The sequence below is a fragment of the Anolis carolinensis genome, chromosome 5 (assembly GCF_035594765.1).
Source record: "Anolis carolinensis isolate JA03-04 chromosome 5, rAnoCar3.1.pri, whole genome shotgun sequence".
NCBI classification, from domain to species: domain Eukaryota; kingdom Metazoa; phylum Chordata; class Lepidosauria; order Squamata; family Dactyloidae; genus Anolis; species Anolis carolinensis.
In genome coordinates, this window is record NC_085845.1 from 106651251 (window position 1) to 106795429 (window position 144179).

A 144179-nucleotide genomic window follows, 5' to 3' on the forward strand; every position below is an offset into this window, starting at 1 on the left:
TAATGATTACATGCTACCTACTGGTCTTTACAGAATGAACCTCTTGCAATGAAAGCAAGATCGAAATGAAAATAATGCTTTGAACTGGGCTTTACAGAATCAACCACTTGCAATGCAATAAGGTTCCACAAAGGTCACAATGGTTCGTACTGGGCTTTAGAGAATCAACCACTTGCAATGATAGGTACATAATGAACACATGTTAAGTACTGGTCTTTACAGAATCAACCACTTGCAATGAGAGAAGGGTCCATAATGATTACATGCTACCTACTGGTCTTTACAGAATGAACCTCTTGCAATGAAAGCAAGATCGAAATGAACATAATGCTTTGAACTGGGCTTTACAATATGAACCACTTGCAATTAAAGTAGTATCCACAATGAACATAATGCCATGCACTGGGCTTTACTGAATTAACCACTTGCAATGCAATAAGGTTCCACAAAGGTCACAATGGTACGTACTGGGCTTTAGAGAATCAACCACTAGCAATCAGAGAAGGGTCCATAATGATCACATGCTACGTACGGGTCTTTACAGAATCAAGCACTAGCAGTCAGAGAAGGGTCCATAATGATTACATGCTACCTACTGGTGTTTACAGAATGAACCTCTTGCAATGAAAGCAAGATCGAAATGAACATAGTGCTTTGAAGTGGGCTTTACAGAATCAACAACTTGCAATGCAATAAGGTTCCACAAAGGTGACAATGGTTCGTACTGGGCTTTAGACAATCAACCACTAGCAATGATAGAAGGGTCCATAATGAACACATGCTACGTACTGGTCTTTACAGAATGAACCTCTTGCAATGAAAACAAGATCCAAATGAACAGATTGCCATGCACTGAGCTTTACAGTATGAACAACTTGCAATGAAAGTAGTATCCACAATAACATAATGCCATGCACTGGGCTTTACAGAATCTACCACTTGCAATGCAATAAGGTTCCACAAACGCCACAATGGATCGTACTGGGCTTTAGAGAATCAACCACTAGCAATGAGAGAAGTGTCCATAATGATCACAATGCTATGTACTGGGCTTTACAGAATCAACCACTTGCAATGCAATAAGTTTCCACAAAGGTCACAATGGTTCGTACTGGGCTTTAGAGAATCAACCACTTGCAATGATAGGTCCATAATGAACACATGCTACGTACTGGTCTTTACAGAATCAACCACTTGCAATGAGAGAAGGGTCCATAATGATTACATGCTACGTACTGGGCTTTACAGAATCAACCACTAGCAATGAGAGAAGGGTCCATAATGATTACATGCTACCTACTGGTATTTACAGTATGAACCTCTTGCAATGAAAGCAAGATCGAAATGAAAATAATGCTTTGAACTGGGCTTTACAGAATCAACCACTTGCAATGCAATAAGGTTCCACAAAGGTCACAATGGTTCGTACTGGGCTTTAGAGAATCAACCACTTGCAATGATAGGTCCATAATGAACACATGCTACGTACTGGTCTTTACAGAATCAACCACTTGCAATGAGAGAAGGGTCCATAATGATTACATGCTACCTACTGGTCTTTACAGAATGAACCTCTTGCAATGAAAGCAAGATCGAAATGAACATAATGCTTTGAACTGGGCTTTACAATATGAACCACTTGCAATGAAAGTAGTATCCACAATGAACATAATGCCATGCACTGGGCTTTACTGAATTAACCACTTGCAATGCAATAAGGTTCCACAAAGGTCACAATGGTACGTACTGGGCTTTAGAGAATCAACCACTAGCAATGACAGTAGGGTCCATAATGAACACATGCTACGTACTGGTCTTTACAGAATGAACCTCTTGCAATGAAAGCAAGACCCAAATGAACAGAATGCCATGCATTGAGCTTTACAGTATGAACCACTTGCAATGAAGGTAAGAAGGGTCCCTAATGATCACAATGCTATGTACTGGGCTTTACAGAGTCAACCACTTGCAATGAAAGCAAGATCCAAATGAACAGAATGCCATGCACTGAGCTTTACAGTATGAACCACTTGCAATGAAAGTAGGATCCACAATGAACATAATGCCATGCACTGGGCTTTACAGAATTAACCACTTGCAATGCAATAAAGTTCCACAATGGTCACTATGGTACATACGGGGCTTTAGAGAATCAACCACTAGCAATCAGAGAAGTGTCCATAATGATCACATACTACGTACTGCGCTTTAGAGAATGAACCTCTTGCAATGAGAGAAGGGTCCCTAATGATCACAATGCTATGTACTGGGCTTTACAGCAACAACCACTAGCAATGAAAGGTCCATAATGAACACATGCTACGTACTGGGCTTTACAGAATCAACCACTTGCAATGAAAGAAGGGTCCCTAATGATCACAATGCTATGTACTGGTCTTGAAAGAATCAACCACTAGCAATCAGAGAAGGGTCCATAATGATCACATGCTACGTACTGGGCTTTACAGAATCAACCACTTGCAATGGAATATGGTTCCACAAAGTTCACAATGGTTCGTACTGGGCTTTAGAGAATCAACCACTTGCAATGCAATAATTTTCCACAAAGGTCACAATGGTACGTACTGGGCTTTACAGCATCAACCACTAGCAATTAAAGGTCCATAATGAACACATGCTACATACTGGACTTTACAGAATCAACCACTTGCAATGAGAGAAGGGTCCCTAATGATCACAATGAAAGCAAGATCGAAATTAAAGTAATGCTTTGAACTGGGCTTTACAGAAGCAACCACCTGCAATGCAATAAGGTTCCACAAAGGTGACAATGGTTCGTACTGGGCTTTAGAGAATCAACCACTTGCAATGATAGGTCCATAATGAACACATGCTACGTACTGGTCTTTACAGAATCAACCACTTGCAATGAGAGAAGGGTCCATAATGATTACATGCTACCTACTGGTCTTTACAATATGAACCACTTGCAATGAAAGTAGTATCCGCAATGAACATAATGCCATGCACTGGGCTTTACTGAATTAACCACCTGCAATGCAATAAGGTACCACAAAGGTCACAATGGTTCGTACTGGGCTTTAGAGAATCAACCACTAGCAATGATAGTAGGGTCCATAATGAACACATGCTACGTACTGGTCTTTACAAAATGAACCTCTTGCAATGAAAGCAAGATCCAAATGAACAGAATGCCATGCACTGAGCTTTACTGTATGAACCACTTGCACTGAAAGCAAGAAGGGTCCATAATGATTACATGCTACCTACTGGGCTTTACAGAATTAACCACTTGCAATGCAATAAGGTTCCACAAAGGTCACAATGGTACGTACTGGGCTTTAGAGAATCAACCACTAGCAATCAGAGAAGGGTCCATAACGAACACATGCTATGTACTGGGATTTACAGAATGAATCTCTTGCAATGAAAGCAAGATCCAAATGAACAGAATGCCATGCACTGAGCTTTACAGTATGAACCCCTTGCAATGAAAGTAGTATCCAAAATGAACATAATGCCATGCACTGGGCTTTACAGAATTAACCAATTGCAATGCAATAAGGTACCACAAAGGTCACAATGGTACGTACTGGGCTTTAGAGAATCAACCACTAGCAATGAGAGAAAGGTCCATAATGATTACATGCTACCTACTGGTCTTTACAGAATGAACCTCTTGCAATGAAAGCAAGATCGAAATGAAAATAATGCTTTGAACTGGGCTTTACAGAATCAACAACTTGCAATGCAATAAGGTTCCACAAAGGTCACAATGGTTCGTACTGGTCTTTACAAAATGAACCTCTTGCAATGAAAGCAAGACCCAAATGAATAGAATGCCATGCATTGAGCTTTACAGTATGAACCACTTGCAATGAAGGTAAGAAGGGTCCCTAATGATCACAATGCTATGTACTGGGCTTTACAGAATCAACCATTTGCAATGAAAGCAAGATCCAAATGAACAGAATGCCATGCACTGAGCTTTACAGTATGAACCACTTGCAATGAAGGTAGGATCCAAAATGAACATAATGCCATGCACTGGGCTTTACAGAATTAACCACTTGCAATGCAATAAGGTTCCACAAAGGTCACAATGGTACGTACTGGGCTTTAGAGAATCAACCACTAGCAATGAGAGAACGGTCCATAATGATCACAATGCTATGTACTGGTCTTTACAGAATGAACCTCTTGCAATGAAAGCAAGATCCAAATGAACAGAATGCCATGCACTGAGCTTTACAGTATGAACCACTTGCAAGGTTCCACAAAGGTCACAATGGTTCGTACTGGGCTTTAGAGAATCAACCACTAGCAATCAGAGAAGGGTCCATAATGATCACATGCTACGTACTGGGCTTTACAGAATCAACCACTTGCAATGCAATAAGGTTCCACAAAGGTCACAATGGTTCGTACTGGGCTTTAGAGAATCAACCACTAGCAATGATAGTAGGGTCCATAATGAACACATGCTACGTACTGGTCTTTACAGAATGAACCTCTTGCAATGAAAGCAAGATCCCTAATGATCACAATGCTATGTACTGGGCTTTACAGTGTGAACCACTTGCAATGCACAAAGGTCACAATGGTAAGTACTGGGCTTTAGAGAATCAACCACTAGCAATGAGAGAAGAGTCCATAATGATCACAATGCTATGTACTTGCAATGAAAGCAAGATCCAAATGAACAGAATGCCATGCACTGAGCTTTACAGTATGAACCACTTCTAATGAAAGTAGGATCCACAATGAACATAATGCCATGCAATGGGCTTTACAGAATTAACCACTTGCAATGCAATAAGGTTCCACAAAGGTCACAATGGTTCGTACTGGGCTTTAGAGAATCAACCACTAGCAATCAGAGAAGGGTCCATAATGATCACATGCTACGTACTGGGCTTTACAGAATCAACCAGTAGCAGTCAGAGAAGGGTCCATAATGATCACATGCTACGTACTGGGCTTTACAGAATGAACCACTTGCAATGCATTAAGGTTCCACAAAGGTCACAATGGTTCGTACTGGTCTTTACAGAATGAACCTCTTGCAATGAAAGCAAGACCCAAATGAATAGAATGCCATGCATTGAGCTTTACAGTATGAACCACTTGCAATGAAGGTAAGAAGGGTCCCTAATGATCACAATGTTATGTACTGGGCTTTACAGAATCAACCACTTGCAATGAAAGCAAGATCGAAATGAACAGAATGCCATGCACTGAGCTTTACCGTATGAACCACTTGCAATGAAAGAATGATCCCTAATGATCACAATGCAACGTACTGGGCTTTACAGAATTAACCACGTGCAATGCAATAAGGTTCCACAAAGATCACAATGGTTCTTACTGGGCTTCAGAGAATCAACCACTAGCAATGAGAGAAGAGTCCATAATGATCACAATGCTATGTACTGGGCTTTACAGAATCAACCACTAGCAGTCAGAGAAGGGTCCATAATGAACACATGCTACGTAGTGGGCTTTACAGAATGAACCTCTTGCAATGAAAGCAAGATCGAAATTAAAGTAATGCTTTGAACTGGGCTTTACAGAAGCAACCACTTGCAATGCAATAAGGTTCCACAAAGGTCACAATGGTTCGTACTGGGCTTTAGAGAATCAACCACTAGCAATGATAGTAGGGTCCATAATGAACACATGCTACGTACTGGTCTTTACAGAATGAACCTCTTGCAATGAAAGCAAGATCCAAATGAACAGAATGCCATGCACTGAGCTTTACAGTATGAACTACTTGCACTGAAAGCAAGAAGGGTCCCTAATAATCACAATGCTACGTACTGGGCTTTACAGAATGAACCACGTGCAATGCAATAAGGTTCCACAAAGGTCACAATGGTTCGTACTGGGCTTTAGAGAATCAACCACTAGCAATCAGAGAAGGGTCCATAATGAACACATGCTACGTACTGGTCTTTACAGAATCAACCACTTGCAATGAGAGAAGGGTCCATAATGATTACATGCTACGTACTGGGCTTTACAGAATCAACCACTAGCAATGAGAGAAGGGTCCATAATGATTACATGCTACCTACTGGTCTTTAAGGAATGAACCTCTTGCAATGAAAGCAAGATCCAAATGAACACATTGCCATGCATTGAGCTTTACAGTATGTACCACTTGCAATGAAAGTAGGATCCACTATGAACATAATGCCATGCACTGGGCTTTACAGAATTAACCACTTGCAATGCAATAAGGTTCCACAAAGATCACAATGGTTCGTACTGGGCTTCAGAGAATCAACCACTAGCAATGAGAGAAGGGTCCATAACGAACACATGCTATGTACTGGGATTTACAGAATGAACCTCTTGCAATGAAATCAAGATCCAAATGAACATAATGCTTTGAACTGGGCTTTACAGTATGAACCACTTGCAATGAAAGTAGTATCCAAAATGAACATAATGCCATGCACTGGGCTTTACTGAATTAACCACTTGCAATGCAATAAGGTTCCACAAAGGTCACAATGGTACGTACTGGGCTTTAGAGAATCAACCACTAGCAATGAGAGAACGGTCCATAATGATCACAATGCTATGTACTTGCAATGAAAGCAAGATCCAAATGAACAGAATGCCATGCACTGAGCTTTTCAGTATGAACCACTTGCAATGAAAGTAGGATCCACAATGAACATAATGCCATGCAATGGGCTTTACAGAATGAACCAGTTGCAATAAAATAAGGTTCCACAAAGGTTACAATGGTTCGTACTGGGCTTTACAGAATCAACCACTAGCAATCTGAGAAGTGTCCATAATGATCACATACTACATACTGCGCTTTAGAGAATGAACCTCTTGCAATGAGAGAACGATCCATAATAATCACAATGCTACATACTGGGCTTTACAGCATCAACCACTAGCAATGAAAGGTCCATAATGAACACATGCTACGTACTGGGCTTTACAGAATCAACCACTAGCAATCAGAGAAGGGTCCATACTGAACACATGCTACTTACTGGGCTTTACAGAATCAACCACTTGCAATGAAAGAAGGGTCCCTAATGATCACAATGCTATGTACTGGGCTTGAAAGAATCAACCACTAGCAATCAGAGAAGGGTCCATAATGATCACATGCTACGTAGTGGGCTTTACAGAATCAACCACTAGCAGTCAGAGAAGGGTCCATAATGAACACATGCTACATACTGGTCTTTACAGAATGAACCTCTTGCAATGAAAGCAAGATCGAAATGAACATAATACTTTGAACTGGGCTTTACAGTATGAACCACTTGCAATGAAAGTAGTATCCACAATGAACATAATGCCATGCACTGGGCTTTACTGAATTAACAACCTGCAATGCAATAAGGTTCCACAAAGGTCACAATGGTTCCTACTGGGCTTTACGGAATGAACCACTTGCAATGCAATAAGGTTCCACAAAGGTCACAATGGTACGTACTGGGCTTTAGAGAATCAACCACTAGCAATCAGAGAAGGGTCCATAATGATTACATACTACGTACTGGGCTGTACAGAATCAACCACTAGCAATCAGAGAAGGGTCCATAATGATTACATGCTACCTACTGGTCTTTACAGAATGAACCTCTTGCAATGAAAGCAAGATCGAAATGAAAATAATGCTTTGAACAGAGCTTTACAGTATGCAATGAAAGTAGGACCCACAATGAACATAATGCCATGCACTGGGCTTTACAGTATGAACCACTTGCAATGCAATAAGGTTCCACAAAGGTCACAATGCTACGTAATGGACTGTACAGCATCAACCACTTGCAATGCAATAAGGTTCCACAAAGGTCACAATGGTACGTACTGGGCTTTATAGAATCAACCACTAGCAATCAGAGAAGGGTCCATAATGATTACATGCTACCTACTGGTCTTTACAGAATGAACCTCTTGCAATGAAAGCAAGATCGACATGAACATAATGCTTTGAACTGGGCTTTACAGTATGAACCACTTGCAATGAAAGTAGTATCCACAAAGGTTCCACAAAGGTCACAATGGTACGTACTGGGCTTTAGAGAATCAACCACTAGCAATGATAGTAGGGTCCATAATGAACACATGCTACGTAGTGGGCTTTACAGAATGAACCAGTTGCAACAAAATAAGGTTCCACAAAGGTCACAATGGTTCATACTGGGCTTTACAGAATCAACCACTAGCAATCAGAGAAGTGTCCATAATGATCACATACTACATACTGCGCTTTAGAGAATGAACCTCTTGCAATGAGAGAACGGTCCATAATAATCACTATGCAACATACTGGGCTTTACAGCATCAACCACTAGCAATGAAAGTTCCATAATGAACACATGCTACGTACTGGGCTTTACAGAATCAACCACTAGCAATCAGAGAAGGGTCCATACTGAACACATGCTACTTACTGGGCTTTACAGAATCAACCACTTGCAATGAAAGAAGGGTCCCTAATGATCACAATGCTATGTACTGGGCTTGAAAGAATCAACCACTAGCAATCAGAGAAGGGTCCATAATGATCACATGCTACGTAGTGGGCTTTACAGAATCAACCACTAGCAGTCAGAGAAGGGTCCATAATGAACACATGCTACATACTGGTCTTTACAGAATGGACCTCTTGCAATGAAAGCAAGATCGAAATGAAAATAATGCTTTGAACTGGGCTTTACAGAATGAACCAGTTGCAATAAAATAAGGTTCCACAAAGGTCACAATGGTTCGTACTGGGCTTTACAGAATCAACCACTAGCAATCAGAGAAGTGTCCATAATGATCACATACTACGTACCGCGCTTTAGAGAATGAACCTCTTGCAATGAGAGAACGGTCCATAATAATCACAATGCTACATACTGGGCTTTACAGCATCAACCACTAGCAATGAAAGGTCCATAATGAACACATGCTACGTACTGGGCTTTACAGAATCAACTACTTGCAATAAAAGAATGGTCCCTAATGATCACAATGCTATGTACTGGGCTTGAAAGAATCAACCACTGGCAATCAGAGAAGGGTCCATACTGGACACATGCTACGTACTGGGCTTTACAGCATCAACCACTAGCAATGAAAGGTCCATAATGATCACAATGCTACGTACTGGGCTTTACAGAATCAACGACTTGCAATGCAATAAGGTTCCACAAAGTTCACAATGGTTCGTACTGGGCTTTAGAGAATCAACCACTAGCAATGATAGTAGGTTCCATAATGAACACATGCTACGTACTGGTCTTTACAGAATGAACCTCTTGCAATGAAAGCCAGATCCAAATGAACAGAATGCCATGCACTGAGCTTTACAGTATGAACCACTTGCAATGAAGGTAAGAAGGGTCCCTAATGATCACAATGCTATGTACTGGTCTTTACAGAATCAACCACTTGCAATGAAAGCAAGATTCAAATGAACAGAATGCCGTGCACTGAGCTTTACAGTATGAACCACTTGCAATGAAGGTAAGAAGGGTCCCTAATGATCACAATGCTATGTACTGGGCTTTACAGAATCAACCACTTGCAATGAAAGCAAGATCGAAATGAAGAGAATGCCATGCACTGAGCTTTACAGTATGAACCACTTGCAATGAAAGAATGATCCCTAATGATCACAATGCAACGTACTGGGCTTTACAGAATTAACCACTTGCAATGCAATAAGGTTCCACAAAGGTCACAATGGTTCGTACTGGGCTTTAGAGAATCAACCACTAGCAATGATAGAAGGGTCCATAATGAACACATGCTATGTACTGGGCTTTACAGAATTAACCACTTGCAATGAAAGCAAAATCCAAATGAACAGAATGCCATGCACTGAGCTTTACAGTATGAACCACTTGCAATGAAAGTAAGAATGGTCCCTAATGATCACAATGCTATGTACTGGGCTATACAGAATTAACCACTTGCAATGCAATAAGTTTCCACAAAGGTCACAATGGTACGTACTGGGCTTTAGAGAATCAACCACTAGCAATGAGAGAACGGTCCATAATGATCACAATGCTATGTACTGGTCGTTACAGAATGAACCTCTTGCAATGAAAGCAAGTTCCAAATGAACAGAATGCCATGCACTGAGCTTTACAGTATGAACCACTTGCAATGCAAGTAGTATACACAGTAACATAATGCTATGTACTGGGCTTTACAGAATGAACCACTTGCAATGAAAGTAGTATCCACAATGAACATAATGCCATGCACTGGGCTTTACTGTATTGACCACTTGCAATGCAATAAGGTTCCACAAAGGTCACAATTGTACGTACTGGGCTTTAGAGAATCAACCACTAGCAATGAGAGAATGGTCCATAATGATCACATGCTACGTACTCGGCTTTACAGAATCAACCACTAGCAATCAGAGAAGGGTCCATACTGAACACATGCTGCTTACTGGGCTTTACAGAATTAACCACTTGCAATGAAAGAAGGGTCCCTAATGATCACAATGCTATGTACTGGGCTTGAAAGAATCAACCACTAGCAATCAGAGAAGGGTCCATAATGAACACATGCTACATACTGGTCTTTACAGAATGAACCTCTTGCAATGAAAGCAAGATCGAAATGAAAATAATGCTTTGAACTGGGCTTTACAGAATGAACCAGTTGCAATAAAATAAGGTTCCACAAAGGTCACAATGGTTCGTACTGGGCTTTACAGAATCAACCACTAGCAATCAGAGAAGTGTCCATAATGATCACATACTACGTACCGCGCTTTAGAGAATGAACCTCTTGCAATGAGAGAACGGTCCATAATAATCACAATGCTACATACTGGGCTTTACAGCATCAACCACTAGCAATGAAAGGTCCATAATGAACACATGCTACGTACTGGGCTTTACAGAATTAACCACTTGCAATAAAAGAATGGTCCCTAATGATCACAATGCTATGTACTGGGCTTGAAAGAATCAACCACTAGCAATCAGAGAAGGGTCCATACTGAACACATGCTACGTACTGGGCTTTACAGCATCAACCACTAGCAATGAAAGGTCCATAATGATCACAATGCTACGTACTGGGCTTTACAGAATCAACCACTTGCAATGCAATAAGGTTCCACAAAGTTCACAATGGTTCGTACTGGGCTTTAGAGAATCAACCACTACCAATGATAGTAGGTTCCATAATGAACACATGCTACGTACTGGTCTTTACAGAATGAACCTCTTGCAATGAAAGCCAGATCCAAATGAACAGAATGCCATGCACTGAGCTTTACAGTATGAACCACTTGCAATGAAGGTAAGAAGGGTCCCTAATGATCACAATGCTATGTACTGGGCTTTACAGAATCAACCACTTGCAATGAAAGCAAGATCGAAATGAAGAGAATGCCATGCACTGAACTTTACAGTATGAACCACTTGCAATGAAAGAATGATCCCTAATGATCACAATGCAACGTACTGGGCTTTACAGAATTAACCACTTGCAATGCAATAACGTTCCACAAAGTTCACAATGGTTCGTACTGGGCTTTAGAGAATCAACCACTAGCAATGATAGAAGGGTCCATAATGAACACATGCTATGTACTGGTCTTTACAGAATTAACCACTTGCAATGAAAGCAAGATCCAAATGAACAGAATGCCATGCACTGAGCTTTACAGTATGAACCACTTGCAATGAAAGTAAGAATGGTCCCTAATGATCACAATGCTATGTACTGGGCTTTACAGAATCAACCACTTGCAATGCAATAAGTTTCCACAAAGGTCACAATGGTACGTACTGGGCTTTAGAGAATCAACCGCTAGCAATGAGAGAACGGTCCATAATGATCACAATGCTATGTACTGGTCGTTACAGAATGAACCTCTTGCAATGAAAGCAAGATCCAAATGAACAGAATGCCATGCACTGAGCTTTACAGTATGAACCACTTGCAATGCAAGTAGTATACACAGTAACGTAATGCTATGTACTGGGCTTTACAGAATGAACCACTTGCAATGCTATAAGGTTCCACAAAGGTCACAATGGTACATACTGGGCTTTACAGAATCAACCACTAGCAATCAGAGAAGGGTCCGTAATGATCACATGCTACGTACTGGGCTTTACAGAATCAACCAGTAGCAATTAGAGAAGGGTCCATAATGAACACATGCTACGTACTGGGCTTTACAGAATGAACCTCTTGCAATGAAACCAAGATCCAAATGAAGAGAATGCCATGCACTGAGCTTTACAGTATGAACCACTTGCAATGAAAGTAGGATCCACAATGAACATAATGCCATGAACTGGGCTTTACTGTATTGACCACTTGCAATGCAATAAGGTTCCACAAAGGTCACAATGGTACGTACTGGGCTTTACAGAATCAACCACTAGCAATGAGAGAAGGGTCCATAATGATTACATGCTACCTACTCGTCTTTACAGAATGAACCTCGTGCAATGAAAGCAAGATCGAAATGAACATAATGCTTTGAACTGGGCTTTACAGTATGAACCACTTACAATGAAAGTAGTATCCACAATGAACATAATGCCATGCACTGAATTAACCACCTGCAATGCAATAAGGTTCCACAAAGGTCACAATGGTACGTACTGGGCTATAGAGAATCAACCGCTAGCAATGAGAGAAGGGTCCATAATGAACACATGCTATGTACTGGTCTTTACAGAATGAACCTCTTGCAATGAAAGTAGGATCCACAATGAACATAATGCCATGCACTGGGCTTTACAGTGTGAACCACTTGCAATGAAAGTAGGATCCACTATGAACATAATGCCATGCAATGGGCTTTACAGAATGAACCAGTTGCAATAAAATAAGGTTCCACAAAGGTCACAATGGTTCGTACTGGGCTTTAGAGAATCAACCACTAGCAATGAGAGAATGGTCCATAATACACATGCTACGTACTGGGCTTTAAAGAATCAACCACTAGCAATCAGAGAAGTGTCCATAATGATCACATACTACGTACTGCGCTTTAGAGAATGAACCTCTTGCAATGAGAGAAGGGTCCCTAATGATCACAATGCTATGTACTGGGCTTTACAGCAACAACCACTAGCAATGAAAGGTCCATAATGAACACATGCTACATACTGGGCTTTACAGAATCAACCACTTGCAATGAAAGAAGGGTCCCTAATGATCACAATGCTATGTACTGGTCTTTACAGAATCAACCACTAGCAATCAGAGAAGGGTCCATAATGATCACATGCTACGTACTGGGCTTTACAGAATCAACCACTTGCAATGGAATATGGTTCCACAAAGTTCACAATGGTTCGTACTGGGCTTTAGAGAATCAACCACTTGCAATGCAATAATTTTCCACAAAGGTCACAATGGTACGTACTGGGCTTTACAGCATCAACCACTAGCAATTAAAGGTCCATAATGAACACATGCTACATACTGGACTTTACAGAATCAACCACTTGCAATGAGAGAAGGGTCCCTAATGATCACAATGCTATGTACTGGGCTTTAGAGAATTAACCACTTGCAATGAAAGCAAGATCCAAATGAACAGAATGCCATGCACTGAGCTTTACAGTATGAACCACTTGCAATGAAAGTAGGATCCACAATGAACATAATGCCATGCACTGGGCTTTACAGTATGAACCACTTGCAATGCAATAAGGTTCCACAAAGGTCACAATGCTACGTAATGGACTGTACAGCATCAACCACTTGCAATGCAATAAGGTTCCACAAAGGTCACAATGGTACGTACTGGGCTTTATAGAAGCAACCACTAGCAATAAGAGAAGGGTCCATAATGATTACATGCTACCTACTGGTCTTTACAGAATGAACCTCTTGCAATGAAAGCAAGATCGACATGAACATAATGCTTTGAACAGGGCTTTACAGTATGAACCACTTGCAATGCAAGTAGTATACACAGTAACGTAATGCTATGTACTGGGCTTTACAGAATGAACCACTTGCAATGCTATAAGGTTCCACAAAGGTCACAATGGTACATACTGGGCTTTACAGAATCAACCACTAGCAATCAGAGAAGGGTCCGTAATGATCACATGCTAAGTACTGGGCTTTACAGAATCAACCAGTAGCAATTAGAGAAGGGTCCATAATGAACACATGCTACGTACTGGGCTTTACAGAATGAACCTCTTGCAATGAAACCAAGATCCAAATGAAGAGAATGCCATGCACTGAGCTTTACAGTATGAACCACTTGCAATGAAAGTAGGATCCACAATGAACATAATGCCATGAACTGGGCTTTACTGTATTGACCACTTGCAATGCAATAAGGTTCCACAAAGGTCACAATGGTACGTACTGGGCTTTACAGAATCAACCACTAGCAATGAGAGAAGGGTCCATAATGATTACATGCTACCTACTCGTCTTTACAGAATGAACCTCGTGCAATGAAAGCAAGATCGAAATGAACATAATGCTTTGAACTGGGCTTTACAGTATGAACCACTTGCAATGAAAGTAGTATCCACAATGAACATAATGCCATGCACTGGGATTTACTGAATTAACCACCTGCAATGCAATAAGGTTCCACAAAGGTCACAATGGTACGTACTGGGCTATAGAGAATCAACCGCTAGCAATGAGAGAAGGGTCCATAATGAACACATGCTATGTACTGGTCTTTACAGAATGAACCTCTTGCAATGAAAGTAGGATCCACAATGAACATAATGCCATGCACTGGGCTTTACAGTGTGAACCACTTGCAATGAAAGTAGGATCCACTATGAACATAATGCCATGCAATGGGCTTTACAGAATGAACCAGTTGCAATAAAATAATGTTCCACAAAGGTCACAATGGTTCGTACTGGGCTTTAGAGAATCAACCACTAGCAATGAGAGAATGGTCCATAATACACATGCTACGTACTGGGCTTTAAAGAATCAACCACTAGCAATCAGAGAAGGGTCCCTAATGATCACAATGCTATGTACTGGGCTTTACAGCAACAACCACTAGCAATGAAAGGTCCATAATGAACACATGCTACATACTGGGCTTTACAGAATCAACCACTTGCAATGAAAGAAGGGTCCCTAATGATCACAATGCTATGTACTGGTCTTTACAGAATTAACCACTAGCAATCAGAGAAGGGTCCATAATGATCACATGCTACGTACTGGGCTTTACAGAATCAACCACTTGCAATGGAATATGGTTCCACAAAGTTCACAATGGTTCGTACTGGGCTTTAGAGAATCAACCACTTGCAATGCAATAATTTTCCACAAAGGTCACAATGGTACGTACTGGGCTTTACAGCATCAACCACTAGCAATTAAAGGTCCATAATGAACACATGCTACATACTGGACTTTACAGAATCAACCACTTGCAATGAGAGAAGGGTCCCTAATGATCACAATGCTATGTACTGGGCTTTAGAGAATTAACCACTTGCAATGAAAGCAAGATCCAAATGAACAGAATGCCATGCACTGAGCTTTACAGTATGAACCACTTGCAATGAAAGTAGGATCCACAATGAACATAATGCCATGCACTGGGCTTTACAGTATGAACCACTTGCAATGCAATAAGGTTCCACAAAGGTCACAATGCTACGTAATGGACTGTACAGCATCAACCACTTGCAATGCAATAAGGTTCCACAAAGGTCACAATGGTACGTACTGGGCTTTAGAGAATCAACCACTAGCAATGATAGTAGGGTCCATAATGAACACATCCTACGTACTGGGCTTTAAAGAATCAACCACTAGCAATCAGAGAAGGGTCCATAATGATCACATGCTACGTACTGGGCTTTACAGAATCAACCACTTGCAATGCAATAAGGTTCCACAAAGGTCACAATGGTTCGTACTGGGCTTTAGAGAATCAACCACTAGCAATCAGAGAAGGGTCCATAATGAACATGCTACGTACTGGTCTTTACAGAATGAAACTCTTGCAATGAAAGCAAGATCCTAATGAACAAAATGCCACGCAATGAGCTTTACAGTATGAACCACTTGCAATGAAAGAATGATCCCTAATGATCACAATGCTACGTACTGGGCTTTACAGAATAAACCACTTGCAATGAAATAAGGTTCCACAAAGGTCACAATGGTTCGTACTGGGCTTTAGAGAATCAACCACTAGCAATCAGAGAAGGGTCCATAATGATCACATGCTACGTACTGGGCTTTACAGAATCAACCAGTAGCAGTCAGAGAAGGGTCCATAATGATCACATGCTACGTACTGGGCTTTACAGAATGAACCACTTGCAATGCATTAAGGTTCCACAAAGGTCACAATGGTTCGTACTGGTCTTTACAGAATGAACCTCTTGCAATGAAAGCAAGACCCAAATGAATAGAATGCCATGCATTGAGCTTTACAGTATGAACCACTTGCAATGAAGGTAAGAAGGGTCCCTAATGATCACAATGCTATCTACTGGGCTTTACAGAATCAACCATTTGCAATGAAAGCAAGATCCAGATTAACAGAATGCCATGCACTGAGCTTTACAGTATGAACCACTTGCAATGAAAGTAGGATCCACAATGAACATAATGCCATGCACTGGGCTTTACAGAATTAACCACGTGCAATGCAATAAGGTTCCACTAAGATCACAATGGTTCTTACTGGGCTTCAGAGAATCAACCACTAGCAATGAGAGAAGAGTCCATAATGATCACAATGCTATGTACTGGGCTTTACAGAATCAACCACTAGCAGTCAGAGAAGGGTCTATAATGAACACATGCTACGTACTGGTCTTTACAGAATGAACCTCTTGCAATGAAAGCAAGATCCAAATGAACAGAATGCCATGCACTGAGCTTTACTGTATGAACCACTTGCACTGAAAGCAAGAAGGGTCCCTAATAATCACAATGCTACGTACTGGGCTTTACAGAATGAACCACGTGCAATGCAATAAGGTTCCACAAAGGTCACAAAGGTACATACTGGGCTTCACAGAATCAACCACTAGCAATGAGAGAAGGGTCTATAATGATTACATGCTACCTACTGGTCTTTACAGAATGAACCTCTTGCAATGAAAGCAAGATCGAAATGAAAATAATGCTTTGAACTGGGCTTTACAGAATCAACCACTTGCAATGCAATAAGGTTCCACAAAGGTCACAATGGTTCGTACTGGGCTTTAGAGAATCAACCACTTGCAATGATAGGTACATAATGAACACATGCTAAGTACTGGTCTTTACAGAATCAACCACTTGCAATGAGAGAAGGGTCCATAATGATTACATGCTACCTACTGGTCTTTACAGAATGAACCTCTTGCAATGAAAGCAAGATCGAAATGAACATAATGCTTTGAACTGGGCTTTACAATATGAACCACTTGCAATTAAAGTAGTATCCACAATGAACATAATGCCATGCACTGGGCTTTACTGAATTAACCACTTGCAATGCAATAAGGTTCCACAAAGGTCACAATGGTACGTACTGGGCTTTAGAGAATCAACCACTAGCAATGACAGTAGGGTCCATAATGAACACATGCTACGTACTGGTCTTTACAGAATGAACCTCTTGCAATGAAAGCAAGACCCAAATGAACAGAATGCCATGCATTGAGCTTTACAGTATGAACCCCTTGCAATGAAGGTAAGAAGGGTCCCTAATGATCACAATGCTATGTACTGGGCTTTACAGAGTCAACCACTTGCAATGAAAGCAAGATCCAAATGAACAGAATGCCATGCACTGAGCTTTACAGTATGAACCACTTGCAATGAAAGTAGGATCCACAATGAACATAATGCCATGCACTGGGCTTTACAGAATTAACCACTTGCAATGCAATAAAGTTCCACAAAGGTCACTATGGTACATACGGGGCTTTATAGAAGCAACCACTAGCAATCAGAGAAGGGTCCATAATGATTACATGCTACCTACTGGTCTTTACAGAATGAACCTCTTGCAATGAAAGCAAGATCGACATGAACATAATGCTTTGAACAGGGCTTTACAGTATGAACCACTTGCAATGAAAGTAGTATCCACAAAGGTTCCACAAAGGTCACAATGGTACTGGGCTTTAGAGAATCAACCACTAGCAATGATAGTAGGGTCCATAATGAACACATCCTACGTACTGGGCTTTAAAGAATCAACCACTAGCAATCAGAGAAGGGTCCATAATGATCACATGCTACGTACTGGGCTTTACAGAATCAACCACTTGCAATGCAATAAGATTCCACAAAGGTCACAATGGTTCGTACTGGGCTTTAGAGAATCAACCACTAGCAATCAGAGAAGGGTCCATAATGAACATGCTACGTACTGGTCTTTACAGAATGAAACTCTTGCAATGAAAGCAAGATCCTAATGAACAAAATGCCACGCAATGAGCTTTACAGTATGAACCACTTGCAATGAAAGAATGATCCCTAATGATCACAATGCTACGTACTGGGCTTTACAGAATAAACCACTTGCAATGAAATAAGGTTCCACAAAGGTCACAATGGTTCGTACTGGGCTTTAGAGAATCAACCACTAGCAATCAGAGAAGGGTCCATAATGATCACATGCTACGTACTGGGCTTTACAGAATCAACCAGTAGCAGTCAGAGAAGGGTCCATAATGATCACATGCTACGTACTGGGCTTTACAGAATGAACCACTTGCAATGCATTAAGGTTCCACAAAGGTCACAATGGTTCGTACTGGTCTTTACAGAATGAACCTCTTGCAATGAAAGCAAGACCCAAATGAATAGAATGCCATGCATTGAGCTTTACAGTATGAACCACTTGCAATGAAGGTAAGAAGGGTCCCTAATGAGCACAATGCTATCTACTGGGCTTTACAGAATCAACCATTTGCAATGAAAGCAAGATCCAGATGAACAGAATGCCATGCACTGAGCTTTACAGTATGAACCACTTGCAATGAAAGTAGGATCCACAATGAACATAATGCCATGCACTGGGCTTTACAGAATTAACCACGTGCAATGCAATAAGGTTCCACTAAGATCACAATGGTTCTTACTGGGCTTCAGAGAATCAACCACTAGCAATGAGAGAAGAGTCCATAATGATCACAATGCTATGTACTGGGCTTTACAGAATCAACCACTAGCAGTCAGAGAAGGGTCTATAATGAACACATGCTACGTACTGGTCTTTACAGAATGAACCTCTTGCAATGAAAGCAAGATCCAAATGAACAGAATGCCATGCACTGAGCTTTACTGTATGAACCACTTGCACTGAAAGCAAGAAGGGTCCCTAATAATCACAATGCTACGTACTGGGCTTTACAGAATGAACCACGTGCAATGCAATAAGGTTCCACAAAGGTCACAAAGGTACATACTGGGCTTCACAGAATCAACCACTAGCAATGAGAGAAGGGTCTATAATGATTACATGCTACCTACTGGTCTTTACAGAATGAACCTCTTGCAATGAAAGCAAGATCGAAATGAAAATAATGCTTTGAACTGGGCTTTACAGAATCAACCACTTGCAATGCAATAAGGTTCCACAAAGGTCACAATGGTTCGTACTGGGCTTTAGAGAATCAACCACTTGCAATGATAGGTACATAATGAACACATGTTAAGTACTGGTCTTTACAGAATCAACCACTTGCAATGAGAGAAGGGTCCATAATGATTACATGCTACCTACTGGTCTTTACAGAATGAACCTCTTGCAATGAAAGCAAGATCGAAATGAACATAATGCTTTGAACTGGGCTTTACAATATGAACCACTTGCAATTAAAGTAGTATCCACAATGAACATAATGCCATGCACTGGGCTTTACTGAATTAACCACTTGCAATGCAATAAGGTTCCACAAAGGTCACAATGGTACGTACTGGGCTTTAGAGAATCAACCACTAGCAATGACAGTAGGGTCCATAATGAACACATGCTACGTACTGGTCTTTACAGAATGAACCTCTTGCAATGAAAGCAAGACCCAAATGAACAGAATGCCATGCATTGAGCTTTACAGTATGAACCCCTTGCAATGAAGGTAAGAAGGGTCCCTAATGATCACAATGCTATGTACTGGGCTTTACAGAGTCAACCACTTGCAATGAAAGCAAGATCCAAATGAACAGAATGCCATGCACTGAGCTTTACAGTATGAACCACTTGCAATGAAAGTAGGATCCACAATGAACATAATGCCATGCACTGGGCTTTACAGAATTAACCACTTGCAATGCAATAAAGTTCCACAAAGGTCACTATGGTACATACGGGGCTTTAGAGAATCAACCACTAGCAATCAGAGAAGTGTCCATAATGATCACATACTACGTACTGCGCTTTAGAGAATGAACCTCTTGCAATGAAAGAAGGGTCCCTAATGATCACAATGCTATGTACTGGTCTTGAAAGAATCAACCACTAGCAATCAGAGAAGGGTCCCTAATGATCACAATGCTATGTACTGGGCTTTACAGCAACAACCACTAGCAATGAAAGGTCCATAATGAACACATGCTACGTACTGGGCTTTACAGAATCAACCACTTGCAATGAAAGAAGGGTCCCTAATGATCACAATGCTATGTACCGGTCTTGAAAGAATCAACCACTAGCAATCAGAGAAGGGTCCATAATGATCACATGCTACGTACTGGGCTTTACAGAATCAACCACTTGCAATGGAATATGGTTCCACAAAGTTCACAATGGTTCGTACTGGGCTTTAGAGAATCAACCACTTGCAATGAGAGAAGGGTCCCTAATGATCACAATGCTATGTACTGGTCGTTACAGAATGAACCTCTTGCAATGAAAGCAAGATCCAAATGAACAGAATGCCATGCACTGAGCTTTACAGTATGAACCACTTGCAATGCAAGTAGTATACACAGTAACATAATGCTATGTACTGGGCTTTACAGAATGAACCACTTGCAATGAAAGTAGTATCCACAATGAACATAATGCCATGCACTGGGCTTTACTGTATTGACCACTTGCAATGCAATAAGGTTCCACAAAGGTCACAATTGTACGTACTGGGCTTTAGAGAATCAACCACTAGCAATGAGAGAATGGTCCATAATGATCACATGCTACGTACTCGGCTTTACAGAATCAACCACTAGCAATCAGAGAAGGGTCCATACTGAACACATGCTGCTTACTGGGCTTTACAGAATCAACCACTTGCAATGAAAGAAGGGTCCCTAATGATCACAATGCTATGTACTGGGCTTGAAAGAATCAACCACTAGCAATCAGAGAAGGGTCCATAATGAACACATGCTACATACTGGTCTTTACAGAATGAACCTCTTGCAATGAAAGCAAGATCGAAATGAAAATAATGCTTTGAACTGGGCTTTACAGAATGAACCAGTTGCAATAAAATAAGGTTCCACAAAGGTCACAATGGTTCGTACTGGGCTTTACAGAATCAACCACTAGCAATCAGAGAAGTGTCCATAATGATCACATACTACGTACCGCGCTTTAGAGAATGAACCTCTTGCAATGAGAGAACGGTCCATAATAATCACAATGCTACATACTGGGCTTTACAGCATCAACCACTAGCAATGAAAGGTCCATACTGAACACATGCTACGTACTGGGCTTTACAAAATCAACCACTTGCAATAAAAGAATGGTCCCTAATGATCACAATGCTATGTACTGGGCTTGAAAGAATCAACCACTAGCAATCAGAGAAGGGTCCATACTGAACACATGCTACGTACTGGGCTTTACAGCATCAACCACTAGCAATGAAAGGTCCATAATGATCACAATGCTACGTACTGGGCTTTACAGAATCAACCACTTGCAATGCAATAAGGTTCCACAAAGTTCACAATGGTTCGTACTGGGCTTTAGAGAATCAACCACTAGCAATGATAGTAGGTTCCATAATGAACACATGCTACGTACTGGTCTTTACAGAATGAACCTCTTGCAATGAAAGCCAGATCCAAATGAACAGAATGCCATGCACTGAGCTTTACAGTATGAACCACTTGCAATGAAGGTAAGAAGGGTCCCTAATGATCACAATGCTATGTACTGGGCTTTACAGAATCAACCACTTGCAATGAAAGCAAGATCGAAATGAAGAGAATGCCATGCACTGAGCTTTACAGTATGAACCACTTGCAATGAAAGAATGATCCCTAATGATCACAATGTAACGTACTGGGCTTTACAGAATTAACCACTTGCAATGCAATAAGGTTCCACAAAGTTCACAATGGTTCGTACTGGGCTTTAGAGAATCAACCACTAGCAATGATAGAAGGGTCCATAATGAACACATGCTATGTACTGGTCTTTACAGAATTAACCACTTGCAATGAAAGCAAGATCCAAATGAACAGAATGCCATGCACTGAGCTTTACAGTATGAACCACTTGCAATGCAAGTAGTATACACAGTAACGTAATGCTATGTACTGGGCTTTACAGAATGAACCACTTGCAATGCTATAAGGTTCCACAAAGGTCACAATGGTACATACTGGGCTTTACAGAATCAACCACTAGCAATCAGAGAAGGGTCCGTAATGATCACATGCTACGTACTGGGCTTTACAGAATCAACCAGTAGCAATTAGAGAAGGGTCCATAATGAACACATGCTACGTACTGGGCTTTACAGAATGAACCTCTTGCAATGAAACCAAGATCCAAATGAAGAGAATGCCATGCACTGAGCTTTACAGTATGAACCACTTGCAATGAAAGTAGGATCCACAATGAACATAATGCCATGAACTGGGCTTTACTGTATTGACCACTTGCAATGCAATAAGGTTCCACAAAGGTCACAATGGTACGTACTGGGCTTTACAGAATCAACCACTAGCAATGAGAGAAGGGTCCATAATGATTACATGCTACCTACTCGTCTTTACAGAATGAACCTCGTGCAATGAAAGCAAGATCGAAATGAACATAATGCTTTGAACTGGGCTTTACAGTATGAACCACTTGCAATGAAAGTAGTATCCACAATGAACATAATGCCATGCACTGGGATTTACTGAATTAACCACCTGCAATGCAATAAGGTTCCACAAAGGTCACAATGGTACGTACTGGGCTATAGAGAATCAACCGCTAGCAATGAGAGAAGGGTCCATAATGAACACATGCTATGTACTGGTCTTTACAGAATGAACCTCTTGCAATGAAAGTAGGATCCACAATGAACATAATGCCATGCACTGGGCTTTACAGTGTGAACCACTTGCAATGAAAGTAGGATCCACTATGAACATAATGCCATGCAATGGGCTTTACAGAATGAACCAGTTGCAATAAAATAAGGTTCCACAAAGGTCACAATGGTTCGTACTGGGCTTTAGAGAATCAACCACTAGCAATGAGAGAATGGTCCATAATACACATGCTACGTACTGGGCTTTAAAGAATCAACCACTAGCAATCAGAGAAGTGTCCATAATGATCACATACTACGTACTGCGCTTTAGAGAATGAACCTCTTGCAATGAGAGAAGGGTCCCTAATGATCACAATGCTATGTACTGGGCTTTACAGCAACAACCACTAGCAATGAAAGGTCCATAATGAACACATGCTACATACTGGGCTTTACAGAATCAACCACTTGCAATGAAAGAAGGGTCCCTAATGATCACAATGCTATGTACTGGTCTTGAAAGAATCAACCACTAGCAATCAGAGAAGGGTCCATAATGATCACATGCTACGTACTGGGCTTTACAGAATCAACCACTTGCAATGGAATATGGTTCCACAAAGTTCACAATGGTTCGTACTGGGCTTTAGAGAATCAACCACTTGCAATGCAATAATTTTCCACAAAGGTCACAATGGTACGTACTGGGCTTTACAGCATCAACCACTAGCAATTAAAGGTCCATAATGAACACATGCTACATACTGGACTTTACAGAATCAACCACTTGCAATGAGAGAAGGGTCCCTAATGATCACAATGCTATGTACTGGGCTTTAGAGCATTAACCACTTGCAATGAAAGCAAGATCCAAATGAACAGAATGCCATGCACTGAGCTTTACAGTATGAACCACTTGCAATGAAAGTAGGATCCACAATGAACATAATGCCATGCACTGGGCTTTACAGTATGAACCACTTGCAATGCAATAAGGTTCCACAAAGGTCACAATGCTACGTAATGGACTGTACAGCATCAACCACTTGCAATGCAATAAGGTTCCACAAAGGTCACAATGGTTCGTACTGGTCTTTAGAGAATCAACCACTAGCAATCAGAGAAGGGTCCATAATGAACATGCAACGTACTGGTCTTTACAGAATGAAACTCTTGCAATGAAAGCAAGATCCAAATGAACAGAATGCCACGCAATGAGCTTTACAGTATGAACCACTTGCAATGAAAGAATTACGTACTGGGCTTTACAGAATTAACCACTTGCAATGAAATAAGGTTCCACAAAGGTCACAATGGTTCGTACTGGGCTTTAGAGAATCAACCACTAGCAATCAGAGAAGGGTCCATAATGATCACATGCTACGTACTGGGCTTTACAGAATGAACCACTTGCAATGCATTAAGGTTCCACAAAGGTCACAATGGTTCGTACTGGTCTTTACAGAATGAAACTCTTGCAATGAAAGCAAGACCCAAATGAATAGAATGCCATGCATTGAGCTTTACAGTATGAACCACTTGCAATGAAGGTAAGAAGGGTCCCTAATGATCACAATGCTATCTCCTGGGCTTTACAGAATCAACCACTTGCAATGAAAGCAAGATCCAAATGAACAGAATGCCATGCACTGAGCTTTACAGTATGAACCACTTGCAATGAAAGTAGGATCCACAATGAACATAATGCCATGCACTGGGCTTTACAGAATTAACCACGTGCAATGCAATAAGGTTCCACAAAGATCACAATGGTTCTTACTGGGCTTCAGAGAATCAACCACTAGCAATGAGAGAAGAGTCCATAATGATCACAATGCTATGTACTGGGCTTTACAGAATTAACCACTTGCAATGAAAGCAAGATCCAAATGAACAGAATGCCATGCACTGAGCTTTACAGTATGAACCACTTGCAATGAAGGTAAGAAGGGTCCCTAATGATCACAATGCTATGTACTGGGCTTTACAGAATCAACCACTTGCAATGAAAGCAAGATCGAAATGAAGAGAATGCCATGCACTGAGCTTTACAGTATGAACCACTTGCAATGAAAGAATGATCCCTAATGATCACAATGCAACGTACTGGGCTTTACAGAATTAACCACTTGCAATGCAATAAGGTTCCACAAAGGTCACAATGGTTCGTACTGGGCTTTAGAGAATCAACCACTAGCAATGATAGAAGGGTCCATAATGAACACATGCTATGTACTGGGCTTTACAGAATTAACCACTTGCAATGAAAGCAAGATCCAAATGAACAGAATGCCATGCACTGAGCTTTACAGTATGAACCACTTGCAATGAAAGTAAGAATGGTCCCTAATGATCACAATGCTATGTACTGGGCTTTACAGAATCAACCACTTGCAATGCAATAATTTTCCACAAAGGTCACAATGGTACGTACTGGGCTTTACAGCATCAACAACTAGCAATTAAAGGTCCATAATGAACACATGCTACATACTGGACTTTACAGAATCAACCACTTGCAATGAGAGACGGGTCCATAATGATCACAATGCTATGTACTGGGCTTTAGAGCATTTACCACTTGCAATGAAAGCAAGATCCAAATGAACAGAATGCCATGCACTGAGCTTTACAGTATGAACCACTTGCAATGAAAGTAGGATCCACAATGAACATAATGCCATGCACTGGGCTTTACAGTATGAACCACTTGCAATGCAATAAGGTTCCACAAAGGTCACAATGCTAGGTAATGGACTGTACAGCATCAACCACTTGCAATGCAATAAGGTTCCACAAAGGTCACAATGGTTCGTACTGGACTTTAGAGAATCAACCACTAGCAATCAGAGAAGGGTCCATAATGAACATGCTACGTACTGGTCTTTACAGAATGAAACTCTTGCAATGAAAGCAAGATCCAAATGAACAGAATGCCACGCAATGAGCTTTACAGTATGAACCACTTGCAATGAAAGAATTACGTACTGGGCTTTACAGAATTAACCACTTGCAATGAAATAAGGTTCCACAAAGGTCACAATGGTTCGTACTGGGCTTTAGAGAATCAACCACTAGCAATCAGAGAAGGGTCCATAATGATCACATGCTACGTACTGGGCTTTACAGAATCAACCAGTAGCAGTCAGAGAAGGGTCCATAATGATCACATGCTACGTACTGGGCTTTACAGAATGAACCAGTGCAATGCATTAAGGTTCCACAAAGGTCACAATGGTTCGTACTGGTCTTTACAGAATGAACCTCTTGCAATGAAAGCAAGACCCAAATGAATAGAATGCCATGCATTGAGCTTTACAGTATGAACCACTTGCAATGAAGGTAAGAAGGGTCCCTAATGATCACAATGCTATCTACTGGGCTTTACAGAATCAACCACTTGCAATGAAAGCAAGATCGAAATGAAGAGAATGCCATGCACTGAGCTTTACAGTATGAACCACTTGCAATGAAAGTAGGATCCACAATGAACATAATGCCATGCACTGGGCTTTACAGTATGAACCACTTGCAATGCAATAAGGTTCCACAAAGATCACTGGGCTTCAGAGAATCAACCACTAGCAATGAGAGAAGAGTCCATAATGATCACAATGCTATGTACTGGGCTTTACAGAATCAACCACTAGCAGTCAGAGAAGGGTCCATAATGAACACATGCTACGTAGTGGGCTTTACAGAATGAACCTCTTGCAATGAAAGCAAGATCGAAATTAAAGTAATGCTTTGAACTGGGCTTTACAGAAGCAAACACTTGCAATGCAATAAGGTTCCACAAAGGTCACAATTGTTCGTACTAGGTTTTAGAGAATCAACCACTAGCAATGATAGTAGGGTCCATAATGATTACATGCTACCTACTCGTCTTTACAGAATGAACCTCTTGCAATGAAAGCAAGATCGAAATGAACATAATGCTTTGAACTGGGCTTTACAGTATGAACCACTTGCAATGAAAGTAGTATCCACAATGAACATAATGCCATGCACTGGGATTTACTGAATTAACCACCTGCAATGCAATAAGGTTCCACAAAGGTCACAATGGTACGTACTGGGCTATAGAGAATCAACCGCTAGCAATGAGAGAAGGGTCCATAATGAACACATGCTATGTACTGGTCTTTACAGAATGAACCTCTTGCAATGAAAGTAGGATCCACAATGAACATAATGCCATGCACTGGGCTTTACAGTGTGAACCACTTGCAATGAAAGTAGGATCCACTATGAAAATAATGCCATGCAATGGGCTTTACAGAATGAACCAGTTGCAATAAAATAAGGTTCCACAAAGGTCACAATGGTTCGTACTGGGCTTTAGAGAATCAACCACTAGCAATGAGAGAATGGTCCATAATACACATGCTACGTACTGGGCTTTAGAGAATCAACCACTTGCAATGCAATAATTTTCCACAAAGGTCACAATGGTACGTACTGGGCTTTACAGCATCAACCACTAGCAATTAAAGGTCCATAATGAACACATGCGACATACTGGACTTTACAGAATCAACCACTTGCAATGAGAGAAGGGTCCCTAATGATCACAATGAAAGCAAGATCGAAATTAAAGTAATGCTTTGAACTGGGCTTTACAGAAGCAACCACTTGCAATGCAATAAGGTTCCACAAAGGTGACAATGGTTCGTACTGGGCTTTAGAGAATCAACCACTAGCAATGATAGAAGGGTCCGTAATGAACACATGCTACGTACTGGTCTTTACAGAATGAACCTCTTGCAATGAAAGCAAGATCCAAATGAACAGAATGCCATGCACTGAGCTTTACTGTATGAACCACTTGCACTGAAAGCAAGAAGGGTCCCTAATAATCACAATGCTACGTACTGGGCTTTACAGAATGAACCACATGCAATGCAATAAGGTTCCACAAAGGTCACAAAGGTACATACTGGGCTTCACAGAATCAACCACTAGCAATGAGAGAAGGGTCCATAATGATTACATGCTACCTACTGGTCTTTACAAAATGAACCTCTTGCAATGAAAGCAAGATCGAAATGAAAATAATGCTTTGAACTGGGCTTTACAGAATCAACCACTTGCAATGCAATAAGGTTCCACAAAGGTGACAATGGTTCGTACTGGGCTTTAGAGAATCAACCACTTGCAATGATAGGTCCATAATGAACACATGCTACGTACTGGTCTTTACAGAATCAACCACTTGCAATGAGAGAAGGGTCCATAATGATTACATGCTACGTACTGGGCTTTACAGAATCAACCACTAGCAATGAGAGAAGAGTCCATAATGATCACAATGCTATGTACTGGGCTTTACAGAATCAACCACTAGCAGTCAGAGAAGGGTCCATAATGAACACATGCTACGTAGTGGGCTTTACAGAATGAACCTCTTGCAATGAAAGCAAGATCGAAATTAAAGTAATGCTTTGAACTGGGCTTTACAGAATCAACCACTTGCAATGCAATAAGGTTCCACAAAGGTCACAATGGTTCGTACTGGGCTTTAGAGAATCAACCACTTGCAATGATAGGTACATAATGAACACATGCTAAGTACTGGTCTTTACAGAATCAACCACTTGCAATGAGAGAAGGGTCCATAATGATTACATGCTACCTACTGGTCTTTACAGAATGAACCTCTTGCAATGAAAGCAAGATCGAAATGAACATAATGCTTTGAACTGGGCTTTACAATATGAACCACTTGCAATTAAAGTAGTATCCACAATGAACATAATGCCATGCACTGGGCTTTACTGAATTAACCACTTGCAATGCAATAAGGTTCCACAAAGGTCACAATGGTACGTACTGGGCTTTAGAGAATCAACCACTAGCAATCAGAGAAGTGTCCATAATGATCACATACTACGTACTGCGCTTTAGAGAATGAACCTCTTGCAATGAAAGAAGGGTCCCTAATGATCACAATGCTATGTACTGGTCTTGAAAGAATCAACCACTAGCAATCAGAGAAGGGTCCCTAATGATCACAATGCTATGTACTGGGCTTTACAGCAACAACCACTAGCAATGAAAGGTCCATAATGAACACATGCTACGTACTGGGCTTTACAGAATCAACCACTTGCAATGAAAGAAGGGTCCCTAATGATCACAATGCTATGTACTGGTCTTGAAAGAATCAACCACTAGCAATCAGAGAAGGGTCCATAATGATCACATGCTACGTACTGGGCTTTACAGAATCAACCACTTGCAATGGAATATGGTTCCACAAAGTACACAATGGTTCGTACTGGGCTTTAGAGAATCAACCACTTGCAATGAGAGAAGGGTCCCTAATGATCACAATGCTATGTACTGGTCGTTACAGAATGAACCTCTTGCAATGAAAGCAAGATCCAAATGAACAGAATGCCATGCACTGAGCTTTACAGTATGAACCACTTGCAATGCAAGTAGTATACACAGTAACATAATGCTATGTACTGGGCTTTACAGAATGAACCACTTGCAATGAAAGTAGTATCCACAATGAACATAATGCCATGCACTGGGCTTTACTGTATTGACCACTTGCAATGCAATAAGGTTCCACAAAGGTCACAATTGTACGTACTGGGCTTTAGAGAATCAACCACTAGCAATGAGAGAATGGTCCATAATGATCACATGCTACGTACTCGGCTTTACAGAATCAACCACTAGCAATCAGAGAAGGGTCCATACTGAACACATGCTGCTTACTGGGCTTTACAGAATCAACCACTTGCAATGAAAGAAGGGTCCCTAATGATCACAATGCTACGTACTGGGCTTGAAAGAATCAACCACTAGCAATCAGAGAAGGGTCCATAATGAACACATGCTACATACTGGTCTTTACAGAATGAACCTCTTGCAATGAAAGCAAGATCGAAATGAAAATAATGCTTTGAACTGGGCTTTACAGAATGAACCAGTTGCAATAAAATAAGGTTCCACAAAGGTCACAATGGTTCGTACTGGGCTTTACAGAATCAACCACTAGCAATCAGAGAAGTGTCCATAATGATCACATACTACGTACCGCGCTTTAGAGAATGAACCTCTTGCAATGAGAGAACGGTCCATAATAATCACAATGCTACATACTGGGCTTTACAGCATCAACCACTAGCAATGAAAGGTCCATACTGAACACATGCTACGTACTGGGCTTTACAGAATCAACCACTTGCAATAAAAGAATGGTCCCTAATGATCACAATGCTATGTACTGGGCTTGAAAGAATCAACCACTAGCAATCAGAGAAGGGTCCATACTGAACACATGCTACGTACTGGGCTTTACAGCATCAACCACTAGCAATGAAAGGTCCATAATGATCACAATGCTACGTACTGGGCTTTACAGAATCAACCACTTGCAATGCAATAAGGTTCCACAAAGTTCACAATGGTTCGTACTGGGCTTTAGAGAATCAACCACTAGCAATGATAGTAGGTTCCATAATGAACACATGCTACGTACTGGTCTTTACAGAATGAACCTCTTGCAATGAAAGCCAGATCCAAATGAACAGAATGCCATGCACTGAGCTTTACAGTATGAACCACTTGCAATGAAGGTAAGAAGGGTCCCTAATGATCACAATGCTATGTACTGGGCTTTACAGAATCAACCACTTGCAATGAAAGCAAGATCGAAATGAAGAGAATGCCATGCACTGAGCTTTACAGTATGAACCACTTGCAATGAAAGAATGATCCCTAATGATCACAATGTAACGTACTGGGCTTTACAGAATTAACCACTTGCAATGCAATAAGTTTCCACAAAGGTCACAATGGTACGTACTGGGCTTTAGAGAATCAACCGCTAGCAATGAGAGAACGGTCCATAATGATCACAATGCTATGTACTGGTCGTTACAGAATGAACCTCTTGCAATGAAAGCAAGATCCAAATGAACAGAATGCCATGCACTGAGCTTTACAGTATGAACCACTTGCAATGCAAGTAGTATACACAGTAACGTAATGCTATGTACTGGGCTTTACAGAATGAACCACTTGCAATGCTATAAGGTTCCACAAAGGTCACAATGGTACATACTGGGCTTTACAGAATCAACCACTAGCAATCAGAGAAGGGTCCGTAATGATCACATGCTACGTACTGGGCTTTACAGAATCAACCAGTAGCAATTAGAGAAGGGTCCATAATGAACACATGCTACGTACTGGGCTTTACAGAATGAACCTCTTGCAATGAAACCAAGATCCAAATGAAGAGAATGCCATGCACTGAGCTTTACAGTATGAACCACTTGCAATGAAAGTAGGATCCACAATGAACATAATGCCATGAACTGGGCTTTACTGTATTGACCACTTGCAATGCAATAAGGTTCCACAAAGGTCACAATGGTACGTACTGGGCTTTACAGAATCAACCACTAGCAATGAGAGAAGGGTCCATAATGATTACATGCTACCTACTCGTCTTTACAGAATGAACCTCGTGCAATGAAAGCAAGATCGAAATGAACATAATGCTTTGAACTGGGCTTTACAGTATGAACCACTTGCAATGAAAGTAGTATCCACAATGAACATAATGCCATGCACTGGGATTTACTGAATTAACCACCTGCAATGCAATAAGGTTCCACAAAGGTCACAATGGTACGTACTGGGCTATAGAGAATCAACCGCTAGCAATGAGAGAAGGGTCCATAATGAACACATACTATGTACTGGTCTTTACAGAATGAACCTCTTGCAATGAAAGTAGGATCCACAATGAACATAATGCCATGCACTGGGCTTTACAGTGTGAACCACTTGCAATGAAAGTAGGATCCACTATGAACATAATGCCATGCAATGGGCTTTACAGAATGAACCAGTTGCAATAAAATAAGGTTCCACAAAGGTCACAATGGTTCGTACTGGGCTTTAGAGAATCAACCACTAGCAATGAGAGAATGGTCCATAATACACATGCTACGTACTGGGCTTTAAAGAATCAACCACTAGCAATCAGAGAAGTGTCCATAATGATCACATACTACGTACTGCGCTTTAGAGAATGAACCTCTTGCAATGAGAGAAGGGTCCCTAATGATCACAATGCTATGTACTGGGCTTTACAGCAACAACCACTAGCAATGAAAGGTCCATAATGAACACATGCTACATACTGGGCTTTACAGAATCAACCACTTGCAATGAAAGAAGGGTCCCTAATGATCACAATGCTATGTACTGGTCTTGAAAGAATCAACCACTAGCAATCAGAGAAGGGTCCATAATGATCACATGCTACGTACTGGGCTTTACAGAATCAACCACTTGCAATGGAATATGGTTCCACAAAGTTCACAATGGTTCGTACTGGGCTTTAGAGAATCAACCACTTGCAATGCAATAATTTTCCACAAAGGTCACAATGGTACGTACTGGGCTTTACAGCATCAACCACTAGCAATTAAAGGTCCATAATGAACACATGCTACATACTGGACTTTACAGAATCAACCACTTGCAATGAGAGAAGGGTCCCTAATGATCACAATGCTATGTACTGGGCTTTAGAGCATTAACCACTTGCAATGAAAGCAAGATCCAAATGAACAGAATGCCATGCACTGAGCTTTACAGTATGAACCACTTGCAATGAAAGTAGGATCCACAATGAACATAATGCCATGCACTGGGCTTTACAGTATGAACCACTTGCAATGCAATAAGGTTCCACAAAGGTCACAATGCTACGTAATGGACTGTACAGCATCAACCACTTGCAATGCAATAAGGTTCCACAAAGGTCACAATGGTACGTACTGGGCTTTATAGAAGCAACCACTAGCAATAAGAGAAGGGTCCATAATGATTACATGCTACCTACTGGTCTTTACAGAATGAACCTCTTGCAATGAAAGCAAGATCGACATGAACATAATGCTTTGAACAGGGCTTTACAGTATCAACCACTTGCAATGAAAGTAGTATCCACAAAGGTTCCACAAAGGTCACAATGGTACTGGGCTTTACAGAATCAACCACTTGCAATGCAATAAGTTTCCACAAAGGTCACAATGGTACGTACTGGGCTTTAGAGAATCAACCGCTAGCAATGAGAGAACGGTCCATAATGATCACAATGCTATGTACTGGTCGTTACAGAATGAACCTCTTGCAATGAAAGCAAGATCGACATGAACATAATGCTTTGAACAGGGCTTTACAGTATGAACCACTTGCAATGCAAGTAGTATACACAGTAACGTAATGCTATGTACTGGGCTTTACAGAATGAACCACTTGCAATGCTATAAGGTTCCACAAAGGTCACAATGGTACATACTGGGCTTTACAGAATCAACCACTAGCAATCAGAGAAGGGTCCGTAATGATCACATGCTAAGTACTGGGCTTTACAGAATCAACCAGTAGCAATTAGAGAAGGGTCCATAATGAACACATGCTACGTACTGGGCTTTACAGAATGAACCTCTTGCAATGAAACCAAGATCCAAATGAAGAGAATGCCATGCACTGAGCTTTACAGTATGAACCACTTGCAATGAAAGTAGGATCCACAATGAACATAATGCCATGAACTGGGCTTTACTGTATTGACCACTTGCAATGCAATAAGGTTCCACAAAGGTCACAATGGTACGTACTGGGCTTTACAGAATCAACCACTAGCAATGAGAGAAGGGTCCATAATGATTACATGCTACCTACTCGTCTTTACAGAATGAACCTCGTGCAATGAAAGCAAGATCGAAATGAACATAATGCTTTGAACTGGGCTTTACAGTATGAACCACTTGCAATGAAAGTAGTATCCACAATGAACATAATGCCATGCACTGGGATTTACTGAATTAACCACCTGCAATGCAATAAGGTTCCACAAAGGTCACAATGGTACGTACTGGGCTATAGAGAATCAACCGCTAGCAATGAGAGAAGGGTCCATAATGAACACATGCTATGTACTGGTCTTTACAGAATGAACCTCTTGCAATGAAAGTAGGATCCACAATGAACATAATGCCATGCACTGGGCTTTACAGTGTGAACCACTTGCAATGAAAGTAGGATCCACTATGAACATAATGCCATGCAATGGGCTTTACAGAATGAACCAGTTGCAATAAAATAATGTTCCACAAAGGTCACAATGGTTCGTACTGGGCTTTAGAGAATCAACCACTAGCAATGAGAGAATGGTCCATAATACACATGCTACGTACTGGGCTTTAAAGAATCAACCACTAGCAATCAGAGAAGGGTCCCTAATGATCACAATGCTATGTACTGGGCTTTACAGCAACAACCACTAGCAATGAAAGGTCCATAATGAACACATGCTACATACTGGGCTTTACAGAATCAACCACTTGCAATGAAAGAAGGGTCCCTAATGATCACAATGCTATGTACTGGTCTTTACAGAATTAACCACTAGCAATCAGAGAAGGGTCCATAATGATCACATGCTACGTACTGGGCTTTACAGAATCAACCACTTGCAATGGAATATGGTTCCACAAAGTTCACAATGGTTCGTACTGGGCTTTAGAGAATCAACCACTTGCAATGCAATAATTTTCCACAAAGGTCACAATGGTACGTACTGGGCTTTACAGCATCAACCACTAGCAATTAAAGGTCCATAATGAACACATGCTACATACTGGACTTTACAGAATCAACCACTTGCAATGAGAGAAGGGTCCCTAATGATCACAATGCTATGTACTGGGCTTTAGAGAATTAACCACTTGCAATGAAAGCAAGATCCAAATGAACAGAATGCCATGCACTGAGCTTTACAGTATGAACCACTTGCAATGAAAGTAGGATCCACAATGAACATAATGCCATGCACTGGGCTTTACAGTATGAACCACTTGCAATGCAATAAGGTTCCACAAAGGTCACAATGCTACGTAATGGACTGTACAGCATCAACCACTTGCAATGCAATAAGGTTCCACAAAGGTCACAATGGTACGTACTGGGCTTTAGAGAATCAACCACTAGCAATGATAGTAGGGTCCATAATGAACACATCCTACGTACTGGGCTTTAAAGAATCAACCACTAGCAATCAGAGAAGGGTCCATAATGATCACATGCTACGTACTGGGCTTTACAGAATCAACCACTTGCAATGCAATAAGGTTCCACAAAGGTCACAATGGTTCGTACTGGGCTTTAGAGAATCAACCACTAGCAATCAGAGAAGGGTCCATAATGAACATGCTACGTACTGGTCTTTACAGAATGAAACTCTTGCAATGAAAGCAAGATCCTAATGAACAAAATGCCACGCAATGAGCTTTACAGTATGAACCACTTGCAATGAAAGAATGATCCCTAATGATCACAATGCTACGTACTGGGCTTTACAGAATAAACCACTTGCAATGAAATAAGGTTCCACAAAGGTCACAATGGTTCGTACTGGGCTTTAGAGAATCAACCACTAGCAATCAGAGAAGGGTCCATAATGATCACATGCTACGTACTGGGCTTTACAGAATCAACCAGTAGCAGTCAGAGAAGGGTCCATAATGATCACATGCTACGTACTGGGCTTTACAGAATGAACCACTTGCAATGCATTAAGGTTCCACAAAGGTCACAATGGTTCGTACTGGTCTTTACAGAATGAACCTCTTGCAATGAAAGCAAGACCCAAATGAATAGAATGCCATGCATTGAGCTTTACAGTATGAACCACTTGCAATGAAGGTAAGAAGGGTCCCTAATGATCACAATGCTATCTACTGGGCTTTACAGAATCAACCATTTGCAATGAAAGCAAGATCCAGATTAACAGAATGCCATGCACTGAGCTTTACAGTATGAACCACTTGCAATGAAAGTAGGATCCACAATGAACATAATGCCATGCACTGGGCTTTACAGAATTAACCACGTGCAATGCAATAAGGTTCCACTAAGATCACAATGGTTCTTACTGGGCTTCAGAGAATCAACCACTAGCAATGAGAGAAGAGTCCATAATGATCACAATGCTATGTACTGGGCTTTACAGAATCAACCACTAGCAGTCAGAGAAGGGTCTATAATGAACACATGCTACGTACTGGTCTTTACAGAATGAACCTCTTGCAATGAAAGCAAGATCCAAATGAACAGAATGCCATGCACTGAGCTTTACTGTATGAACCACTTGCACTGAAAGCAAGAAGGGTCCCTAATAATCACAATGCTACGTACTGGGCTTTACAGAATGAACCACGTGCAATGCAATAAGGTTCCACAAAGGTCACAAAGGTACATACTGGGCTTCACAGAATCAACCACTAGCAATGAGAGAAGGGTCTATAATGATTACATGCTACCTACTGGTCTTTACAGAATGAACCTCTTGCAATGAAAGCAAGATCGAAATGAAAATAATGCTTTGAACTGGGCTTTACAGAATCAACCACTTGCAATGCAATAAGGTTCCACAAAGGTCACAATGGTTCGTACTGGGCTTTAGAGAATCAACCACTTGCAATGATAGGTACATAATGAACACATGCTAAGTACTGGTCTTTACAGAATCAACCACTTGCAATGAGAGAAGGGTCCATAATGATTACATGCTACCTACTGGTCTTTACAGAATGAACCTCTTGCAATGAAAGCAAGATCGAAATGAACATAATGCTTTGAACTGGGCTTTACAATATGAACCACTTGCAATTAAAGTAGTATCCACAATGAACATAATGCCATGCACTGGGCTTTACTGAATTAACCACTTGCAATGCAATAAGGTTCCACAAAGGTCACAATGGTACGTACTGGGCTTTAGAGAATCAACCACTAGCAATGACAGTAGGGTCCATAATGAACACATGCTACGTACTGGTCTTTACAGAATGAACCTCTTGCAATGAAAGCAAGACCCAAATGAACAGAATGCCATGCATTGAGCTTTACAGTATGAACCCCTTGCAATGAAGGTAAGAAGGGTCCCTAATGATCACAATGCTATGTACTGGGCTTTACAGAGTCAACCACTTGCAATGAAAGCAAGATCCAAATGAACAGAATGCCATGCACTGAGCTTTACAGTATGAACCACTTGCAATGAAAGTAGGATCCACAATGAACATAATGCCATGCACTGGGCTTTACAGAATTAACCACTTGCAATGCAATAAAGTTCCACAAAGGTCACTATGGTACATACGGGGCTTTATAGAAGCAACCACTAGCAATCAGAGAAGGGTCCATAATGATTACATGCTACCTACTGGTCTTTACAGAATGAACCTCTTGCAATGAAAGCAAGATCGACATGAACATAATGCTTTGAACAGGGCTTTACAGTATGAACCACTTGCAATGAAAGTAGTATCCACAAAGGTTCCACAAAGGTCACAATGGTACTGGGCTTTAGAGAATCAACCACTAGCAATGATAGTAGGGTCCATAATGAACACATCCTACGTACTGGGCTTTAAAGAATCAACCACTAGCAATCAGAGAAGGGTCCATAATGATCACATGCTACGTACTGGGCTTTACAGAATCAACCACTTGCAATGCAATAAGATTCCACAAAGGTCACAATGGTTCGTACTGGGCTTTAGAGAATCAACCACTAGCAATCAGAGAAGGGTCCATAATGAACATGCTACGTACTGGTCTTTACAGAATGAAACTCTTGCAATGAAAGCAAGATCCTAATGAACAAAATGCCACGCAATGAGCTTTACAGTATGAACCACTTGCAATGAAAGAATGATCCCTAATGATCACAATGCTACGTACTGGGCTTTACAGAATAAACCACTTGCAATGAAATAAGGTTCCACAAAGGTCACAATGGTTCGTACTGGGCTTTAGAGAATCAACCACTAGCAATCAGAGAAGGGTCCATAATGATCACATGCTACGTACTGGGCTTTACAGAATCAACCAGTAGCAGTCAGAGAAGGGTCCATAATGATCACATGCTACGTACTGGGCTTTACAGAATGAACCACTTGCAATGCATTAAGGTTCCACAAAGGTCACAATGGTTCGTACTGGTCTTTACAGAATGAACCTCTTGCAATGAAAGCAAGACCCAAATGAATAGAATGCCATGCATTGAGCTTTACAGTATGAACCACTTGCAATGAAGGTAAGAAGGGTCCCTAATGAGCACAATGCTATCTACTGGGCTTTACAGAATCAACCATTTGCAATGAAAGCAAGATCCAGATGAACAGAATGCCATGCACTGAGCTTTACAGTATGAACCACTTGCAATGAAAGTAGGATCCACAATGAACATAATGCCATGCACTGGGCTTTACAGAATTAACCACGTGCAATGCAATAAGGTTCCACTAAGATCACAATGGTTCTTACTGGGCTTCAGAGAATCAACCACTAGCAATGAGAGAAGAGTCCATAATGATCACAATGCTATGTACTGGGCTTTACAGAATCAACCACTAGCAGTCAGAGAAGGGTCTATAATGAACACATGCTACGTACTGGTCTTTACAGAATGAACCTCTTGCAATGAAAGCAAGATCCAAATGAACAGAATGCCATGCACTGAGCTTTACTGTATGAACCACTTGCACTGAAAGCAAGAAGGGTCCCTAATAATCACAATGCTACGTACTGGGCTTTACAGAATGAACCACGTGCAATGCAATAAGGTTCCACAAAGGTCACAAAGGTACATACTGGGCTTCACAGAATCAACCACTAGCAATGAGAGAAGGGTCTATAATGATTACATGCTACCTACTGGTCTTTACAGAATGAACCTCTTGCAATGAAAGCAAGATCGAAATGAAAATAATGCTTTGAACTGGGCTTTACAGAATCAACCACTTGCAATGCAATAAGGTTCCACAAAGGTCACAATGGTTCGTACTGGGCTTTAGAGAATCAACCACTTGCAATGATAGGTACATAATGAACACATGTTAAGTACTGGTCTTTACAGAATCAACCACTTGCAATGAGAGAAGGGTCCATAATGATTACATGCTACCTACTGGTCTTTACAGAATGAACCTCTTGCAATGAAAGCAAGATCGAAATGAACATAATGCTTTGAACTGGGCTTTACAATATGAACCACTTGCAATTAAAGTAGTATCCACAATGAACATAATGCCATGCACTGGGCTTTACTGAATTAACCACTTGCAATGCAATAAGGTTCCACAAAGGTCACAATGGTACGTACTGGGCTTTAGAGAATCAACCACTAGCAATGACAGTAGGGTCCATAATGAACACATGCTACGTACTGGTCTTTACAGAATGAACCTCTTGCAATGAAAGCAAGACCCAAATGAACAGAATGCCATGCATTGAGCTTTACAGTATGAACCCCTTGCAATGAAGGTAAGAAGGGTCCCTAATGATCACAATGCTATGTACTGGGCTTTACAGAGTCAACCACTTGCAATGAAAGCAAGATCCAAATGAACAGAATGCCATGCACTGAGCTTTACAGTATGAACCACTTGCAATGAAAGTAGGATCCACAATGAACATAATGCCATGCACTGGGCTTTACAGAATTAACCACTTGCAATGCAATAAAGTTCCACAAAGGTCACTATGGTACATACGGGGCTTTAGAGAATCAACCACTAGCAATCAGAGAAGTGTCCATAATGATCACATACTACGTACTGCGCTTTAGAGAATGAACCTCTTGCAATGAAAGAAGGGTCCCTAATGATCACAATGCTATGTACTGGTCTTGAAAGAATCAACCACTAGCAATCAGAGAAGGGTCCCTAATGATCACAATGCTATGTACTGGGCTTTACAGCAACAACCACTAGCAATGAAAGGTCCATAATGAACACATGCTACGTACTGGGCTTTACAGAATCAACCACTTGCAATGAAAGAAGGGTCCCTAATGATCACAATGCTATGTACCGGTCTTGAAAGAATCAACCACTAGCAATCAGAGAAGGGTCCATAATGATCACATGCTACGTACTGGGCTTTACAGAATCAACCACTTGCAATGGAATATGGTTCCACAAAGTTCACAATGGTTCGTACTGGGCTTTAGAGAATCAACCACTTGCAATGAGAGAAGGGTCCCTAATGATCACAATGCTATGTACTGGTCGTTACAGAATGAACCTCTTGCAATGAAAGCAAGATCCAAATGAACAGAATGCCATGCACTGAGCTTTACAGTATGAACCACTTGCAATGCAAGTAGTATACACAGTAACATAATGCTATGTACTGGGCTTTACAGAATGAACCACTTGCAATGAAAGTAGTATCCACAATGAACATAATGCCATGCACTGGGCTTTACTGTATTGACCACTTGCAATGCAATAAGGTTCCACAAAGGTCACAATTGTACGTACTGGGCTTTAGAGAATCAACCACTAGCCATGAGAGAATGGTCCATAATGATCACATGCTACGTACTCGGCTTTACAGAATCAACCACTAGCAATGAAAGAAGGGTCCCTAATGATCACAATGCTATGTACTGGGCTTGAAAGAATCAACCACTAGCAATCAGAGAAGGGTCCATAATGAACACATGCTACATACTGGTCTTTACAGAATGAACCTCTTGCAATGAAAGCAAGATCGAAATGAAAATAATGCTTTGAACTGGGCTTTACAGAATGAACCAGTTGCAATAAAATAAGGTTCCACAAAGGTCACAATGGTTCGTACTGGGCTTTACAGAATCAACCACTAGCAATCAGAGAAGTGTCCATAATGATCACATACTACGTACCGCGCTTTAGAGAATGAACCTCTTGCAATGAGAGAACGGTCCATAATAATCACAATGCTACATACTGGGCTTTACAGCATCAACCACTAGCAATGAAAGGTCCATACTGAACACATGCTACGTACTGGGCTTTACAGAATCAACCACTTGCAATAAAAGAATGGTCCCTAATGATCACAATGCTATGTACTGGGCTTGAAAGAATCAACCACTAGCAATCAGAGAAGGGTCCATACTGAACACATGCTACGTACTGGGCTTTACAGCATCAACCACTAGCAATGAAAGGTCCATAATGATCACAATGCTACGTACTGGGCTTTACAGAATCAACCACTTGCAATGCAATAAGGTTCCACAAAGTTCACAATGGTTCGTACTGGGCTTTAGAGAATCAACCACTAGCAATGATAGTAGGTTCCATAATGAACACATGCTACGTACTGGTCTTTACAGAATGAACCTCTTGCAATGAAAGCCAGATCCAAATGAACAGAATGCCATGCACTGAGCTTTACAGTATGAACCACTTGCAATGAAGGTAAGAAGGGTCCCTAATGATCACAATGCTATGTACTGGGCTTTACAGAATCAACCACTTGCAATGAAAGCAAGATCGAAATGAAGAGAATGCCATGCACTGAGCTTTACAGTATGAACCACTTGCAATGAAAGAATGATCCCTAATGATCACAATGTAACGTACTGGGCTTTACAGAATTAACCACTTGCAATGCAATAAGGTTCCACAAAGTTCACAATGGTTCGTACTGGGCTTTAGAGAATCAACCACTAGCAATGATAGAAGGGTCCATAATGAACACATGCTATGTACTGGTCTTTACAGAATTAACCACTTGCAATGAAAGCAAGATCCAAATGAACAGAATGCCATGCACTGAGCTTTACAGTATGAACCACTTGCAATGCAAGTAGTATACACAGTAACGTAATGCTATGTACTGGGCTTTACAGAATGAACCACTTGCAATGCTATAAGGTTCCACAAAGGTCACAATGGTACATACTGGGCTTTACAGAATCAACCACTAGCAATCAGAGAAGGGTCCGTAATGATCACATGCTACGTACTGGGCTTTACAGAATCAACCAGTAGCAATTAGAGAAGGGTCCATAATGAACACATGCTACGTACTGGGCTTTACAGAATGAACCTCTTGCAATGAAACCAAGATCCAAATGAAGAGAATGCCATGCACTGAGCTTTACAGTATGAACCACTTGCAATGAAAGTAGGATCCACAATGAACATAATGCCATGAACTGGGCTTTACTGTATTGACCACTTGCAATGCAATAAGGTTCCACAAAGGTCACAATGGTACGTACTGGGCTTTACAGAATCAACCACTAGCAATGAGAGAAGGGTCCATAATGATTACATGCTACCTACTCGTCTTTACAGAATGAACCTCGTGCAATGAAAGCAAGATCGAAATGAACATAATGCTTTGAACTGGGCTTTACAGTATGAACCACTTGCAATGAAAGTAGTATCCACAATGAACATAATGCCATGCACTGGGATTTACTGAATTAACCACCTGCAATGCAATAAGGTTCCACAAAGGTCACAATGGTACGTACTGGGCTATAGAGAATCAACCGCTAGCAATGAGAGAAGGGTCCATAATGAACACATGCTATGTACTGGTCTTTACAGAATGAACCTCTTGCAATGAAAGTAGGATCCACAATGAACATAATGCCATGCACTGGGCTTTACAGTGTGAACCACTTGCAATGAAAGTAGGATCCACTATGAACATAATGCCATGCAATGGGCTTTACAGAATGAACCAGTTGCAATAAAATAAGGTTCCACAAAGGTCACAATGGTTCGTACTGGGCTTTAGAGAATCAACCACTAGCAATGAGAGAATGGTCCATAATACACATGCTACGTACTGGGCTTTAAAGAATCAACCACTAGCAATCAGAGAAGTGTCCATAATGATCACATACTACGTACTGCGCTTTAGAGAATGAACCTCTTGCAATGAGAGAAGGGTCCCTAATGATCACAATGCTATGTACTGGGCTTTACAGCAACAACCACTAGCAATGAAAGGTCCATAATGAACACATGCTACATACTGGGCTTTACAGAATCAACCACTTGCAATGAAAGAAGGGTCCCTAATGATCACAATGCTATGTACTGGTCTTGAAAGAATCAACCACTAGCAATCAGAGAAGGGTCCATAATGATCACATGCTACGTACTGGGCTTTACAGAATCAACCACTTGCAATGGAATATGGTTCCACAAAGTTCACAATGGTTCGTACTGGGCTTTAGAGAATCAACCACTTGCAATGCAATAATTTTCCACAAAGGTCACAATGGTACGTACTGGGCTTTACAGCATCAACCACTAGCAATTAAAGGTCCATAATGAACACATGCTACATACTGGACTTTACAGAATCAACCACTTGCAATGAGAGAAGGGTCCCTAATGATCACAATGCTATGTACTGGGCTTTAGAGCATTAACCACTTGCAATGAAAGCAAGATCCAAATGAACAGAATGCCATGCACTGAGCTTTACAGTATGAACCACTTGCAATGAAAGTAGGATCCACAATGAACATAATGCCATGCACTGGGCTTTACAGTATGAACCACTTGCAATGCAATAAGGTTCCACAAAGGTCACAATGCTACGTAATGGACTGTACAGCATCAACCACTTGCAATGCAATAAGGTTCCACAAAGGTCACAATGGTTCGTACTGGTCTTTAGAGAATCAACCACTAGCAATCAGAGAAGGGTCCATAATGAACATGCAACGTACTGGTCTTTACAGAATGAAACTCTTGCAATGAAAGCAAGATCCAAATGAACAGAATGCCACGCAATGAGCTTTACAGTATGAACCACTTGCAATGAAAGAATTACGTACTGGGCTTTACAGAATTAACCACTTGCAATGAAATAAGGTTCCACAAAGGTCACAATGGTTCGTACTGGGCTTTAGAGAATCAACCACTAGCAATCAGAGAAGGGTCCATAATGATCACATGCTACGTACTGGGCTTTACAGAATGAACCACTTGCAGTGCATTAAGGTTCCACAAAGGTCACAATGGTTCATACTGGTCTTTACAGAATGAAACTCTTGCAATGAAAGCAAGACCCAAATGAATAGAATGCCATGCATTGAGCTTTACAGTATGAACCACTTGCAATGAAGGTAAGAAGGGTCCCTAATGATCACAATGCTATCTCCTGGGCTTTACAGAATCAACCACTTGCAATGAAAGCAAGATCCAAATGAACAGAATGCCATGCACTGAGCTTTACAGTATGAACCACTTGCAATGAAAGTAGGATCCACAATGAACATAATGCCATGCACTGGGCTTTACAGAATTAACCACGTGCAATGCAATAAGGTTCCACAAAGATCACAATGGTTCTTACTGGGCTTCAGAGAATCAACCACTAGCAATGAGAGAAGAGTCCATAATGATCACAATGCTATGTACTGGGCTTTACAGAATTAACCACTTGCAATGAAAGCAAGATCCAAATGAACAGAATGCCATGCACTGAGCTTTACAGTATGAACCACTTGCAATGAAGGTAAGAAGGGTCCCTAATGATCACAATGCTATGTACTGGGCTTTACAGAATCAACCACTTGCAATGAAAGCAAGATCGAAATGAAGAGAATGCCATGCACTGAGCTTTACAGTATGAACCACTTGCAATGAAAGAATGATCCCTAATGATCACAATGCAACGTACTGGGCTTTACAGAATTAACCACTTGCAATGCAATAAGGTTCCACAAAGGTCACAATGGTTCGTACTGGGCTTTAGAGAATCAACCACTAGCAATGATAGAAGGGTCCATAATGAACACATGCTATGTACTGGGCTTTACAGAATTAACCACTTGCAATGAAAGCAAGATCCAAATGAACAGAATGCCATGCACTGAGCTTTACAGTATGAACCACTTGCAATGAAAGTAAGAATGGTCCCTAATGATCACAATGCTATGTACTGGGCTTTACAGAATCAACCACTTGCAATGCAATAATTTTCCACAAAGGTCACAATGGTACGTACTGGGCTTTACAGCATCAACAACTAGCAATTAAAGGTCCATAATGAACACATGCTACATACTGGACTTTACAGAATCAACCACTTGCAATGAGAGACGGGTCCATAATGATCACAATGCTATGTACTGGGCTTTAGAGCATTTACCACTTGCAATGAAAGCAAGATCCAAATGAACAGAATGCCATGCACTGAGCTTTACAGTATGAACCACTTGCAATGAAAGTAGGATCCACAATGAACATAATGCCATGCACTGGGCTTTACAGTATGAACCACTTGCAATGCAATAAGGTTCCACAAAGGTCACAATGCTAGGTAATGGACTGTACAGCATCAACCACTTGCAATGCAATAAGGTTCCACAAAGGTCACAATGGTTCGTACTGGACTTTAGAGAATCAACCACTAGCAATCAGAGAAGGGTCCATAATGAACATGCTACGTACTGGTCTTTACAGAATGAAACTCTTGCAATGAAAGCAAGATCCAAATGAACAGAATGCCACGCAATGAGCTTTACAGTATGAACCACTTGCAATGAAAGAATTACGTACTGGGCTTTACAGAATTAACCACTTGCAATGAAATAAGGTTCCACAAAGGTCACAATGGTTCATACTGGGCTTTAGAGAATCAACCACTAGCAATCAGAGAAGGGTCCATAATGATCACATGCTACGTACTGGGCTTTACAGAATCAACCAGTAGCAGTCAGAGAAGGGTCCATAATGATCACATGCTACGTACTGGGCTTTACAGAATGAACCAGTGCAATGCATTAAGGTTCCACAAAGGTCACAATGGTTCGTACTGGTCTTTACAGAATGAACCTCTTGCAATGAAAGCAAGACCCAAATGAATAGAATGCCATGCATTGAGCTTTACAGTATGAACCACTTGCAATGAAGGTAAGAAGGGTCCCTAATGATCACAATGCTATCTACTGGGCTTTACAGAATCAACCACTTGCAATGAAAGCAAGATCGAAATGAAGAGAATGCCATGCACTGAGCTTTACAGTATGAACCACTTGCAATGAAAGTAGGATCCACAATGAACATAATGCCATGCACTGGGCTTTACAGTATGAACCACTTGCAATGCAATAAGGTTCCACAAAGATCACTGGGCTTCAGAGAATCAACCACTAGCAATGAGAGAAGAGTCCATAATGATCACAATGCTATGTACTGGGCTTTACAGAATCAACCACTAGCAGTCAGAGAAGGGTCCATAATGAACACATGCTACGTAGTGGGCTTTACAGAATGAACCTCTTGCAATGAAAGCAAGATCGAAATTAAAGTAATGCTTTGAACTGGGCTTTACAGAAGCAAACACTTGCAATGCAATAAGGTTCCACAAAGGTCACAATTGTTCGTACTAGGTTTTAGAGAATCAACCACTAGCAATGATAGTAGGGTCCATAATGATTACATGCTACCTACTCGTCTTTACAGAATGAACCTCTTGGAATGAAAGCAAGATCGAAATGAACATAATGCTTTGAACTGGGCTTTACAGTATGAACCACTTGCAATGAAAGTAGTATCCACAATGAACATAATGCCATGCACTGGGATTTACTGAATTAACCACCTGCAATGCAATAAGGTTCCACAAAGGTCACAATGGTACGTACTGGGCTATAGAGAATCAACCGCTAGCAATGAGAGAAGGGTCCATAATGAACACATGCTATGTACTGGTCTTTACAGAATGAACCTCTTGCAATGAAAGTAGGATCCACAATGAACATAATGCCATGCACTGGGCTTTACAGTGTGAACCACTTGCAATGAAAGTAGGATCCACTATGAAAATAATGCCATGCAATGGGCTTTACAGAATGAACCAGTTGCAATAAAATAAGGTTCCACAAAGGTCACAATGGTTCGTACTGGGCTTTAGAGAATCAACCACTAGCAATGAGAGAATGGTCCATAATACACATGCTACGTACTGGGCTTTAGAGAATCAACCACTTGCAATGCAATAATTTTCCACAAAGGTCACAATGGTACGTACTGGGCTTTACAGCATCAACCACTAGCAATTAAAGGTCCATAATGAACACATGCGACATACTGGACTTTACAGAATCAACCACTTGCAATGAGAGAAGGGTCCCTAATGATCACAATGAAAGCAAGATCGAAATTAAAGTAATGCTTTGAACTGGGCTTTACAGAAGCAACCACTTGCAATGCAATAAGGTTCCACAAAGGTGACAATGGTTCGTACTGGGCTTTAGAGAATCAACCACTAGCAATGATAGAAGGGTCCGTAATGAACACATGCTACGTACTGGTCTTTACAGAATGAACCTCTTGCAATGAAAGCAAGATCCAAATGAACAGAATGCCATGCACTGAGCTTTACTGTATGAACCACTTGCACTGAAAGCAAGAAGGGTCCCTAATAATCACAATGCTACGTACTGGGCTTTACAGAATGAACCACGTGCAATGCAATAAGGTTCCACAAAGATCACAAAGGTACATACTGGGCTTCACAGAATCAACCACTAGCAATGAGAGAAGGGTCCATAATGATTACATGCTACCTACTGGTCTTTACAAAATGAACCTCTTGCAATGAAAGCAAGATCGAAATGAAAATAATGCTTTGAACTGGGCTTTACAGAATCAACCACTTGCAATGCAATAAGGTTCCACAAAGGTGACAATGGTTCGTACTGGGCTTTAGAGAATCAACCACTTGCAATGATAGGTCCATAATGAACACATGCTACGTACTGGTCTTTACAGAATCAACCACTTGCAATGAGAGAAGGGTCCATAATGATTACATGCTACGTACTGGGCTTTACAGAATCAACCACTAGCAATGAGAGAAGAGTCCATAATGATCACAATGCTATGTACTGGGCTTTACAGAATCAACCACTAGCAGTCAGAGAAGGGTCCATAATGAACACATGCTACGTAGTGGGCTTTACAGAATGAACCTCTTGCAATGAAAGCAAGATCGAAATTAAAGTAATGCTTTGAACTGGGCTTTACAGAATCAACCACTTGCAATGCAATAAGGTTCCACAAAGGTCACAATGGTTCGTACTGGGCTTTAGAGAATCAACCACTTGCAATGATAGGTACATAATGAACACATGCTAAGTACTGGTCTTTACAGAATCAACCACTTGCAATGAGAGAAGGGTCCATAATGATTACATGCTACCTACTGGTCTTTACAGAATGAACCTCTTGCAATGAAAGCAAGATCGAAATGAACATAATGCTTTGAACTGGGCTTTACAATATGAACCACTTGCAATTAAAGTAGTATCCACAATGAACATAATGCCATGCACTGGGCTTTACTGAATTAACCACTTGCAATGCAATAAGGTTCCACAAAGGTCACAATGGTACGTACTGGGCTTTAGAGAATCAACCACTAGCAATCAGAGAAGTGTCCATAATGATCACATACTACGTACTGCGCTTTAGAGAATGAACCTCTTGCAATGAAAGAAGGGTCCCTAATGATCACAATGCTATGTACTGGTCTTGAAAGAATCAACCACTAGCAATCAGAGAAGGGTCCCTAATGATCACAATGCTATGTACTGGGCTTTACAGCAACAACCACTAGCAATGAAAGGTCCATAATGAACACATGCTACGTACTGGGCTTTACAGAATCAACCACTTGCAATGAAAGAAGGGTCCCTAATGATCACAATGCTATGTACTGGTCTTGAAAGAATCAACCACTAGCAATCAGAGAAGGGTCCATAATGATCACATGCTACGTACTGGGCTTTACAGAATCAACCACTTGCAATGGAATATGGTTCCACAAAGTACACAATGGTTCGTACTGGGCTTTAGAGAATCAACCACTTGCAATGAGAGAAGGGTCCCTAATGATCACAATGCTATGTACTGGTCTTGAAAGAATCAACCACTAGCAATCAGAGAAGGGTCCATAATGATCACATGCTACGTACTGGGCTTTACAGAATCAACCACTTGCAATGGAATATGGTTCCACAAAGTACACAATGGTTCGTACTGGGCTTTAGAGAATCAACCACTTGCAATGAGAGAAGGGTCCCTAATGATCACAATGCTATGTACTGGTCGTTACAGAATGAACCTCTTGCAATGAAAGCAAGATCCAAATGAACAGAATGCCATGCACTGAGCTTTACAGTATGAACCACTTGCAATGCAAGTAGTATACACAGTAACATAATGCTATGTACTGGGCTTTACAGAATGAACCACTTGCAATGAAAGTAGTATCCACAATGAACATAATGCCATGCACTGGGCTTTACTGTATTGACCACTTGCAATGCAATAAGGTTCCACAAAGGTCACAATTGTACGTACTGGGCTTTAGAGAATCAACCACTAGCAATGAGAGAATGGTCCATAATGATCACATGCTACGTACTCGGCTTTACAGAATCAACCACTAGCAATCAGAGAAGGGTCCATACTGAACACATGCTGCTTACTGGGCTTTACAGAATCAACCACTTGCAATGAAAGAAGGGTCCCTAATGATCACAATGCTATGTACTGGGCTTGAAAGAATCAACCACTAGCAATCAGAGAAGGGTCCATAATGAACACATGCTACATACTGGTCTTTACAGAATGAACCTCTTGCAATGAAAGCAAGATCGAAATGAAAATAATGCTTTGAACTGGGCTTTACAGAATGAACCAGTTGCAATAAAATAAGGTTCCACAAAGGTCACAATGGTTCGTACTGGGCTTTACAGAATCAACCACTAGCAATCAGAGAAGTGTCCATAATGATCACATACTACGTACCGCGCTTTAGAGAATGAACCTCTTGCAATGAGAGAACGGTCCATAATAATCACAATGCTACATACTGGGCTTTACAGCATCAACCACTAGCAATGAAAGGTCCATACTGAACACATGCTACGTACTGGGCTTTACAGAATCAACCACTTGCAATAAAAGAATGGTCCCTAATGATCACAATGCTATGTACTGGGCTTGAAAGAATCAACCACTAGCAATCAGAGAAGGGTCCATACTGAACACATGCTACGTACTGGGCTTTACAGCATCAACCACTAGCAATGAAAGGTCCATAATGATCACAATGCTACGTACTGGGCTTTACAGAATCAACCACTTGCAATGCAATAAGGTTCCACAAAGTTCACAATGGTTCGTACTGGGCTTTAGAGAATCAACCACTAGCAATGATAGTAGGTTCCATAATGAACACATGCTACGTACTGGTCTTTACAGAATGAACCTCTTGCAATGAAAGCCAGATCCAAATGAACAGAATGCCATGCACTGAGCTTTACAGTATGAACCACTTGCAATGAAGGTAAGAAGGGTCCCTAATGATCACAATGCTATGTACTGGGCTTTACAGAATCAACCACTTGCAATGAAAGCAAGATCGAAATGAAGAGAATGCCATGCACTGAGCTTTACAGTATGAACCACTTGCAATGAAAGAATGATCCCTAATGATCACAATGTAACGTACTGGGCTTTACAGAATTAACCACTTGCAATGCAATAAGGTTCCACAAAGTTCACAATGGTTCGTACTGGGCTTTAGAGAATCAACCACTAGCAATGATAGAAGGGTCCATAATGAACACATGCTATGTACTGGTCTTTACAGAATTAACCACTTGCAATGAAAGCAAGATCCAAATGAACAGAATGCCATGCACTGAGCTTTACAGTATGAACCACTTGCAATGCAAGTAGTATACACAGTAACGTAATGCTATGTACTGGGCTTTACAGAATGAACCACTTGCAATGCTATAAGGTTCCACAAAGGTCACAATGGTACATACTGGGCTTTACAGAATCAACCACTAGCAATCAGAGAAGGGTCCGTAATGATCACATGCTACGTACTGGGCTTTACAGAATCAACCAGTAGCAATTAGAGAAGGGTCCATAATGAACACATGCTACGTACTGGGCTTTACAGAATGAACCTCTTGCAATGAAACCAAGATCCAAATGAAGAGAATGCCATGCACTGAGCTTTACAGTATGAACCACTTGCAATGAAAGTAGGATCCACAATGAACATAATGCCATGAACTGGGCTTTACTGTATTGACCACTTGCAATGCAATAAGGTTCCACAAAGGTCACAATGGTACGTACTGGGCTTTACAGAATCAACCACTAGCAATGAGAGAAGGGTCCATAATGATTACATGCTACCTACTCGTCTTTACAGAATGAACCTCGTGCAATGAAAGCAAGATCGAAATGAACATAATGCTTTGAACTGGGCTTTACAGTATGAACCACTTGCAATGAAAGTAGTATCCACAATGAACATAATGCCATGCACTGGGATTTACTGAATTAACCACCTGCAATGCAATAAGGTTCCACAAAGGTCACAATGGTACGTACTGGGCTATAGAGAATCAACCGCTAGCAATGAGAGAAGGGTCCATAATGAACACATGCTATGTACTGGTCTTTACAGAATGAACCTCTTGCAATGAAAGTAGGATCCACAATGAACATAATGCCATGCACTGGGCTTTACAGTGTGAACCACTTGCAATGAAAGTAGGATCCACTATGAACATAATGCCATGCAATGGGCTTTACAGAATGAACCAGTTGCAATAAAATAAGGTTCCACAAAGGTCACAATGGTTCGTACTGGGCTTTAGAGAATCAACCACTAGCAATGAGAGAATGGTCCATAATACACATGCTACGTACTGGGCTTTAAAGAATCAACCACTAGCAATCAGAGAAGTGTCCATAATGATCACATACTACGTACTGCGCTTTAGAGAATGAACCTCTTGCAATGAGAGAAGGGTCCCTAATGATCACAATGCTATGTACTGGGCTTTACAGCAACAACCACTAGCAATGAAAGGTCCATAATGAACACATGCTACATACTGGGCTTTACAGAATCAACCACTTGCAATGAAAGAAGGGTCCCTAATGATCACAATGCTATGTACTGGTCTTGAAAGAATCAACCACTAGCAATCAGAGAAGGGTCCATAATGATCACATGCTACGTACTGGGCTTTACAGAATCAACCACTTGCAATGGAATATGGTTCCACAAAGTTCACAATGGTTCGTACTGGGCTTTAGAGAATCAACCACTTGCAATGCAATAATTTTCCACAAAGGTCACAATGGTACGTACTGGGCTTTACAGCATCAACCACTAGCAATTAAAGGTCCATAATGAACACATGCTACATACTGGACTTTACAGAATCAACCACTTGCAATGAGAGAAGGGTCCCTAATGATCACAATGCTATGTACTGGGCTTTAGAGCATTAACCACTTGCAATGAAAGCAAGATCCAAATGAACAGAATGCCATGCACTGAGCTTTACAGTATGAACCACTTGCAATGAAAGTAGGATCCACAATGAACATAATGCCATGCACTGGGCTTTACAGTATGAACCACTTGCAATGCAATAAGGTTCCACAAAGGTCACAATGCTACGTAATGGACTGTACAGCATCAACCACTTGCAATGCAATAAGGTTCCACAAAGGTCACAATGGTTCGTACTGGTCTTTAGAGAATCAACCACTAGCAATCAGAGAAGGGTCCATAATGAACATGCAACGTACTGGTCTTTACAGAATGAAACTCTTGCAATGAAAGCAAGATCCAAATGAACAGAATGCCACGCAATGAGCTTTACAGTATGAACCACTTGCAATGAAAGAATTACGTACTGGGCTTTACAGAATTAACCACTTGCAATGAAATAAGGTTCCACAAAGGTCACAATGGTTCGTACTGGGCTTTAGAGAATCAACCACTAGCAATCAGAGAAGGGTCCATAATGATCACATGCTACGTACTGGGCTTTACAGAATGAACCACTTGCAATGCATTAAGGTTCCACAAAGGTCACAATGGTTCGTACTGGTCTTTACAGAATGAAACTCTTGCAATGAAAGCAAGACCCAAATGAATAGAATGCCATGCATTGAGCTTTACAGTATGAACCACTTGCAATGAAGGTAAGAAGGGTCCCTAATGATCACAATGCTATCTCCTGGGCTTTACAGAATCAACCACTTGCAATGAAAGCAAGATCGAAATGAAGAGAATGCCATGCACTGAGCTTTACAGTATGAACCACTTGCAATGAAAGTAGGATCCACAATGAACATAATGCCATGCACTGGGCTTTACAGAATTAACCACGTGCAATGCAATAAGGTTCCACAAAGATCACAATGGTTCTTACTGGGCTTCAGAGAATCAACCACTAGCAATGAGAGAAGAGTCCATAATGATCACAATGCTATGTACTGGGCTTTACAGAATTAACCACTTGCAATGAAAGCAAGATCCAAATGAACAGAATGCCATGCACTGAGCTTTACAGTATGAACCACTTGCAATGAAGGTAAGAAGGGTCCCTAATGATCACAATGCTATGTACTGGGCTTTACAGAATCAACCACTTGCAATGAAAGCAAGATCGAAATGAAGAGAATGCCATGCACTGAGCTTTACAGTATGAACCACTTGCAATGAAAGAATGATCCCTAATGATCACAATGCAACGTACTGGGCTTTACAGAATTAACCACTTGCAATGCAATAAGGTTCCACAAAGGTCACAATGGTTCGTACTGGGGCTTTAGAGAATCAACCACTAGCAATGATAGAAGGGTCCATAATGAACACATGCTATGTACTGGGCTTTACAGAATTAACCACTTGCAATGAAAGCAAGATCCAAATGAACAGAATGCCATGCACTGAGCTTTACAGTATGAACCACTTGCAATGAAAGTAAGAATGGTCCCTAATGATCACAATGCTATGTACTGGGCTTTACAGAATCAACCACTTGCAATGCAATAATTTTCCACAAAGGTCACAATGGTACGTACTGGGCTTTACAGCATCAACAACTAGCAATTAAAGGTCCATAATGAACACATGCTACATACTGGACTTTACAGAATCAACCACTTGCAATGAGAGACGGGTCCATAATGATCACAATGCTATGTACTGGGCTTTAGAGCATTTACCACTTGCAATGAAAGCAAGATCCAAATGAACAGAATGCCATGCACTGAGCTTTACAGTATGAACCACTTGCAATGAAAGTAGGATCCACAATGAACATAATGCCATGCACTGGGCTTTACAGTATGAACCACTTGCAATGCAATAAGGTTCCACAAAGGTCACAATGCTACGTAATGGACTGTACAGCATCAACCACTTGCAATGCAATAAGGTTCCACAAAGGTCACAATGGTTCGTACTGGTCTTTAGAGAATCAACCACTAGCAATCAGAGAAGGGTCCATAATGAACATGCAACGTACTGGTCTTTACAGAATGAAACTCTTGCAATGAAAGCAAGATCCAAATGAACAGAATGCCACGCAATGAGCTTTACAGTATGAACCACTTGCAATGAAAGAATTACGTACTGGGCTTTACAGAATTAACCACTTGCAATGAAATAAGGTTCCACAAAGGTCACAATGGTTCGTACTGGGCTTTAGAGAATCAACCACTAGCAATCAGAGAAGGGTCCATAATGATCACATGCTACGTACTGGGCTTTACAGAATGAACCACTTGCAATGCATTAAGGTTCCACAAAGGTCACAATGGTTCGTACTGGTCTTTACAGAATGAAACTCTTGCAATGAAAGCAAGACCCAAATGAATAGAATGCCATGCATTGAGCTTTACAGTATGAACCACTTGCAATGAAGGTAAGAAGGGTCCCTAATGATCACAATGCTATCTCCTGGGCTTTACAGAATCAACCACTTGCAATGAAAGCAAGATCCAAATGAACAGAATGCCATGCACTGAGCTTTACAGTATGAACCACTTGCAATGAAAGTAGGATCCACAATGAACATAATGCCATGCACTGGGCTTTACAGAATTAACCACGTGCAATGCAATAAGGTTCCACAAAGATCACAATGGTTCTTACTGGGCTTCAGAGAATCAACCACTAGCAATGAGAGAAGAGTCCATAATGATCACAATGCTATGTACTGGGCTTTACAGAATTAACCACTTGCAATGAAAGCAAGATCCAAATGAACAGAATGCCATGCACTGAGCTTTACAGTATGAACCACTTGCAATGAAGGTAAGAAGGGTCCCTAATGATCACAATGCTATGTACTGGGCTTTACAGAATCAACCACTTGCAATGAAAGCAAGATCGAAATGAAGAGAATGCCATGCACTGAGCTTTACAGTATGAACCACTTGCAATGAAAGAATGATCCCTAATGATCACAATGCAACGTACTGGGCTTTACAGAATTAACCACTTGCAATGCAATAAGGTTCCACAAAGGTCACAATGGTTCGTACTGGGCTTTAGAGAATCAACCACTAGCAATGATAGAAGGGTCCATAATGAACACATGCTATGTACTGGGCTTTACAGAATTAACCACTTGCAATGAAAGCAAGATCCAAATGAACAGAATGCCATGCACTGAGCTTTACAGTATGAACCACTTGCAATGAAAGTAAGAATGGTCCCTAATGATCACAATGCTATGTACTGGGCTTTACAGAATCAACCACTTGCAATGCAATAATTTTCCACAAAGGTCACAATGGTACGTACTGGGCTTTACAGCATCAACAACTAGCAATTAAAGGTCCATAATGAACACATGCTACATACTGGACTTTACAGAATCAACCACTTGCAATGAGAGACGGGTCCATAATGATCACAATGCTATGTACTGGGCTTTAGAGCATTTACCACTTGCAATGAAAGCAAGATCCAAATGAACAGAATGCCATGCACTGAGCTTTACAGTATGAACCACTTGCAATGAAAGTAGGATCCACAATGAACATAATGCCATGCACTGGGCTTTACAGTATGAACCACTTGCAATGCAATAAGGTTCCACAAAGGTCACAATGCTAGGTAATGGACTGTACAGCATCAACCACTTGCAATGCAATAAGGTTCCACAAAGGTCACAATGGTTCGTACTGGACTTTAGAGAATCAACCACTAGCAATCAGAGAAGGGTCCATAATGAACATGCTACGTACTGGTCTTTACAGAATGAAACTCTTGCAATGAAAGCAAGATCCAAATGAACAGAATGCCACGCAATGAGCTTTACAGTATGAACCACTTGCAATGAAAGAATTACGTACTGGGCTTTACAGAATTAACCACTTGCAATGAAATAAGGTTCCACAAAGGTCACAATGGTTCGTACTGGGCTTTAGAGAATCAACCACTAGCAATCAGAGAAGGGTCCATAATGATCACATGCTACGTACTGGGCTTTACAGAATCAACCAGTAGCAGTCAGAGAAGGGTCCATAATGATCACATGCTACGTACTGGGCTTTACAGAATGAACCAGTGCAATGCATTAAGGTTCCACAAAGGTCACAATGGTTCGTACTGGTCTTTACAGAATGAACCTCTTGCAATGAAAGCAAGACCCAAATGAATAGAATGCCATGCATTGAGCTTTACAGTATGAACCACTTGCAATGAAGGTAAGAAGGGTCCCTAATGATCACAATGCTATCTACTGGGCTTTACAGAATCAACCACTTGCAATGAAAGCAAGATCGAAATGAAGAGAATGCCATGCACTGAGCTTTACAGTATGAACCACTTGCAATGAAAGTAGGATCCACAATGAACATAATGCCATGCACTGGGCTTTACAGTATGAACCACTTGCAATGCAATAAGGTTCCACAAAGATCACTGGGCTTCAGAGAATCAACCACTAGCAATGAGAGAAGAGTCCATAATGATCACAATGCTATGTACTGGGCTTTACAGAATCAACCACTAGCAGTCAGAGAAGGGTCCATAATGAACACATGCTACGTAGTGGGCTTTACAGAATGAACCTCTTGCAATGAAAGCAAGATCGAAATTAAAGTAATGCTTTGAACTGGGCTTTACAGAAGCAAACACTTGCAATGCAATAAGGTTCCACAAAGGTCACAATTGTTCGTACTAGGTTTTAGAGAATCAACCACTAGCAATGATAGTAGGGTCCATAATGATTACATGCTACCTACTCGTCTTTACAGAATGAACCTCTTGCAATGAAAGCAAGATCGAAATGAACATAATGCTTTGAACTGGGCTTTACAGTATGAACCACTTGCAATGAAAGTAGTATCCACAATGAACATAATGCCATGCACTGGGATTTACTGAATTAACCACCTGCAATGCAATAAGGTCACAATGGTACGTACTGGGCTATAGAGAATCAACCGCTAGCAATGAGAGAAGGGTCCATAATGAACACATGCTATGTACTGGTCTTTACAGAATGAACCTCTTGCAATGAAAGTAGGATCCACAATGAACATAATGCCATGCACTGGGCTTTACAGTGTGAACCACTTGCAATGAAAGTAGGATCCACTATGAAAATAATGCCATGCAATGGGCTTTACAGAATGAACCAATTGCAATAAAATAAGGTTCCACAAAGGTCACAATGGTTCGTACTGGGCTTTAGAGAATCAACCACTAGCAATGAGAGAATGGTCCATAATACACATGCTACGTACTGGGCTTTAGAGAATCAACCACTTGCAATGCAATAATTTTCCACAAAGGTCACAATGGTACGTACTGGGCTTTACAGCATCAACCACTAGCAATTAAAGGTCCATAATGAACACATGCGACATACTGGACTTTACAGAATCAACCACTTGCAATGAGAGAAGGGTCCCTAATGATCACAATGAAAGCAAGATCGAAATTAAAGTAATGCTTTGAACTGGGCTTTACAGAAGCAACCACTTGCAATGCAATAAGGTTCCACAAAGGTGACAATGGTTCGTACTGGGCTTTAGAGAATCAACCACTAGCAATGATAGAAGGGTCCGTAATGAACACATGCTACGTACTGGTCTTTACAGAATGAACCTCTTGCAATGAAAGCAAGATCCAAATGAACAGAATGCCATGCACTGAGCTTTACTGTATGAACCACTTGCACTGAAAGCAAGAAGGGTCCCTAATAATCACAATGCTACGTACTGGGCTTTACAGAATGAACCACGTGCAATGCAATAAGGTTCCACAAAGGTCACAAAGGTACATACTGGGCTTCACAGAATCAACCACTAGCAATGAGAGAAGGGTCCATAATGATTACATGCTACCTACTGGTCTTTACAAAATGAACCTCTTGCAATGAAAGCAAGATCGAAATGAAAATAATGCTTTGAACTGGGCTTTACAGAATCAACCACTTGCAATGCAATAAGGTTCCACAAAGGTGACAATGGTTCGTACTGGGCTTTAGAGAATCAACCACTTGCAATGATAGGTCCATAATGAACACATGCTACGTACTGGTCTTTACAGAATCAACCACTTGCAATGAGAGAAGGGTCCATAATGATTACATGCTACGTACTGGGCTTTACAGAATCAACCACTAGCAATGAGAGAAGAGTCCATAATGATCACAATGCTATGTACTGGGCTTTACAGAATCAACCACTAGCAGTCAGAGAAGGGTCCATAATGAACACATGCTACGTAGTGGGCTTTACAGAATGAACCTCTTGCAATGAAAGCAAGATCGAAATTAAAGTAATGCTTTGAACTGGGCTTTACAGAATCAACCACTTGCAATGCAATAAGGTTCCACAAAGGTCACAATGGTTCGTACTGGGCTTTAGAGAATCAACCACTTGCAATGATAGGTACATAATGAACACATGCTAAGTACTGGTCTTTACAGAATCAACCACTTGCAATGAGAGAAGGGTCCATAATGATTACATGCTACCTACTGGTCTTTACAGAATGAACCTCTTGCAATGAAAGCAAGATCGAAATGAACATAATGCTTTGAACTGGGCTTTACAATATGAACCACTTGCAATTAAAGTAGTATCCACAATGAACATAATGCCATGCACTGGGCTTTACTGAATTAACCACTTGCAATGCAATAAGGTTCCACAAAGGTCACAATGGTACGTACTGGGCTTTAGAGAATCAACCACTAGCAATCAGAGAAGTGTCCATAATGATCACATACTACGTACTGCGCTTTAGAGAATGAACCTCTTGCAATGAAAGAAGGGTCCCTAATGATCACAATGCTATGTACTGGTCTTGAAAGAATCAACCACTAGCAATCAGAGAAGGGTCCCTAATGATCACAATGCTATGTACTGGGCTTTACAGCAACAACCACTAGCAATGAAAGGTCCATAATGAACACATGCTACGTACTGGGCTTTACAGAATCAACCACTTGCAATGAAAGAAGGGTCCCTAATGATCACAATGCTATGTACTGGTCTTGAAAGAATCAACCACTAGCAATCAGAGAAGGGTCCATAATGATCACATGCTACGTACTGGGCTTTACAGAATCAACCACTTGCAATGGAATATGGTTCCACAAAGTTCACAATGGTTCGTACTGGGCTTTAGAGAATCAACCACTTGCAATGAGAGAAGGGTCCCTAATGATCACAATGCTATGTACTGGTCGTTACAGAATGAACCTCTTGCAATGAAAGCAAGATCCAAATGAACAGAATGCCATGCACTGAGCTTTACAGTATGAACCACTTGCAATGCAAGTAGTATACACAGTAACATAATGCTATGTACTGGGCTTTACAGAATGAACCACTTGCAATGAAAGTAGTATCCACAATGAACATAATGCCATGCACTGGGCTTTACTGTATTGACCACTTGCAATGCAATAAGGTTCCACAAAGGTCACAATTGTACGTACTGGGCTTTAGAGAATCAACCACTAGCAATGAGAGAATGGTCCATAATGATCACATGCTACGTACTCGGCTTTACAGAATCAACCACTAGCAATCAGAGAAGGGTCCATACTGAACACATGCTGCTTACTGGGCTTTACAGAATCAACCACTTGCAATGAAAGAAGGGTCCCTAATGATCACAATGCTATGTACTGGGCTTGAAAGAATCAACCACTAGCAATCAGAGAAGGGTCCATAATGAACACATGCTACATACTGGTCTTTACAGAATGAACCTCTTGCAATGAAAGCAAGATCGAAATGAAAATAATGCTTTGAACTGGGCTTTACAGAATGAACCAGTTGCAATAAAATAAGGTTCCACAAAGGTCACAATGGTTCGTACTGGGCTTTACAGAATCAACCACTAGCAATCAGAGAAGTGTCCATAATGATCACATACTACGTACCGCGCTTTAGAGAATGAACCTCTTGCAATGAGAGAACGGTCCATAATAATCACAATGCTACATACTGGGCTTTACAGCATCAACCACTAGCAATGAAAGGTCCATACTGAACACATGCTACGTACTGGGCTTTACAGAATCAACCACTTGCAATAAAAGAATGGTCCCTAATGATCACAATGCTATGTACTGGGCTTGAAAGAATCAACCACTAGCAATCAGAGAAGGGTCCATACTGAACACATGCTACGTACTGGGCTTTACAGCATCAACCACTAGCAATGAAAGGTCCATAATGATCACAATGCTACGTACTGGGCTTTACAGAATCAACCACTTGCAATGCAATAAGGTTCCACAAAGTTCACAATGGTTCGTACTGGGCTTTAGAGAATCAACCACTAGCAATGATAGTAGGTTCCATAATGAACACATGCTACGTACTGGTCTTTACAGAATGAACCTCTTGCAATGAAAGCCAGATCCAAATGAACAGAATGCCATGCACTGAGCTTTACAGTATGAACCACTTGCAATGAAGGTAAGAAGGGTCCCTAATGATCACAATGCTATGTACTGGGCTTTACAGAATCAACCACTTGCAATGAAAGCAAGATCGAAATGAAGAGAATGCCATGCACTGAGCTTTACAGTATGAACCACTTGCAATGAAAGAATGATCCCTAATGATCACAATGTAACGTACTGGGCTTTACAGAATTAACCACTTGCAATGCAATAAGGTTCCACAAAGTTCACAATGGTTCGTACTGGGCTTTAGAGAATCAACCACTAGCAATGATAGAAGGGTCCATAATGAACACATGCTATGTACTGGTCTTTACAGAATTAACCACTTGCAATGAAAGCAAGATCCAAATGAACAGAATGCCATGCACTGAGCTTTACAGTATGAACCACTTGCAATGCAAGTAGTATACACAGTAACGTAATGCTATGTACTGGGCTTTACAGAATGAACCACTTGCAATGCTATAAGGTTCCACAAAGGTCACAATGGTACATACTGGGCTTTACAGAATCAACCACTAGCAATCAGAGAAGGGTCCGTAATGATCACATGCTACGTACTGGGCTTTACAGAATCAACCAGTAGCAATTAGAGAAGGGTCCATAATGAACACATGCTACGTACTGGGCTTTACAGAATGAACCTCTTGCAATGAAACCAAGATCCAAATGAAGAGAATGCCATGCACTGAGCTTTACAGTATGAACCACTTGCAATGAAAGTAGGATCCACAATGAACATAATGCCATGAACTGGGCTTTACTGTATTGACCACTTGCAATGCAATAAGGTTCCACAAAGGTCACAATGGTACGTACTGGGCTTTACAGAATCAACCACTAGCAATGAGAGAAGGGTCCATAATGATTACATGCTACCTACTCGTCTTTACAGAATGAACCTCGTGCAATGAAAGCAAGATCGAAATGAACATAATGCTTTGAACTGGGCTTTACAGTAAGAACCACTTGCAATGAAAGTAGTATCCACAATGAACATAATGCCATGCACTGGGATTTACTGAATTAACCACCTGCAATGCAATAAGGTTCCACAAAGGTCACAATGGTACGTACTGGGCTATAGAGAATCAACCGCTAGCAATGAGAGAAGGGTCCATAATGAACACATGCTATGTACTGGTCTTTACAGAATGAACCTCTTGCAATGAAAGTAGGATCCACAATGAACATAATGCCATGCACTGGGCTTTACAGTGTGAACCACTTGCAATGAAAGTAGGATCCACTATGAACATAATGCCATGCAATGGGCTTTACAGAATGAACCAGTTGCAATAAAATAAGGTTCCACAAAGGTCACAATGGTTCGTACTGGGCTTTAGAGAATCAACCACTAGCAATGAGAGAATGGTCCATAATACACATGCTACGTACTGGGCTTTAAAGAATCAACCACTAGCAATCAGAGAAGTGTCCATAATGATCACATACTACGTACTGCGCTTTAGAGAATGAACCTCTTGCAATGAGAGAAGGGTCCCTAATGATCACAATGCTATGTACTGGGCTTTACAGCAACAACCACTAGCAATGAAAGGTCCATAATGAACACATGCTACATACTGGGCTTTACAGAATCAACCACTTGCAATGAAAGAAGGGTCCCTAATGATCACAATGCTATGTACTGGTCTTGAAAGAATCAACCACTAGCAATCAGAGAAGGGTCCATAATGATCACATGCTACGTACTGGGCTTTACAGAATCAACCACTTGCAATGGAATATGGTTCCACAAAGTTCACAATGGTTCGTACTGGGCTTTAGAGAATCAACCACTTGCAATGCAATAATTTTCCACAAAGGTCACAATGGTACGTACTGGGCTTTACAGCATCAACCACTAGCAATTAAAGGTCCATAATGAACACATGCTACATACTGGACTTTACAGAATCAACCACTTGCAATGAGAGAAGGGTCCCTAATGATCACAATGCTATGTACTGGGCTTTAGAGAATTAACCACTTGCAATGAAAGCAAGATCCAAATGAACAGAATGCCATGCACTGATTTTTACAGTATGAACCACTTGCAATGAAAGTAGGATCCACAATGAACATAATGCCATGCACTGGGCTTTACAGTATGAACCACTTGCAATGCAATAAGGTTCCACAAAGGTCACAATGCTACGTAATGGACTGTACAGCATCAACCACTTGCAATGCAATAAGGTTCCACAAAGGTCACAATGGTACGTACTGGGCTTTATAGAAGCAACCACTAGCAATCAGAGAAGGGTCCATAATGATTACATGCTACCTACTGGTCTTTACAGAATGAACCTCTTGCAATGAAAGCAAGATCGACATGAACATAATGCTTTGAACAGGGCTTTACAGTATGAACCACTTGCAATGAAAGTAGTATCCACAAAGGTTCCACAAAGGTCACAATGGTACTGGGCTTTAGAGAATCAACCACTAGCAATGATAGTAGGGTCCATAATGAACACATCCTACGTACTGGGCTTTAAAGAATCAACCACTAGCAATCAGAGAAGGGTCCATAATGATCACATGCTACGTACTGGGCTTTACAGAATCAACCACTTGCAATGCAATAAGGTTCCACAAAGGTCACAATGGTTCGTACTGGGCTTTAGAGAATCAACCACTAGCAATCAGAGAAGGGTCCATAATGAACATGCTACGTACTGGTCTTTACAGAATGAAACTCTTGCAATGAAAGCAAGATCCTAATGAACAAAATGCCACGCAATGAGCTTTACAGTATGAACCACTTGCAATGAAAGAATGATCCCTAATGATCACAATGCTACGTACTGGGCTTTACAGAATAAACCACTTGCAATGAAATAAGGTTCCACAAAGGTCACAATGGTTCGTACTGGGCTTTAGAGAATCAACCACTAGCAATCAGAGAAGGGTCAATAATGATCACATGCTACGTACTGGGCTTTACAGAATCAACCAGTAGCAGTCAGAGAAGGGTCCATAATGATCACATGCTACGTACTGGGCTTTACAGAATGAACCACTTGCAATGCATTAAGGTTCCACAAAGGTCACAATGGTTCGTACTGGTCTTTACAGAATGAACCTCTTGCAATGAAAGCAAGACCCAAATGAATAGAATGCCATGCATTGAGCTTTACAGTATGAACCACTTGCAATGAAGGTAAGAAGGGTCCCTAATGATCACAATGCTATCTACTGGGCTTTACAGAATCAACCACTTGCAATGAATGCAAGATCCAAATCAACAGAATGCCATGCACTGAGCTTTACAGTATGAACCACTTGCAATGAAAGTAGGATCCACAATGAACATAATGCCATGCACTGGGCTTTACAGAATTAACCACGTGCAATGCAATAAGGTTCCACAAAGATCACAATGGTTCTTACTGGGCTTCAGAGAATCAACCACTAGCAATGAGAGAAGAGTCCATAATGATCACAATGCTATGTACTGGGCTTTACAGAATCAACCACTAGCAGTCAGAGAAGGGTCCATAATGAACACATGCTACGTACTGGTCTTTACAGAATGAACCTCTTGCAATGAAAGCAAGATCCAAATGAACAGAATGCCATGCACTGAGCTTTACTGTATGAACCACTTGCACTGAAAGCAAGAAGGGTCCCTAATAATCACAATGCTACGTACTGGGCTTTACAGAATGAACCACGTGCAATGCAATAAGGTTCCACAAAGGTCACAAAGGTACATACTGGGCTTCACAGAATCAACCACTAGCAATGAGAGAAGGGTCCATAATGATTACATGCTACCTACTGGTCTTTACAAAATGAACCTCTTGCAATGAAAGCAAGATCGAAATGAAAATAATGCTTTGAACTGGGCTTTACAGAATCAACCACTTGCAATGCAATAAGATTCCACAAAGGTGACAATGGTTCGTACTGGGCTTTAGAGAATCAACCACTTGCAATGATGAACACAATGCAATGATTGCATAATGAACACATGCTACGTACTGGTCTTTACAGAATCAACCACTTGCAATGAGAGAAGGGTCCATAATGATTACATGCTACGTACTGGGCTTTACAGAATCAACCACTAGCAATGAGAGAAGGGTCCATAATGATTACATGCTACCTACTGGTATTTACAGAATGAACCTCTTGCAATGAAAGCAAGATCGAAATGAAAATAATGCTTTCAACTGGGCTTTACAGAATCAACCACTTGCAATGCAATAAGGTTCCACAAAGGTCACAATGGTTCATACTGGACTTTAGAGAATCAACCACTAGCAATCAGAGAAGGGTCCATAATGAACATGCTACGTACTGGTCTTTACAGAATGAAACTCTTGCAATGAAAGCAAGATCCAAATGAACAGAATGCCACGCAATGAGCTTTACAGTATGAACCACTTGCAATGAAAGAATTACGTACTGGGCTTTACAGAATTAACCACTTGCAATGAAATAAGGTTCCACAAAGGTCACAATGGTTCGTACTGGGCTTTAGAGAATCAACCACTAGCAATCAGAGAAGGGTCCATAATGATCACATGCTACGTACTGGGCTTTACAGAATCAACCAGTAGCAGTCAGAGAAGGGTCCATAATGATCACATGCTACGTACTGGGCTTTACAGAATGAACCAGTGCAATGCATTAAGGTTCCACAAAGGTCACAATGGTTCGTACTGGTCTTTACAGAATGAACCTCTTGCAATGAAAGCAAGACCCAAATGAATAGAATGCCATGCATTGAGCTTTACAGTATGAACCACTTGCAATGAAGGTAAGAAGGGTCCCTAATGATCACAATGCTATCTACTGGGCTTTACAGAATCAACCACTTGCAATGAAAGCAAGATCGAAATGAAGAGAATGCCATGCACTGAGCTTTACAGTATGAACCACTTGCAATGAAAGTAGGATCCACAATGAACATAATGCCATGCACTGGGCTTTACAGTATGAACCACTTGCAATGCAATAAGGTTCCACAAAGATCACTGGGCTTCAGAGAATCAACCACTAGCAATGAGAGAAGAGTCCATAATGATCACAATGCTATGTACTGGGCTTTACAGAATCAACCACTAGCAGTCAGAGAAGGGTCCATAATGAACACATGCTACGTAGTGGGCTTTACAGAATGAACCTCTTGCAATGAAAGCAAGATCGAAATTAAAGTAATGCTTTGAACTGGGCTTTACAGAAGCAAACACTTGCAATGCAATAAGGTTCCACAAAGGTCACAATTGTTCGTACTAGGTTTTAGAGAATCAACCACTAGCAATGATAGTAGGGTCCATAATGATTACATGCTACCTACTCGTCTTTACAGAATGAACCTCTTGCAATGAAAGCAAGATCGAAATGAACATAATGCTTTGAACTGGGCTTTACAGTATGAACCACTTGCAATGAAAGTAGTATCCACAATGAACATAATGCCATGCACTGGGATTTACTGAATTAACCACCTGCAATGCAATAAGGTTCCACAAAGGTCACAATGGTACGTACTGGGCTATAGAGAATCAACCGCTAGCAATGAGAGAAGGGTCCATAATGAACACATGCTATGTACTGGTCTTTACAGAATGAACCTCTTGCAATGAAAGTAGGATCCACAATGAACATAATGCCATGCACTGGGCTTTACAGTGTGAACCACTTGCAATGAAAGTAGGATCCACTATGAAAATAATGCCATGCAATGGGCTTTACAGAATGAACCAGTTGCAATAAAATAAGGTTCCACAAAGGTCACAATGGTTCGTACTGGGCTTTAGAGAATCAACCACTAGCAATGAGAGAATGGTCCATAATACACATGCTACGTACTGGGCTTTAGAGAATCAACCACTTGCAATGCAATAATTTTCCACAAAGGTCACAATGGTACGTACTGGGCTTTACAGCATCAACCACTAGCAATTAAAGGTCCATAATGAACACATGCGACATACTGGACTTTACAGAATCAACCACTTGCAATGAGAGAAGGGTCCCTAATGATCACAATGAAAGCAAGATCGAAATTAAAGTAATGCTTTGAACTGGGCTTTACAGAAGCAACCACTTGCAATGCAATAAGGTTCCACAAAGGTGACAATGGTTCGTACTGGGCTTTAGAGAATCAACCACTAGCAATGATAGAAGGGTCCGTAATGAACACATGCTACGTACTGGTCTTTACAGAATGAACCTCTTGCAATGAAAGCAAGATCCAAATGAACAGAATGCCATGCACTGAGCTTTACTGTATGAACCACTTGCACTGAAAGCAAGAAGGGTCCCTAATAATCACAATGCTACGTACTGGGCTTTACAGAATGAACCACGTGCAATGCAATAAGGTTCCACAAAGGTCACAAAGGTACATACTGGGCTTCACAGAATCAACCACTAGCAATGAGAGAAGGGTCCATAATGATTACATGCTACCTACTGGTCTTTACAAAATGAACCTCTTGCAATGAAAGCAAGATCGAAATGAAAATAATGCTTTGAACTGGGCTTTACAGAATCAACCACTTGCAATGCAATAAGGTTCCACAAAGGTGACAATGGTTCGTACTGGGCTTTAGAGAATCAACCACTTGCAATGATAGGTCCATAATGAACACATGCTACGTACTGGTCTTTACAGAATCAACCACTTGCAATGAGAGAAGGGTCCATAATGATTACATGCTACGTACTGGGCTTTACAGAATCAACCACTAGCAATGAGAGAAGAGTCCATAATGATCACAATGCTATGTACTGGGCTTTACAGAATCAACCACTAGCAGTCAGAGAAGGGTCCATAATGAACACATGCTACGTAGTGGGCTTTACAGAATGAACCTCTTGCAATGAAAGCAAGATCGAAATTAAAGTAATGCTTTGAACTGGGCTTTACAGAATCAACCACTTGCAATGCAATAAGGTTCCACAAAGGTCACAATGGTTCGTACTGGGCTTTAGAGAATCAACCACTTGCAATGATAGGTACATAATGAACACATGCTAAGTACTGGTCTTTACAGAATCAACCACTTGCAATGAGAGAAGGGTCCATAATGATTACATGCTACCTACTGGTCTTTACAGAATGAACCTCTTGCAATGAAAGCAAGATCGAAATGAACATAATGCTTTGAACTGGGCTTTACAATATGAACCACTTGCAATTAAAGTAGTATCCACAATGAACATAATGCCATGCACTGGGCTTTACTGAATTAACCACTTGCAATGCAATAAGGTTCCACAAAGGTCACAATGGTACGTACTGGGCTTTAGAGAATCAACCACTAGCAATCAGAGAAGTGTCCATAATGATCACATACTACGTACTGCGCTTTAGAGAATGAACCTCTTGCAATGAAAGAAGGGTCCCTAATGATCACAATGCTATGTACTGGTCTTGAAAGAATCAACCACTAGCAATCAGAGAAGGGTCCCTAATGATCACAATGCTATGTACTGGGCTTTACAGCAACAACCACTAGCAATGAAAGGTCCATAATGAACACATGCTACGTACTGGGCTTTACAGAATCAACCACTTGCAATGAAAGAAGGGTCCCTAATGATCACAATGCTATGTACTGGTCTTGAAAGAATCAACCACTAGCAATCAGAGAAGGGTCCATAATGATCACATGCTACGTACTGGGCTTTACAGAATCAACCACTTGCAATGGAATATGGTTCCACAAAGTTCACAATGGTTCGTACTGGGCTTTAGAGAATCAACCACTTGCAATGAGAGAAGGGTCCCTAATGATCACAATGCTATGTACTGGTCGTTACAGAATGAACCTCTTGCAATGAAAGCAAGATCCAAATGAACAGAATGCCATGCACTGAGCTTTACAGTATGAACCACTTGCAATGCAAGTAGTATACACAGTAACATAATGCTATGTACTGGGCTTTACAGAATGAACCACTTGCAATGAAAGTAGTATCCACAATGAACATAATGCCATGCACTGGGCTTTACTGTATTGACCACTTGCAATGCAATAAGGTTCCACAAAGGTCACAATTGTACGTACTGGGCTTTAGAGAATCAACCACTAGCAATGAGAGAATGGTCCATAATGATCACATGCTACGTACTCGGCTTTACAGAATCAACCACTAGCAATCAGAGAAGGGTCCATACTGAACACATGCTGCTTACTGGGCTTTACAGAATCAACCACTTGCAATGAAAGAAGGGTCCCTAATGATCACAATGCTATGTACTGGGCTTGAAAGAATCAACCACTAGCAATCAGAGAAGGGTCCATAATGAACACATGCTACATACTGGTCTTTACAGAATGAACCTCTTGCAATGAAAGCAAGATCGAAATGAAAATAATGCTTTGAACTGGGCTTTACAGAATGAACCAGTTGCAATAAAATAAGGTTCCACAAAGGTCACAATGGTTCGTACTGGGCTTTACAGAATCAACCACTAGCAATCAGAGAAGTGTCCATAATGATCACATACTACGTACCGCGCTTTAGAGAATGAACCTCTTGCAATGAGAGAACGGTCCATAATAATCACAATGCTACATACTGGGCTTTACAGCATCAACCACTAGCAATGAAAGGTCCATACTGAACACATGCTACGTACTGGGCTTTACAGAATCAACCACTTGCAATAAAAGAATGGTCCCTAATGATCACAATGCTATGTACTGGGCTTGAAAGAATCAACCACTAGCAATCAGAGAAGGGTCCATACTGAACACATGCTACGTACTGGGCTTTACAGCATCAACCACTAGCAATGAAAGGTCCATAATGATCACAATGCTACGTACTGGGCTTTACAGAATCAACCACTTGCAATGCAATAAGGTTCCACAAAGTTCACAATGGTTCGTACTGGGCTTTAGAGAATCAACCACTAGCAATGATAGTAGGTTCCATAATGAACACATGCTACGTACTGGTCTTTACAGAATGAACCTCTTGCAATGAAAGCAAGATCGAAATGAACATAATGCTTTGAACTGGGCTTTACAGTATGAACCACTTGCAATGAAAGTAGTATCCACAATGAACATAATGCCATGCACTGGGATTTACTGAATTAACCACCTGCAATGCAATAAGGTTCCACAAAGGTCACAATGGTACGTACTGGGCTATAGAGAATCAACCGCTAGCAATGAGAGAAGGGTCCATAATGAACACATGCTATGTACTGGTCTTTACAGAATGAACCTCTTGCAATGAAAGTAGGATCCACAATGAACATAATGCCATGCACTGGGCTTTACAGTGTGAACCACTTGCAATGAAAGTAGGATCCACTATGAAAATAATGCCATGCAATGGGCTTTACAGAATGAACCAGTTGCAATAAAATAAGGTTCCACAAAGGTCACAATGGTTCGTACTGGGCTTTAGAGAATCAACCACTAGCAATGAGAGAATGGTCCATAATACACATGCTACGTACTGGGCTTTAGAGAATCAACCACTTGCAATGCAATAATTTTCCACAAAGGTCACAATGGTACGTACTGGGCTTTACAGCATCAACCACTAGCAATTAAAGGTCCATAATGAACACATGCGACATACTGGACTTTACAGAATCAACCACTTGCAATGAGAGAAGGGTCCCTAATGATCACAATGAAAGCAAGATCGAAATTAAAGTAATGCTTTGAACTGGGCTTTACAGAAGCAACCACTTGCAATGCAATAAGGTTCCACAAAGGTGACAATGGTTCGTACTGGGCTTTAGAGAATCAACCACTAGCAATGATAGAAGGGTCCGTAATGAACACATGCTACGTACTGGTCTTTACAGAATGAACCTCTTGCAATGAAAGCAAGATCCAAATGAACAGAATGCCATGCACTGAGCTTTACTGTATGAACCACTTGCACTGAAAGCAAGAAGGGTCCCTAATAATCACAATGCTACGTACTGGGCTTTACAGAATGAACCACGTGCAATGCAATAAGGTTCCACAAAGGTCACAAAGGTACATACTGGGCTTCACAGAATCAACCACTAGCAATGAGAGAAGGGTCCATAATGATTACATGCTACCTACTGGTCTTTACAAAATGAACCTCTTGCAATGAAAGCAAGATCGAAATGAAAATAATGCTTTGAACTGGGCTTTACAGAATCAACCACTTGCAATGCAATAAGGTTCCACAAAGGTGACAATGGTTCGTACTGGGCTTTAGAGAATCAACCACTTGCAATGATAGGTCCATAATGAACACATGCTACGTACTGGTCTTTACAGAATCAACCACTTGCAATGAGAGAAGGGTCCATAATGATTACATGCTACGTACTGGGCTTTACAGAATCAACCACTAGCAATGAGAGAAGAGTCCATAATGATCACAATGCTATGTACTGGGCTTTACAGAATCAACCACTAGCAGTCAGAGAAGGGTCCATAATGAACACATGCTACGTAGTGGGCTTTACAGAATGAACCTCTTGCAATGAAAGCAAGATCGAAATTAAAGTAATGCTTTGAACTGGGCTTTACAGAATCAACCACTTGCAATGCAATAAGGTTCCACAAAGGTCACAATGGTTCGTACTGGGCTTTAGAGAATCAACCACTTGCAATGATAGGTACATAATGAACACATGCTAAGTACTGGTCTTTACAGAATCAACCACTTGCAATGAGAGAAGGGTCCATAATGATTACATGCTACCTACTGGTCTTTACAGAATGAACCTCTTGCAATGAAAGCAAGATCGAAATGAACATAATGCTTTGAACTGGGCTTTACAATATGAACCACTTGCAATTAAAGTAGTATCCACAATGAACATAATGCCATGCACTGGGCTTTACTGAATTAACCACTTGCAATGCAATAAGGTTCCACAAAGGTCACAATGGTACGTACTGGGCTTTAGAGAATCAACCACTAGCAATCAGAGAAGTGTCCATAATGATCACATACTACGTACTGCGCTTTAGAGAATGAACCTCTTGCAATGAAAGAAGGGTCCCTAATGATCACAATGCTATGTACTGGTCTTGAAAGAATCAACCACTAGCAATCAGAGAAGGGTCCCTAATGATCACAATGCTATGTACTGGGCTTTACAGCAACAACCACTAGCAATGAAAGGTCCATAATGAACACATGCTACGTACTGGGCTTTACAGAATCAACCACTTGCAATGAAAGAAGGGTCCCTAATGATCACAATGCTATGTACTGGTCTTGAAAGAATCAACCACTAGCAATCAGAGAAGGGTCCATAATGATCACATGCTACGTACTGGGCTTTACAGAATCAACCACTTGCAATGGAATATGGTTCCACAAAGTTCACAATGGTTCGTACTGGGCTTTAGAGAATCAACCACTTGCAATGAGAGAAGGGTCCCTAATGATCACAATGCTATGTACTGGTCGTTACAGAATGAACCTCTTGCAATGAAAGCAAGATCCAAATGAACAGAATGCCATGCACTGAGCTTTACAGTATGAACCACTTGCAATGCAAGTAGTATACACAGTAACATAATGCTATGTACTGGGCTTTACAGAATGAACCACTTGCAATGAAAGTAGTATCCACAATGAACATAATGCCATGCACTGGGCTTTACTGTATTGACCACTTGCAATGCAATAAGGTTCCACAAAGGTCACAATTGTACGTACTGGGCTTTAGAGAATCAACCACTAGCAATGAGAGAATGGTCCATAATGATCACATGCTACGTACTCGGCTTTACAGAATCAACCACTAGCAATCAGAGAAGGGTCCATACTGAACACATGCTGCTTACTGGGCTTTACAGAATCAACCACTTGCAATGAAAGAAGGGTCCCTAATGATCACAATGCTATGTACTGGGCTTGAAAGAATCAACCACTAGCAATCAGAGAAGGGTCCATAATGAACACATGCTACATACTGGTCTTTACAGAATGAACCTCTTGCAATGAAAGCAAGATCGAAATGAAAATAATGCTTTGAACTGGGCTTTACAGAATGAACCAGTTGCAATAAAATAAGGTTCCACAAAGGTCACAATGGTTCGTACTGGGCTTTACAGAATCAACCACTAGCAATCAGAGAAGTGTCCATAATGATCACATACTACGTACCGCGCTTTAGAGAATGAACCTCTTGCAATGAGAGAACGGTCCATAATAATCACAATGCTACATACTGGGCTTTACAGCATCAACCACTAGCAATGAAAGGTCCATACTGAACACATGCTACGTACTGGGCTTTACAGAATCAACCACTTGCAATAAAAGAATGGTCCCTAATGATCACAATGCTATGTACTGGGCTTGAAAGAATCAACCACTAGCAATCAGAGAAGGGTCCATACTGAACACATGCTACGTACTGGGCTTTACAGCATCAACCACTAGCAATGAAAGGTCCATAATGATCACAATGCTACGTACTGGGCTTTACAGAATCAACCACTTGCAATGCAATAAGGTTCCACAAAGTTCACAATGGTTCGTACTGGGCTTTAGAGAATCAACCACTAGCAATGATAGTAGGTTCCATAATGAACACATGCTACGTACTGGTCTTTACAGAATGAACCTCTTGCAATGAAAGCCAGATCCAAATGAACAGAATGCCATGCACTGAGCTTTACAGTATGAACCACTTGCAATGAAGGTAAGAAGGGTCCCTAATGATCACAATGCTATGTACTGGGCTTTACAGAATCAACCACTTGCAATGAAAGCAAGATCGAAATGAAGAGAATGCCATGCACTGAGCTTTACAGTATGAACCACTTGCAATGAAAGAATGATCCCTAATGATCACAATGTAACGTACTGGGCTTTACAGAATTAACCACTTGCAATGCAATAAGGTTCCACAAAGTTCACAATGGTTCGTACTGGGCTTTAGAGAATCAACCACTAGCAATGATAGAAGGGTCCATAATGAACACATGCTATGTACTGGTCTTTACAGAATTAACCACTTGCAATGAAAGCAAGATCCAAATGAACAGAATGCCATGCACTGAGCTTTACAGTATGAACCACTTGCAATGCAAGTAGTATACACAGTAACGTAATGCTATGTACTGGGCTTTACAGAATGAACCACTTGCAATGCTATAAGGTTCCACAAAGGTCACAATGGTACATACTGGGCTTTACAGAATCAACCACTAGCAATCAGAGAAGGGTCCGTAATGATCACATGCTACGTACTGGGCTTTACAGAATCAACCAGTAGCAATTAGAGAAGGGTCCATAATGAACACATGCTACGTACTGGGCTTTACAGAATGAACCTCTTGCAATGAAACCAAGATCCAAATGAAGAGAATGCCATGCACTGAGCTTTACAGTATGAACCACTTGCAATGAAAGTAGGATCCACAATGAACATAATGCCATGAACTGGGCTTTACTGTATTGACCACTTGCAATGCAATAAGGTTCCACAAAGGTCACAATGGTACGTACTGGGCTTTACAGAATCAACCACTAGCAATGAGAGAAGGGTCCATAATGATTACATGCTACCTACTCGTCTTTACAGAATGAACCTCGTGCAATGAAAGCAAGATCGAAATGAACATAATGCTTTGAACTGGGCTTTACAGTAAGAACCACTTGCAATGAAAGTAGTATCCACAATGAACATAATGCCATGCACTGGGATTTACTGAATTAACCACCTGCAATGCAATAAGGTTCCACAAAGGTCACAATGGTACGTACTGGGCTATAGAGAATCAACCGCTAGCAATGAGAGAAGGGTCCATAATGAACACATGCTATGTACTGGTCTTTACAGAATGAACCTCTTGCAATGAAAGTAGGATCCACAATGAACATAATGCCATGCACTGGGCTTTACAGTGTGAACCACTTGCAATGAAAGTAGGATCCACTATGAACATAATGCCATGCAATGGGCTTTACAGAATGAACCAGTTGCAATAAAATAAGGTTCCACAAAGGTCACAATGGTTCGTACTGGGCTTTAGAGAATCAACCACTAGCAATGATAGAATGGTCCATAATACACATGCTACGTACTGGGCTTTAAAGAATCAACCACTAGCAATCAGAGAAGTGTCCATAATGATCACATACTACGTACTGCGCTTTAGAGAATGAACCTCTTGCAATGAGAGAAGGGTCCCTAATGATCACAATGCTATGTACTGGGCTTTACAGCAACAACCACTAGCAATGAAAGGTCCATAATGAACACATGCTACATACTGGGCTTTACAGAATCAACCACTTGCAATGAAAGAAGGGTCCCTAATGATCACAATGCTATGTACTGGTCTTGAAAGAATCAACCACTAGCAATCAGAGAAGGGTCCATAATGATCACATGCTACGTACTGGGCTTTACAGAATCAACCACTTGCAATGGAATATGGTTCCACAAAGTTCACAATGGTTCGTACTGGGCTTTAGAGAATCAACCACTTGCAATGCAATAATTTTCCACAAAGGTCACAATGGTACGTACTGGGCTTTACAGCATCAACCACTAGCAATTAAAGGTCCATAATGAACACATGCTACATACTGGACTTTACAGAATCAACCACTTGCAATGAGAGAAGGGTCCCTAATGATCACAATGCTATGTACTGGGCTTTAGAGAATTAACCACTTGCAATGAAAGCAAGATCCAAATGAACAGAATGCCATGCACTGATTTTTACAGTATGAACCACTTGCAATGAAAGTAGGATCCACAATGAACATAATGCCATGCACTGGGCTTTACAGTATGAACCACTTGCAATGCAATAAGGTTCCACAAAGGTCACAATGCTACGTAATGGACTGTACAGCATCAACCACTTGCAATGCAATAAGGTTCCACAAAGGTCACAATGGTACGTACTGGGCTTTATAGAAGCAACCACTAGCAATCAGAGAAGGGTCCATAATGATTACATGCTACCTACTGGTCTTTACAGAATGAACCTCTTGCAATGAAAGCAAGATCGACATGAACATAATGCTTTGAACAGGGCTTTACAGTATGAACCACTTGCAATGAAAGTAGTATCCACAAAGGTTCCACAAAGGTCACAATGGTACTGGGCTTTAGAGAATCAACCACTAGCAATGATAGTAGGGTCCATAATGAACACATCCTACGTACTGGGCTTTAAAGAATCAACCACTAGCAATCAGAGAAGGGTCCATAATGATCACATGCTACGTACTGGGCTTTACAGAATCAACCACTTGCAATGCAATAAGGTTCCACAAAGGTCACAATGGTTCGTACTGGGCTTTAGAGAATCAACCACTAGCAATCAGAGAAGGGTCCATAATGAACATGCTACGTACTGGTCTTTACAGAATGAAACTCTTGCAATGAAAGCAAGATCCTAATGAACAAAATGCCACGCAATGAGCTTTACAGTATGAACCACTTGCAATGAAAGAATGATCCCTAATGATCACAATGCTACGTACTGGGCTTTACAGAATAAACCACTTGCAATGAAATAAGGTTCCACAAAGGTCACAATGGTTCGTACTGGGCTTTAGAGAATCAACCACTAGCAATCAGAGAAGGGTCAATAATGATCACATGCTACGTACTGGGCTTTACAGAATCAACCAGTAGCAGTCAGAGAAGGGTCCATAATGATCACATGCTACGTACTGGGCTTTACAGAATGAACCACTTGCAATGCATTAAGGTTCCACAAAGGTCACAATGGTTCGTACTGGTCTTTACAGAATGAACCTCTTGCAATGAAAGCAAGACCCAAATGAATAGAATGCCATGCATTGAGCTTTACAGTATGAACCACTTGCAATGAAGGTAAGAAGGGTCCCTAATGATCACAATGCTATCTACTGGGCTTTACAGAATCAACCATTTGCAATGAAAGCAAGATCCAGATGAACAGAATGCCATGCACTGAGCTTTACAGTATGAACCACTTGCAATGAAAGTAGGATCCACAATGAACATAATGCCATGCACTGGGCTTTACAGAATTAACCACGTGCAATGCAATAAGGTTCCACTAAGATCACAATGGTTCTTACTGGGCTTCAGAGAATCAACCACTAGCAATGAGAGAAGAGTCCATAATGATCACAATGCTATGTACTGGGCTTTACAGAATCAACCACTAGCAGTCAGAGAAGGGTCCATAATGAACACATGCTACGTACTGGTCTTTACAGAATGAACCTCTTGCAATGAAAGCAAGATCCAAATGAACAGAATGCCATGCACTGAGCTTTACTGTATGAACCACTTGCACTGAAAGCAAGAAGGGTCCCTAATAATCACAATGCTACGTACTGGGCTTTACAGAATGAACCACGTGCAATGCAATAAGGTTCCACAAAGGTCACAAAGGTACATACTGGGCTTCACAGAATCAACCACTAGCAATGAGAGAAGGGTCTATAATGATTACATGCTACCTACTGGTCTTTACAGAATGAACCTCTTGCAATGAAAGCAAGATCGAAATGAAAATAATGCTTTGAACTGGGCTTTACAGAATCAACCACTTGCAATGCAATAAGGTTCCACAAAGGTGACAATGGTTCGTACTGGGCTTTAGAGAATCAACCACTTGCAATGATAGGTACATAATGAACACATGCTAAGTACTGGTCTTTACAGAATCAACCACTTGCAATGAGAGAAGGGTCCATAATGATTACATGCTACCTACTGGTCTTTACAGAATGAACCTCTTGCAATGAAAGCAAGATCGAAATGAACATAATGCTTTGAACTGGGCTTTACAATATGAACCACTTGCAATGAAAGTAGTATCCACAATGAACATAATGCCATGCACTGGGCTTTACTGAATTAACCACTTGCAATGCAATAAGGTTCCACAAAGGTCACAATGGTACGTACTGGGCTTTAGAGAATCAACCACTAGCAATGACAGTAGGGTCCATAATGAACACATGCTACGTACTGGTCTTTACAGAATGAACCTCTTGCAATGAAAGCAAGACCCAAATGAACAGAATGCCATGCATTGAGCTTTACAGTATGAACCCCTTGCAATGAAGGTAAGAAGGGTCCCTAATGATCACAATGCTATGTACTGGGCTTTACAGAGTCAACCACTTGCAATGAAAGCAAGATCCAAATGAACAGAATGCCATGCACTGAGCTTTACAGTATGAACCACTTGCAATGAAAGTAGGATCCACAATGAACATAATGCCATGCACTGGGCTTTACAGAATTAACCACTTGCAATGCAATAAAGTTCCACAAAGGTCACTATGGTACATACGGGGCTTTAGAGAATCAACCACTAGCAATCAGAGAAGTGTCCATAATGATCACATACTACGTACTGCGCTTTAGAGAATGAACCTCTTGCAATGAGAGAAGGGTCCCTAATGATCACAATGCTATGTACTGGGCTTTACAGCAACAACCACTAGCAATGAAAGGTCCATAATGAACACATGCTACGTACTGGGCTTTACAGAATCAACCACTTGCAATGAAAGAAGGGTCCCTAATGATCACAATGCTATGTACTGGTCTTGAAAGAATCAACCACTAGCAATCAGAGAAGGGTCCATAATGATCACATGCTACGTACTGGGCTTTACAGAATCAACCACTTGCAATGGAATATGGTTCCACAAAGTTCACAATGGTTCGTACTGGGCTTTAGAGAATCAACCACTTGCAATGCAATAATTTTCCACAAAGGTCACAATGGTACGTACTGGGCTTTACAGCATCAACCACTAGCAATTAAAGGTCCATAATGAACACATGCTACATACTGGACTTTACAGAATCAACCACTTGCAATGAGAGAAGGGTCCCTAATGATCACAATGCTATGTACTGGGCTTTAGAGCATTAACCACTTGCAATGAAAGCAAGATCCAAATGAACAGAATGCCATGCACTGAGCTTTACAGTATGAACCACTTGCAATGAAAGTAGGATCCACAATGAACATAATGCCATGCACTGGGCTTTACAGTATGAACCACTTGCAATGCAATAAGGTTCCACAAAGGTCACAATGCTACGTAATGGACTGTACAGCATCAACCACTTGCAATGCAATAAGGTTCCACAAAGGTCACAATGGTACGTACTGGGCTTTATAGAATCAACCACTAGCAATCAGAGAAGGGTCCATAATGATTACATGCTACCTACTGGTCTTTACAGAATGAACCTCTTGCAATGAAAGCAAGATCGACATGAACATAATGCTTTGAACAGGGCTTTACAGTATGAACCACTTGCAATGAAAGTAGTATCCACAAAGGTTCCACAAAGGTCACAATGGTACTGGGCTTTAGAGAATCAACCACTAGCAATGATAGTAGGGTCCATAATGAACACATCCTACGTACTGGGCTTTAAAGAATCAACCACTAGCAATCAGAGAAGGGTCCATAATGATCACATGCTACGTACTGGGCTTTACAGAATCAACCACTTGCAATGCAATAAGGTTCCACAAAGGTCACAATGGTTCGTACTGGGCTTTAGAGAATCAACCACTAGCAATCAGAGAAGGGTCCATAATGAACATGCTACGTACTGGTCTTTACAGAATGAAACTCTTGCAATGAAAGCAAGATCCAAATGAACAGAATGCCACGCAATGAGCTTTACAGTATGAACCACTTGCAATGAAAGAATGATCCCTAATGATCACAATGCTACGTACTGGGCTTTACAGAATTAACCACTTGCAATGAAATAAGGTTCCACAAAGGTCACAATGGTTCGTACTGGGCTTTAGAGAATCAACCACTAGCAATCAGAGAAGGGTCCATAATGATCACATGCTACGTACTGGGCTTTACAGAATCAACTAGTAGCAGTCAGAGAAGGGTCCATAATGATCACATGCTACGTACTGGGCTTTACAGAATGAACCACTTGCAATGCATTAAGGTTCCACAAAGGTCACAATGGTTCGTACTGGTCTTTACAGAATGAACCTCTTGCAATGAAAGCAAGACCCAAATGAATAGAATGCCATGCATTGAGCTTTACAGTATGAACCACTTGCAATGAAGGTAAGAAGGGTCCCTAATGATCACAATGCTATCTACTGGGCTTTACAGAATCAACCACTTGCAATGAAAGCAAGATCCAGATGAACAGAATGCCATGCACTGAGCTTTACAGTATGAACCACTTGCAATGAAAGTAGGATCCACAATGAACATAATGCCATGCAGTGGGCTTTACAGAATTAACCACGTGCAATGCAATAAGGTTCCACAAAGATCACAATGGTTCTTACTGGGCTTCAGAGAATCAACCACTAGCAATGAGAGAAGAGTCCATAATGATCACAATGCTATGTACTGGGCTTTACAGAATCAACCACTAGCAGTCAGAGAAGGGTCCATAATGAACACATGCTACGTACTGGTCTTTACAGAATGAACCTCTTGCAATGAAAGCAAGATCCAAATGAACAGAATGCCATGCACTGAGCTTTACTGTATGAACCACTTGCACTGAAAGCAAGAAGGGTCCCTAATAATCACAATGCTACGTACTGGGCTTTACAGAATGAACCACGTGCAATGCAATAAGGTTCCACAAAGGTCACAAAGGTACATACTGGGCTTCACAGAATCAACCACTAGCAATGAGAGAAGGGTCCATAATGATTACATGCTACCTACTGGTCTTTACAAAATGAACCTCTTGCAATGAAAGCAAGATCGAAATGAAAATAATGGTTTGAACTGGGCTTTACAGAATCAACCACTTGCAATGCAATAAGGTTCTACAAAGGTGACAATGGTTCGTACTGGGCTTTAGAGAATCAACCACTTGCAATGATAGGTCCATAATGAACACATGCTACGTACTGGTCTTTACAGAATCAACCACTTGCAATGAGAGAAGGGTCCATAATGATTACATGCTACCTACTGGTCTTTACAGAATGAACCTCTTGCAATGAAAGCAAGATCGAAATGAACATAATGCTTTGAACTGGGCTTTACAATATGAACCACTTGCAATGAAAGTAGTATCCACAATGAACATAATGCCATGCACTGGGCTTTACTGAATTAACCACTTGCAATGCAATAAGGTTCCACAAAGGTCACAATGGTACGTACTGGGCTTTAGAGAATCAACCACTAGCAATGACAGTAGGGTCCATAATGAACACATGCTACGTACTGGTCTTTACAGAATGAACCTCTTGCAATGAAAGCAAGACCCAAATGAACAGAATGCCATGCATTGAGCTTTACAGTATGAACCCCTTGCAATGAAGGTAAGAAGGGTCCCTAATGATCACAATGCTATGTACTGGGCTTTACAGAGTCAACCACTTGCAATGAAAGCAAGATCCAAATGAACAGAATGCCATGCACTGAGCTTTACAGTATGAACCACTTGCAATGAAAGTAGGATCCACAATGAACATAATGCCATGCACTGGGCTTTACAGAATTAACCACTTGCAATGCAATAAAGTTCCACAAAGGTCACTATGGTACATACGGGGCTTTAGAGAATCAACCACTAGCAATCAGAGAAGTGTCCATAATGATCACATACTACGTACTGCGCTTTAGAGAATGAACCTCTTGCAATGAGAGAAGGGTCCCTAATGATCACAATGCTATGTACTGGGCTTTACAGCAACAACCACTAGCAATGAAAGGTCCATAATGAACACATGCTACGTACTGGGCTTTACAGAATCAACCACTTGCAATGAAAGAACGGTCCCTAATGATCACAATGCTATGTACTGGTCTTGAAAGAATCAACCACTAGCAATCAGAGAAGGGTCCATAATGATCACATGCTACGTACTGGGCTTTACAGAATCAACCACTTGCAATGGAATATGGTTCCACAAAGTTCACAATGGTTCGTACTGGGCTTTAGAGAATCAACCACTTGCAATGCAATAATTTTCCACAAAGGTCACAATGGTACGTACTGGGCTTTACAGCATCAACCACTAGCAATTAAAGGTCCATAATGAACAAATGCTACATACTGGACTTAACAGAATCAACCACTTGCAATGAGAGAAGGGTCCCTAATGATCACAATGCTATGTACTGGGCTTTAGAGCATTAACCACTTGCAATGAAAGCAAGATCCAAATGAACAGAATGCCATGCACTGAGCTTTACAGTATGAACCACTTGCAATGAAAGTAGGATCCACAATGAACATAATGCCATGCACTGGGCTTTACAGTATGAACCACTTGCAATGCAATAAGGTTCCACAAAGGTCACAATGCTACGTAATGGACTGTACAGCATCAACCACTTGCAATGCAATAAGGTTCCACAAAGGTCACAATGGTACGTACTGGGCTTTATAGAATCAACCACTAGCAATCAGAGAAGGGTCCATAATGATTACATGCTACCTACTGGTCTTTACAGAATGAACCTCTTGCAATGAAAGCAAGATCGACATGAACATAATGCTTTGAACAGGGCTTTACAGTATGAACCACTTGCAATGAAAGTAGTATCCACAAAGGTTCCACAAAGGTCACAATGGTACTGGGCTTTAGAGAATCAACCACTAGCAATGATAGTAGGGTCCATAATGAACACATCCTACGTACTGGGCTTTAAAGAATCAACCACTAGCAATCAGAGAAGGGTCCATAATGATCACATGCTACGTACTGGGCTTTACAGAATCAACCACTTGCAATGCAATAAGGTTCCACAAAGGTCACAATGGTTCGTACTGGGCTTTAGAGAATCAACCACTAGCAATCAGAGAAGGGTCCATAATGAACATGCTACGTACTGGTCTTTACAGAATGAAACTCTTGCAATGAAAGCAAGATCCAAATGAACAGAATGCCACGCAATGAGCTTTACAGTATGAACCACTTGCAATGAAAGAATGATCCCTAATGATCACAATGCTACGTACTGGGCTTTACAGAATTAACCACTTGCAATGAAATAAGGTTCCACAAAGGTCACAATGGTTCGTACTGGGCTTTAGAGAATCAACCACTAGCAATCAGAGAAGGGTCCATAATGATCACATGCTACGTACTGGGCTTTACAGAATCAACTAGTAGCAGTCAGAGAAGGGTCCATAATGATCACATGCTACGTACTGGGCTTTACAGAATGAACCACTTGCAATGCATTAAGGTTCCACAAAGGTCACAATGGTTCGTACTGGTCTTTACAGAATGAACCTCTTGCAATGAAAGCAAGACCCAAATGAATAGAATGCCATGCATTGAGCTTTACAGTATGAACCACTTGCAATGAAGGTAAGAAGGGTCCCTAATGATCACAATGCTATCTACTGGGCTTTACAGAATCAACCACTTGCAATGAAAGCAAGATCCAGATGAACAGAATGCCATGCACTGAGCTTTACAGTATGAACCACTTGCAATGAAAGTAGGATCCACAATGAACATAATGCCATGCAGTGGGCTTTACAGAATTAACCACGTGCAATGCAATAAGGTTCCACAAAGATCACAATGGTTCTTACTGGGCTTCAGAGAATCAACCACTAGCAATGAGAGAAGAGTCCATAATGATCACAATGCTATGTACTGGGCTTTACAGAATCAACCACTAGCAGTCAGAGAAGGGTCCATAATGAACACATGCTACGTACTGGTCTTTACAGAATGAACCTCTTGCAATGAAAGCAAGATCCAAATGAACAGAATGCCATGCACTGAGCTTTACTGTATGAACCACTTGCACTGAAAGCAAGAAGGGTCCCTAATAATCACAATGCTACGTACTGGGCTTTACAGAATGAACCACGTGCAATGCAATAAGGTTCCACAAAGGTCACAAAGGTACATACTGGGCTTCACAGAATCAACCACTAGCAATGAGAGAAGGGTCCATAATGATTACATGCTACCTACTGGTCTTTACAAAATGAACCTCTTGCAATGAAAGCAAGATCGAAATGAAAATAATGGTTTGAACTGGGCTTTACAGAATCAACCACTTGCAATGCAATAAGGTTCTACAAAGGTGACAATGGTTCGTACTGGGCTTTAGAGAATCAACCACTTGCAATGATAGGTCCATAATGAACACATGCTACGTACTGGTCTTTACAGAATCAACCACTTGCAATGAGAGAAGGGTCCATAATGATTACATGCTACCTACTGGTCTTTACAGAATGAACCTCTTGCAATGAAAGCAAGATCGAAATGAACATAATGCTTTGAACTGGGCTTTACAATATGAACCACTTGCAATGAAAGTAGTATCCACAATGAACATAATGCCATGCACTGGGCTTTACTGAATTAACCACTTGCAATGCAATAAGGTTCCACAAAGGTCACAATGGTACGTACTGGGCTTTAGAGAATCAACCACTAGCAATGACAGTAGGGTCCATAATGAACACATGCTACGTACTGGTCTTTACAGAATGAACCTCTTGCAATGAAAGCAAGACCCAAATGAACAGAATGCCATGCATTGAGCTTTACAGTATGAACCCCTTGCAATGAAGGTAAGAAGGGTCCCTAATGATCACAATGCTATGTACTGGGCTTTACAGAGTCAACCACTTGCAATGAAAGCAAGATCCAAATGAACAGAATGCCATGCACTGAGCTTTACAGTATGAACCACTTGCAATGAAAGTAGGATCCACAATGAACATAATGCCATGCACTGGGCTTTACAGAATTAACCACTTGCAATGCAATAAAGTTCCACAAAGGTCACTATGGTACATACGGGGCTTTAGAGAATCAACCACTAGCAATCAGAGAAGTGTCCATAATGATCACATACTACGTACTGCGCTTTAGAGAATGAACCTCTTGCAATGAGAGAAGGGTCCCTAATGATCACAATGCTATGTACTGGGCTTTACAGCAACAACCACTAGCAATGAAAGGTCCATAATGAACACATGCTACGTACTGGGCTTTACAGAATCAACCACTTGCAATGAAAGAAGGGTCCCTAATGATCACAATGCTATGTACTGGTCTTGAAAGAATCAACCACTAGCAATCAGAGAAGGGTCCATAATGATCACATGCTACGTACTGGGCTTTACAGAATCAACCACTTGCAATGGAATATGGTTCCACAAAGTTCACAATGGTTCGTACTGGGCTTTAGAGAATCAACCACTTGCAATGCAATAATTTTCCACAAAGGTCACAATGGTACGTACTGGGCTTTACAGCATCAACCACTAGCAATTAAAGGTCCATAATGAACACATGCTACATACTGGACTTTACAGAATCAACCACTTGCAATGAGAGAAGGGTCCCTAATGATCACAATGCTATGTACTGGGCTTTAGAGCATTAACCACTTGCAATGAAAGCAAGATCCAAATGAACAGAATGCCATGCACTGAGCTTTACAGTATGAACCACTTGCAATGAAAGTAGGATCCACAATGAACATAATGCCATGCACTGGGCTTTACAGTATGAACCACTTGCAATGCAATAAGGTTCCACAAAGGTCACAATGCTACGTAATGGACTGTACAGCATCAACCACTTGCAATGCAATAAGGTTCCACAAAGGTCACAATGGTACGTACTGGGCTTTATAGAATCAACCACTAGCAATCAGAGAAGGGTCCATAATGATTACATGCTACCTACTGGTCTTTACAGAATGAACCTCTTGCAATGAAAGCAAGATCGACATGAACATAATGCTTTGAACAGGGCTTTACAGTATGAACCACTTGCAATGAAAGTAGTATCCACAAAGGTTCCACAAAGGTCACAATGGTACTGGGCTTTAGAGAATCAACCACTAGCAATGATAGTAGGGTCCATAATGAACACATCCTACGTACTGGGCTTTAAAGAATCAACCACTAGCAATCAGAGAAGGGTCCATAATGATCACATGCTACGTACTGGGCTTTACAGAATCAACCACTTGCAATGCAATAAGGTTCCACAAAGGTCACAATGGTTCGTACTGGGCTTTAGAGAATCAACCACTAGCAATCAGAGAAGGGTCCATAATGAACATGCTACGTACTGGTCTTTACAGAATGAAACTCTTGCAATGAAAGCAAGATCCAAATGAACAGAATGCCACGCAATGAGCTTTACAGTATGAACCACTTGCAATGAAAGAATGATCCCTAATGATCACAATGCTACGTACTGGGCTTTACAGAATTAACCACTTGCAATGAAATAAGGTTCCACAAAGGTCACAATGGTTCGTACTGGGCTTTAGAGAATCAACCACTAGCAATCAGAGAAGGGTCCATAATGATCACATGCTACATACTGGGCTTTACAGAATGAACCACTTGCAATGCATTAAGGTTCCACAAAGGTCACAATGGTTCGTACTGGTCTTTACAGAATGAACCTCTTGCAATGAAAGCAAGACCCAAATGAATAGAATGCCATGCATTGAGCTTTACAGTATGAACCACTTGCAATGAAGGTAAGAAGGGTCCCTAATGATCACAATGCTATCTACTGGGCTTTACAGAATCAACCACTTGCAATGAAAGCAAGATCCAGATGAACAGAATGCCATGCACTGAGCTTTACAGTATGAACCACTTGCAATGAAAGTAGGATCCACAATGAACATAATGCCATGCACTGGGCTTTACAGAATTAACCACGTGCAATGCAATAAGGTTCCACAAAGATCACAATGGTTCTTACTGGGCTTCAGAGAATCAACCACTAGCAATGAGAGAAGAGTCCATAATGATCACAATGCTATGTACTGGGCTTTACAGAATCAACCACTAGCAGTCAGAGAAGGGTCCATAATGAACACATGCTACGTACTGGTCTTTACAGAATGAACCTCTTGCAATGAAAGCAAGATCCAAATGAACAGAATGCCATGCACTGAGCTTTACTGTATGAACCACTTGCACTGAAAGCAAGAAGGGTCCCTAATAATCACAATGCTACGTACTGGGCTTTACAGAATGAACCACGTGCAATGCAATAAGGTTCCACAAAGGTCACAAAGGTACATACTGGGCTTCACAGAATCAACCACTAGCAATGAGAGAAGGGTCCATAATGATTACATGCTACCTACTGGTCTTTACAAAATGAACCTCTTGCAATGAAAGCAAGATCGAAATGAAAATAATGCTTTGAACTGGGCTTTACAGAATCAACCACTTGCAATGCAATAAGGTTCCACAAAGGTGACAATGGTTCGTACTGGGCTTTAGAGAATCAACCACTTGCAATGATGAACACAATGCAATGATTGCATAATGAACACATGCTACGTACTGGTCTTTACAGAATCAACCACTTGCAATGAGAGAAGGGTCCATAATGATTACATGCTACGTACTGGGCTTTACAGAATCAACCACTAGCAATGAGAGAAGGGTCCATAATGATTACATGCTACCTACTGGTATTTACAGAATGAACCTCTTGCAATGAAAGCAAGATCGAAATGAAAATAATGCTTTGAACTGGGCTTTACAGAATCAACCACTTGCAATGCAATAAGGTTCCACAAAGGTCACAATGGTTCGTACTGGGCTTTAGAGAATCAACCACTTGCAATGATAGGTCCATAATGAACACATGCTACGTACTGGTCTTTACAGAATCAACCACTTGCAATGAGAGAAGGGTCCATAATGATTACATGCTACCTACTGGTCTTTACAGAATGAACCTCTTGCAATGAAAGCAAGATCGAAATGAACATAATGCTTTGAACTGGGCTTTACAATATGAACCACTTGCAATGAAAGTAGTATCCACAATGAACAATGCCATGCACTGGGCTTTACTGAATTAACCACTTGCAATGCAATAAGGTTCCACAAAGGTCACAATGGTACGTACTGGGCTTTAGAGAATCAACCACTAGCAATGACAGTAGGGTCCATAATGAACACATGCTACGTACTGGTCTTTACAGAATGAACCTCTTGCAATGAAAGCAAGACCCAAATGAACAGAATGCCATGCATTGAGCTTTACAGTATGAACCACTTGCAATGAAGGTAAGAAGGGTCCCTAATGATCACAATGCTATGTACTGGGCTTTACAGAGTCAACCACTTGCAATGAAAGCAAGATCCAAATGAAAAGAATGCCATGCACTGAGCTTTACAGTATGAACCACTTGCAATGAAAGTAGGATCCACAATGAATATAATGCCATGCACTGGGCTTTACAGAATTAACCACTTGCAATGCAATAAAGTTCCACAAAGGTCACTATGGTACATACGGGGTGTAAGGATGTTATGAGTAAATGGGAATTATTGATATGATTTTATTTGTTTATTAAAAGGAAAAAGGGGAGTTATGTATTGATGAAGACAGGTCTCACATGGAAGCCAGCTGTGTTCAGCGGGTTGCCATGGCAACGTAACCTCTCTCTGGAGGAAAAAGGGGGCGTGGCTAAGATGACAGTTGGAGGATATTCCCTTTTAAAAAGTTCAGTTGCTGTGAGGGTTTAAAAAGGAGTGGCTGTTAGGGGTTTGAGAAGAAGAGTTGCGGTTAGGTTTTGGAAAGATTAGGAGCTGTGGAAATCAGCTAAGGACGGCAGCTTATGGTCACTCAGGGGAAAGGCTGGGAATATAAGCTGACCAGGGGAGTTTAGTATACTGTGTTGAAGAGAAGTTATTTAAGAAATATCCATTCAAGAAAGACTGCATTGTAACTTAAGATCCGGAACGTTTACTGATTGAAACCATACGCTTATGTACCAAAAATAAACTTGAATTTTGTTATTGTTCAAAAAGATAAGTCTCCTTGCCTCTCTGTAAGCCTGTTACCTCACGTTGGTGGCAGTTACCGTACCTATCTATATAAGTTACCGTACTTTCCTATATAAGTTACCATCTTTACTCATTTAAACCCAATCAGTTCCGTTATCCTTCCTTATCCACTAAATCATCCCTGTCATACATTCACACATCCTCCATCCCTCCCTCTCACACGTGCACACATCTCTTCAATTGGGGGCAGTGGTGGGATTCAGAAAAAGATTCCTTCCCTGCCTCACCTCTCTTCAGTTGGTGGCAGCGGTGGGATTCAGAAAAGGATTCCATCCCTGTCACCTCAGTTCTCTTCAATTGGTGCCAAGCGGCGGGATACGTTTAACATCTCGAACTAAGTGCCTTGAGACCGCATAGGAAGAAATCGTGAGGTAAAATTTAAGGAAAATGGCTACTAGACTACAAAAGAAATTAGCAGGAGAGGCTAGTGAATACCAAGGAGATAGTTCGGACTCTGAGCAAACCCCTGAGACAAGGGAAACCCTTAAATATAAAATTGAATTGAGAAAATTAGAATTGGAGGATAAGCAAAGAGAAAGAGAAAGGGAGGATAAGCAAAGAGAAAGAGAAAGGGAGGATAAGCAAAGAGAAAGGGAGGATAAGCAAAGAGAGAGAGAATGGGAGGAAAAACGATGGCAACTGCAGAAGGATACAGAAATAGAACTGAAACGAATGGAATTACAAAAAGCCAGTCAGACTGAGGAAAAGGAGAGAGAGTTGAGAATGAGGGAATTGGAATTGGAAAAAGAGAAATTGGCACTGTCTCAACCACACATTATTAACCAAGAAGGGAATGGTAGGACTGAAGCGTCTGATCTACTTCTGAAGAGATTCCCAAAGTTTAATAAAGATGATGATGTGGAAAAGTTTTTGATTTCTTTTGAGAGGTGCTGCAGAGATTTTGAAATTGATGAGGGAAAATGGATGCTTTATTTAAGACCCCAAATTTGTGGGAAATTGTTAGAAATATATGGTGATGTACCTGAAGAGTCACACAGAGATTATAATTTCTTTAAAAAGCAGGTACAACAGAAATTGCAACTCACACCTGAGTTTTATCGTTTAAAATTCAGATCTCTGAGGAAAGAAAAGCACCAAAGCTTCGCACAAGTAGCTTCAAAACAGGCTCAATTATTTGATAGTTGGCTCAGAACCTCAGAAGTGGAAACTTTTCAACAGCTGAGGGAATTAATTAAGTTGGAACAACTGTTTCAATTAGTGCCCTCAGATTATCGGTGGTTAGTTCAAGACAGAAAGCCATCAACTGCCAATGAAGCGGCTTCAATGACAGACCAATTAATCACTCTGAGGGAAGGATTTAGGAAGGATGAGGGAGTAAGTGAGAGAAGGCAGAATAAACCGCCATTTTACAATTATCAAACACACACACAATACAAAAAGACGCCTGCAGTAGAAAACACCGCCTACAGGAGGCCTGAGGTAATTAATCAGACCAAACCTGAGGTAAAAGCAAGGTGCTATCAGTGTGGGAAGTCTGATCATCTAAAATACCAATGTCCTCTTTTAAGAAGAGATAAAACATCCTTCTTTATGAATAAAGAGCCCAAAGAAAATACTCTTAATAGGGATATTAAGTTGCTAAGCAGTACTGAAACAGTCCCTAGGGAGAAACAATGTTTATTTATTTTATCCGATGATTTTTCTGAAGATTATTTTGAGCCTATCACTATTGTGAACCAACAAAAACAAGGTTGGAGGGATACAGGATCCCAGGTGTGTGTTATCCACCCAAAATCGGTACCTCAGAAATATCAAAAGCCCACCTCTGAGATAAATCTAAAGGGTTTGGGACCAGCTGTACCAGCTGAGGTAGTATCTCTCCCAATTGAATACAATGGATGGAAAGGGATCTGGGACTTTGCAATTAGCTCAGATATCCCTCATGAATGTTTAATCGGCAATGACCTAGCTAGACAAGTTAAGAACTGGAAAAAGTTGTGTGAGGAGAAGGAAGATTACAACAGAAGCCCTATTCAGGAAGCAGTGTGCTTACCTATTCAACCGGAATCTGAACAGGGTCCAGAATCCAGTTCCACCATTACCGAAATTGTTAGTAAAACAGGGGGAGTTCAAGAAATTAAACAAGCTCAGGAGGAAGATGAATCCCTGAAGCCTTTGTTTAAGCAAGCTGAAAGTTTACCAGAATCAGCAGGAGAACTACCCAATAAATTTGTCACAAAAGATGGTGTGTTTTACAGAGAAAGCAAAAGTGTGGAATCAGAAGAAAGGTCAGAAATACATAGTCAGAGTTTCACTGAAATTGAAAGGCAAGCGCAGGTGGCTGAGAAACTGAAGGAGCAACAGGCAGAGCGGCTGGGCATGGGCTTGGTGTCCAGGAGCTCTATTTCTCACTCTGTCCTCTCTGAGATGCAAGTGATAGAACAAGAAACGCCAGTGACTACAAAGTCCACACAGTCCCAGCTAGATCTCTTTGAAGACATCGGAAGCTTCACATCTGGACCACCAAAGTACAAAGATAATCCTTTTTCATTAGGCGATGCCTTCAGCTCACAGTGGGAGACAGACAACTCCTCTTGGGAAATGGACAAAGGGGAAGAGGAGGCAGACATTGCCATCTCCATCATCCGGCATATTGGTGACAGACCCATTAACAGAAGAGAGACAGAGAGCAAGATATCAGTAGTGGAGTCCAATGAAGCTCAGCAGAAGTTTGCAGGGGCCAAAGTCATCTCATCTGATATGTTCTTTGGACGGGAAGCTGATACAGTTCCAGTGGCTGAATATTTGACCGATCATCAGTCAACAATGAGAGTGGCAAGAGACATCGCACAAGAACATCTAGCTGTAGCCCAGCAGAGACAGAAGAGCTACTATGACAGGTCAGCCAAACCAAGAAGCAAGCGGAGGTTATTTTTCGATGGAGAGAGTGGTAAAGACCCTGACGTGATGGGGATTGGTAGTTTTAACTATCAGCAGTTTACTTTCAAGATTCTACAAAAATGTTTGGACAATGTTTCGCAGGACTTCTTAAATGACTCTTGGAAGTTTCGCAAAAAGACATTTTGGGACAGAGAGAGTTCATTGTGTTGCTGGGAAGGACGAGTGTAATTATCCCCAACAACATGTTAACCTCTGGAATGCTCCGCAGAAGGAAATATCGATGAACTGTGCCAGGTGGCATGAAGAAGATCCCTATGAAATGTACTGAGTATCGGAAGATGTTTAGTCCAGTGTATAAATAAAGACTTGGGGAATAACCCTGAATGAAAATTAAACTGTTACAAATATGATTTATGGAAAATGTATTTTTAAAATGTCTTTTGATTTGAGATCGTGAATCTTAACAGTGGGAAAGGTGACCAATACGTTTATGGTTTGTATGTTGAATGGTAAGATATGGACATGTTATGTGTATATGCAACAGTGAAGGTTTGTATTTTATGATTTATGTATTGTATCTAACTTTGTGTTTTATTTCAGGAATACTGTTGTGTATGTATATATGTATTTATTAATTATTTTTGCCCATTCTAGGCATAGAAAAGGCAAAAATAATCTTTCTTAGGGGGGAGGTGTAAGGATGTTATGAGTAAATGGGAATTATTGATATGATTTTATTTGTTTATTAAAAGGAAAAAGGGGAGTTATGTATTGATGAAGACAGGTCTCACATGGAAGCCAGCTGTGTTCAGCGGGTTGCCATGGCAACGTAACCTCTCTCTGGAGGAAAAAGGGGGCGTGGCTAAGATGACAGTTGGAGGATATTCCCTTTTAAAAAGTTCAGTTGCTGTGAGGGTTTAAAAAGGAGTGGCTGTTAGGGGTTTGAGAAGAAGAGTTGCGGTTAGGTTTTGGAAAGATTAGGAGCTGTGGAAATCAGCTAAGGACGGCAGCTTATGGTCACTCAGGGGAAAGGCTGGGAATATAAGCTGACCAGGGGAGTTTAGTATACTGTGTTGAAGAGAAGTTATTTAAGAAATATCCATTCAAGAAAGACTGCATTGTAACTTAAGATCCGGAACGTTTACTGATTGAAACCATACGCTTATGTACCAAAAATAAACTTGAATTTTGTTATTGTTCAAAAAGATAAGTCTCCTTGCCTCTCTGTAAGCCTGTTACCTCACGTTGGTGGCAGTTACCGTACCTATCTATATAAGTTACCGTACTTTCCTATATAAGTTACCATCTTTACTCATTTAAACCCAATCAGTTCCGTTATCCTTCCTTATCCACTAAATCATCCCTGTCATACATTCACACATCCTCCATCCCTCCCTCTCACACGTGCACACATCTCCTGAATTGGAGGCAGCAGTGGGATTTAAAGACAAAGATTTCCCCTGCCTGAGTTGAGTACCACAAATTGGGCTCTCCTCACGGGGCTTTAGAGAATCAACCACTAGCAATCAGAGAAGTGTCCATAATGATCACATACTACGTACTGCGCTTTAGAGAATGAACCTCTTGCAATGAGAGAAGGGTCCCTAATGATCACAATGCTATGTACTTGGCTTTACAGCAACAACCACTAGCAATGAAAGGTCCATAATGAACACATGCTACGTACTGGGCTTTACAGAATCAACCACTTGCAATGAAAGAAGGGTCCCTAATGATCACAATGCTATGTACTGGTCTTGAAAGAATCAACCACTAGCAATCAGAGAAGGGTCCATAATGATCACATGCTACGTACTGGGCTTTACAGAATCAACCACTTGCAAATGGAATATGGTTCCACAAAGTTCACAATGGTTCGTACTGGGCTTTAGAGAATCAACCACTTGCAATGCAATAATTTTCCACAAAGGTCACAATGGTACGTACTGGGCTTTACAGCATCAACAACTAGCAATTAAAGGTCCATAATGAACACATGCTACATACTGGACTTTACAGAATCAACCACTTGCAATGAGAGAAGGGTCCCTAATGATCACAATGCTATGTACTGGGCTTTAGAGCATTAACCACTTGCAATGAAAGCAAGATCCAAATGAACAGAATGCCATGCACTGAGCTTTACAGTATGAACCACTTGCAATGAAAGTAGGATCCACAATGAACATAATGCCATGCACTGGGCTTTACAGTATGAACCACTTGCAATGCAATAAGGTTCCACAAAGGTCACAATGCTACGTAATGGACTGTACAGCATCAACCACTTGCAATGCAATAAGGTTCCACAAAGGTCACAATGGTTCATACTGGACTTTAGAGAATCAACCACTAGCAATCAGAGAAGGGTCCATAATGAACATGCTACGTACTGGTCTTTACAGAATGAAACTCTTGCAATGAAAGCAAGATCCAAATGAACAGAATGCCACGCAATGAGCTTTACAGTATGAACCACTTGCAATGAAAGAATTACGTACTGGGCTTTACAGAATTAACCACTTGCAATGAAATAAGGTTCCACAAAGGTCACAATGGTTCGTACTGGGCTTTAGAGAATCAACCACTAGCAATCAGAGAAGGGTCCATAATGATCACATGCTACGTACTGGGCTTTACAGAATCAACCAGTAGCAGTCAGAGAAGGGTCCATAATGATCACATGCTACGTACTGGGCTTTACAGAATGAACCAGTGCAATGCATTAAGGTTCCACAAAGGTCACAATGGTTCGTACTGGTCTTTACAGAATGAACCTCTTGCAATGAAAGCAAGACCCAAATGAATAGAATGCCATGCATTGAGCTTTACAGTATGAACCACTTGCAATGAAGGTAAGAAAGGGTCCCTAATGATCACAATGCTATCTACTGGGCTTTACAGAATCAACCACTTGCAATGAAAGCAAGATCGAAATGAAGAGAATGCCATGCACTGAGCTTTACAGTATGAACCACTTGCAATGAAAGTAGGATCCACAATGAACATAATGCCATGCACTGGGCTTTACAGAATTAACCACGTGCAATGCAATAAGGTTCCACAAAGATCACTGGGCTTCAGAGAATCAACCACTAGCAATGAGAGAAGAGTCCATAATGATCACAATGCTATGTACTGGGCTTTACAGAATCAACCACTAGCAGTCAGAGAAGGGTCCATAATGAACACATGCTACGTAGTGGGCTTTACAGAATGAACCTCTTGCAATGAAAGCAAGATCGAAATTAAAGTAATGCTTTGAACTGGGCTTTACAGAAGCAACCACTTGCAATGCAATAAGGTTCCACAAAGGTCACAATGGTTCGTACTGGGCTTTAGAGAATCAACCACTAGCAATGATAGTAGGGTCCATAATGAACACATGCTACGTACTGGTCTTTACAGAATGAACCTCTTGCAATGAAAGCAAGATCCAAATGAACAGAATGCCATGCACTGAGCTTTACAGTATGAACCACTTGCAATGAAGGTAAGAAGGGTCCCTAACGATCACAATGCTATGTACTGGTCTTTACAGAATCAACCACTTGCAATGAAAGCAAGATTCAAATGAACAGAATGCCATGCACTGAGCTTTACAGTATGAACCACTTGCAATGAAGGTAAGAAGGGTCCCTAATGATCACAATGCTATGTACTGGGCTTTACAGAATCAACCACTTGCAATGAAAGCAAGATCGAAATGAAGAGAATGCCATGCACTGAGCTTTACAGTATGAACCACTTGCAATGAAAGAATGATCCCTAATGATCACAATGCAACGTACTGGGCTTTACAGAATTAACCACTTGCAATGCAATAAGGTTCCACAAAGGTCACAATGGTTCGTACTGGGCTTTAGAGAATCAACCACTAGCAATGATAGAAGGGTCCATAATGAACACATGCTATGTACTGGGCTTTACAGAATTAACCACTTGCAATGAAAGCAAGATCCAAATGAACAGAATGCCATGCACTGAGCTTTACAGTATGAACCACTTGCAATGAAAGTAAGAATGGTCCCTAATGATCACAATGCTATGTACTGGGCTTTACAGAATCAACCACTTGCAATGCAATAAGTTTCCACAAAGGTCACAATGGTACGTACTGGGCTTTAGAGAATCAACCGCTAGCAATGAGAGAACGGTCCATAATGATCACAATGCTATGTACTGGTCGTTACAGAAAGAACCTCTTGCAATGAAAGCAAGATCCAAATGAACAGAATGCCATGCACTGAGCTTTACAGTATGAACCACTTGCAATGAAAGTAGTATACACAGTAACATAATGCTATGTACTGGGCTTTACAGAATGAACCACTTGCAATGCTATAAGGTTCCACAAAGGTCACAATGGTACATACTGGGCTTTACAGAATCAACCACTAGCAATCAGAGAAGGGTCCGTAATGATCACATGCTACGTACTGGGCTTTACAGAATCAACCAGTAGCAATTAGAGAAGGGTCCATAATGAACACATGCTACGTACTGGGCTTTACAGAATGAACCTCTTGCAATGAAACCAAGATCCAAATGAAGAGAATGCCATACACTGAGCTTTACAGTATGAACCACTTGCAATGAAAGTAGGATCCACAATGAACATAATGCCATGCACTGGGCTTTACAGTATGAACCACTTGCAATGCAATAAGGTTCCACAAAGGTCACAATGGTTCGTACTGGGCTTCAGAGAATCAACCACTAGCAATGAGAGAAGGGTCCATAACGAACACATGCTATGTACTGGGATTTACAGAATGAACCTCTTGCAATGAAACCAAGATCCAAATGAAGAGAATGCCATACACTGAGCTTTACAGTATGAACCACTTGCAATGAAAGTAGGATCCACAATGAACATAATGCCATGAACTGGGCTTTACTGTATTGACCACTTGCAATGCAATAAGGTTCCACAAAGGTCACAATGGTACGTACTAAGCTTTACAGAATCAACCACTAGCAATGAGAGAAGGGTCCATAATGATTACATGCTACCTACTCGTCTTTACAGAATGAACCTCTTGCAATGAAAGCAAGATCGAAATGAACATAATGCTTTGAACTGGGCTTTACAGTATGAACCACTTGCAATGAAAGTAGTATCCACAATGAACATAATGCCATGCACTGGGATTTACTGAATTAACCACCTGCAATGCAATAAGGTTCCACAAAGGTCACAATGGTACGTACTGGGCTATAGAGAATCAACCGCTAGCAATGAGAGAAGGGTCCATAATGAACACATGCTATGTACTGGTCTTTACAGAATGAACCTCTTGCAATGAAAGTAGGATCCACAATGAACATAATGCCATGCACTGGGCTTTACAGTGTGAACCACTTGCAATGAAAGTAGGATCCACTATGAACATAATGCCATGCAATGGGCTTTACAGAATGAACCAGTTGCAATAAAATAAGGTTCCACAAAGGTCACAATGGTTCGTACTGGGCTTTAGAGAATCAACCACTAGCAATGAGAGAATGGTCCATAATACACATGCTACGTACTGGGCTTTAGAGAATCAACCACTTGCAATGCAATAATTTTCCACAAAGGTCACAATGGTACGTACTGGGCTTTACAGCATCAACCACTAGCAATTAAAGGTCCATAATGAACACATGCTACATACTGGACTTTACAGAATCATCCACTTGCAATGAGAGAAGGGTCCCTAATGATCACAATGAAAGCAAGATCGAAATTAAAGTAATGCTTTGAACTGGGCTTTACAGAAGCAACCACTTGCAATGCAATAAGGTTCCACAAAGGTCACAATGGTTCGTACTGGGCTTTAGAGAATCAACCACTAGCAATGATAGTAGGGTCCATAATGAACACATGCTACGTACTGGTCTTTACAGAATGAACATCTTGCAATGAAAGCAAGATCCAAATGAACAGAATGCCATGCACTGAGCTTTACTGTATGAACCACTTGCACTGAACGCAAGAAGGGTCCCTAATAATCACAATGCTACGTACTGGGCTTTACAGAATGAACCACGTGCAATGCAATAAGGTTCCACAAAGGTCACAAAGGTACATACTGGGCTTCACAGAATCAACCATTAGCAATGAGAGAAGGGTCCATAATGATTACATGCTACCTACTGGTCTTTACAGAATGAACCTCTTGCAATGAAAGCAAGATCGAAATGAAAATAATACTTTGAACTGGGCTTTACAGAATCAACCACTTGCAATGCAATAAGGTTCCACAAAGGTGACAATGGTTCGTACTGGGCTTTAGAGAATCAACCACTTGCAATGATAGGTCCATAATGAACACATGCTACGTACTGGTCTTTACAGAATCAACCACTTGCAATGAGAGAAGGGTCCATAATGATTACATGCTACGTACTGGGCTTTACAGAATCAACCACTAGCAATGAGAGAAGGGTCCATAATGATTACATGCTACCTGCTGGTATTTACACAATGAACCTCTTGCAATGAAAGCAAGATCGAAATGAAAATAATGCTTTGAACTGGGCTTTACAGAATCAACCACTTGCAATGCAATAAGCTTCCACAAAGGTCACAATGGTTCGTACTGGGCTTTAGAGAATCAACCACTTGCAATGATAGGTCCATAATGAACACATGCTACGTACTGGTCTTTACAGAATCAACCACTTGCAATGAGAGAAGGGTCCATAATGATTACATGCTACCTACTGGTCTTTACAATATGAACCACTTGCAATGAAAGTAGTATCCACAATGAACATAATGCCATGCACTGGGCTTTACTGAATTAACCACCTGCAATGCAATAAGGTTCCACAAAGGTCACAATGGTTCGTACTGGGCTTTAGAGAATCAACCACTAGCAATGATAGTAGGGTCCATAATGAACACATGCTACGTAGTGGTCTTTACAGAATGAACCTCTTGCAATGAAAGCAAGATCCAAATGAACAGAATGCCATGCACTGAGCTTTACTGTATGAACCACTTGCACTGAACGCAAGAAGGGTCCATAATGATTACATGCTACCTACTGGGCTTTACAGAATTAACCACTTGCAATGCAATAAGGTTCCACAAAGATCACAATGGTTCGTACTGGGCTTCAGAGAATCAACCCCTAGCAATGAGAGAAGGGTCCATAACGAACACATGCTATGTACTGGGATTTACAGAATGAACCTCTTGCAATGAAATCAAGATCCAAATGAACATAATGCTTTGAACTGGGCTTTACAGTATGAACCACTTGCAATGAAAGTAGTATCCAAAATGAACATGCCATGCACTGGGCTTTACAGAATTAACCACTTGCAATGCAATAAGGTTCCACAAAGGTCACAATGGTACGTACTGGGCTTTAGAGAATCACCACTAGCAATGAGAGAAGGGTCGCTAATGATCACAATGCTATGTACTGGTCTTTACAGAATGAACCTCTTGCAATGAAAGCAAGATCCAAATGAACAGAATGCCATGCACTGAGCTTTACAGTATGAACCCCTTGCAATGAAAGTAGTATCCAAAATGAACATAATGCCATGCACTGGGCTTTACAGAATTAACCAATTACAATGCAATAAGGTACCACAAAGGTCACAATGGTACGTACTGGGCTTTAGAGAATCAACCACTAGCAATGAGAGAAAGGTCCATAATGATTACATGCTACCTACTGGTCTTTACAGAATGAACCTCTTGCAATGAAAGCAAGATCGAAATGAAAATAATGCTTTGAACTGGGCTTTACAGAATCAACAACTTGCAATGCAATAAGGTTCCACAAAGGTCACAATGGTTCGTACTGGTCTTTACAAAATGAATCTCTTGCAATGAAAGCAAGACCCAAATGAATAGAATGCCATGCATTGAGCTTTACAGTATGAACCACTTGCAATGAAGGTAAGAAGGGTCCCTAATGATCACAATGCTATGTACTGGGCTTTACAGAATCAACCACTTGCAATGAAAGCAAGATCCAAATGAACAGAATGCCATGCACTGAGCTTTACAGTATGAACCACTTGCAATGAAAGTAGAATCCAAAATGAACATAATGCCATGCACTGGGCTTTACAGAATTAACCACTTGCAATGCAATAAGGTTCCACAAAGATCACAATGGTTCTTACTGGGCTTCAGAGAATCAACCACTAGCAATGAGAGAAGAGTCCATAATGATCACAATGCCATGCACTGAGCTTTACAGTATGAATCACTTGCAATGTAAGTAGGATCCACAATGAACATAATGCCATGCACTGGGCTTTACGAATTAACCACTTGCAATGAAATAAAGTTCCACAAAGGTCACAATGGTACGTACTGGGCTTTAGAGAATCAACCACTAGCAATCAGAGAAGGGTCCATAATGATCACATGCTACGTACTGGGCTTTACAGAATCAAGCACTAGCAGTCAGAGAAGGGTCCATAATGATTACATGCTACCTACTGGTGTTTACAGAATGAACCTCTTGCAATGAAAGCAAGATCGAAATGAACATAGTGCTTTGAACTGGGCTTTACAGAATCAACAACTTGCAATGCAATAAGGTTCCACAAAGGTGACAATGGTTCGTACTGGGCTTTAGAGAATCAACCACTAGCAATGATAGAAGGGTCCATAATGAACACATGCTACGTACTGGTCTTTACAGAATGAACCTCTTGCAATGAAAACAAGATCCAAATGAACAGAATGCCATGCACTGAGCTTTACAGTATGAACAACTTGCAATGAAAGTAGTATCCACAATAACATAATGCCATGCACTGGGCTTTACAGAATCTACCACTTGCAATGCAATAAGGTTCCACAAACGCCACAATGGATCGTACTGGGCTTTAGAGAATCAACCACTAGCAATGAGAGAAGTGTCCATAATGATCACAATGCTATGTACTGGGCTTTACAGAATCAACCACTTGCAATGAGAGAAGGGTCCATAATGATTACATGCTACGTACTGGGCTTTACAGAATCAACCACTAGCAATCAGAGAAGGGTCCATAATGATTACATGCTACATACTGGTCTTTACAGAATGAACCTCTTGCAATGAAAGCAAGATCGAAATGAACATAATGCTTTGAACTGGGCTTTACAGAATTAACCACTTGCTATGCAATAAGGTTCCACAAAGGTCACAATGGTACGTACTGGGCTTTAGAGAATCAACCACTAGCAATGATAGTAAGGGTCCATAATGAACACATGCTACATACTGGTCTTTACAGAATGAACCTCTTGCAATGAAAGCAAGATCGAAATGAAAATAATGCTTTGAACTGGGCTTTACAGAATGAACCAGTTGCAATAAAATAAGGTTCCACAAAGGTTACAATGGTTCGTACTGGGCTTTACAGAATCAACCACTAGCAATCAGAGAAGTGTCCATAATGATCACATACTACATACTGCGCTTTAGAGAATGAACCTCTTGCAATGAGAGAACGGTCCATAATAATCACAATGCTACATACTGGGCTTTACAGCATCAACCACTAGCAATGAAAGGTCCATAATGAACACATGCTACGTACTCAGCTTTACAGAATCAACCACTAGCAATCAGAGAAGGGTCCATACTGAACACATGCTACTTACTGGGCTTTACAGAATCAACCACTTGCAATGAAAGAAGGGTCCCTAATGATCACAATGCTATGTACTGGGCTTGAAAGAATCAACCACTAGCAATCAGAGAAGGGTCCATAATGATCACATGCTACGTAGTGGGCTTTACAGAATCAACCACTAGCAGTCAGAGAAGGGTCCATAATGAACACATGCTACATACTGGTCTTTACAGAATGAACCTCTTGCAATGAAAGCAAGATCGAAATGAAAATAATGCTTTGAACTGGGCTTTACAGAATGAACCAGTTGCAATAAAATAAGGTTCCACAAAGGTCACAATGGTTCGTACTGGGCTTTAGAGAATCAACCACTAGCAATGAGAGAATGGTCCATAATACACATGCTACGTACTGGGCTTTAGAGAATCAACCACTTGCAATGCAATAATTTTCCACAAAGGTCACAATGGTACGTACTGGGCTTTACAGCATCAACAACTAGCAATTAAAGGTCCATAATGAACACATGCTACATACTGGACTTTACAGAATCAACCACTTGCAATGAGAGAAGGGTCCCTAATGATCACAATGCTATGTACTGGGCTTTAGAGCATTAACCACTTGCAATGAAAGCAAGATCCAAATGAACAGAATGCCATGCACTGAGCTTTACAGTATGAACCACTTGCAATGAAAGTAGGATCCACAATGAACATAATGCCATGCACTGGGCTTTACAGTATGAACCACTTGCAATGCAATAAGGTTCCACAAAGGTCACAATGCTACGTAATGGACTGTACAGCATCAACCACTTGCAATGCAATAAGGTTCCACAAAGGTCACAATGGTACGTACTGGGCTTTATAGAATCAACCACTAGCAATCAGAGAAGGGTCCATAATGATTACATGCTACCTACTGGTCTTTACAGAATGAACCTCTTACAATGAAAGCAAGATCGACATGAACATAATGCTTTGAACAGTGCTTTACAGTATGAACCACTTGCAATGAAAGCAGTATCCACAAAGGTTCCACAAAGGTCACAATGGTACGTACTGGGCTTTAGAGAATCAACCACTTGCAATGAAAGTAGTATCCACAAAGGTTCCACAAAGGTCACAATGGTACGTACTGGGCTTTAGAGAATCAACCACTAGCAATGATAGTAGGGTCCATAATGAACACATCCTACGTACTGGGCTTTACAGAATCAACCACTAGCAATCAGAGAAGGGTCCATAATGATCACATGCTACGTACTGGGCTTTACAGAATCAAGCACTAGCAGTCAGAGAAGGGTCCATAATGATTACATGCTACCTACTGGTGTTTACAGAATGAACCTCTTGCAATGAAAGCAAGATCGAAATGAACATAGTGCTTTGAACTGGGCTTTACAGAATCAACAACTTGCAATGCAATAAGGTTCCACAAAGGTGACAATGGTTCGTACTGGGCTTTAGAGAATCAACCACTAGCAATGATAGAAGGGTCCATAATGAACACATGCTACGTACTGGTCTTTACAGAATGAACCTCTTGCAATGAAAACAAGATCCAAATGAACAGAATGCCATGCACTGAGCTTTACAGTATGAACAACTTGCAATGAAAGTAGTATCCACAATAACATAATGCCATGCACTGGGCTTTACAGAATCTACCACTTGCAATGCAATAAGGTTCCACAAACGCCACAATGGATCGTACTGGGCTTTAGAGAATCAACCACTAGCAATGAGAGAAGTGTCCATAATGATCACAATGCTATGTACTGGGCTTTACAGAATCAACCACTTGCAATGAGAGAAGGGTCCATAATGATTACATGCTACGTACTGGGCTTTACAGAATCAACCACTAGCAATCAGAGAAGGGTCCATAATGATTACATGCTACATACTGGTCTTTACAGAATGAACCTCTTGCAATGAAAGCAAGATCGAAATGAACATAATGCTTTGAACTGGGCTTTACAGAATTAACCACTTGCTATGCAATAAGGTTCCACAAAGGTCACAATGGTACGTACTGGGCTTTAGAGAATCAACCACTAGCAATGATAGTAAGGGTCCATAATGAAGACATGCTACATACTGGTCTTTACAGAATGAACCTCTTGCAATGAAAGCAAGATCGAAATGAAAATAATGCTTTGAACTGGGCTTTACAGAATGAACCAGTTGCAATAAAATAAGGTTCCACAAAGGTTACAATGGTTCGTACTGGGCTTTACAGAATCAACCACTAGCAATCAGAGAAGTGTCCATAATGATCACATACTACATACTGCGCTTTAGAGAATGAACCTCTTGCAATGAGAGAACGGTCCATAATAATCACAATGCTACATACTGGGCTTTACAGCATCAACCACTAGCAATGAAAGGTCCATAATGAACACATGCTACGTACTCAGCTTTACAGAATCAACCACTAGCAATCAGAGAAGGGTCCATACTGAACACATGCTACTTACTGGGCTTTACAGAATCAACCACTTGCAATGAAAGAAGGGTCCCTAATGATCACAATGCTATGTACTGGGCTTGAAAGAATCAACCACTAGCAATCAGAGAAGGGTCCATAATGATCACATGCTACGTAGTGGGCTTTACAGAATCAACCACTAGCAGTCAGAGAAGGGTCCATAATGAACACATGCTACATACTGGTCTTTACAGAATGAACCTCTTGCAATGAAAGCAAGATCGAAATGAAAATAATGCTTTGAACTGGGCTTTACAGAATGAACCAGTTGCAATAAAATAAGGTTCCACAAAGGTCACCATTGTTCGTACTGGGCTTTACAGAATCAACCACTAGCAATCAGAGAAGTGTCCATAATGATCACATACTACGTACCGCGCTTTAGAGAATGAACCTCTTGCAATGAGAGAACGGTCCATAATAATCACAATGCTACATACTGGGCTTTACAGCATCAACCACTAGCAATGAAAGGTCCATAATGAACACATGCTACCTACTGGGCTTTACAGAATCAACCACTTGCAATAAAAGAATGGTCCCTAATGATCACAATGCTATGTACTGGGCTTGAAAGAATCAACCACTAGCAATCAGAGAAGGGTCCATACTGAACACATGCTACGTACTGGGCTTTACAGCATCAACCACTAGCAATGAAAGGTCCATAATGATCACAATGCTACGTACTGGGCTTTACAGAATCAACCACTTGCAATGCAATAAGGTTCCACAAAGTTCACAATGGTTCGTACTGGGCTTTAGAGAATCAACCACTAGCAATGATAGTAGGTTCCATAATGAACACATGCTACGTACTGGTCTTTACAGAATGAACCTCTTGCAATGAAAGCCAGATCCAAATGAACAGAATGCCATGCACTGAGCTTTACAGTATGAACCACTTGCAATGAAGGTAAGAAGGGTCCCTAATGATCACAATGCTATGTACTGGTCTTAACAGAATCAACCACTTGCAATAAAAGCAAGATTCAAATGAACAGAATGCCATGCACTGAGCTTTACAGTATGAACCACTTGCAATGAAGGTAAGAAGGGTCCCTAATGATCACAATGCTATGTACTGGGCTTTACAGAATCAACCACTTGCAATGAAAGCAAGATCGAAATGAAGAGAATGCCATGCACTGAGCTTTACAGTATGAACCACTTGCAATGAAAGAATGATCCCTAATGATCACAATGCAACGTACTGGGCTTTACAGAATAAACCACTTGCAATGCAATAAGGTTCCACAAAGGTCACAATGGTTCGTACTGGGCTTTAGAGAATCAACCACTAGCAATGATAGAAGGGTCCATAATGAACACATGCTATGTGCTGGGCTTTACAGAATTAACCACTTGCAATGAAAGCAAGATCCAAATGAACAGAATGCCATGCACTGAGCTTTACAGTATGAACCACTTGCAATGAAAGTAAGAATGGTCCCTAATGATCACAATGCTATGTACTGGGCTTTACAGAATCAACCACTTGCAATGCAATAAGTTTCCACAAAGGTCACAATGGTACGTACTGGGCTTTAGAGAATCAACCGCTAGCAATGAGAGAAGGGTCCATAATGAACACATGCTACGTACTGGGCTTTACAGAATGAACCTCTTGCAATGAAAGCAAGATCGAAATGAACATAATGCCATGCACTGGGCTTTACTGTATTGACCACTTGCAATGCAATAAGGTTCCACAAAGGTCACAATTGTACGTACTGGGCTTTAGAGAATCAACCACTAGCAATGAGAGAATAGTCCATAATGATCACATGCTACGTACTCGGCTTTACAGAATCAACCACTAGCAATCAGAGAAGGGTCCATACTGAACACATGCTACTTACTGGGCTTTACAGAATCAACCACTTGCAATGAAAGAAGGGTCCCTAATGATCACAATGCTATGTACTGGGCTTGAAAGAATCAACCACTAGCAGTCAGAGAAGGGTCCATAATGAACACATGCTACATACTGGTCTTTACAGAATGAACCTCTTGCAATGAAAGCAAGATCGAAATGAAAATAATGCTTTGAACTGGGCTTTACAGAATGAACCAGTTGCAATAAAATAAGGTTCCACAAAGGTCACAATGGTTCCTACTGGGCTTTACAGAATGAACCACTTGCAATGCAATAAGGTTCCACAAAGGTCAAAATGGTACGTACTGGGCTTTAGAGAATCAACCACTAGCAACCAGAGAAGGGTCCATAATGATTACATGCTACGTACTGGGCTGTACAGAATCAACCACTAGCAATCAGAGAAGGGTCCATAATGATTACATGCTACCTACTGGTCTTTACAGAATGAACCTCTTGCAATGAAAGCAAGATCGAAATGAAAATAATGCTTTGAACAGAGCTTTACAGTATGAACCACTTGCAATGAAAGTAGGACCCACAATGAACATAATGCCATGCACTGGGCTTTACAGTATGAACCACTTGCAATGCAATAAGGTTCCACAAAGGTCACAATGCTACGTAATGGACTGTACAGCATCAACCACTTGCAATGCAATAAGGTTCCACAAAGGTCACAATGGTTCGTACTGGGCTTTATAGAATCAACCACTAGCAATCAGAGAAGGGTCCATAATGATTACATGCTACCTACTGGTCTTTACAGAATGAACCTCTTGCAATGAAAGCAAGATCGACATGAACATAATGCTTTGAACTGGGCTTTACAGTATGAACCACTTGCAATGAAAGTAGTATCCACAAAGGTTCCACAAAGGTCACAATGGTACGTACTGGGCTTTAGAGAATCAACCACTAGCAATGATAGTAGGGTCCATAATGAAGACATGCTACATACTGGTCTTTACAGAATGAACCTCTTGCAATGAAAGCAAGATCGAAATGAAAATAATGCTTTGAACTGGGCTTTACAGAATGAACCAGTTGCAATAAAATAAGGTTCCACAAAGGTTACAATGGTTCGTACTGGGCTTTACAGAATCAACCACTAGCAATCAGAGAAGTGTCCATAATGATCACATACTACATACTGCGCTTTAGAGAATGAACCTCTTGCAATGAGAGAACGGTCCATAATAATCACAATGCTACATACTGGGCTTTACAGCATCAACCACTAGCAATGAAAGGTCCATAATGAACACATGCTACGTACTCAGCTTTACAGAATCAACCACTAGCAATCAGAGAAGGGTCCATACTGAACACATGCTACTTACTGGGCTTTACAGAATCAACCACTTGCAATGAAAGAAGGGTCCCTAATGATCACAATGCTATGTACTGGGCTTGAAAGAATCAACCACTAGCAATCAGAGAAGGGTCCATAATGATCACATGCTACGTAGTGGGCTTTACAGAATCAACCACTAGCAGTCAGAGAAGGGTCCATAATGAACACATGCTACATACTGGTCTTTACAGAATGAACCTCTTGCAATGAAAGCAAGATCGAAATGAAAATAATGCTTTGAACTGGGCTTTACAGAATGAACCAGTTGCAATAAAATAAGGTTCCACAAAGGTCACAATGGTTCGTACTGGGCTTTACAGAATCAACCACTAGCAATCAGAGAAGTGTCCATAATGATCACATACTACGTACCGCGCTTTAGAGAATGAACCTCTTGCAATGAGAGAACGGTCCATAATAATCACAATGCTACATACTGGGCTTTACAGCATCAACCACTAGCAATGAAAGGTCCATAATGAACACATGCTACCTACTGGGCTTTACAGAATCAACCACTTGCAATAAAAGAATGGTCCCTAATGATCACAATGCTATGTACTGGGCTTGAAAGAATCAACCACTAGCAATCAGAGAAGGGTCCATACTGAACACATGCTACGTACTGGGCTTTACAGCATCAACCACTAGCAATGAAAGGTCCATAATGATCACAATGCTACGTACTGGGCTTTACAGAATCAACCACTTGCAATGCAATAAGGTTCCACAAAGTTCACAATGGTTCGTACTGGGCTTTAGAGAATCAACCACTAGCAATGATAGTAGGTTCCATAATGAACACATGCTACGTACTGGTCTTTACAGAATGAACCTCTTGCAATGAAAGCCAGATCCAAATGAACAGAATGCCATGCACTGAGCTTTACAGTATGAACCACTTGCAATGAAGGTAAGAAGGGTCCCTAATGATCACAATGCTATGTACTGGTCTTAACAGAATCAACCACTTGCAATAAAAGCAAGATTCAAATGAACAGAATGCCATGCACTGAGCTTTACAGTATGAACCACTTGCAATGAAGTTAAGAAGGGTCCCTAATGATCACAATGCTATGTACTGGGCTTTACAGAATCAACCACTTGCAATGAAAGCAAGATCGAAATGAAGAGAATGCCATGCACTGAGCTTTACAGTATGAACCACTTGCAATGAAAGAATGATCCCTAATGATCACAATGCAACGTACTGGGCTTTACAGAATAAACCACTTGCAATGCAATAAGGTTCCACAAAGGTCACAATGGTTCGTACTGGGCTTTAGAGAATCAACCACTAGCAATGATAGAAGGGTCCATAATGAACACATGCTATGTGCTGGGCTTTACAGAATTAACCACTTGCAATGAAAGCAAGATCCAAATGAACAGAATGCCATGCACTGAGCTTTACAGTATGAACCACTTGCAATGAAAGTAAGAATGGTCCCTAATGATCACAATGCTATGTACTGGGCTTTACAGAATCAACCACTTGCAATGCAATAAGTTTCCACAAAGGTCACAATGGTACGTACTGGGCTTTAGAGAATCAACCGCTAGCAATGAGAGAAGGGTCCATAATGAACACATGCTACGTACTGGGCTTTACAGAATGAACCTCTTGCAATGAAAGCAAGATCGAAATGAACATAATGCCATGCACTGGGCTTTACTGTATTGACCACTTGCAATGCAATAAGGTTCCACAAAGGTCACAATTGTACGTACTGGGCTTTAGAGAATCAACCACTAGCAATGAGAGAATAGTCCATAATGATCACATGCTACGTACTCGGCTTTACAGAATCAACCACTAGCAATCAGAGAAGGGTCCATACTGAACACATGCTACTTACTGGGCTTTACAGAATCAACCACTTGCAATGAAAGAAGGGTCCCTAATGATCACAATGCTATGTACTGGGCTTGAAAGAATCAACCACTAGCAGTCAGAGAAGGGTCCATAATGAACACATGCTACATACTGGGCTTTACAGAATCAACCACTTGCAATGCAATAAGGTTCCACAAAGGTCACAATGGTTCCTACTGGGCTTTACAGAATGAACCACTTGCAATGCAATAAGGTTCCACAAAGGTCAAAATGGTACGTACTGGGCTTTAGAGAATCAACCACTAGCAACCAGAGAAGGGTCCATAATGATTACATGCTACGTACTGGGCTGTACAGAATCAACCACTAGCAATCAGAGAAGGGTCCATAATGATTACATGCTACCTACTGGTCTTTACAGAATGAACCTCTTGCAATGAAAGCAAGATCGAAATGAAAATAATGCTTTGAACAGAGCTTTACAGTATGAACCACTTGCAATGAAAGTAGGACCCACAATGAACATAATGCCATGCACTGGGCTTTACAGTATGAACCACTTGCAATGCAATAAGGTTCCACAAAGGTCACAATGCTACGTAATGGACTGTACAGCATCAACCACTTGCAATGCAATAAGGTTCCACAAAGGTCACAATGGTTCGTACTGGGCTTTATAGAATCAACCACTAGCAATCAGAGAAGGGTCCATAATGATTACATGCTACCTACTGGTCTTTACAGAATGAACCTCTTGCAATGAAAGCAAGATCGACATGAACATAATGCTTTGAACTGGGCTTTACAGTATGAACCACTTGCAATGAAAGTAGTATCCACAAAGGTTCCACAAAGGTCACAATGGTACGTACTGGGCTTTAGAGAATCAACCACTAGCAATGATAGTAGGGTCCATAATGAACACATGCTACGTAGTGGGCTTTACAGAATGAACCTCTTGCAATGAAAGCAAGATCGAAATTAAAGTAATGCTTTGAACTGGGCTTTACAGAAGCAACCACTTGCAATGCAATAAGGTTCCACAAAGGTCACAATGGTTCGTACTGGGCTTTAGAGAATCAACCACTAGCAATGATAGTAGGGTCCATAATGAACACATGCTACGTACTGGTCTTTACAGAATGAACCTCTTGCAATGAAAGCAAGATCCCTAATGATCACAATGCTATGTACTGGGCTTTACAGTGTGAACCACTTGCAATGCAATAAGTTTCCACAAAGGTCACAATGGTAAGTACTGGGCTTTAGAGAATCAACCACTAGCAATGAGAGAACGGTCCATAATGATCACAATGCTATGTACTTGCAATGAAAGCAAGATCCAAATGAACAGAATGCCATGCACTGAGCTTTACAGTATGAACCACTTGCAATGAAAGTAGGATCCACAATGAACATAATGCCATGCAATGGGCTTTACAGAATGAACCAGTTGCAACAAAATAAGGTTCCACAAAGGTCACAATGGTTCGTACTGGGCTTTACAGAATCAACCACTAGCAATGAAAGGTCCATAATGATCACAATGCTACGTACTGGGCTTTACAGAATCAACCACTTGCAATGCAATAAGGTTCCACAAAGTTCACAATGGTTTGTACTGGGCTTTAGACAATCAACCACTAGCAATGATAGTAGGTTCCATAATGAACACATGCTACGTACTGGTCTTTACAGAATGAACCTCTTGCAATGAAAGCCAGATCCAAATGAACAGAATGCCATGCACTGAGCTTTACAGTATGAACCACTTGCAATGAAGGTAAGAAGGGTCCCTAATGATCACAATGCTATGTACTGGTCTTTACAGAATCAACCACTTGCAATGAAAGCAAGATTCAAATGAACAGAATGCCATGCACTGAGCTTTACAGTATGAACCACTTGCAATGAAGGTAAGAAGGGTCCCTAATGATCACAATGCTATGTACTGGGCTTTACAGAATCAACCACTTGCAATGAAAGCAAGATCGAAATGAAGAGAATGCCATGCACTGAGCTTTACAGTATGAACCACTTGCAATGAAAGAATGATCCCTAATGATCACAATGCAACGTACTGGGCTTTACAGAATTAACCACTTGCAATGCAATAAGGTTCCACAAAGGTCACAATGGTTCGTACTGGGCTTTAGAGAATCAACCACTAGCAATGATAGAAGGGTCCATAATGAACACATGCTATGTACTGGGCTTTACAGAATTAACCACTTGCAATGAAAGCAAGATCCAAATGAACAGAATGCCATGCACTGAGCTTTACAGTATGAACCACTTGCAATGCAAGTAGTATACACAGTAACATAATGCTATGTACTGGGCTTTACAGAATGAACCACTTGCAATGCTATAAGGTTCCACAAAGGTCACAATGGTACATACTGGGCTTTACAGAATCAACCACTAGCAATCAGAGAAGGGTCCGTAATGATCACATGCTACGTACTGGGCTTTACAGAAAGAACCTCTTGCAATGAAAGCAAGATCGACATGAACATAATGCTTTGAACTGGGCTTTTCAGTATGAACCACTTGCAATGAAAGTAGTATCCACAATGAACATAAAGCCATGCACTGGGCTTTACTGTATTGACCACTTGCAATGCAATAAGGTTCCACAAAGGTCACAATTGTAGGTACTGGGCTTTAGAGAATCAATCACTAGCAATGAGAGAATGGTCCATAATGATCACATGCTACGTACTCGGCTTTACAGAATCAACCATATGCAATGCAATAAGGTTCCACAAAGGTCACAATGGTTCGTACTGGGCTTTAGAGAATCAACCACTAGCAATGATAGTAGGGTCCATAATGAACACATGCTACGTACTGGTCTTTACAGAATGAACCTCTTGCAATGAAACCAAGATCCAAATGAAGAGAATGCCATGCACTGAGCTTTACAGTATGAACCACTTGCAATGAAAGTAGGATCCACAATGAACATAATGCCATGAACTGGGCTTTACTGTATTGACCACTTGCAATGCAATAAGGTTCCACAAAGGTCACAATGGTACGTACTGGGCTTTACAGAATCAACCACTAGCAATGAGAGAAGGGTCCATAATGATTACATGCTACCTACTCGTCTTTACAGAATGAACCTCTTGCAATGAAAGCAAGATCGAAATGAAAATAATGCTTTGAACAGAGCTTTGCAGTATGAACCACTTGCAATGAAAGTAGGATCCACTATGAACATAATGCCATGCAATGGGCTTTACAGAATGAACCAGTTGCAATAGAATAAGGTTCCACAAAGGTCACAATGGTAAGTACTGGGCTTTAGAGAATCAACCACTAGCAATGAGAGAACGGTCCATAATGATCACAATGCTATGTACTTGCAATGAAAGCAAGATCCAAATGAACAGAATGCCATGCACTGGGCTTTACAGTATGAACCACTTGCAATTAAAGTAGTATCCACAATGAACATAATGCCATGCACTGGGATTTACTGAATTAACCACCTGCAATGCAATAAGGTTCCACAAAGGTCACAATGGTACGTACTGGGCTATAGAGAATCAACCGCTAGCAATGAGAGAAGGGTCCATAATGAACACATGCTATGTACTGGTCTTTACAGAATGAACCTCTTGCAATGAAAGTAGGATCCACAATGAACATAATGCCATGCACTGGGCTTTACAGTGTGAACCACTTGCAATGAAAGTAGGATCCACTATGAACATAATGCCATGCAATGGGCTTTACAGAATGAACCAGTTGCAATAAAATAAGGTTCCACAAAGGTCACAATGGTTCGTACTGGGCTTTAGAGAATCAACCACTAGCAATGAGAGAATGGTCCATAATACACATACTACGTACTGCGCTTTAGAGAATGAACCTCTTGCAATGAGAGAAGGGTCCCTAATGATCACAATGCTATGTACTGGGCTTTACAGCAACAAACCACTAGCAATGAAAGGTCCATAATGAACACATGGTACGTACTGGGCTTTACAGAATCAACCACTTGCAATGAAAGAAGGGTCCCTAATGATCACAATGCTATGTACTGGTCTTGAAAGAATCAACCACTAGCAATCAGAGAAGGGTCCATAATGATCACATGCTACGTACTGGGCTTTACAGAATCAACCACTTGCAATGGAATATGGTTCCACAAAGTTCACAATGGTTCGTACTGGGCTTTAGAGAATCAACCACTTGCAATGCAATAATTTTCCACAAAGGTCACAATGGTAGGTACTGGGCTTTACAGCATCAACCACTAGCAATTAAAGGTCCATAATGAACACATGCTACATACTGGACTTTACAGAATCAACCACTTGCAATGAGAGAAGGGTCCCTAATGATCACAATGCTATGTACTGGGCTTTAGAGAATTAACCACTTGCAATGAAAGCAAGATCCAAATGAACAGAATGCCATGCACTGAGCTTTACAGTATGAACCACTTGCAATGAAAGTAGGATCCACAATGAACATAATGCCATGCACTGGGCTTTACAGTATGAACCACTTGCAATGCAATAAGGTTCCACAAAGGTCACAATGCTACGTAATGGACTGTACAGCATCAACCACTTGCAATGCAATAAGGTTCCACAAAGGTCACAATGGTACGTACTGGGCTTTATAGAATCAACCACTAGCAATCAGAGAAGGGTCCATAATGATTACATGCTACCTACTGGTCTTTACAGAATGAACCTCTTACAATGAAAGCAAGATCGACATGAACATAATGCTTTGAACAGTGCTTTACAGTATGAACCACTTGCAATGAAAGCAGTATCCACAAAGGTTCCACAAAGGTCACAATGGTACGTACTGGGCTTTAGAGAATCAACCACTTGCAATGAAAGTAGTATCCACAAAGGTTCCACAAAGGTCACAATGGTACGTACTGGGCTTTAGAGAATCAACCACTAGCAATGATAGTAGGGTCCATAATGAACACATCCTACGTACTGGGCTTTACAGAATCAACCACTAGCAATCAGAGAAGGGTCCATAATGATCACATGCTACGTACTGGGCTTTACAGAATCAACCACTTGCAATGCAATAAGGTTCCACAAAGGTCACAATGGTTCGTACTGGGCTTTAGAGAATCAACCACTAGCAATCAGAGAAGGGTCCATAATGAACATGCTACGTACTGGTCTTTACAGAATGAAACTCTTGCAATGAAAGCAAGATCCAAATGAACAGAATGCCACGCAATGAGCTTTACAGTATGAACCACTTGCAATGAAAGAATGATCCCTAATGATCACAATGCTACGTACTGGGCTTTACAGAATTAACCACTTGCAATGAAATAAGGTTCCACAAAGGTCACAATGGTTCGTACTGGGCTTTAGAGAATCAACCACTAGCAATCAGAGAAGGGTCCATAATGATCACATGCTACGTACTGGGCTTTCCAGAATCAACCAGTAGCAGTCAGAAAAGGGTCCATAATGATCACATGCTACGTACTGGGCTTTACAGAATGAACCACTTGCAATGCATTAAGGTTCCACAAAGGTCACAATGGTTCGTACTGGTCTTTACAGAATGAACCTCTTGCAATGAAAGCAAGACCCAAATGAATAGAATGCCATGCATTGAGCTTTACAGTATGAACCACTTGCAATGAAGGTAAGAAGGGTCCCTAATGATCACAATGCTATCTACTGGGCTTTACAGAATCAACCACTTGCAATGAAAGCAAGATCCAAATGAACAGAATGCCATGCACTGAGCTTTACAGTATGAACCACTTGCAATGAAAGTAGGATCCACAATGAACATAATGCCATGCACTGGGCTTTACAGAATTAACCACGTGCAATGCAATAAGGTTCCACAAAGATCACAATGGTTCTTACTGGGCTTCAGAGAATCAACCACTAGCAATGAGAGAAGAGTCCATAATGATCACAATGCTATGTACTGGGCTTTACAGAATCAACCACTAGCAGTCAGAGAAGGGTCCATAATGAACACATGCTACGTAGTGGGCTTTACAGAATGAACCTCTTGCAATGAAAGCAAGATCGAAATTAAAGTAATGCTTTGAACTGGGCTTTACAGAAGCAACCACTTGCAATGCAATAAGGTTCCACAAAGGTCACAATGGTTCGTACTGGGCTTTAGAGAATCAACCACTAGCAATGATAGTAGGGTCCATAATGAACACATGCTACGTACTGGTCTTTACAGAATGAACCTCTTGCAATGAAAGCAAGATCGAAATGAAAATAATGCTTTGAACAGAGCTTTGCAGTATGAACCACTTGCAATGAAAGTAGGATCCACTATGAACATAATGCCATGCAATGGGCTTTACAGAATGAACCAGTTGCAATAGAATAAGGTTCCACAAAGGTCACAATGGTAAGTACTGGGCTTTAGAGAATCAACCACTAGCAATGAGAGAACGGTCCATAATGATCACAATGCTATGTACTTGCAATGAAAGCAAGATCCAAATGAACAGAATGCCATGCACTGGGCTTTACAGTATGAACCACTTGCAATTAAAGTAGTATCCACAATGAACATAATGCCATGCACTGGGATTTACTGAATTAACCACCTGCAATGCAATAAGGTTCCACAAAGGTCACAATGGTACGTACTGGGCTATAGAGAATCAACCGCTAGCAATGAGAGAAGGGTCCATAATGAACACATGCTATGTACTGGTCTTTACAGAATGAACCTCTTGCAATGAAAGTAGGATCCACAATGAACATAATGCCATGCACTGGGCTTTACAGTGTGAACCACTTGCAATGAAAGTAGGATCCACTATGAACATAATGCCATGCAATGGGCTTTACAGAATGAACCAGTTGCAATAAAATAAGGTTCCACAAAGGTCACAATGGTTCGTACTGGGCTTTAGAGAATCAACCACTAGCAATGAGAGAATGGTCCATAATACACATACTACGTACTGCGCTTTAGAGAATGAACCTCTTGCAATGAGAGAAGGGTCCCTAATGATCACAATGCTATGTACTGGGCTTTACAGCAACAAACCACTAGCAATGAAAGGTCCATAATGAACACATGGTACGTACTGGGCTTTACAGAATCAACCACTTGCAATGAAAGAAGGGTCCCTAATGATCACAATGCTATGTACTGGTCTTGAAAGAATCAACCACTAGCAATCAGAGAAGGGTCCATAATGATCACATGCTACGTACTGGGCTTTACAGAATCAACCACTTGCAATGGAATATGGTTCCACAAAGTTCACAATGGTTCGTACTGGGCTTTAGAGAATCAACCACTTGCAATGCAATAATTTTCCACAAAGGTCACAATGGTAGGTACTGGGCTTTACAGCATCAACCACTAGCAATTAAAGGTCCATAATGAACACATGCTACATACTGGACTTTACAGAATCAACCACTTGCAATGAGAGAAGGGTCCCTAATGATCACAATGCTATGTACTGGGCTTTAGAGAATTAACCACTTGCAATGAAAGCAAGATCCAAATGAACAGAATGCCATGCACTGAGCTTTACAGTATGAACCACTTGCAATGAAAGTAGGATCCACAATGAACATAATGCCATGCACTGGGCTTTACAGTATGAACCACTTGCAATGCAATAAGGTTCCACAAAGGTCACAATGCTACGTAATGGACTGTACAGCATCAACCACTTGCAATGCAATAAGGTTCCACAAAGGTCACAATGGTACGTACTGGGCTTTATAGAATCAACCACTAGCAATCAGAGAAGGGTCCATAATGATTACATGCTACCTACTGGTCTTTACAGAATGAACCTCTTACAATGAAAGCAAGATCGACATGAACATAATGCTTTGAACAGTGCTTTACAGTATGAACCACTTGCAATGAAAGCAGTATCCACAAAGGTTCCACAAAGGTCACAATGGTACGTACTGGGCTTTAGAGAATCAACCACTTGCAATGAAAGTAGTATCCACAAAGGTTCCACAAAGGTCACAATGGTACGTACTGGGCTTTAGAGAATCAACCACTAGCAATGATAGTAGGGTCCATAATGAACACATCCTACGTACTGGGCTTTACAGAATCAACCACTAGCAATCAGAGAAGGGTCCATAATGATCACATGCTACGTACTGGGCTTTACAGAATCAACCACTTGCAATGCAATAAGGTTCCACAAAGGTCACAATGGTTCGTACTGGGCTTTAGAGAATCAACCACTAGCAATCAGAGAAGGGTCCATAATGAACATGCTACGTACTGGTCTTTACAGAATGAAACTCTTGCAATGAAAGCAAGATCCAAATGAACAGAATGCCACGCAATGAGCTTTACAGTATGAACCACTTGCAATGAAAGAATGATCCCTAATGATCACAATGCTACGTACTGGGCTTTACAGAATTAACCACTTGCAATGAAATAAGGTTCCACAAAGGTCACAATGGTTCGTACTGGGCTTTAGAGAATCAACCACTAGCAATCAGAGAAGGGTCCATAATGATCACATGCTACGTACTGGGCTTTCCAGAATCAACCAGTAGCAGTCAGAAAAGGGTCCATAATGATCACATGCTACGTACTGGGCTTTACAGAATGAACCACTTGCAATGCATTAAGGTTCCACAAAGGTCACAATGGTTCGTACTGGTCTTTACAGAATGAACCTCTTGCAATGAAAGCAAGACCCAAATGAATAGAATGCCATGCATTGAGCTTTACAGTATGAACCACTTGCAATGAAGGTAAGAAGGGTCCCTAATGATCACAATGCTATCTACTGGGCTTTACAGAATCAACCACTTGCAATGAAAGCAAGATCCAAATGAACAGAATGCCATGCACTGAGCTTTACAGTATGAACCACTTGCAATGAAAGTAGGATCCACAATGAACATAATGCCATGCACTGGGCTTTACAGAATTAACCACGTGCAATGCAATAAGGTTCCACAAAGATCACAATGGTTCTTACTGGGCTTCAGAGAATCAACCACTAGCAATGAGAGAAGAGTCCATAATGATCACAATGCTATGTACTGGGCTTTACAGAATCAACCACTAGCAGTCAGAGAAGGGTCCATAATGAACACATGCTACGTAGTGGGCTTTACAGAATGAACCTCTTGCAATGAAAGCAAGATCGAAATTAAAGTAATGCTTTGAACTGGGCTTTACAGAAGCAACCACTTGCAATGCAATAAGGTTCCACAAAGGTCACAATGGTTCGTACTGGGCTTTAGAGAATCAACCACTAGCAATGATAGTAGGGTCCATAATGAACACATGCTACGTACTGGTCTTTACAGAATGAACCTCTTGCAATGAAAGCAAGATCCAAATGAACAGAATGCCATGCACTGAGCTTTACTGTATGAACCACTTGCACTGAAAGCAAGAAGGGTCCCTAATAATCACAATGCTACGTACTGGGCTTTACAGAATGAACCACGTGCAATGCAATAAGGTTCCACAAAGGTCACAAAGGTACATACTGGGCTTCACAGAATCAACCACTAGCAATGAGAGAAGGGTCCATAATGATTACATGCTACCTACTGGTCTTTACAGAATGAACCTCTTACAATGAAAGCAAGATCGACATGAACATAATGCTTTGAACTGGGCTTTACAGTATGAACCACTTGCAATGAAAGTAGTATCCACAAAGGTTCCACAAAGGTCACAATGGTACGTACTGGGCTTTAGAGAATCAACCACTAGCAATGATAGTAGGGTCCATAATGAACACATCCTACGTACTGGGCTTTACAGAATCAACCACTAGCAATCAGAGAAGGGTCCATAATGATCACATGCTACGTACTGGGCTTTACAGAATCAACCACTTGCAATGCAATAAGGTTCCACAAAGGTCACAATGGTTCGTACTGGGCTTTAGAGAATCAACCACTAGCAATCAGAGAAGGGTCCATAATGAACATGCTACGTACTGGTCTTTACAGAATGAAACTCTTGCAATGAAAGCAAGATCCAAATGAACAGAATGCCACGCAATGAGCTTTACAGTATGAACCACTTGCAATGAAAGAATGATCCCTAATGATCACAATGCTACGTACTGGGCTTTACAGAATTAACCACTTGCAATGAAATAAGGTTCCACAAAGGTCACAATGGTTCGTACTGGGCTTTAGAGAATCAACCACTAGCAATCAGAGAAGGATCCATAATGATCACATGCTACGTACTGGGCTTTCCAGAATCAACCAGTAGCAGTCAGAGAAGGGTCCATAATGATCACATGCTACGTACTGGGCTTTACAGAATGAACCACTTGCAATGCATTAAGGTTCCACAAAGGTCACAATGGTTCGTACTGGTCTTTACAGAATGAACCTCTTGCAATGAAAGCAAGACCCAAATGAATAGAATGCCATGCATTGAGCTTTACAGTATGAACCACTTGCAATGAAGGTAAGAAGGGTCCCTAATGATCACAATGCTATCTACTGGGCTTTACAGAATCAACCACTTGCAATGAAAGCAAGATCCAAATGAACAGAATGCCATGCACTGAGCTTTACAGTATGAACCACTTGCAATGAAAGTAGGATCCACAATGAACATAATGCCATGCACTGGGCTTTACAGAATTAACCACGTGCAATGCAATAAGGTTCCACAAAGATCACAATGGTTCTTACTGGGCTTCAGAGAATCAACCACTAGCAATGAGAGAAGAGTCCATAATGATCACAATGCTATGTACTGGGCTTTACAGAATCAACCACTAGCAGTCAGAGAAGGGTCCATAATGAACACATGCTACGTAGTGGGCTTTACAGAATGAACCTCTTGCAATGAAAGCAAGATCGAAATTAAAGTAATGCTTTGAACTGGGCTTTACAGAAGCAACCACTTGCAATGCAATAAGTTTCCACAAAGGTCACAATGGTTCGTACTGGGCTTTAGAGAATCAACCACTAGCAATGATAGTAGGGTCCATAATGAACACATGCTACGTACTGGTCTTTACAGAATGAACCTCTTGCAATGAAAGCAAGATCCAAATGAACAGAATGCCATGCACTGAGCTTTACAGTATGAACCACTTGCACTGAAAGCAAGAAGGGTCCCTAATAATCACAATGCTACGTACTGGGCTTTACAGAATGAACCACGTGCAATGCAATAAGGTTCCACAAAGGTCACAAAGGTACATACTGGGCTTCACAGAATCAACCACTAGCAATGAGAGAAGGGTCCATAATGAACACATGCTACGTACTGGTCTTTACAGAATCAACCACTTGCAATGAGAGAAGGGTCCATAATGATTACATGCTACGTACTGGGCTTTACAGAATCAACCACTAGCAATGAGAGAAGGGTCCATAATGATTACATGCTACCTACTGGTATTTACAGAATGAACCTCTTGCAATGAAAGCAAGATCGAAATGAAAATAATGCTTTCAACTGGGCTTTACAGAATCAACCACTTGCAATGCAATAAGGTTCCACAAAGGTCACAATGGTTCGTACTGGGCTTTAGAGAATCAACCACTTGCAATGATAGGTCCATAATGAACACATGCTACGTACTGGTCTTTACAGAATCAACCACTTGCAATGAGAGAAGGGTCCATAATGATTACATGCTACCTACTGGTCTTTACAGAATGAACCTCTTGCAATGAAAGCAAGATCGAAATGAACATAATGCTTTTAACTGGGCTTTACAATATGAACCACTTGCAATGAAAGCAAGACCCAAATGAACAGAATGCCATGCACTGAGCTTTGCAGTATGAACCACTTGCAATGAAGGTAAGAAGGGTCCCTAATGATCACAATGCTATGTACTGGTCTTTACAGAATCAACCACTTGCAATGAAAGCAAGATCCAAATGAACAGAATGCCATGCACTGGGCTTTACAGTATGAACCACTTGCAATGAAAGTAGGATCCACAATGAACATAATGCCATGCACTGGGCTTTACAGAATTAACCACTTGCAATGCAATAAAGTTCCACAAAGGTCACTATGGTACATACGGGGCTTTAGAGAATCAACCACTAGCAATCAGAGAAGGGTCCATAATGATCACATGCTACGTACTGGGCTTTACAGAATCAACCAGTAGCAGTCAGAGAAGGGTCCATAATGATCACATGCTATGTACTGGGCTTTACATAATCAACCACTTGCAATGCATTAAGGTTCCACAAAGGTCACAATGGTTCGTACTGGTCTTTACAGAATGAACCTCTTGCAATGAAAGCAAGACCCAAATGAATAGAATGCCATGCATTGAGCTTTACAGTATGAACCACTTGCAATGAAGGTAAGAAGGGTCCCTAATGATCACAATGCTATGTACTGGTCTTTACAGAATGAACCACGTGCAATGCAATAAGGTTCCACAAAGGTCACAAAGGTACATACTGGGCTTCACAGAATCAACCACTAGCAATGATAGTAGGGTCCATAATGAACACATGCTACGTACTGGTCTTTACAGAATGAACCTCTTGCAATGAAAGCAAGATCCAAATGAACAGAATGCCATGCACTGAGCTTTACTGTATGAACCACTTGCACTGAAAGCAAGAAGGGTCCCTAATAATCACAATGCTACGTACTGGGCTTTACAGAATGAACCACGTGCAATGCAATAAGGTTCCACAAAGGTCACAAAGGTACATACTGGGCTTCACAGAATCAACCACTAGCAATGAGAGAAGGGTCCATAATGATTACATGCTACCTACTGGTCTTTACAGAATGAACCTCTTACAATGAAAGCAAGATCGACATGAACATAATGCTTTGAACTGGGCTTTACAGTATGAACCACTTGCAATGAAAGTAGTATCCACAAAGGTTCCACAAAGGTCACAATGGTACGTACTGGGCTTTAGAGAATCAACCACTAGCAATGATAGTAGGGTCCATAATGAACACATCCTACGTACTGGGCTTTACAGAATCAACCACTAGCAATCAGAGAAGGGTCCATAATGATCACATGCTACGTACTGGGCTTTACAGAATCAACCACTTGCAATGCAATAAGGTTCCACAAAGGTCACAATGGTTCGTACTGGGCTTTAGAGAATCAACCACTAGCAATCAGAGAAGGGTCCATAATGAACATGCTACGTACTGGTCTTTACAGAATGAAACTCTTGCAATGAAAGCAAGATCCAAATGAACAGAATGCCACGCAATGAGCTTTACAGTATGAACCACTTGCAATGAAAGAATGATCCCTAATGATCACAATGCTACGTACTGGGCTTTACAGAATTAACCACTTGCAATGAAATAAGGTTCCACAAAGGTCACAATGGTTCGTACTGGGCTTTAGAGAATCAACCACTAGCAATCAGAGAAGGATCCATAATGATCACATGCTACGTACTGGGCTTTCCAGAATCAACCAGTAGCAGTCAGAGAAGGGTCCATAATGATCACATGCTACGTACTGGGCTTTACAGAATGAACCACTTGCAATGCATTAAGGTTCCACAAAGGTCACAATGGTTCGTACTGGTCTTTACAGAATGAACCTCTTGCAATGAAAGCAAGACCCATATGAATAGAATGCCATGCATTGAGCTTTACAGTATGAACCACTTGCAATGAAGGTAAGAAGGGTCCCTAATGATCACAATGCTATCTACTGGGCTTTACAGAATCAACCACTTGCAATGAATGCAAGATCCAAATCAACAGAATGCCATGCACTGAGCTTTACAGTATGAACCACTTGCAATGAAAGTAGGATCCACAATGAACATAATGCCATGCACTGGGCTTTACAGAATTAACCACGTGCAATGCAATAAGGTTCCACAAAGATCACAATGGTTCTTACTGGGCTTCAGAGAATCAACCACTAGCAATGAGAGAAGAGTCCATAATGATCACAATGCTATGTACTGGGCTTTACAGAATCAACCACTAGCAGTCAGAGAAGGGTCCATAATGAACACATGCTACGTACTGGTCTTTACAGAATGAACCTCTTGCAATGAAAGCAAGATCCAAATGAACAGAATGCCATGCACTGAGCTTTACTGTATGAACCACTTGCACTGAAAGCAAGAAGGGTCCCTAATAATCACAATGCTACGTACTGGGCTTTACAGAATGAACCACGTGCAATGCAATAAGGTTCCACAAAGGTCACAAAGGTACATACTGGGCTTCACAGAATCAACCACTAGCAATGAGAGAAGGGTCCATAATGATTACATGCTACCTACTGGTCTTTACAAAATGAACCTCTTTCAATGAAAGCAAGATCGAAATGAAAATAATGCTTTGAACTGGGCTTTACAGAATCAACCACTTGCAATGCAATAAGATTCCACAAAGGTGACAATGGTTCGTACTGGGCTTTAGAGAATCAACCACTTGCAATGATGAACACAATGCAATGATTGCATAATGAACACATGCTACGTACTGGTCTTTACAGAATCAACCACTTGCAATGAGAGAAGGGTCCATAATGATTACATGCTACGTACTGGGCTTTACAGAATCAACCACTAGCAATGAGAGAAGGGTCCATAATGATTACATGCTACCTACTGGTATTTACAGAATGAACCTCTTGCAATGAAAGCAAGATCGAAATGAAAATAATGCTTTGAACTGGGCTTTACAGAATCAACCACTTGCAATGCAATAAGGTTCCACAAAGGTCACAATGGTTCGTACTGGGCTTTAGAGAATCAACCACTTGCAATGATAGGTCCATAATGAACACATGCTACGTACTGGTCTTTACAGAATCAACCACTTGCAATGAGAGAAGGGTCCATAATGATTACATGCTACCTACTGGTCTTTACAGAATGAACCTCTTGCAATGAAAGCAAGATCGAAATGAACATAATGCTTTGAACTGGGCTTTACAATATGAACCACTTGCAATGAAAGTAGTATCCACAATGAACAATGCCATGCACTGGGCTTTACTGAATTAACCACTTGCAATGCAATAAGGTTCCACAAAGGTCACAATGGTACGTACTGGGCTTTAGAGAATCAACCACTAGCAATGACAGTAGGGTCCATAATGAACACATGCTACGTACTGGTCTTTACAGAATGAACCTCTTGCAATGAAAGCAAGACCCAAATGAACAGAATGCCATGCATTGAGCTTTACAGTATGAACCACTTGCAATGAAGGTAAGAAGGGTCCCTAATGATCACAATGCTATGTACTGGGCTTTACAGAGTCAACCACTTGCAATGAAAGCAAGATCCAAATGAAAAGAATGCCATGCACTGAGCTTTACAGTATGAACCACTTGCAATGAAAGTAGGATCCACAATGAATATAATGCCATGCACTGGGCTTTACAGAATTAACCACTTGCAATGCAATAAAGTTCCACAAAGGTCACTATGGTACATACGGGGCTTTAGAGAATCAACCACTAGCAATCAGAGAAGTGTCCATAATGATCACATACTACGTACTGCCCTTTAGAGAATGAACCTCTTGCAATGAGAGAAGGGTCCGTAATGATCACAATGCTATGTACTTGGCTTTACAGCAACAACCACTAGCAATGAAAGGTCCATAATGAACACATGCTACGTACTGGGCTTTACAGAATCAACCACTTGCAATGAAAGAAGGGTCCCTAATGATCACAATGCTATGTACTGGTCTTGAAAGAATCAACCACTAGCAATCAGAGAAGGGTCCATAATGATCACATGCTACGTACTGGGCTTTACAGAATCAACCACTTGCAAATGGAATATGGTTCCACAAAGTTCACAATGGTTCGTACTGGGCTTTAGAGAATCAACCACTTGCAATGCAATAATTTTCCACAAAGGTCACAATGGTACGTACTGGGCTTTACAGCATCAACAACTAGCAATTAAAGGTCCATAATGAACACATGCTACATACTGGACTTTACAGAATCAACCACTTGCAATGAGAGAAGGGTCCCTAATGATCACAATGCTATGTACTGGGCTTTAGAGCATTAACCACTTGCAATGAAAGCAAGATCCAAATGAACAGAATGCCATGCACTGAGCTTTACAGTATGAACCACTTGCAATGAAAGTAGGATCCACAATGAACATAATGCCATGCACTGGGCTTTACAGTATGAACCACTTGCAATGCAATAAGGTTCCACAAAGGTCACAATGCTACGTAATGGACTGTACAGCATCAACCACTTGCAATGCAATAAGGTTCCACAAAGGTCACAATGGTTCATACTGGACTTTAGAGAATCAACCACTAGCAATCAGAGAAGGGTCCATAATGAACATGCTACGTACTGGTCTTTACAGAATGAAACTCTTGCAATGAAAGCAAGATCCAAATGAACAGAATGCCACGCAATGAGCTTTACAGTATGAACCACTTGCAATGAAAGAATTACGTACTGGGCTTTACAGAATTAACCACTTGCAATGAAATAAGGTTCCACAAAGGTCACAATGGTTCGTACTGGGCTTTAGAGAATCAACCACTAGCAATCAGAGAAGGGTCCATAATGATCACATGCTACGTACTGGGCTTTACAGAATCAACCAGTAGCAGTCAGAGAAGGGTCCATAATGATCACATGCTACGTACTGGGCTTTACAGAATGAACCAGTGCAATGCATTAAGGTTCCACAAAGGTCACAATGGTTCGTACTGGTCTTTACAGAATGAACCTCTTGCAATGAAAGCAAGACCCAAATGAATAGAATGCCATGCATTGAGCTTTACAGTATGAACCACTTGCAATGAAGGTAAGAAGGGTCCCTAATGATCACAATGCTATCTACTGGGCTTTACAGAATCAACCACTTGCAATGAAAGCAAGATCGAAATGAAGAGAATGCCATGCACTGAGCTTTACAGTATGAACCACTTGCAATGAAAGTAGGATCCACAATGAACATAATGCCATGCACTGGGCTTTACAGAATTAACCACGTGCAATGCAATAAGGTTCCACAAAGATCACTGGGCTTCAGAGAATCAACCACTAGCAATGAGAGAAGAGTCCATAATGATCACAATGCTATGTACTGGGCTTTACAGAATCAACCACTAGCAGTCAGAGAAGGGTCCATAATGAACACATGCTACGTAGTGGGCTTTACAGAATGAACCTCTTGCAATGAAAGCAAGATCGAAATTAAAGTAATGCTTTGAACTGGGCTTTACAGAAGCAACCACTTGCAATGCAATAAGGTTCCACAAAGGTCACAATGGTTCGTACTGGGCTTTAGAGAATCAACCACTAGCAATGATAGTAGGGTCCATAATGAACACATGCTACGTACTGGTCTTTACAGAATGAACCTCTTGCAATGAAAGCAAGATCCAAATGAACAGAATGCCATGCACTGAGCTTTACAGTATGAACCACTTGCAATGAAGGTAAGAAGGGTCCCTAACGATCACAATGCTATGTACTGGTCTTTACAGAATCAACCACTTGCAATGAAAGCAAGATTCAAATGAACAGAATGCCATGCACTGAGCTTTACAGTATGAACCACTTGCAATGAAGGTAAGAAGGGTCCCTAATGATCACAATGCTATGTACTGGGCTTTACAGAATCAACCACTTGCAATGAAAGCAAGATCGAAATGAAGAGAATGCCATGCACTGAGCTTTACAGTATGAACCACTTGCAATGAAAGAATGATCCCTAATGGTCACAATGCAACGTACTGGGCTTTACAGAATTAACCACTTGCAATGCAATAAGGTTCCACAAAGGTCACAATGGTTCGTACTGGGCTTTAGAGAATCAACCACTAGCAATGATAGAAGGGTCCATAATGAACACATGCTATGTACTGGGCTTTACAGAATTAACCACTTGCAATGAAAGCAAGATCCAAATGAACAGAATGCCATGCACTGAGCTTTACAGTATGAACCACTTGCAATGAAAGTAAGAATGGTCCCTAATGATCACAATGCTATGTACTGGGCTTTACAGAATCAACCGCTTGCAATGCAATAAGTTTCCACAAAGGTCACAATGGTACGTACTGGGCTTTAGAGAATCAACCGCTAGCAATGAGAGAACGGTCCATAATGATCACAATGCTATGTACTGGTCGTTACAGAAAGAACCTCTTGCAATGAAAGCAAGATCCAAATGAACAGAATGCCATGCACTGAGCTTTACAGTATGAACCACTTGCAATGCAAGTAGTATACACAGTAACATAATGCTATGTACTGGGCTTTACAGAATGAACCACTTGCAATGCTATAAGGTTCCACAAAGGTCACAATGGTACATACTGGGCTTTACAGAATCAACCACTAGCAATCAGAGAAGGGTCCGTAATGATCACATGCTACGTACTGGGCTTTACAGAATCAACCAGTAGCAATTAGAGAAGGGTCCATAACGAACACATGCTATGTACTGGGATTTACAGAATGAACCTCTTGCAATGAAACCAAGATCCAAATGAAGAGAATGCCATACACTGAGCTTTACAGTATGAACCACTTGCAATGAAAGTAGGATCCACAATGAACATAATGCCATGAACTGGGCTTTACTGTATTGACCACTTGCAATGCAATAAGGTTCCACAAAGGTCACAATGGTACGTACTAAGCTTTACAGAATCAACCACTAGCAATGAGAGAAGGGTCCATAATGATTACATGCTACCTACTCGTCTTTACAGAATGAACCTCTTGCAATGAAAGCAAGATCGAAATGAACATAATGCTTTGAACTGGGCTTTACAGTATGAACCACTTGCAATGAAAGTAGTATCCACAATGAACATAATGCCATGCACTGGGATTTACTGAATTAACCACCTGCAATGCAATAAGGTTCCACAAAGGTCACAATGGTACGTACTGGGCTATAGAGAATCAACCGCTAGCAATGAGAGAAGGGTCCATAATGAACACATGCTATGTACTGGTCTTTACAGAATGAACCTCTTGCAATGAAAGTAGGATCCACAATGAACATAATGCCATGCACTGGGCTTTACAGTGTGAACCACTTGCAATGAAAGTAGGATCCACTATGAACATAATGCCATGCAATGGGCTTTACTGTATTGACCACTTGCAATGCAATAAGGTTCCACAAAGGTCACAATGGTTCGTACTGGGCTTTAGAGAATCAACCACTAGCAATGAGAGAATGGTCCATAATACACATGCTACGTACTGGGCTTTAGAGAATCAACCACTTGCAATGCAATAATTTTCCACAAAGGTCACAATGGTACGTACTGGGCTTTACAGCATCAACCACTAGCAATTAAAGGTCCATAATGAACACATGCTACATACTGGACTTTACAGAATCATCCACTTGCAATGAGAGAAGGGTCCCTAATGATCACAATGAAAGCAAGATCGAAATTAAAGTAATGCTTTGAACTGGGCTTTACAGAAGCAACCACTTGCAATGCAATAAGGTTCCACAAAGGTCACAATGGTTCGTACTGGGCTTTAGAGAATCAACCACTAGCAATGATAGTTGGGTCCATAATGAACACATGCTACGTACTGGTCTTTACAGAATGAACATCTTGCAATGAAAGCAAGATCCAAATGAACAGAATGCCATGCACTGAGCTTTACTGTATTTACTGTTTTCACTTGCACTGAACGCAAGAAGGGTCCCTAATAATCACAATGCTACGTACTGGGCTTTACAGAATGAACCACGTGCAATGCAATAAGGTTCCACAAAGGTCACAAAGGTACATACTGGGCTTCACAGAATCAACCACTAGCAATGAGAGAAGGGTCCATAATGATTACATGCTACCTACTGGTCTTTACAGAATGAACCTCTTGCAATGAAAGCAAGATCGAAATGAAAATAATACTTTGAACTGGGCTTTACAGAATCAACCACTTGCAATGCAATAAGGTTCCACAAAGGTGACAATGGTTCGTACTGGGCTTTAGAGAATCAAACACTTGCAATGATAGGTCCATAATGAACACATGCTACGTACTGGTCTTTACAGAATCAACCACTTGCAATGAGAGAAGGGTCCATAATGATTACATGCTACGTACTGGGCTTTACAGAATCAACCACTAGCAATGAGAGAAGGGTCCATAATGATTACATGCTACCTGCTGGTATTTACACAATGAACCTCTTGCAATGAAAGCAAGATCGAAATGAAAATAATGCTTTGAACTGGGCTTTACAGAATCAACCACTTGCAATGCAATAAGCTTCCACAAAGGTCACAATGGTTCGTACTGGGCTTTAGAGAATCAACCACTTGCAATGATAGGTCCATAATGAACACATGCTACGTACTGGTCTTTACAGAATCAACCACTTGCAATGAGAGAAGGGTCCATAATGATTACATGCTACCTACTGGTCTTTACAATATGAACCACTTGCAATGAAAGTAGTATCCACAATGAACATAATGCCATGCACTGGGCTTTACTGAATTAACCACCTGCAATGCAATAAGGTTCCACAAAGGTCACAATGGTTCGTACTGGGCTTTAGAGAATCAACCACTAGCGATAGTAGGGTCCATAATGAACACATGCTACGTACTGGTCTTTACAGAATGAACCTCTTGCAATGAAAGCAAGATCCAAATGAACAGAATGCCATGCACTGAGCTTTACTGTATGAACCACTTGCACTGAAAGCAAGAAGGGTCCATAATGATTACATGCTACCTACTGGGCTTTACAGAATTAACCACTTGCAATGCAATAAGGTTCCACAAAGATCACAATGGTTCGTACTGGGCTTCAGAGAATCAACCCCTAGCAATGAGAGAAGGGTCCATAACGAACACATGCTATGTACTGGGATTTACAGAATGAACCTCTTGCAATGAAATCAAGATCCAAATGAACATAATGCTTTGAACTGGGCTTTACAGTATGAACCACTTGCAATGAAAGTAGTATCCAAAATGAACATGCCATGCACTGGGCTTTACAGAATTAACCAATTGCAATGCAATAAGGTACCACAAAGGTCACAATGGTACGTACTGGGCTTTAGAGAATCAACCACTAGCAATGAGAGAAAGGTCCATAATGATTACATGCTACCTACTGGTCTTTACAGAATGAACCTCTTGCAATGAAAGCAAGATCGAAATGAAAATAATGCTTTGAACTGGGCTTTACAGAATCAACAACTTGCAATGCAATAAGGTTCCACAAAGGTCACAATGGTTCGTACTGGTCTTTACAAAATGAATCTCTTGCAATGAAAGCAAGACCCAAATGAATAGAATGCCATGCATTGAGCTTTACAGTATGAACCACTTGCAATGAAGGTAAGAAGGGTCCCTAATGATCACAATGCTATGTACTGGGCTTTACAGAATCAACCACTTGCAATGAAAGCAAGATCCAAATGAACAGAATGCCATGCACTGAGCTTTACAGTATGAACCACTTGCAATGAAAGTAGAATCCAAAATGAACATAATGCCATGCACTGGGCTTTACAGAATTAACCACTTGCAATGCAATAAGGTTCCACAAAGATCACAATGGTTCTTACTGGGCTTCAGAGAATCAACCACTAGCAATGAGAGAAGAGTCCATAATGATCACAATGCCATGCACTGAGCTTTACAGAATGAATCACTTGCAATGTAAGTAGGATCCACAATGAACATAATGCCATGCACTGGGCTTTACGAATTAACCACTTGCAATGAAATAAAGTTCCACAAAGGTCACAATGGTACGTACTGGGCTTTTAGAGAATCAACCACTAGCAATCAGAGAAGGGTCCATAATGATCACATGCTACGTACTGGGCTTTACAGAATCAAGTACTAGCAGTCAGAGAAGGGTCCATAATGATTACATGCTACCACTAGCAATGATAGAAGGGTCCATAATGAACACATGCTACGTACTGGTCTTTACAGAATGAACCTCTTGCAATGAAAACAAGATCCAAATGAACAGAATGCCATGCACTGAACCACTTGCAATGAAAGTAGTATCCACAATAACATAATGCCATGCACTGGGCTTTACAGAATCTACCACTTGCAATGCAATAAGGTTCCACAAACGCCACAATGGATCGTACTGGGCTTTAGAGAATCAACCACTAGCAATGAGAGAAGTGTCCATAATGATCACAATGCAATGTACTGGGCTTTACAGAATCAACCACTTGCAATGAGAGAAGGGTCCATAATGATTACATGCTACGTACTGGGCTTTACAGAATCAACCACTAGCAATCAGAGAAGGGTCCATAATGATTACATGCTACATACTGGTCTTTACAGAATGAACCTCTTGCAATGAAAGCAAGATCGAAATGAACATAATGCTTTGAACTGGGCTTTACAGAATTAACCACTTGCTATGCAATAAGGTTCCACAAAGGTCACAATGGTACGTACTGGGCTTTAGAGAATCAACCACTAGCAATGATAGTAAGGGTCCATAATGAACACATGCTACATACTGGTCTTTACAGAATGAACCTCTTGCAATGAAAGCAAGATCGAAATGAAAATAATGCTTTGAACTGGGCTTTACAGAATGAACCAGTTGCAATAAAATAAGGTTCCACAAAGGTTACAATGGTTCGTACTGGGCTTTACAGAATCAACCACTAGCAATCAGAGAAGTGTCCATAATGATCACATACTACATACTGCGCTTTAGAGAATGAACCTCTTGCAATGAGAGAACGGTCCATAATAATCACAATGCTACATACTGGGCTTTACAGCATCAACCACTAGCAATGAAAGGTCCATAATGAACACATGCTACGTACTCGGCTTTACAGAATCAACCACTAGCAATCAGAGAAGGGTCCATACTGAACACATGCTACTTACTGGGCTTTACAGAATCAACCACTTGCAATGAAAGAAGGGTCCCTAATGATCACAATGCTATGTACTGGGCTTGAAAGAATCAACCACTAGCAATCAGAGAAGGGTCCATAATGATCACATGCTACGTAGTGGGCTTTACAGAATCAACCACTAGCAGTCAGAGAAGGGTCCATAATGAACACATGCTACATACTGGTCTTTACAGAATGAACCTCTTGCAATGAAAGCAAGATCGAAATGAAAATAATGCTTTGAACTGGGCTTTACAGAATGAACCAGTTGCAATAAAATAAGGTTCCACAAAGGTCACAATGGTTCGTACTGGGCTTTACAGAATCAACCACTAGCAATCAGAGAAGTGTCCATAATGATCACATACTACGTACCGCGATTTAGAGAATGAACCTCTTGCAATGAGAGAACGGTCCATAATAATCACAATGCTACATACTGGGCTTTACAGCATCAACCACTAGCAATGAAAGGTCCATAATGAACACATGCTACCTACTGGGCTTTACAGAGTCAACCACTTGCAATAAAAGAATGGTCCCTAATGATCACAATGCTATGTACTGGGCTTGAAAGAACCAACCACTAGCAATCAGAGAAGGGTCCATACTGAACACATGCTACGTACTGGGCTTTACAGCATCAACCACTAGCAATGAAAGGTCCATAATGATCACAATGCTACGTACTGGGCTTTACAGAATCAACCACTTGCAATGCAATAAGGTTCCAGAAAGTTCACAATGGTTCGTACTGGGCTTTAGAGAATCAACCACTAGCAATGATAGTAGGTTCCATAATGAACACATGCTACGTACTGGTCTTTACAGAATGAACCTCTTGCAATGAAAGCCAGATCCAAATGAACAGAATGCCATGCACTGAGCTTTACAGTATGAACCACTTGCAATGAAGGTAAGAAGGGTCCCTAATGATCACAATGCTATGTACTGGTCTTTACAGAATCAACCACTTGCAATAAAAGCAAGATTCAAATGAACAGAATGCCATGCACTGAGCTTTACAGTATGAACCACTTGCAATGAAGGTAAGAAGGGTCCCTAATGATCACAATGCTATGTACTGGGCTTTACAGAATCAACCACTTGCAATGAAAGCAAGATCGAAATGAAGAGAATGCCATGCACTGAGCTTTACAGTATGAACCACTTGCAATGAAAGAATGATCCCTAATGATCACAATGCAACGTACTGGGCTTTACAGAATAAACCACTTGCAATGCAATAAGGTTCCACAAAGGTCACAATGGTTCGTACTGGGCTTTAGAGAATCAACCACTAGCAATGATAGAAGGGTCCATAATGAACACATGCTATGTGCTGGGCTTTACAGAATTAACCACTTGCAATGAAAGCAAGATCCAAATTAACAGAATGCCATGCACTGAGCTTTACAGTATGAACCACTTGCAATGAAAGTAAGAATGGTCCCTAATGATCACAATGCTATGTACTGGGCTTTACAGAATCAACCACTTGCAATGCAATAAGTTTCCACAAAGGTCACAATGGTACGTACTGGGCTTTAGAGAATCAACCGCTAGCAATGAGAGAAGGGTCCATAATGAACACATGCTACGTACTGGGCTTTACAGAATGAACCTCTTGCAATGAAAGCAAGATCGAAATGAACATAATGCTTTGAACTGGGCTTTTCAGTATGAACCACTTGCAATGAAAGTAGTATCTACAATGAACATAATGCCATGCACTGGGCTTTACTGTATTGACCACTTGCAATGCAATAAGGTTCCACAAAGGTCACAATTGTACGTACTGGGCTTAAGAGAATCAACCACTAGCAATGAGAGAATAGTCCATAATGATCACATGCTACGTACTCGGCTTTACAGAATCAACCACTAGCAATCAGAGAAGGGTCCATACTGAACACATGCTACTTACTGGGCTTTACAGAATCAACCACTTGCAATGAAAGAAGGGTCCCTAATGATCACAATGCTATGTACTGGGCTTGAAAGAATCAACCACTAGCAGTCAGAGAAGGGTCCATAATGAACACATGCTACATACTGGTCTTTACAGAATGAACCTCTTGCAATGAAAGCAAGATCGAAATGAAAATAATGCTTTGAACTGGGCTTTACAGAATGAACCAGTTGCATTAAAATAAGGTTCCACAAAGGTCACAATGGTTCCTACTGGGCTTTACAGAATGAACCACTTGCAATGCAATAAGGTTCCACAAAGGTCAAAATGGTACGTACTGGGCTTTAGAGAATCAACCACTAGCAACCAGAGAAGGGTCCATAATGATTACATGCTACGTACTGGGCTGTACAGAATCAACCACTAGCAATCAGAGAAGGGTCCATAATGATTACATGCTACCTACTGGTCTTTACAGAATGAACCTCTTGCAATGAAAGCAAGATCGAAATGAAAATAATGCTTTGAACAGAGCTTTACAGTATGAACCACTTGCAATGAAAGTAGGACCCACAATGAACATAATGCCATGCACTGGGCTTTACAGTATGAACCACTTGCAATGCAATAAGGTTCCACAAAGGTCACAATGCTACGTAATGGACTGTACAGCATCAACCACTTGCAATGCAATAAGGTTCCACAAAGGTCACAATGGTTCGTACTGGGCTTTATAGAATCAACCACTAGCAATCAGAGAAGGGTCCATAATGATTACATGCTACCTACTGGTCTTTACAGAATGAACCTCTTGCAATGAAAGCAAGATCGACATGAACATAATGCTTTGAACTGGGCTTTACAGTATGAACCACTTGCAATGAAAGTAGTATCCACAAAGGTTCCACAAAGGTCACAATGGTACGTACTGGGCTTTAGAGAATCAACCACTAGCAATGATAGTAGGGTCCATAATGAACACATGCTACGTAGTGGGCTTTACAGAATGAACCTCTTGCAATGAAAGCAAGATCGAAATTAAAGTAATGCTTTGAACTGGGCTTTACAGAAGCAACCACTTGCAATGCAATAAGGTTCCACAAAGGTCACAATGGTTCGTACTGGGCTTTAGAGAATCAACCACTAGCAATGATAGTAGGGTCCATAATGAACACATGCTACGTACTGGTCTTTACAGAATGAACCTCTTGCAATGAAAGCAAGATCCCTAATGATCACAATGCTATGTACTGGGCTTTACAGTGTGAACCACTTGCAATGCAATAAGTTTCCACAAAGGTCACAATGGTAAGTACTGGGCTTTATAGAATCAACCACTAGCAATCAGAGAAGGGTCCATAATGATTACATGCTACCTACTGGTCTTTACAGAATGAACCTCTTGCAATGAAAGCAAGATCGACATGAACATAATGCTTTGAACTGGGCTTTACAGTATGAACCACTTGCAATGAAAGTAGTATCCACAAAGGTTCCACAAAGGTCACAATGGTACGTACTGGGCTTTAGAGAATCAACCACTAGCAATGATAGTAGGGTCCATAATGAACACATGCTACGTAGTGGGCTTTACAGAATGAACCTCTTGCAATGAAAGCAAGATCGAAATTAAAGTAATGCTTTGAACTGGGCTTTACAGAAGCAACCACTTGCAATGCAATAAGGTTCCACAAAGGTCACAATGGTTCGTACTGGGCTTTAGAGAATCAACCACTAGCAATGATAGTAGGGTCCATAATGAACACATGCTACGTACTGGTCTTTACAGAATGAACCTCTTGCAATGAAAGCAAGATCCCTAATGATCACAATGCTATGTACTGGGCTTTACAGTGTGAACCACTTGCAATGCAATAAGTTTCCACAAAGGTCACAATGGTAAGTACTGGGCTTTATAGAATCAACCACTAGCAATCAGAGAAGGGTCCATAATGATTACATGCTACCTACTGGTCTTTACAGAATGAACCTCTTGCAATGAAAGCAAGATCGACATGAACATAATGCTTTGAACTGGGCTTTACAGTATGAACCACTTGCAATGAAAGTAGTATCCACAAAGGTTCCACAAAGGTCACAATGGTACGTACTGGGCTTTAGAGAATCAACCACTAGCAATGATAGTAGGGTCCATAATGAACACATGCTACGTAGTGGGCTTTACAGAATGAACCTCTTGCAATGAAAGCAAGATCGAAATTAAAGTAATGCTTTGAACTGGGCTTTACAGAAGCAACCACTTGCAATGCAATAAGGTTCCACAAAGGTCACAATGGTTCGTACTGGGCTTTAGAGAATCAACCACTAGCAATGATAGTAGGGTCCATAATGAACACATGCTACGTACTGGTCTTTACAGAATGAACCTCTTGCAATGAAAGCAAGATCCCTAATGATCACAATGCTATGTACTGGGCTTTACAGTGTGAACCACTTGCAATGCAATAAGTTTCCACAAAGGTCACAATGGTAAGTACTGGGCTTTAGAGAATCAACCACTAGCAATGAGAGAACGGTCCATAATGATCACAATGCTATGTACTTGCAATGAAAGCAAGATCCAAATGAACAGAATGCCATGCACTGAGCTTTACAGTATGAACCACTTGCAATGAAAGTAGGATCCACAATGAACATAATGCCATGCAATGGGCTTTACAGAATGAACCAGTTGCAACAAAATAAGGTTCCACAAAGGTCACAATGGTTCGTACTGGGCTTTACAGAATCAACCACTAGCAATCAGAGAAGTGTCCATAATGATCACATACTACATACTGCGCTTTAGAGAATGAACCTCTTGCAATGAGAGAACGGTCCATAATAATCACAATGCTACATACTGGGCTTTACAGCATCAACCACTAGCAATGAAAGGTCCATAATGAACACATGCTACGTACTCGGCTTTACAGAATCAACCACTAGCAATCAGAGAAGGGTCCATACTGAACACATGCTACTTACTGGGCTTTACAGAATCAACCACTTGCAATGAAAGAAGGGTCCCTAATGATCACAATGCTATGTACTGGGCTTGAAAGAATCAACCACTAGCAATCAGAGAAGGGTCCATAATGATCACATGCTACGTAGTGGGCTTTACAGAATCAACCACTAGCAGTCAGAGAAGGGTCCATAATGAACACATGCTACATACTGGTCTTTACAGAATGAACCTCTTGCAATGAAAGCAAGATCGAAATGAAAATAATGCTTTGAACTGGGCTTTACAGAATGAACCAGTTGCAATAAAATAAGGTTCCACAAAGGTCACAATGGTTCGTACTGGGCTTTACAGAATCAACCACTAGCAATCAGAGAAGTGTCCATAATGATCACATACTACGTACCGCGCTTTAGAGAATGAACCTCTTGCAATGAGAGAACGGTCCATAATAATCACAATGCTACATACTGGGCTTTACAGCATCAACCACTAGCAATGAAAGGTCCATAATGAACACATGCTACCTACTGGGCTTTACAGAGTCAACCACTTGCAATAAAAGAATGGTCCCTAATGATCACAATGCTATGTACTGGGCTTGAAAGAATCAACCACTAGCAATCAGAGAAGGGTCCATACTGAACACATGCTACGTACTGGGCTTTACAGCATCAACCACTAGCAATGAAAGGTCCATAATGATCACAATGCTACGTACTGGGCTTTACAGAATCAACCACTTGCAATGCAATAAGGTTCCACAAAGTTCACAATGGTTCGTACTGGGCTTTAGAGAATCAACCACTAGCAATGATAGTAGGTTCCATAATGAACACATGCTACGTACTGGTCTTTACAGAATGAACCTCTTGCAATGAAAGCCAGATCCAAATGAACAGAATGCCATGCACTGAGCTTTACAGTATGAACCACTTGCAATGAAGGTAAGAAGGGTCCCTAATGATCACAATGCTATGTACTGGTCTTTACAGAATCAACCACTTGCAATAAAAGCAAGATTCAAATGAACAGAATGCCATGCACTGAGCTTTACAGTATGAACCACTTGCAATGAAGGTAAGAAGGGTCCCTAATGATCACAATGCTATGTACTGGGCTTTACAGAATCAACCACTTGCAATGAAAGCAAGATCGAAATGAAGAGAATGCCATGCACTGAGCTTTACAGTATGAACCACTTGCAATGAAAGAATGATCCCTAATGATCACAATGCAACGTACTGGGCTTTACAGAATAAACCACTTGCAATGCAATAAGGTTCCACAAAGGTCACAATGGTTCGTACTGGGCTTTAGAGAATCAACCACTAGCAATGATAGAAGGGTCCATAATGAACACATGCTATGTGCTGGGCTTTACAGAATTAACCACTTGCAATGAAAGCAAGATCCAAATGAACAGAATGCCATGCACTGAGCTTTACAGTATGAACCACTTGCAATGAAAGTAAGAATGGTCCCTAATGATCACAATGCTATGTACTGGGCTTTACAGAATCAACCACTTGCAATGCAATAAGTTTCCACAAAGGTCACAATGGTACGTACTGGGCTTTAGAGAATCAACCGCTAGCAATGAGAGAAGGGTCCATAATGAACACATGCTACGTACTGGGCTTTACAGAATGAACCTCTTGCAATGAAAGCAAGATCGAAATGAACATAATGCTTTGAACTGGGCTTTTCAGTATGAACCACTTGCAATGAAAGTAGTATCTACAATGAACATAATGCCATGCACTGGGCTTTACTGTATTGACCACTTGCAATGCAATAAGGTTCCACAAAGGTCACAATTGTACGTACTGGGCTTAAGAGAATCAACCACTAGCAATGAGAGAATAGTCCATAATGATCACATGCTACGTACTCGGCTTTACAGAATCAACCACTAGCAATCAGAGAAGGGTCCATACTGAACACATGCTACTTACTGGGCTTTACAGAATCAACCACTTGCAATGAAAGAAGGGTCCCTAATGATCACAATGCTATGTACTGGGCTTGAAAGAATCAACCACTAGCAGTCAGAGAAGGGTCCATAATGAACACATGCTACATACTGGTCTTTACAGAATGAACCTCTTGCAATGAAAGCAAGATCGAAATGAAAATAATGCTTTGAACTGGGCTTTACAGAATGAACCAGTTGCAATAAAATAAGGTTCCACAAAGGTCACAATGGTTCCTACTGGGCTTTACAGAATGAACCACTTGCAATGCAATAAGGTTCCACAAAGGTCAAAATGGTACGTACTGGGCTTTAGAGAATCAACCACTAGCAACCAGAGAAGGGTCCATAATGATTACATGCTACGTACTGGGCTGTACAGAATCAACCACTAGCAATCAGAGAAGGGTCCATAATGATTACATGCTACCTACTGGTCTTTACAGAATGAACCTCTTGCAATGAAAGCAAGATCGAAATGAAAATAATGCTTTGAACAGAGCTTTACAGTATGAACCACTTGCAATGAAAGTAGGACCCACAATGAACATAATGCCATGCACTGGGCTTTACAGTATGAACCACTTGCAATGCAATAAGGTTCCACAAAGGTCACAATGCTACGTAATGGACTGTACAGCATCAACCACTTGCAATGCAATAAGGTTCCACAAAGGTCACAATGGTTCGTACTGGGCTTTATAGAATCAACCACTAGCAATCAGAGAAGGGTCCATAATGATTACATGCTACCTACTGGTCTTTACAGAATGAACCTCTTGCAATGAAAGCAAGATCGACATGAACATAATGCTTTGAACTGGGCTTTACAGTATGAACCACTTGCAATGAAAGTAGTATCCACAAAGGTTCCACAAAGGTCACAATGGTACGTACTGGGCTTTAGAGAATCAACCACTAGCAATGATAGTAGGGTCCATAATGAACACATGCTACGTAGTGGGCTTTACAGAATGAACCTCTTGCAATGAAAGCAAGATCGAAATTAAAGTAATGCTTTGAACTGGGCTTTACAGAAGCAACCACTTGCAATGCAATAAGGTTCCACAAAGGTCACAATGGTTCGTACTGGGCTTTAGAGAATCAACCACTAGCAATGATAGTAGGGTCCATAATGAACACATGCTACGTACTGGTCTTTACAGAATGAACCTCTTGCAATGAAAGCAAGATCCCTAATGATCACAATGCTATGTACTGGGCTTTACAGTGTGAACCACTTGCAATGCAATAAGTTTCCACAAAGGTCACAATGGTAAGTACTGGGCTTTAGAGAATCAACCACTAGCAATGAGAGAACGGTCCATAATGATCACAATGCTATGTACTTGCAATGAAAGCAAGATCCAAATGAACAGAATGCCATGCACTGAGCTTTACAGTATGAACCACTTGCAATGAAAGTAGGATCCACAATGAACATAATGCCATGCAATGGGCTTTACAGAATGAACCAGTTGCAACAAAATAAGGTTCCACAAAGGTCACAATGGTTCGTACTGGGCTTTACAGAATCAACCACTAGCAATCAGAGAAGTGTCCATAATGATCACATACTACATACTGCGCTTTAGAGAATGAACCTCTTGCAATGAGAGAACGGTCCATAATAATCACAATGCTACATACTGGGCTTTACAGCATCAACCACTAGCAATGAAAGGTCCATAATGAACACATGCTACGTACTCGGCTTTACAGAATCAACCACTAGCAATCAGAGAAGGGTCCATACTGAACACATGCTACTTACTGGGCTTTACAGAATCAACCACTTGCAATGAAAGAAGGGTCCCTAATGATCACAATGCTATGTACTGGGCTTGAAAGAATCAACCACTAGCAATCAGAGAAGGGTCCATAATGATCACATGCTACGTAGTGGGCTTTACAGAATCAACCACTAGCAGTCAGAGAAGGGTCCATAATGAACACATGCTACATACTGGTCTTTACAGAATGAACCTCTTGCAATGAAAGCAAGATCGAAATGAAAATAATGCTTTGAACTGGGCTTTACAGAATGAACCAGTTGCAATAAAATAAGGTTCCACAAAGGTCACAATGGTTCGTACTGGGCTTTACAGAATCAACCACTAGCAATCAGAGAAGTGTCCATAATGATCACATACTACGTACCGCGCTTTAGAGAATGAACCTCTTGCAATGAGAGAACGGTCCATAATAATCACAATGCTACATACTGGGCTTTACAGCATCAACCACTAGCAATGAAAGGTCCATAATGAACACATGCTACCTACTGGGCTTTACAGAATCAACCACTTGCAATAAAAGAATGGTCCCTAATGATCACAATGCTATGTACTGGGCTTGAAAGAATCAACCACTGGCAATCAGAGAAGGGTCCATACTGAACACATGCTACGTACTGGGCTTTACAGCATCAACCACTAGCAATGAAAGGTCCATAATGATCACAATGCTACGTACTGGGCTTTACAGAATCAACCACTTGCAATGCAATAAGGTTCCACAAAGTTCACAATGGTTCGTACTGGGCTTTAGAGAATCAACCACTAGCAATGATAGTAGGTTCCATAATGAACACATGCTACGTACTGGTCTTTACAGAATGAACCTCTTGCAATGAAAGCCAGATCCAAATGAACAGAATGCCATGCACTGAGCTTTACAGTATGAACCACTTGCAATGAAGGTAAGAAGGGTCCCTAATGATCACAATGCTATGTACTGGTCTTTACAGAATCAACCACTTGCAATAAAAGCAAGATTCAAATGAACAGAATGCCATGCACTGAGCTTTACAGTATGAACCACTTGCAATGAAGGTAAGGGTCCCTAATGATCACAATGCTATGTACTGGGCTTTACAGAATCAACCACTTGCAATGAAAGCAAGATCGAAATGAAGAGAATGCCATGCACTGAGCTTTACAGTATGAACCACTTGCAATGAAAGAATGATCCCTAATGATCACAATGCAACGTACTGGGCTTTACAGAATAAACCACTTGCAATGCAATAAGGTTCCACAAAGGTGACAATGGTTCGTACTGGGCTTTAGAGAATCAACCACTAGCAATGATAGAAGGTTCCATAATGAACACATGCTATGTGCTGGGCTTTACAGAATTAACCACTTGCAATGAAAGCAAGATCCAAATGAACAGAATGCCATGCACTGAGCTTTACAGTATGAACCACTTGCAATGAAAGTAGTATCCACAATAACATAATGCCATGCACTGGGCTTTACAGAATCTACCACTTGCAATGCAATAAGGTTCCACAAACGCCACAATGGATCGTACTGGGCTTTAGAGAATCAACCACTAGCAATGAGAGAAGTGTCCATAATGATCACAATGCAATGTACTGGGCTTTACAGAATCAACCACTTGCAATGAGAGAAGGGTCCATAATGATTACATGCTACGTACTGGGCTTTACAGAATCAACCACTAGCAATCAGAGAAGGGTCCATAATGATTACATGCTACATACTGGTCTTTACAGAATGAACCTCTTGCAATGAAAGCAAGATCGAAATGAACATAATGCTTTGAACTGGGCTTTACAGAATTAACCACTTGCTATGCAATAAGGTTCCACAAAGGTCACAATGGTACGTACTGGGCTTTAGAGAATCAACCACTAGCAATGATAGTAAGGGTCCATAATGAACACATGCTACATACTGGTCTTTACAGAATGAACCTCTTGCAATGAAAGCAAGATCGAAATGAAAATAATGCTTTGAACTGGGCTTTACAGAATGAACCAGTTGCAATAAAATAAGGTTCCACAAAGGTTACAATGGTTCGTACTGGGCTTTACAGAATCAACCACTAGCAATCAGAGAAGTGTCCATAATGATCACATACTACATACTGCGCTTTAGAGAATGAACCTCTTGCAATGAGAGAACGGTCCATAATAATCACAATGCTACATACTGGGCTTTACAGCATCAACCACTAGCAATGAAAGGTCCATAATGAACACATGCTACGTACTCGGCTTTACAGAATCAACCACTAGCAATCAGAGAAGGGTCCATACTGAACACATGCTACTTACTGGGCTTTACAGAATCAACCACTTGCAATGAAAGAAGGGTCCCTAATGATCACAATGCTATGTACTGGGCTTGAAAGAATCAACCACTAGCAATCAGAGAAGGGTCCATAATGATCACATGCTACGTAGTGGGCTTTACAGAATCAACCACTAGCAGTCAGAGAAGGGTCCATAATGAACACATGCTACATACTGGTCTTTACAGAATGAACCTCTTGCAATGAAAGCAAGATCGAAATGAAAATAATGCTTTGAACTGGGCTTTACAGAATGAACCAGTTGCAATAAAATAAGGTTCCACAAAGGTCACAATGGTTCGTACTGGGCTTTACAGAATCAACCACTAGCAATCAGAGAAGTGTCCATAATGATCACATACTACGTACCGCGCTTTAGAGAATGAACCTCTTGCAATGAGAGAACGGTCCATAATAATCACAATGCTACATACTGGGCTTTACAGCATCAACCACTAGCAATGAAAGGTCCATAATGAACACATGCTACCTACTGGGCTTTACAGAGTCAACCACTTGCAATAAAAGAATGGTCCCTAATGATCACAATGCTATGTACTGGGCTTGAAAGAATCAACCACTAGCAATCAGAGAAGGGTCCATACTGAACACATGCTACGTACTGGGCTTTACAGCATCAACCACTAGCAATGAAAGGTCCATAATGATCACAATGCTACGTACTGGGCTTTACAGAATCAACCACTTGCAATGCAATAAGGTTCCACAAAGTTCACAATGGTTCGTACTGGGCTTTAGAGAATCAACCACTAGCAATGATAGTAGGTTCCATAATGAACACATGCTACGTACTGGTCTTTACAGAATGAACCTCTTGCAATGAAAGCCAGATCCAAATGAACAGAATGCCATGCACTGAGCTTTACAGTATGAACCACTTGCAATGAAGGTAAGAAGGGTCCCTAATGATCACAATGCTATGTACTGGTCTTTACAGAATCAACCACTTGCAATAAAAGCAAGATTCAAATGAACAGAATGCCATGCACTGAGCTTTACAGTATGAACCACTTGCAATGAAGGTAAGAAGGGTCCCTAATGATCACAATGCTATGTACTGGGCTTTACAGAATCAACCACTTGCAATGAAAGCAAGATCGAAATGAAGAGAATGCCATGCACTGAGCTTTACAGTATGAACCACTTGCAATGAAAGAATGATCCCTAATGATCACAATGCAACGTACTGGGCTTTACAGAATAAACCACTTGCAATGCAATAAGGTTCCACAAAGGTCACAATGGTTCGTACTGGGCTTTAGAGAATCAACCACTAGCAATGATAGAAGGGTCCATAATGAACACATGCTATGTGCTGGGCTTTACAGAATTAACCACTTGCAATGAAAGCAAGATCCAAATGAACAGAATGCCATGCACTGAGCTTTACAGTATGAACCACTTGCAATGAAAGTAAGAATGGTCCCTAATGATCACAATGCTATGTACTGGGCTTTACAGAATCAACCACTTGCAATGCAATAAGTTTCCACAAAGGTCACAATGGTACGTACTGGGCTTTAGAGAATCAACCGCTAGCAATGAGAGAAGGGTCCATAATGAACACATGCTACGTACTGGGCTTTACAGAATGAACCTCTTGCAATGAAAGCAAGATCGAAATGAACATAATGCTTTGAACTGGGCTTTTCAGTATGAACCACTTGCAATGAAAGTAGTATCTACAATGAACATAATGCCATGCACTGGGCTTTACTGTATTGAC